Source organism: Cuculus canorus, chromosome 1 (assembly GCF_017976375.1).
Source record: "Cuculus canorus isolate bCucCan1 chromosome 1, bCucCan1.pri, whole genome shotgun sequence".
Taxonomy (NCBI): domain Eukaryota; kingdom Metazoa; phylum Chordata; class Aves; order Cuculiformes; family Cuculidae; genus Cuculus; species Cuculus canorus.
In genome coordinates this window covers 90,380,079-90,505,133 of record NC_071401.1, presented here as the reverse complement: position 1 = coordinate 90,505,133, position 125,055 = coordinate 90,380,079, and the positions used below count along the sequence as shown (strand labels likewise).

The 125,055-nt window shown below is 40.8% G+C and overlaps 2 protein-coding genes across 3 annotated transcripts; one reads left to right on the top strand and one right to left on the bottom strand.

The window, feature by feature from the left end:
* Positions 1 to 11,835: 11,835 nt before the first annotated feature.
* Positions 11,836 to 66,035, top strand: LOC104059284 (amine oxidase [flavin-containing] B). Of its 2 annotated transcripts, none has more exons than XM_054056031.1 (16): positions 11,836 to 12,020; positions 30,613 to 30,707; positions 31,662 to 31,799; positions 44,372 to 44,476; positions 45,231 to 45,322; positions 48,193 to 48,334; positions 49,577 to 49,726; positions 50,393 to 50,552; positions 51,972 to 52,068; positions 52,849 to 52,902; positions 57,273 to 57,330; positions 58,321 to 58,418; positions 59,561 to 59,672; positions 61,333 to 61,395; positions 61,774 to 61,934; positions 64,850 to 66,035. In XM_054056031.1, exons 1-15 carry the CDS (start codon positions 11,975 to 11,977, stop codon positions 61,927 to 61,929), a joined length of 1,566 nt encoding a protein of 521 aa, XP_053912006.1. In that variant the 5' UTR covers positions 11,836 to 11,974; the 3' UTR covers positions 61,930 to 61,934; positions 64,850 to 66,035. The 2 variants fall into 2 exon arrangements, with proteins under 2 accessions (XP_053912006.1, XP_053912005.1); XM_054056030.1 differs by lacking the exon at positions 11,836 to 12,020 and adding an exon at positions 28,128 to 28,232.
* Positions 66,036 to 73,999: 7,964 nt separating this feature from the next.
* On the bottom strand, positions 74,000 to 112,258 carry LOC104059252 (amine oxidase [flavin-containing] A). The gene is made up of 15 exons (XM_054080855.1): positions 112,072 to 112,258; positions 100,677 to 100,771; positions 98,024 to 98,161; positions 91,054 to 91,158; positions 89,556 to 89,647; positions 86,398 to 86,539; positions 84,459 to 84,608; positions 83,008 to 83,167; positions 81,926 to 82,022; positions 80,345 to 80,398; positions 79,357 to 79,414; positions 78,828 to 78,925; positions 77,309 to 77,420; positions 75,794 to 75,856; positions 74,000 to 75,334 (listed from the first exon to the last, which is right to left on the bottom strand). The coding sequence occupies exons 1-15, from the start codon at positions 112,148 to 112,150 to the stop codon at positions 75,179 to 75,181; spliced, it is 1,599 nt and encodes a 532-aa protein (XP_053936830.1). The 5' UTR covers positions 112,151 to 112,258; the 3' UTR covers positions 74,000 to 75,178.
* Between the last annotated feature and the right edge of the window lie 12,797 nt (positions 112,259 to 125,055).

The following is a 125,055-nucleotide window of genomic DNA, read 5'->3' as shown; positions in this document are numbered from 1 at the left end:
ATCATTTGCAAAGTACTTGCCATAATCTCGCAGAACACCATGCTTTGAAGACAAACAGTTGCTTGGAGTTCATTTACAGGGTACAAATAATAATTTACTTTAAAATTCAGAATGACATTATTTGGTGGCTAATAAGCAACACCATTCCCTCTGGAATAAGTCCTTGTTCAGGATGCATTTTACATTTGGTGGAATGATAAAGACCAGCAGGCTATGAATGTTGGAAACTGTTTTAAAGAAATTACACAGTTACTGCCCATGACATCATATTACCTAACACTGGTCATTTGGGGAAGGCTTATTCTGAATGCATAGTGACATCTTAGGACACAAACCTTGGAGCTGTGTACCAACATCCTTAAGTTTAAAGAGGTCCTCAAATCCAACAGTGAGTGCCCCAGCCACATAAGACTTACTGTATGCCTGCAGGATGATCCACAAAGGAACTGTGCTGTGGGTCTGCAGAATCCCAGCTTACATTTGTTCAAACATGTCCTATTCACAGGTACCACACCTGTTTCTGCAGTCATTGGTCAACACTTATCTGGAGCTCAGGACACCTTGCATAGGCTGTTATCATGATACTTTCCAGAGAAGAGTGAAAACAAATTACAGGTATTCCTAATGAAGAGATTAATTAACATCAAACAGCTGTCACAACCATATTCCACGTCTGAATCATGAAATGTCACTACATACATTCCTCAACAATTCCTGTGCCAATATTTTCCTCTCTTAACTTCCTATTGTGAAAAGTCCTTACTCTAAGCTTTACTTGCACTTCCCTGTGTACTGTTCATTGCCAAAGCCTTGTATATCTGCAACCTCTTTTTCAAGTTTTCATAGCAAAGAACTGTGAAAGTAGGTATAGCGTATTACAATAAGATGAGAACAAGACCTGAAATTTAACAACACAGTTTAGAAAGCACAAATACTATTGATTTTGCAAAGGTTTATGCAAATGAAAACATGACATGGAATATTCCAGGTGTGATCTTGGGAGAAATAAATCGAACTTTTAGACAGAGCAGAGCTCCTTGGAAGGAGTCTGTTGTGGTTTGAGGCATGACTTCTATCTCCCTTCTCATTCAGAGTGGCCAGCAAGACTGTTCAAGTCAACAACAGCACTAATTTTGCTGAGTTCCTCTACACCTCCTTAGGCCAAAGTCTCACTGTTTCCTCACATGGTTTAGCGGTGTGTTTAGTATCAGCATTGGCTGAAATAGCATGAATGTAAATGCTGTCCTGGCTTCAAGAGGCTTCTGTGGCCCTCAGATCAACAGGGAGTTCCTGTGAGATGCATGAGTTTTATGTCTGACCTTTTGATCAACCTGAGTAAATACAGACATCACTGGCCAGCCCAGCTCTGCAACTGTTTGTAATAGCACTGAACCCAGAAGACCATTTTATGTATAGTGACTTCCTAAGGGCATGGAAACGGTGCTGGCTTTCCTCAGGAGACAGATCAAAGGCAGAGCAGAGGGTTTTAAGAGTTTGACTCCCCTGTATATAATTCAGTGCCTACTGGCTAGCTTCTGCAAGGTCTCTCCACTCACCATGAGACCAAGTTTACAGAGCCCAGACTCCAGCAGCTGTGCGACACCTTCTTCAGAAGAAAACCTATACCTGTTTCTCAGTGGCACGTTTTATAATGCAGTAAAAGCCAGCGTTCATAGGGGTATGGCTAGGGAGTGCCAGTTTAAAAGATACAGGTACATCGAAGAATCTCACTTCAGAATACATTCCCTCATTAAGCAAGCCTCATGGTTATATAATATTTACAATCCCAGAAATCATCTGAGATTTTCGTCTCCTATGAAAATATCAGGATTTTTTTTTTCAGAAATACCACACATATTTGCTAATTAATCATAGTCTGTTTACTTTGCTTATCTCTACTATTTTTATTGGCCAGTCAATCTCAGATGACTATTGTAATGAACTCAGGGTATTTGAAATCACTAACCAATATTCAAAAGGCCATTTCTTTCTGGTATTGTCGATACATTTTCTCCAAGTATGAAAGTATGCAAATATACTTGTTTTATTAAAATCTTACATCATTTAGGCATTTATGACTCTGAATTCATAAGACCTGACTGACAGGATTGCATTGATTTCTTCACTTAACTGACATAACTTAAAAATCACATTTTTTTGTCAGAAGAATTAGCAAATAAGATATTTCTTGTACCTTTGTCCAGGTATCTCTAGATATGTACCAATTCCAGAAACCTGTGTCACCTATACAAAAGTCCACCTAACTTCAGAGAACTGCTTGCACAAATTAACATTCTTTTCATTGAAAATCATGGATGAAAAAAAGCCATTTTTATCAAATCCAGGGATTTTAGAATAGCACTAAACTATAACACTCTTAGGCTCTCAGAAAATGCTCCCTAACAGCAGTATGAATCTCTCCACCGATTCTGATAATCACTGGAATAAGATCGCAAAATACCTAGGTGATCACTAGTACTTCAAACAAAAAAAATGTGGCAGAACTTGCAGATGGCTGTAAAGGAGACTTTCACACCACAGTCAGCAATACTGAAAAAATCCAAACAATGGAACTTATTTTGTGACTTAACTGCAAACCTGCCGAGAGACATAGCGGATGAAGCAACCTACAGTTGAACTAGCCACATGCACAATATAAACAAGAGCAGTAAGCAGCGATACGGTATTCAGAGAGACGTCATAGCAGTTTCCTTGATCACTGTGTTTGCTTTGTTGATCCATGCAGGTAGCATGAATGAAGACTGAGGAAGTTCAGGCTCACTTGGCCATGGTAAAGAATGTCAGAACAAGAAAATGATCCAAAATAAGACAGACCAAAAGGAGGTTAGGGAATCAGGCAAGACTCCAGAAAGAGTACAGACTCAAATCACTGCATGGTCTGATCCCAGGTTATCATTTGGAGTTCTGACAGAACACTTAAAATAAAAGGATGCCTGTCTGAACAAGCAAAGCAGATGGAAATAGACTCAGAGTTCTCTACTGCAAGTGCCTATGTACAACGAGTTACAAATGTCGACACATCACTGTCAGGTATCAACCATTACCCAGAAGGACATGGGAGAAAGAAGGTAATCACTCAAACACACGTGATGGCTAAAGACCACGATTTTAATCCCAACAGAGAAAGTGCAGAATGCTCATATCGATTTTTTTCTGCCGTGAACTGATAATTGGTAGAAGATGAAGGATCACAGCAGTTCTTCTCCCAACCATGCAGACAGCAGAGTCAGGTATTCGAACATGACAAGATTCTGTTTTCACAGCACAACCCAGATGACTGGTGATATTCTAGATTCTAGATGATATTCTGATTCAAGAATCTATTTAATGGAGATAGAGACAAGACCAGGTGAGGTTTTTAGTTGAAATAGTTAAAGATGCTATCAGCCCTGACAATTCCATTCAGTGCAGCTACCAGCAACAAGAAACTGGTTGCTCGCTTCTGTAAAGTAACAGCATTTTAAAATATTCTGTATGTACTGACCTTCTCTAAAAGTTACCTACAGCAACACTAACTACATGCTGGCTACCTCATGAAAGCAAAGTACTGACCAGGAGAAATGTGAGAGAAGATAATTTTCATCTGAAAACTATCGTTACATGTCTGTATGAGACAGCAGTTAAAACTTTGATGTGTCAAAATATTTTTATTTCACTGAAACTAGAAGATTGGCTTCCATCTGTAAATATAAAGTGAATGCAGCAGATTCACTTTATAGAAAAGAAAGAGATTAACAACTGATCCTAGCTGCACTGTGAAGAAGTGCTAATATAAACAAAACACCTTTGTAACTTAGGCTTATTAAAATAACCAAGTGTTTCAAAACAAGCAAGCTATAAATTGGAAGACAGGAAGAGAAGACAGTAAGAAAAGACAGACCTAAATACTTAAAGAGACAAAAAAATAGCATGAAGACAATATAAAAACTCTGCTTATTTTGAGACCCAGATTCTACAGATTTTAAACCATTGTGCATCTAGGAAGTGGATACATAGGTTTTTTTTAATCCTCTGAACAAGGTTTTTTATGGAAAAGAGTTAAGAGAAGCACACAAGGAAAAGTTGATGAGGAGCTGTACTTGGGAATTTATAGGGTAATTAAAGATTTTGGAGAAAGCCTGAAAAGAATGAAAACTGTGTATGCAACAGAAAGAAAAAATAATGAGTATGGAAAATCTACCCCAAGCCTGAAAGAACAGGATCAAGTCCTGACCCCAGGGGACTTAGCACAGAAGGATTTGGATTAAACTCAGCACTTTGCAGTGCCAGGATTTTGAATGTTTAGAAAACACAGAGTGCAAGGGGCAATTATAAGATAAAAACTTGATTCTAGTCCAGCATACAGCTAATGCTGTGTGTGTCTGTGGGTGCCTAAAATCGGTGCTATGACATTAATAATTAGCAAGACCCCCATCTTCCTACGTAAAGGGGTTCTTGATACCCCACTCAGGAAGCTGTATCTGTTTTGCTTCAGGGCACTGAGGAGCACTAAAAAAGGTGTGGAGGATAAGCAGAACAATATAGGCCTTTGCAGAGGTAGTCCTAGCCTTCTTGGAAGAGCAAGGAGCCAATTTGTCTCAAAGTTACAACTTCTGCTGCTGCTTCTAAGTGGCAAAATCAAGATGCAGCAATATATGCAAAATAACACAAGCGGTAAGTTTCCAAGGAAGATTTGTATTGATTTCTTCTTTTCTTCTATGTTAGAAGTATTAGTTAACGCTTCTGTCACTTTCAATGAAGAACTCTATAAGTAGCTCTTTGCTTCCTAAGTACATACCTGGAGTGGGACTTTGTTTATGAGTTTGAATAATCTGAAACTTTATCTACTCTAAGTCAACTAGGTAAGTGTCCTGGAAAGAGCCAGGCATCTCAGGAGGAAACTTGTCTCACCTCTCTGATTAACTATCCTGGTATAGTATAGATCAGCCTCTAGGCCTAAATATTTCTTCCGTTACCCAGAGAAGGGAGCTTGCTGGCCAGTGCCAATGGCCAACATATGATGAAACAAATCACTCCTGTAAGTATTGTAACCTCTTAGTCTTTTCCTCTTTTAATTTAGATTTTTCACTAGCAAGCATATTTCTCAATCTGTTATTTTTTTTAGGGCTCTTCACTGAAGCCACTTCCATTTATACAGGGCCATCTTGCACTATGGAAGTGTGAAAAGAACCGTAAACATCTGACTAGTAGTCACAGCAGCACTACCATATACACACATAATACATGCATAATAGCTTCTTCAGTGATAATACCCTCCATATCAACACATGATAGCCTGTTGTCCATTATTTCAATTCTTTCCTAAGTTTGCTTTGTAGGAGCTTCCAGAGCATCTTCTGATATGCTTATTTCTTGCAGAAGAAGATAAGTTTATACCGATGCTGGTCTATTTCACCACAGCTAACAATTAGGGAATGAACCGTTAGAAGAAATACAAAAGGAAAGGCATGATTAGGGAATGAAGAATCAGAGGAATACAAACCTAGGAACTCCTTTTGACTCAAGTTTAGGTGGAATAAGTTAGCAGTGAATTAATGAAGACTGGCAGTGGCCAGACTGGAAGGGAGAGATCTTTCAAGTCACAGACAGAAACGATGAGCTATGACTTTGATACATGCAAAGCAGTGGGACCAGCACGGTTAATAAAAATAAAAGGTCACCTGCCATTATTCACCAAGAAAACATTTGACATAAGTGGGAGGCATAACCTCTCTCTTCAGGAACTCTTCATATTGGGTTATCAGCAGAGGATATGGCAGTAAGTTTTGTTAAAAGGATGGAAGCCTTTTATTTCTTCATGTGTCCTGAGGTATACTGACGCGCATTACAGAGGCCACTGTCTGTTTAGAAGTATAATAAGGAATTTCACTGCTGTCATCTGCTTTGCATCTTTAGCCTTTGCTCCCCAAGTTCAAGGAAAAAAAAAATGAGCTCAATCAGACTCTAAACAAGGACCAGAAAAAGATAGGCATTATATAAAAAAACTACTGTTTTTCAGTTCAGAATATATGTCTTCTGGTCACTGCTTACAAAACACTGATTATTTTGGAACAATATCCTTTGATCACAAACTTAAACCTGGCTCTGAGTGAACTGGGAAGATACTCATTTAGACTGCTTTCTGTCATTCCAGGTCGTGCCTTGCCTGGTGGTCTCTTTTGTGTCATTTTGGCTGCAGGTGAACTGGAAGGCTTGGAAGCACCTCATTCAAACTAGTCCTCCAACATGGACAAGAGGGGAATCAGTGCTCCCCCTTGCCATGATGTATACGTGGGGTTCAGTTTAGCTGCTGCTGTTCAGATTTCTTTTTTTTTTTTTCCATTTTTGTTACCTTCTAAGACACTAGTTTTTCTAACTCCTTTACATCTACTCATAATGTTGCCTTCTATTTTGTCATTACCCTTGTCTGTATTGGTCACCTAGTCTGCTAGGACTTTGGCATGGCAGGAATTGGCCATGTCTTTTGAAACTGGTAGAAATCCATGTCACAGATGCTATGGCAGTACCAGGTGCCTCTGCCAGATATGTGTGCTAATACCAAGGCTGAATATCACTGCAAACCTGACAGTGGATTTCTTTTGGAAGAAAGTTTTGCAAAAGAGAAAAGTAATAGGAAATTGGACCAGCCTGAAATGTAACTAATGGTCAGGAAGAGATTAGCGTAGTTCAGGGATGAGAATAATGTTGGGAAAATAATTTATGCTAGTTTAAGTTTTTTTTTTCCTGCTTTTTCTCTGTTGGCTATATTAGTAAATATGCATATACTTGTGTAAATACCATAATTGTTATTAATCCTTGAATCAGAACGGTGGCTACACCAGCTGCAGCTTTCTAAAAGCAGGCTCATTAGAGCAAAGTATGGGAAAGGAAAGTACAGACTATGAAGCAGGACTAGCTGGAGTGGTTTGAGACATCACATCAATGTTCCTTCACTCCTTCTTGGAGTTTCATTACTCAAGCAGTCTTGATGAATGGGTTCTCCGTGAGATCTAACAAGGGAACACATGATTGATTCCTCATTGCGTTAGAGCCTACATGTCCTCCCTCCACTGAACAGGACACTGCCTCTAAATCCATTACATATGCTTTTGGCCAGGAGGATCCTTAAGTCTAAATAGTCAAAAAGCTAATAATAAGAAAGCAAAACTATTTGGTGTTACAATGCTGTGGTGTAGAAACTTGTGCACTTTTATTTCGTGATTATGGTATCAGTAGGGACTTAATTTTGCTGGTGTTTCTGACTAACCTGAAAATACACTAAGCAAAACTGTGAAAACTCAGTTTTGGGGCCCTGAGGGCACCACAAGCACCCCTATGTCAGTCCCCAGCATTTCCTCACCTGCCCACAGACCAGGGCCAGATGTTATCCCCTTGGAGTTGTCAGCCTTTGCTCCAGTGACACCCCAGCAGGGCTGGTCTCTAACTCCCACAGCCCCATTCTGCCCAGCCACTGCCCTGCCAAGTCAGAACCACCTGCTACACCTCAGCCTAGCCCTGGCCTCAGTAGGTGCCCGAAGCCCAGGGCTTGGGCTACCCCATTGCCCCAGGATGCTCCTGCCTGGGGGTGGGATAGATCTAGGCTGCCAGGGTCTGCCCTGCCGACCTCCCATGAGGAGCCCCTGTGATCCCATCCCTTGGTCCTGAGTGGCTGCTGGCCTGGATGTGCCACAGCACTCAGACTCTTGCTCTGTTCTTGTGCTATAGTTCTATGTGCTCACGTGTTTACATTCATTCATAGCTTTTATTAATGAGCTTAATCTAGTGGGTTTTATATTTAATGATGAGTCCTACTTACAATGGAATTTGGCTGATAGAATATTCAATTTTTGCTTATTCGCTCTACATTAATATCAAACAGTTGTATGTCTGTGTAAAAATCCTGGCTGTTAACATTTAGCCTCTCCAGTTAACGTTCACTGCTAATCAAGATTCATTTTGGTCATGGCTGATGCTGCCGTAGGGCAAAGGATCAGACTAGACAGCCTCCTGACACTCCTTGCAGCAGTTTTCTTTTATTGGATAGCCTGGCATGGAACTTATGCTTATTTAATTGTACAGTATTTCAAAAGCACTGACATGTGCTTTCACAATTTCTGCACTGGTTGCTTTAGAGAAATTTGAAATGATGTAAAATGTAGGGAGCCGGCCTTCTCTCCCAAGTGAGAGGGGAAAGGACAAGGGGGAATGGCCTCAAGCTCCGCCAGGGGAGGTTCAGGATTGACATCAGGAAAAAAAAATTCATGGAAAGGGTCATTGGGCACTGGAACAGGCTGCCCAGGGAGGTGGTTGAGTCACCTTCCCTGGAGGTGTTTAAGGGATTGGTGGACGAGGTGCTGAGGGGTACAGTTTAGGGAGTGTTAGGAATCGTTGGACTCGATGACACAGCGGGTCCCTTCCAACCTAGTGATTCTATGATTCTATGATTCTATGATTCTACGTATGTTTACAAATGTGTCTAAATCTGCCTGTCTTCTATAACATCAGTATTCAGCAGCCACAAAGGTGCTAACTGGAAGAACAGCATGACCTGGTTGCAGACTAGAGACATAGCAAGCCATGTTCACCCTACCTGCAAGGGATTCTCCATGAAGTATAAGTGACAAATTCACTAAGTCCCTGAAAGCACCATGTCTCAGTGTATGCTTGCAGCTGATGGAAGATGCAGTCTCCCTCTTTGTAGCCAAGCTCTTTGTTATCTTTCTCTTCACACGGTTTCTCTGCACATGCCTTTGATGCCCTAAGACTCTGTCTAGACTTTCCTGTGCTCCTGAGCCTCAATCTCTGACCACCAAACAGCTTAAAATGTGTTAGGTCCTTGTGCTCTGACCGCATTTATGAAGGTCTGGGACCTGCTGTGGTGTGCCATGGTGCCTACCTGTCCTCTGTGCCTAGGCTTCCTTCCTGTGCAGTAGGAGGTGGTGGCAGTGGTGAGGGAGGGTGGGAGGCAGTATGAACACCCAGGCCTCACTGACATGGACCTAGCAGAGCGGCAGCTTGCATCCAAACCCAGGAATTTAGTATTCCTGACTCTGATTACAATGCAGTTGCTGAAGCACCCTAGTGATGCAGGTGCTAAAACAGCTTGCGGGGAATATAGGAATTCATTCTGCCACCTTGATTGAAGATGATGTCAACATGTGTTATCTGCCAGTGAAAAATTTCAGCAGTGATAACTGGCTTTTCCTAGAGGAGAGATTATCCCTCCGAATACGATGAAGAGAAACTGTAACACAAAACAAACAATGAAAAGCTGCCTTATTAAATGCACTGCTATTTAAGGAGTGGAAGCTGAGAGGATGTGTAGTTTAAAACGCTGTGCTGTGTTTCTACCAGACACTGACCAGACTGTCATGAAAGATGTGCCTAAATTCTACCTCTTAGTCTTTATAGATTTAAAGGTCTTTGGCTTTGACCCACACCACATCAACTTTCCACTCATTTCTCAAAATTTAGGCCAGGGCTGTCAGTACATTTTCTACCAGACAGTAAAGCTATTTATGCTATCCCATTGCTGCAGCATTTAAATGTCTAACAAAGTTTATGAGAAAAATACACTTTGTCTCAGATGAGTTCTCTTCCAAGCCGAGGAACCGTGGAGGCTCTCAGTTGCTCTTTTTTCTAAAAAAGTTTGCTAAGATTTTAACATTATGCATTCGAGGGTAATGCACCCACATCCAGGTAGAAGATGCTTTATCTCTTTAATTAGTCAGAACCACAAGGGACAAAAGAAGTAATGGGGCCATAAAAAACAGAAACAGAATCCTAATATGATTTGAAGAGATGTTTCCAGACATCAAAATAAAAATAAATAAATCTTTATGTCATCAAAGAGGCTTTATTAGGATTACAGATACCCTTCTGGTCATAAACATCGAAGACAAACACATTTGGACAAAAACAGATGTAGAAAAGAGCTATTAGAATCAGCAACTGTGTATCCTAGTATGTAAGGCAACTAAAGTGCTTGAAAAGTATAAGCCTTGCAAACAGAAATGCAGAAAGGGGAAGATGATAGCTGTTTAAATGCGTTATAGAGTAAACATTTTGGAAGCAGAAGCAACAGAGATGAAGACATGAACCTTTGAAATTGCCTTGTTGTTGGAGAGAGGAAGGAAAAACTACCAGCCTGTCTTTGGCAGAGATTTGGCCTGCTCTAGACAGAGCTACATTTATTAAGCAGAGGGATTATATAATATGTCCATGATGATAGAAATGACCAGACTTAATGACCTGGGTGTTTGCTCTGTTGTATGTATCGCAATAGCTGTATTTCAACAGCCCTTTGAGGGCTCTGTGTCCTCTACCTCTCTAAACAGATGGTACCCCAAGATTTATATCAGTCATTCATGACCGGGGGCCTCTGTGTAACACCCCTGGGCTCAGGGCACAGACGATGCAAAAAGCATATAACCCCACCAGCCCAAAACTACCAGGGGCTTCAGTAAGAACTAAAAAAGTTCAGGGGATGCTGGGGCTGGACAGTGGGAGTATCAGAAAAATAAATGTAAAAAATAAAAACATATTAATCACATAGTAAGAATAATAAAATAGTGATAGAATGGTTTGGGTTGGAAGGGACCTTAAAGATCGTAGAATCATAGAATCACTAGGTTGTAAAAGATCTCTTAGATTATTGAGTCAAACCATTCCTATCTGCCACTAAACTGTGTCCCTTAGCACTCAACCACCTCCCTGGGCAGCCTGTGCCAGTGCCCCATGACCCTTTCTAGGAAAATTTTTTTCCTGATACCCAGTCTGAACATCCCCAGCACAGCTTGAGGCCATTCCCTCTTGTCCTGTCCTCTGTCACCTGGGAGAAGAGGCCAGCTCCCTCCTCTCTACAACCTCCTTTCAGGTAGTTGTAGAGAGCAATAAGGTCTCCCCTCAGCCTTCTCTTCTCCAGGCTAAACAACCCCAGCTCTCTCAGCCGCTCCTCATAAGACTTGTTCTCCAGCCCCTTCACCAGCTTCATTGCTCTTCTCTGGACACGCTCCAGAGCATCAACATCCTTCTTGTAGCGAGGGGCCCAGAACTGAACACAGTATTTGAGATGCAGTCTCACCAGTGCTGAGTACAGGGGCAGAATAACCTCCCCGGACCTAATGGTCACATCGTTTCTGATACAAGCCAAGATGTCATTGGCCTTCTTGGCCACCTGGGCACACTGCTGGCTCATGTTCAGCCGCTGTCAATCAACTCCCTCGGGTCCTTCTCCTTCAGGCAACTTTCTAGTCACTCTTCCCGTAGGCTGTAGCACTGCACAAGGTGGTTGTGCCCCAAGAGCAGGACGCAACCCAAGATCATCCAGTTCCATCCCCGCTGCCATGTGCAGGGACACCTCCCACCAGACCAGGCTGCCCAAGGCCCCACCCAACCTGGCCTTGAACACCTCCAGGGTTGGGGCATCCACAACTTCCCTGGGCAACCTGTGCCAGTGCCTCACCATTCTCATCATGAATAAATTCTTTCTTATGTCTAACCTAAATCTACCCCTCTCCAGTTTATGCCCATTGCCCCTCATCCTATCCCCACAAGCCTTTGTGAACAGCCCCTCCCCAGCTTTCCTGTAGCCCCTTCAGGTACTGGAAGGTCGCTGTAAGATCTCCTGGGAGCCTTCTCTTCTCCAGGCTGAACAGCCCCAACTCTCTCAGCCTGCCCTCGTACAGGAGGTGCTCCAGCCCTCTGATCATCCTTGCAGCCCTCCTGCTACGCCTCGGGGCTGCGAGGGTCCCCGAAAATGTCAACACCCGCGGCTGTCGCTGAGGGCTGATGCGCGGGGCGATCCATCACCACCTGGCGGGTCAGGGCCCCTCCCGCACCGGCCCCGCAGGAGCGCAGCGCCCAGCCCGGGGCTGGCAGGGGCGGTGCCCGGCGGCGGGGCGGGGTGCGCGGGTGCGGTGGAGCCGGGTTGGAGCCGCCGCGGGAGCCGCGAAGCGAGCGCCGGGACAGCGCCATGGCTGAGAAATGCGACGTGGTGGTGGTCGGGGGGGGCATCTCAGGTGGGTCCGGGGGTGCGGGCAGGGCGGCGGCGCTCGGGCGCAGGGAGCGTCGCGGGGGGGACAGGGGTGCGCTGCAGCTCGCCGCCTCCTGGGGAGCCCCGGGAGCTAGCGCAGCCCCCCCCGGCACCCGGCGGGGTGGGATGGGGGCTCCGTGCATTGGGCTGGATTTCATTGGGTTTGATTGTGGTATTATTTTTTGTGCGTTTTTAATCTTATTGCTTTGGATTTTATTATTTTTATGTTATTAGTTTTTATTTTATTGTTCTAAATCTTATTATTTGTGATTTGGTGATTTTAAATTTCATTGATTTTATTCTTTTTAATTTTACTGTTTTTTACTTGATATTTTATTTTTCTTTATTTTTCTTTTATTATTTTTCCTTTATTATTTTTCTTTTATTATTGTTCTTTATTATTTTCTTTTATTATTTTTCTTTTTATAATTTTTACTATTTTCTTTTATAATTTTATTATTTTTCTGTTATAATTTTTCTCTTATTATTTTCCTTTCATTATTTTTCTTATTATTTTCCTTTTATTCCTTCTGTATTTTATTATTTTCCCTTCTATTCCTTTTATTTTATAATTTATTATCTTACATTTATTTTATTCTTATTACTTTTAATTTTTCTTTTTTTCATTTCTAATTTTTATTATTGATTCTGCCCGTCTACTCCGCTCTTTTAAGACCTTGCCTCCTGTATTGTATCTAGTTCTGGGATCCTTAACATAAGAAGGGTATGAAACTGTTGGAAGGGGTGATCAGAGATGATCAGAGGGCTGGAGCACCTTCCATATGAGGACAGGCTGAGAGAGTTGGGGTTGTTCAGCCTAGAGGAGAACACTCCAAGGAGATCTTATAGCGACCCTACAGTAGCTGAAAGGGCTACAAGAAAGCTGGGGGGGAGTCTGTTCTCAAAGGCTTGTAGTCATAGGACAAGGGGCGTTGGGTATAAACTGGAGAGGAACAGATTTAGGTTAGACATTAGGAAGAAATTCTTCACCATGAGGGTGGTGAGGCACTGGCACAGGTTGCCCAGGGAAGCTGTGGATGCCCCATCCCTGGAGGTGTTCAAGGCCAGGTTGGATGTGGCCTTGGGCAGCCTGGTCTGGTGGGAGGTGTCCCTGCCCATGGCAGCGGGGTTGGGACTGGATGAGCTTTAAGGTCCCTTCCAACCCAAACCATTCTATGACTATTTTATTATTCTTACTATGTGATTATTATGTTATCATTTTTTACATTTATTTTTCTGATACTCCCACTGTCCAGCCCCAGCATCCCCTGAACCTGTTTAGGTCTTACTGAAGCCCCTGGTAGTTTTGGGCTGGTGGGGTTATATGCTCTTTGCATCCTCTATGCCCTGAGCCCAGGGGTGTTACACAGAGGCCCTCGGTCATGAATGACTGATATAAATCTTGGAGTACCATCTGTTTAGAGCAGGTAGAAGCACAAAGGAAAAATGCCTGAATTCTGCTGAATTGTTTAGTAAATTTGTAGTTCCTTATTCAGCACAGATATGGATTTAAGAGCATGAACTGCCTGGGAGAAATGGGCAGCAGGCCTGGGAGCTTTGTTGCACAGGGTGGCAATCTGCTGCTTTTAACCTAACCCTGGCTGGAAGACTGCTGTGCCTGCCTGGAGTGAATCAATCAGTCTCTCTGTCTGTCTGTCTCTCATGTTTAGTTTGGAGATGCATGTGCCCAAATCAATTTGTCCTTTTTTTTTTTTTTTTTACGTAGCTTTTAATTTCCACTATTTATGTATAACTCTGTATGTCTATTTAACCGTTATATTAAGGTATGCAGCATGCAATTTCAATGATATGCAAAATGTAGTGAACAAAATCACCAGCATTATTTCCCAAGGAGAATTCTCTGATAACAAACTGCTGAATAATTATTGAACGTTTCAGGTATGTTTATGTGATTAGCAAAAATTAACGATTGCTTTTCTATAAAGAACAGTTGATTTGGAACACAGCCTTTTGGCTAATTTTTAACTTACACTGTGTTTCACCGTGAAAGTTGATTACAGAAAATTAACCTGTAATACCTACCTGTTCATGCCTTCTAACCTGAAACATTTTGAGTGGTGTGTTTTTGCTACAGGAGAAGTGCTATAGATTCCCTCTGTTGAATGAGCTGGAGTGAAAGACTAACAGCTTTTAATCTACCCTTGTTTTTCATGGTTGCCATGGGAATATATTGGTGGCAGGCCTGCACAGCCCACATATGTTTATCTGAAAGAGCACTTGGAACCGAGAAGCAGTGCTATTTCATATTAAATTGCGTGCTTAGCTCTTTGCTACCTGCAGACAGCAGCAAGTGGCAGGGGAATGGTGAGGAACCTATTTTCTATTCACTTCCTTTTACACCAGATCTTCTCCAAAGCCCTGTGCTTTCATGCTGTAGCAACTTTTCTCCTGTACTCTCGCAGAGGCTGGAAAAATGTACATGTACTAATATTACTAATGACCAGGCACGCCTCTTCAGTCACTTTCCTTCAGCTACTGCCTATGTCTCCTCATTCACATCTCTCTTCTACCAACACACTTCTCTGTAAATCATTGACCTTCCAGCGAGGTGATAAAACTGTGGTTTTATGTCTCCTTACTCTGATGGAAAACTCCTGCTGACGTGCCAAACGGCTGCAGACCTCTCTTCTCCTGTCCACTGGAAAATGAAATATATGATTCTTAAAATGAGTCGCTCCCAATTTGATGTGCATTCCTTCAAAAAGTCACTGGTTTTGAGCTGCCTGAGGTGCAGCCAACTGAGACTTTGCTGTTGCTGCCTTTAGGTGAGGAAGGCATCAGTCAGTGCATGGCTGTAAAACAGCAGAAGGCTCTCGTAACCTTCAGAATAGGTTAGCAGCCTGAGTTAGCTGCTAAAGCCAAAAGCAAAGCGGGTAATCACAGAAGAAAAAGAGTTGCTGTGCTTATGTGAGGATGAGAACTAATATGTTGCAGAGGTGCCATTCAGTTCTCTCTTTTCTATTTGTGTATTTAGGTTAATGAAAGCTGTCCATTTGCAGTGCTCTGACCCTCTTTAGCAGCAGTTCTGCCCAGCTTTTATCTAGATTTAATTAGCAGGGTTTCAGATTCAAAGAATAAAAAATCTGGTAATGGAATAGCAGCGCAGAGGTCTTCACAACCCTGACTGGCACTGTTTTTTTTCTGAAGGGGCTCATCTTTCACCTGAACATACCACTTGGTTCAAGAAGCAAAGTATAAAACTAAATAATTGACTAATCTAAGTTTTATTTAATTAAAATATATTAAAATTAGCCTTTGTTACTTTCTTTCAAGTCTAAAAAATGGTCTGTGTCTTCTCTGAAGAGTTCAGATCTTCTCAATACATTTATGACAAAGAATACATTGGAAGAACAAGAGGTTTTACTACAAAAGAGATTCTGTTTTATTAGTAGAAGTACTGCTTAAGTCCTTGAAATTTTAGTGAATGGTGTAAATTAAAAATAATTATTTTAGAAGAAAATTTCCCATCTTAAAAATGCACATATGAAAACACTTTGCCAAACGCTGTATGTAGTATGGCTGGTACTAAAGAATATTTAGATCGGAAATGTAGAAGGTCCTCACAGAACTGGAACTTGTGTCATGACAAGTTCTTCTGTTTACTGAGAGCTGTCTCTTTTTCACAGAATCATAGAATCATGGAATCGTTTGGGTTGGAAGGGACCTTAAAGATCATTCAGTTCCAACCCCTTTGCCATGGATAGGAACATCTTCCACTAGACTATGTTGCTCAAAGCCTTATCCAACCTAGTCTCAAACAGTTCCAGAGATGGGGCATCCACACCTTCCCTGGACAGGCTGTGCCAGTGCCTCAACACCCTCACAGTAAAAAAAATTCTTTCTAATAGCTAATCTAAGTCTTCTCTCTTTCAGTGACCATTATCACTCGTCCTATCCCCTGAGAAAGATCGTTTCCTCAGCTTTCCTGTAGGCACTATTTAAGTACTGGAAGGCTGCTATAAGTTCTTCCCAGAGACCTCTCTTTTTTTAGGCTGAACAAGCCTAGAGAGTCCTTCCTTTCCTGGAAGGACTCCTTAAGCAGGAGGATGGAAACAACTATGAGAAAGTTATGAGGTTGTGTTGTCAGACTTGCTTCTCTTCTTAGTTAATTGAGACAGTGATGACAGAATTCTTCTTAAAATCAAAACTTGGAGTCTGTTCAGGAGTTTCATTTAAAGACTTCATCCATATGTTTTCAGAAGTGCTTTCCTCTCCCTGCTTTTGCCATGGAGGACCCGTTTCTTTTTTTTTTGTTATAAAATAAGGTATCAGATTTTAACTTAATGTTATGCCAGTCCTATTTAAGAAAATGGCTGTCTTAAATTACTAGTGTACAGATGTTACCATTAAAGTGAGGTTAATTGGTTATTTTTTTTCTCTGCAAAGTGAAGACTTCTAAATTGTGGCAAATGTTATTTCAAGTATGCTTAGTGTTTTCCTGTTGACAAGCAACTTGTCATGTTCCTATAAGTTAAGAACCAAACCTACTGTAAGATAAAATATGTCTATTTAAACATAAGGGTTTTAAAATATTTTTGTAACTACTCTTGTGTTATTGAGATACCGCTATGTTCTCAACTCTTCTTCTTAGGTCTTACTTTGTATATCTGTGAAGATCTGATAGGCTATATAATTACAGTAACTCTCACTGCATTTGTGAGCCAGTTTCAAATTATTTTTAAAAAAAAACAACCAGTCAGGTCTTTTGGGGTCTATTAACTGTGGGTGTTCAATCTGTTTTATAATAGACTGAAGCAGAGGGCAAAATTGTTTTTCAAAACAAATCTGGGTATATATACTTTTTTTTTTTAAACAAGTAATGCATAACCTCCACTACTTACTTATCAATGTAGGGTTTTTTTTTGTTCCCTAATAGTAATTTACTGTGTCATAATTCCCCTCCTTTGAAAAGAGAGTTCTTCTTTTCTGAAGAACATTACCAATCTAGCAGCCTTATGCTAGATGCCCATTTGGAGTTGAAAAAAAAACCAACAAACCAAACCAAAATGCAGACGTGAAATAGCTGTCCATGAAAATAGAGCAGACCCATCAATGGAAGGATTGTGACCCTCTCTGAGGGTTACCACCCTCTCTGGGATACAGTCAGGCAAAAGGAATCCAGGACATTTCTGTGTCAGTTGATATGATGAAGTTCTTTGTTTGTGTTTTCAATCATCTATCTGTGTCTGCTATCAGGGGGTTCTTCGTTTTATATTCAACTACTTTCATAGCTTTTGCAAAAGAATATGAGGCAATTAGGTGGAACCTGCCATTCTTCTGATAGATTTTTCACAAAAACCTTGGCAATGCACAGTAAACAGGACAGCCAGCAGCTGCATTGTGTTCTCAGGTAGTTTGGTAGCCTAGGCAGCAGGGACAGTATTGTAAGTTACTGACTGATATGTCCTAATTGGTCTGAATGTTGATTTAATAAGCTTTCCGTTCTACCTGCAGGAGCCATCTCATCTCCCAAGGCTCAAAGCAATGCCTCATTAAGGAAAGCTCTTTCCATTAGCTTATTTAACCATTATGAAAAGGTCGTATTAGGGAAAGTTCATTCTGTCTGTTCAGCAAAATGTGATAACCACCCTGGAAGGGGCAAAAAAAGGTAAGTTAGGATGTCAAAACTTTGTGCAAGGGATTCCTGGGTAACTATTATGGGAATAACTGGTGGAGAACTTAAGTTTATATGTAGCAGTTGATGCTATGGCTACAAACTGTGAAGTCCACAAGATTTTCTTATGTGTACTGCTGAATTGCGTGCTTTTTGATAAACACGATTAGACACAGGAAAAGCTTAAAGTTCTTTGTAAGAAAGTTCAGTCCGTTGTTTACTTGGGCAACCACCTGCAGTGGTGCTTTTAGGTAGTTAGATTTGTCAGACTCTAGTCTAGCACTTGACTAGAACCTAATCACACTACAGGCTGTGGTAGGTATTCATCTGCTGTGGTAGGTATTCATCTATTTATATTTAAGTATAAAATATTATTTCTGGTATCTGTCCATCTTCTGTTGATGTACCATTGTTGTTACCTGGTGAACTATAAAAGACAAAGCATGTTTTGCTAGCAGTAGGGGATTCGTGGATCACTTTCTTCCAACCTCTTGTTCCATAGCGGGAATCAGGACCTTTCAATGTTGCACAAGCTGTGTAGAAAACTGTTGGCAAAATCTCTGTAGGTTCTTTGAACATAACTCTGAAGGCTGTGGTAGGTATTCATCAGATCAAGTGCGTACCTTGAGCGAATCTCCTGATTGACCCTAATTATTGCTATGTGGTGTGCACCACAGGGCAGACTCAGAGCATATACATCAGATTGCTCTTTGCATGAGATGAAATGGGAAGACATGCTATAGGAGCTCACATTTTAGGCTCCAGTACCTAATGAGATGTTCACCTTGTATGGCTTAGTCTGAAATAAACTCCCTTTCATGCATATAGTGTGGATACTTGGTGTTAAGGTTACAACTGTTTCATTCTGCAGGTCTGCTGTTCTGCATTACTTGCTAATGCTGACACTGCAAACTTGCTTTCTTGGAGTATCTTTAGTTCTGCAGATTGAAGATAGTAACATGGAAAGAGTAAGCATTTCAATTTTGTGCTCTTCTTCTACGAAGGCACTGTCAAGAATAATTTACTCATTCATCCTGACCACAGATGTGCATCTCCATCCTCTATCCTCTCCTTGCCTACTTTTTCCTTTCATTTTCTTGTAGCATCAGGAGGTTACCAAAAGATCATCTTCTGTGTACTTGAGAACTCTAGTTAGCCTAGTTTTTTGAGAACTCTAGTTTTACTCCTTGGCTCTATCAAGGACAGGGATAATTTTAAAGATGTGTTTCCCCTCTGTAGCCGGTGACCATAGTGTCAGCCTCCAGCAAAACCAGCAAGATGTCAGTCACCACAGTGATACAAGTCTGGGTCAAACTCTGGTCCCTACAGTCCCAGAAGCTGCGAGGAGCAACCCACTGTTATGACTCCATCCTGTGTGTTTTTGGGCTATCTTACATGATCTCGGGAGCAAGGACTTAAGGACAGCTAGTGAGTGAGCGGAGGCTGTCTTATCAAGAGGTGAAGAACACTGGCAGAAGCCAAGTAGGGATGTGTGTACTGCCTAAGCAGGCAGCCTGAGCAGTGCGGTCTTACACAGCACTAGTAGTCCCCAAGGTAAACTTCGAGCGCTGCTTGTAGTATCATAAACCAGCAGACAGTTTGCTTTCTATTTACATGTCTTGTGCAGCAGCTAATGACAATGAATTAGGTCTCACGCATAATTTAGTCAATTGAGAAGGCTTTTCTTCTTCAGAAGTTACTATTCTATATGTAAACAATCTGGGTGATTTTGGCATACTTCCCACTGGCACAATTTCCTTCTCCATAGCACAACTGACAGCTGTAGCTATGTAGGTCTGTTACTTAAAAATAAAAAGCCATATTGTTTCACTGCCCCTTTCCAGAATGGGAGTAGCTTGCCTTTGTGTTTTGTCTCAATTCTGTAGCAGCTACTTTGCAGAATGCACTGATTCAACGGTAAAGTTTACATGGTTATAAAAGTTTGCTGAGCACTGTCATGGTGGCTTGAGGACCTTCCTTTGGTTTTCCTTTACAGAGAAACATGCCTTGATTCACTTGCAAAGCCCTGTTATGTTTGGAAATCAGTCATCATTCAACTAGGCTTCAATTTCCTGAGGAAATTGCATTGATCTCATTACAGCTTCAATCGTTTCATTTTTTATAGCCATTTTGACTTAATATTATTTTCCTTCTGGGCTGATAACCTATTTTATCCTTGTAAACTTCTGTCACGTCTTAAGATTTTTGCTGACTTCTGAGATAATTTATTAAAATGTGATTGTTCATCTAACTGACTACTTTTTTTTTTCCTTAGGAACTGATTTGTGTCTAAAGCTTAGAATTTTGTAAAGTTGTGTGATCCTTGTTTAAAGATTTTTCTTGCTGATTGCAGGGGTCAGTAAAAGTGCACTGCAGAATGTTGGTACTTAAATCATTAATGTCTAGTATTCTTTTAAATAACCGATCCATGCATTTGTATTTTGTGCAACCTAGTCTGTCTTGTCAGTTTTCTGTTCCAACAACTTGCTTAAAAGTAATGCCAGCATGAAGTTCCTTAAAAACTGTATTTGCTCCTCAAACCATTGTCATGACCAGAACTTGAGATTGGAGTGCTGTAAGGGAACAGAAAGAGGAATGGGCATCAATATCTCAGTTTTCACTTTTTTAAGTTTCCACCATTTGACTCAGCTCAGCATGAGGGTGTTGGGGAGGAAAAATGCCTTTGTAGCCTCCTGCCTCCCAGACAGCTGGTCCTTATCTTGATGGTATAGTTCATATATAAAACATCAAATGAAGTCTGTCTGATTGATTGCACATGGCAAAAGCTGATCAAACAGCCAGTTCACACTATACATCCTGATTACCTGGATAGTTTGTGTATAAACTTTCTTGAGTGATAGATCTGTGTTTGAATGCATTAAATATTGGAGCAAGACACCTCTTTTGTTCCAATGTGAGTTAATTCTTTATGAGGCTAGCTTGACCAGAGATTGAATCAGTGAGTTATGCTAAATACTGAACACAAATGAAGAATGGAAAGAGTGTAAATTCCTTTATTTTATACCTTAGATACTTCTCTTTTTCTCTATACTTCCTTCACCTTTCCCCCCCCCAACTTTATATCAGAATGGTACAAATCTAACAGTAGTGTTTTTTCTTTCGTAACACTGATACTTTTATGAGCTGTTTGGCTCAAAGATTCTCCTGTGTGTATTTAGAGATGGAGGGAAGAAAGTTACTCAAAAATCTTATTCAAGCCATTCCGTTTGGGCTTCTTTGACATCTATGTTCTCAGCCTTTGATATCTCAGCCAGGGAATGGTTTATCCTGAGCTGTTTGTCAAGAAATGAAATGGTCTTTCTGGATATCAACAAAAAGCTGGCTGGCGTGTAAAGTGATTATACAGCATGCTGCGAAGTAGTGAGGTTCTTCTTCGTTTTTCAGTTGTTCAAATAGATAAAATGTTCACAAATGGTTGTTAGCTTTACAAGCTGATAGTATGTAGCCTGCGTGTCCGTGTGTGTGCACACTTACCTACTTGTATATGTGTGCTATGATGACAATAGGAATTTCTAGAGAGTCTCTGGGGCCTGGCTTGGTGGATATTTGAAAGTGACGCTGAGATATTCTCTGTATAAATCTGTAATTATTGCATGCAACTGGTTGAAAATAGCTGAAGATCAAGGAAAACGTGGAACAAAATGGGTAGGCATGGAATGAGGGCTTGGTGGCCCTGCTGGGGCATTGCTAGCTGCCATGAGAAGTAACCTTCTCTAGATGGATACTTGTGAGTCACCAGATACTGAGAAATCTGGTAAATCACGTGTTACTCCTTGATGTCAAGATCTGAGAATGATAGTCTGTTTATTAAGTTAACATCTTCTATTTGATCGTGTATTTTGAGCATTTACTTTTCTCGGGGGACTGAAAAAAATTAATTCTTTGCTTGAGAACATGCAAGATTTAGCAAAACAGATAAGCATTTCTCTTCTGAGACAACTGCTGCAGAATTTTGAAAAAATTTCCAGATGTAAACTCGTCTTTTTTTTCCCCACATTGCTGAATATGGAAGGCAGAACTCTTCTTCAGAGCAAACCTGTTAGGCATTATATTTGCTTTTATATCTCTTCATAACAGTAGTGCCTAAAAGGATGCTTTTAGTAAACTACCCATATAGTGCCTCAGCCAGTTCATTGTGCTAAACTTTGTTTTCTCTAATGCTACTGTGTGTTCTGTTGTAGTGCTATTTATCTTTCAGTTTTGTTTCTTTGCTCTCTCTGTTGTGTTTTGAAGCAGCCTTGGCTAGCAAATAGGAATGGACCTAAGCCAAAGGAGGCACTGAGGTTGAAAGTGAGATAATCTGCAATGCATGTGGTGAATGATGAGGAGAATGGAAATAATAATAACAATAGCAGTAATAATGCAATTAACTTTAACTCGTCAGTAGATCCTGGTGCCATAACAAAGGACATGAACAATGTGTTTGGGGTTTTTTTTAACCGACTGAAGCATACAAACATCTCATCCTTTCAAGGTGTTAATTGGGCATTGAATGGGTGTACTGCTTCGTGTGTAAGATATGACAAATCCATAAAATGAATGGAATACTGAGTAAATGATTGATACGAGAAAGACTTATTCTTTGAAATAGCTGAGTGCCCAGTTTTGTCAGTCTACAGTTTCATTGGAAACGTCATATGTAAAAATACAGCGGAAACTAAAAAAGGGCAGCCCTGTGCAAGGGCAGCACAGCTGTGGCTTCAGCGCTTGAGCCTGGGCACCACCTCAGTGGAGTTCCACCAAAATACAACAACTTGTGTTCGTGCCATGTTCAGCAGGGCTTGAGGTTATGGCACCACTACTTTGTTCTATTCATTCATAACTGGCCATGCTCTATATTGCTTAACGAGGTGCAATGCCTGGGACAAATGCGGGCTGAATGGTTTTAATGTTTTAAGAATTCTGCTTAATAAATACTGCTCCCTGCACTGTGGATGAATGATCTAGGAGTGCTGCCAGGGAGGAGAGATCACAGAAAGTTGGACTAGAGTTTATGCTGACATAAAGTCGCATTGACTCAAGGGGATGTTCATACTGACCTTAGTACAAGGTTACAGAACCAGCACTCAGACAGAAAAACTCATTGCCTCAGTTAGACAATGAAATGCTAACAGAAATAAATTATATTTGCCCATGGAGTACTGTATCCTAGGCAGAAATGTTATGTCCTTTGTACAAATATTTTAAGTAAATATACATTTTAAACAGATATGCAGATTGATAATGTCTTTGTTTTGTTCCTTGGGGTTTCTGAAACTGCAATTTAATTTTTTTTAAATTTTCTAATGTTGTAGGTGAGTGATACTCATTTTAATGGCATTCACTGCTGCAAGGTCGAACAGCTTAGGAAGAGAGACTATTTCCTCCTACATTCAAACTACTTCTATACAAAAATGTTGCTTTGATACCTCTCACTATACTGTTCAGCACATGGAGGAAGGCATTGAGAATAACCAAGAGTGACAACTTACAGGGATCCAGCTCTCCCACATTTTTAGATTCTGAACTATAAGTTTTGTACCTTTCTTCCATGAGGTTTACTCAGATATCTGAAGTACCTTTGTAGAGTTGGCCCTAATTAGAGAAGTTAAAAGGTTACCTTCACCCTGAAAGCATATGGATTTAGCTAAGGGGCTAGGTTAATAATAGGTATTGTTGGGTTGCAGTATCTTCTTGTCCTTGTGGCCCCTAGCTGTCAGCAGGCAGCTGTTGGAGCAATCTGAATGCTGTGTACCTTGTCTTGCAGAGGACCAAGAAAGCAATGAGACAGGAAAACTGCCTGTTGTCCTCTTGTGTGTGCTAACCATTTTTTATAGCACTGTGCCAACCTGATGTGAACATAGTTTCAGGCACTGTGCTCTTAGTTACCTCTTTTCTAGTGCTTCCATTACACATTACAATTGTGAGCATGACCCTTGAGTTTATAAAGGGACAGTATTGTTCACAAGAACAAAATCCCTTGACCTTACCATGATGTGAGGGAAGCTACAAAAAATGCCTGTATCACCTTAAGTCACCCAGACCCTGGGCCCATATTGGTTTTGCTTACAGTCCTTATTTGTAATGGCATTATTGTCTGAAGCCATTTTTTCAATTAAAACATTTTAGCTGGCTAATCATGAGTGACAGAGGTAAAGGTGACCAGCGCCAGGTTCAATCTCTCAATGGCAAAGCAGTAATCGGATTGTGTTCATTAGAGCAGTCAACACAAACAGAACCAAGGCTATTAAATTGCAGTTTCTAACACAGTAATGCAATAAAGAAACCATGGAAGATTTGAAGGAGAAAACCCACTGGTGCAAAATGACTGCTTAGCTGCAGATAAGTACATGCCTTTTCTCTGATGCTGCCCTCCATCTCTTCAGTATCACAGCAGTATGCAAACTGTGTTGCACCAATGGCACTGAATTTACAGGATGTTTTTGGGACGTGTCTTAAAAGGAGGTCAGAGAACCCTGAGTATAAACAAGAAGGCTTTTTATTTGAACTTTGAAGTAATTAAGTCTAAGCAGCAGCAAACAGGATTCTTCCATTAACTGATCTAATTTTCAGATGCTAGGAACTTGTCCAGAGGCTCTTACAGGTCAAAGGAGTATTTTTATGCATAGCCCAAAATTTGTCTCAGCTGCTTGGGGCGTATTCCTCTGTAATTTTTCCTACTACCCTAGGTCAAACACTGCAGTTGTACTGACCGTTAACAAAAGGGTTCTCCTGGAAAGGTCTATGGATTTAAGACAGTTGAAATTTGTTTCACTTGTTACAGTGCATCAGTTTTTTATTTACTATGTGCTTTTTGTATGTATTTATGAGAAGTGAAGTCAGTGATGGTAGGTAAGCAATACTGTATGCAGACAACTAATAGTGAGGGAAGTTGTATTCCCAATGTGATCCTGCAGCAATGCTGGCTTCTATAACTTTGTTTACGTTTTGACAGATTTGCCTTTCAGCAACTTAAGCTGATGCAACAGCAATGGTTGTGGTTCCAGCTCAGGTGGGGCTGAACTGTGACAGCAGTTTTTGTAAGGCTCATCACTTCATTAAGAAAAGAAATTAAATTCCTGGCCCCTCTGGTCAAAATGAGACTTAGACTCAAAATCAAGAAGATGAGTACAAATCTTGAGACTTCTAAAAAACCAGCTTCAAGATGTTAAATGTCCATGGACAAAGGTGGTCTGACTAATATTTTTGAATACTTATGTTAAGAAGTAAGTGAGTTCATTTACCTTAGTGACTCTGAACTCAACTCTTCTTTCTTTATATACACTAAATAATGGTATGTTTTCTTTTCTTGCTCTCAGTCTCATGCAACATTTTTACATCCTACAATTTCTTCATTAACCCCAGGGAAGGAGACTGTGCTTGTTCAGCAGGCTGAGTTGTTGTGCCGTTTCCAAAGTACGTTTTAATGAGACATGCCCATGTTGAGCCTCATGCTATCTATATGTACTTCCGTGGACCTCGTCAAGAGTGCTCAGGCTCAAACTCTGGTGCTGTGGGCTGCTCTGCCTGCTACCTCTGGGTTAAGGAGCATCTGTTACCTGACAGTCTTTGCAGACAGTGATTTAGATGTGGCTGAACAGGTTGAGAGCAAGGAAAAAGTCCTCAAGAAACTCAGTGGTTTTGGCTGTGTTTACAAGATATTTTGTGGCAGCCTCTGCTCATGCTGACACCCTAGAGCTCTCACATGGGTGACTGGAGGATGGCTTCATATGCAACTGCAGCATCTGCAAATACACTGGGAAAACCAGATGTTAGCTCTTGCCTAAACACAGGATGTCAAGGGGAATGCTGACAACTATTAACCAAGCTAGAGTAGAGCTTGTTCACAAACGTATGTCCAAGTTGTGGAGGCACAACAAAGGTAAAACCCAGCTGCTTGCCTCTTCTAAGTGTTGGATGTTTCTAATCTGCATGTACAGCCAATGTTTCTATGCAGAGCCCAAGCGTCTGGCATCTGTTACAGATATTAATCTCCCCTGAGCAGTACTTAGTAAACATATTTGTGGTGTCAAAATAAGTAAATAAAGAGGAGCAGAGAGACATATTAGCAAATATCATGAATCTGGGGAAACCCAGGTGTGAGATGTGCAAGTTCTGCAGTAAGACCTGAAAGTAAGTACAGTACAAGTATGATGGCTGCCTTTCCTCCTGCTCAACTCACAATTTTAGTTGGAAAGAGAAATTTTTGAGGTGTTAAAGTGAACAGATTTGAAAGTGATCTTAAAAGCTATTAAATGAATGCCAGTGGCTTAGAGGCTTTTCCTTTGCCCCCTGCATCAATTAAAATTAAGAATTTGTACATTTTGTTGCTATTATATATATAAGAGAAAATAAATTGTTTAGTGTCTTGGAAGGGAGATAAGCATGGAGGAACATGACAAAATAGTGAATAATACAGAGAAGATACATCAGGAACTGCTGCAATGCCTTCAGAAATAAATTTTATCTACAGCTTTATAATCTCTCCCTTTCCAAATCACCCACCCTGTCCACTGTACACACTGGGGCACTGCGTGTAGCCTAAGGGAAAAATAAAATTTTACTGATAGGCTGGCTATTGTGTATTGCTTGTTTATCCATCCAGAGTATGACAGAAGTATCCTATGAAGAAAAAAAAAAAAGCCTAAATGGAAGAAGACACAAGTATCATTTAGAGATGCGTTATAGATGCAACTTCCAATCATGTCTTTTCCAGTGAAATTTGTTGTGGGAATGCTAAGGTTAAAAGGTTGTTTCAGTAAATTTACTGATCCTACGTAGAATCAAATCGGTGGTACATAATTTTCATCAGTTTTAAAAAATTACTGTCAAATAGTTTTTTAAAGTCAGATGTGTTTGATTGTAGTGCTTCATTATAGCCTGTAATACATATGGGTGTGATGAAAATTGTGATTATTCTCACATTTGTCAATCCACATGTGAGCATGGATTCTGCCCCAGCACAGATTTTTCTCTTTATAAATTAATTAATTAATTAATTCCTAATTAGTTATTCTCTTAATATAAGAAATTGTTAATGTTAGGAGCTGAGGTTTTACTGAATCTGCTTAATCGAACAGCACAATTTAAGAAGTTTAGCAGGTACAGAGATACCAAATAAGAAAGACGTTGGAACTGAAGATGAAATAACTATTATTATAATTACATAAGAATTCTATGTGAATGCAGGGTGCTGCACGATGGAGAAATGATTTTTGTGGCTTGAACTTGGATTATAAAATTCTGGGGGAGGCAATCTCTCACCAGTATCTCTGAGTGGTTGCAGTCGGGTACCAGGTTGCTATGGTAATGGGTGAAGGCTTGCCTCTGAACACAATGGTATTTTCATTCTGGGGTTTCAAATAAGACCTATCATCTTTGCTTCTTTGTTGTTTGCATTAATTATCTGCCTATCAGCTCTGAGCAGAATTGCAGTTGAAGCTGCTTAACTGTATGTTTTCTGCTATATATGTATGGCTCTCTGTTGCCTCTTGAAGAAAGCTGACCTGCAACAGAGACTGGACCCGGTTACTGCCCTCTGCAAAGTGGTGGCAAAAGTAGTTGAGCCCTTATGTTGCAATTTGGATCTGATTCTGTTGATATGCTACCGGGCAGGAGGGAAAGGGACCACTGGGTGACAAAACATTTTGCACAAAATGGGAGTAATAACAGTATCAGTCACGATTTTGGACGAACTTTACATTTGATTGTGGCTGTTTGCCTCACTTGTGAGGAATGAAAGCAGTGTTAAAGATCTTTCTTTTGTTAGTGATGTGCAAGAAAGTGAGAGGTAAGCCAGAGGTAGTGCTGAAATTTGAAACTTGTGAAGGGTTAAACTTCTCCAGAAGAGATCTTGCATAGTGTATGACAGATTTTTTCCAGGCTTTGCTTCGCAGGCTTCATGCATGTTGTTGCAGTGATTGGAGTTTTAAGCACAGAGAGGCTTCTCTGACTCTTGCCCAGAAAAGAGGCTGTGGTTTGTAGGACTTTCCTGCAGCAATTTTTAGTTTCTGAAAAGCAAACCACAACCTCGTGCCCCAGTATTCATGTGCTAGTATTCATTTCCATTTTAATATGTTTTTGTTGCTGTTCCTGGCACGTTATCTGTCTTTGTATCACTTTGGTTCAGAGCTCTCTCTCTGCAAGATCCAGTCCTCTTGCTGTTATTTTATTATAGAAACAGTTGAAGAGTCCATTTGGGCTCTTGGGTGCAGCTCCAGAGAACAGGTACATGGTGATGTGGCAGTACTGTGATTCCAAATATGTGTGATACTAAAACCAGCAATATTCCCTCCTGTTAATATTGCACTGTAGTGTGTGGTATCTGTGACAGCAGTCTTGCCTTATCCTGTACTGTGAGTGCTATGAGACCTAATCTGGTACTTCACTGTGCCATCTGACTCTCTTGAGCCTTGGTCTTCCCTTCTTCCACCTTTTTCTCCAGTTACGCATTTGTGAGGAGGGAAAGGAGGAGCTAGAGGCTGCCCATGTTGCCTGCCTTTGTCAGCAATTATCTGCATAGTATTTCCAACAACTTTGGACTAGAAGAGAGTCATCATGTAGGTGAGAGAAGGGTGTGGACCACCAGCCCTTGAAAAGAACTAAGTGTTCAGGTGGTGCTTAGTTTAGGGACCCTGTAGACTCCAACTTCCACTATAGAGTCAAGTCTCAAAGACACATCCCACCCCCTGCAGAGGTATGATCCACTGGAGGGTGTCCATGGAGCAGTGAGATATTAATGAGCCTGATCATCCCCTCAACACTGGTTTGTATTTGTATCAGGAAAGGGTAAATTGCTATCCATCTCTAACAAGTATGTCTGTGAATGTAGGGGGGAAAAAAGGTGGTAGCTGCCCCAAAATAAAATGTAGGGAGTAAATAGGATGAAAGGTATATAAGGAAACAAGGAGATGGTGCCTGGGCTGAACGCTGTGAATGACCTGCATCTCAGTTGAGTCTAGACAACTGTCCTTTCACAAGCTTCTCTGTCTGTTCAACTCTTGGGAATAAACTGCCTTTGTTCTGAGCTGTACTGAAATGTTTATTCATTAGATTTTAATAAAGAAAGTCAAATCTCATGTTTCTTAAATAGTGTTGGTAACTGAATATTATTAATTGGTTAGTCAGTACCTGTTAGCATGAAAAGCCAACAGAAACCTGAAGTGACAACAGCCTTCAGATTATGTATTCATTCTGTAAATTATTAATAACCACTACTGATCCTCTCACAACTGATGAAATATTTGTCTTTTTTGAAGAGCAACATTTTTTTTTTCCTTCAACAGGGAAGCTATATTTATTTAGGAGATTTGTTGCCTTTTTTTCTTTCAGGAGCCAATCGATTTTTTCAAGTTGTTTGAAAGGGCGGTCCATGTTTGCATACCACGACCGTTTTCTGTATTTTGTTCTTCCTTGATATTTTCAAATATTTGTGAGTGTAGTCAAGGCCACTGATCCATCCAGATGTTTTTGCAGTATAATTTCCTCAATAAAGAACTAATGGAAAGACCTTTGTCAGTGTCATTACTGCTTTTCTCACCAATACTTATGTGAAAACCCAAGATAAATAAGACCTTAGAGCTAGAAATAAAAGCAGAGCAGTATGTTCTTTTAATGGAAACATCTGCTTTTCTTCAGAAATTGTCAAATCCTTTAGACAGATAGGTCTACACCATTGTCTCTTTTTTTTTTTTACAGATGGGGAAACAAAGAGCTAAAGCGATTCAACCAGCACAGTGCAGGAGATTCACTGTGGGGCTGAGAACAGGACCTGATTCTCCTGTCCCCAAGCCACTAGTTGATGACCAGGATGTTCTGTAGCACTTCTAGTAGCTCTCATTAGTATTCTTTCTCTATCTAGGGCTGCTACATTTTCTTCATTCAGTCCTGCCATGCTAGCTTTGGCCATCTGTTTTTCCTGCTAGCGCTCTTTTGCCATTCTTCCATGTCTGACTTATACTTGGAAGAATCTGCTTGGATGACTTCTTCTCAGAAACTGCATCTACTGAGACACAGAGAGGAAACTGATTGCCTTCTGATGGTGGTGACAAGGCAGAGTGCCAGAAGGGATAGCTAGATTATGACATATTAGTGTAGCTTATAGCTAGAAATTCATTCACGTGGCAAAATTAAGAACCTCAGTTTGTACAAAGCTCAGTTCTTGTGCTAAAGTAAAAGGCAGAGAAGATCTTAAGAAGTTGAGAGATTATGGACTGTGTTCCCTCCATGTAACTAAAATGAGGTGTTCCCTCCTGTACTCTCATTGTTCCCTCTCTTGATATCTCAGCTTCAGTAATTACAAGATGGAAATAAAAATGTATGAAGAGCATGGATGAGGAATGAAACAATTTTTGGGGGTAGACTTACTCATACTTTTTCTTCTTGTTGCCGCTCAAGCAGTCTTTCTGTCTCTTATGAGTCAGACCATGTGTTCTTCAGGAGAAAAAACCTGTGACCTATTGTGCAGGGACTTCACTAGTGTACTTCAGAATATTCAGAGCTGGAAAACAGACAGATATAACAAGCTTCAGGAAACGTTTGAAGAAAAGTCCTAATAAAACTTCACTTCTTGCCTTTTTTTTTGTTGAGGTTATAAAAGATGACACGCTGATGTTAGAAAACAGAAAGCTGTCCTTCCTGGCCTTTATGACTATCATAAGAAGTGCTGGCTTATGCACCAGAAGAGCTGAGCGTGTGATGAAAACTGTGCTCAGCCCATGCAAATTTGACCACAAGCTGTTTTAATATGTGGCTTCAGTTTCATTTCATGATTATTTGTTTTTTGGTTTTTTTTTAATTTCACCTCATTCCCCCGGCTAAGTGTTTGAATGAAAAATTCAGGATTTTGATGAATAGCTATGTGAATGTTTACATGTCAAGTCACAAAAGCCACGGGGTGCATATACAGAAGTATTCTTTAACTGGTTTTCTTTTCATCTTTTAGGTCTCTCAGCAGCCAAACTGCTGACTGAGTCAGGCTTGAATGTGGTGTTGCTGGAAGCCAATGACAGGGTTGGCGGAAGAACTTTCACTGTACGGGTAAGTATCTCCAAACCAATTAAACTACATATGCATGTGTATTATATACTGTACATATGTAAAATTACACAGGTGTGGTTTATGTATATATATATAGGTGCAGTGTTCATGTACTATGTGAATCATATACACAAATGTATTTATTTTTCTTTCCTTCTAGAGGAGCTACTTGATAGAAAATTTCTAGAGCATTAGCAGATGGTAAATTTCCTGATATTATGCCAGTAAGAGCAGGGAAAGACTGGCATGATGGTGGGGACAGAATATTTCTGTGTGATCTGCAGGCTCCAGAATCATCAGTCCTTTCCTCTGGAAATGAGAAAATTATTAGCTAAGTTTCAAAATCATTTCCTGGGGAGAGACATCTCTATGAAATGGAGAAATCTCTATGAAAAAGCACTCGTAAGGCCTATCATGCCACGAAGAGCCTTAAGCCGAAACGTAACAAGCCCCATGAGGACTAATTATAGGCTAGAGGAATGGCAGGGATAGCTGGGAACTAAAACCACCATATCTCCCTTGGCTCCTTCACCTGGGAGACCCCCTCCCACTAGTCATTAGAAAATCTTACCTGTACTACTTCCTAGTACAATGTGTTTAGAACTAGTTGTTGGGGAGATGCCTGACTGATCAAGAACCCCACAGATGTCTCTGACTCTGTCCATCTCTCTCTGCCTGTCAGGCTCTTTCCTGTCCTGTTTGTGAAGCCTGTAATGTAACAACAGGCCAGCTAAGCTGGTTATGAACTTCTTATCTGAAGTTCTCAGTAATTGCAACACCAGAGAACTGAAGTTTTCCACGGGGAGAGGAATCTTGGCCAAAATTCTCTAGGAGTGTTTCACTTAAACAATTCCTCTGGACTGCTTTTTCAACTTGTGTGCTATTCGCAAAGGTCTTATCTTCTCCCCCTCCTACCCTCCCCCCCCCTTTTGTGTGTTGTGTGTTATAAACTAGAATAAGCAAGTTAAATATGTGGACCTTGGAGGAGCTTATGTGGGGCCAACACAAAATCGTCTCCTGCGGTTAACTAAAGAATTAGGAATAGAGACCTATAAAGTGAATGAAGTTGAGCACCTGATACATCATGTCAAGGTAAGATGCTCTCAAGTATGCTGCTCTAGATAGGCAAGTTGTAGCGGTTTCCTTTCTCATTGTTTTCCCTCCATGGTACAGTGGAATATACCTGTTTAAGTACATATGATATGAGTTTCTTGGAAGAAAAACGAGTATGTTGGTAATGAAGAACTCACACAAATTACGACTTGCGTGCACATCTACATATGTACCCTGTAGATGCATCCCATTAGCTGATGCCTCGGTGAAGGTCTGAGCTCTTACTTAAAAGCTTTCAAAAAGCTTCATTGTCTATGAACAGTACAATTGTGACTCTTCTGTGTAGGTCAGGTCTCGTATAACCCACCCAAGGTATCTGAAAATCTCTCTGATTTGAAGTATCCTCAATCAGGCTGAATATTTCTCAGGATCAGCATCTTAAACCAGTGAGAATTATTATCCTGACTGAAAGAAATGTGAGGGTTTAAGTCTGTTTTTGCTGATGGGGAAACTAATCTGCAGAGTAGCAAAAGGCATTGTAATAGTAATTGTGAAATACACTGGAAGTCGAACCTTCTTGTGAAGGCAGATCTAAATGATCTGAAACAGGACAGCTATGGCAAAGCTGCCAGGAGTAGCCCACATATTCATAGCATTCTTACTATGCTTTCTCTAAAAGAGCATCTTTTCTCCTTTCCTGATATAGAACAGTGTTGCACTCCTACAGAAGGGAAACTTTCTGTGTTAGTCCTGAGGAAATTAACATTAAGTTTCATTATATGCTTATGAAAAGTGATTGTGCAATGACTGGCAAAATATTTATCAGATAGTATATGGCATTTGATCAAAGGTTAAAAAAACCCAAAACATTGACAGATTTAAAATAAGCAGTGGAGAAAAGTAGTTCTGCCATATGTTTTCTAATATCTTTTCCCACTCTATTATAATAAAAAAGGGTATTCTCAAAGTGATTTGCTATGGTTCACAGTTACTTCTGCTGTGGTAGAACTGACGGGTACATCCACACTGTTCTGTTTTGTGTGTCATTGGCATCATTCTTAAAACCAAATTTTCTGCTTGTTCACATTATTTAGCTTTCAGAGTCCCCTTAATAGCAATAGGAGGTCATGCCACGAAGGGGAAATTTCATGGTAGAAAACAATTGACATGGCCAGTCAGGACAACCAGCTTTCAAGACAACGTTGCTGTCCTACCATTGCAGCATTCCAAAAAGCTTCCAGAAGCCAAAGCTGAGGCTGATATGTGGACCTGATTTGTTTTCAGTAGCCAGTCAAGTGTGGTTGCTTATTTGGTAAGCCAAACCCCATTTTCCTTTAGGATGCCTAGGAAACAGCTTGGGGATTGATGCTCATTGAAATAGCCATTTGTTTTCCAACAGAATTTTAAGGTGAGAGAGACTGAGGGTGGCACAAAAGTCAAAGTTTGGGCTCTTGCCAAGAACAATCTATTTTTCTCTTGTCCACAAGTGTCTTATCCCATGAGAGCTGCCAGAGGCTGCGCATAGCGTTTTACCATCATCTGTGGATACCTTCTAGCCCAAGGTGGTAAGTGCTGGTGTGTGTCAAGGCTCTCAGCTTTCTTCCCTACTCCACACTGATGGGACTTGCTGGCATTCAGGGATGTATCCCAGGCTGGCAGAGAGGGGTTGGCTTTGTTGCCTTGCCTTTGTCTATATGTTGGTCATAGAAAAGGCCTTGAATTGGGATGCTAAGGCATTGAGGGACAACTCCAGGGAATCTATAGAGTAGTATGACTTCTATCCAGAAGTCCAGAGGTAAGGGAAGGCACTCTGCTCCTGGAGGCATTCAAGCCATCCAAGCCTGAAGATATGGGGTGCTTGGTACTTTGGTTAATGCCTGCGTCTGTGCAAACAGATTCTGGGGGACCTGTGATGAAGTCTAAGGGCCTGGACTTACTTTAGCACTCATTTGTCTGTGGTAAGACATACTGAGAGATGCTCATAGGCGAGGTGGTATGCCCTTACATGTGCAAGGGGGATGAAGCATCCATGGCAGTTTGATGCAGGCAGCTGTCTTGATCTGAGTGCTGGCAGGCATTTGTGAGATTGGCAGTACAGTTTATGCAGACCAATGGAAAAAAGCTGCCCCGGAAGGGACACTTGGTGGTTCCTACTCTGCCTGGGGCTTGGAACAGTGTCTACCTCATAGTTAGGTCAGTCAAGTGTTGAAAGTCTAAAAGGAAGGAGATATCACCTGCTGGCTGAAGTACTTCCAAGACATGCTGAGAGCCTGCAGGTTGGATTCAGACAAAGTTTGTAGACTCAGTCTCCTAGTGTGGCTGCCTATAGGAGAGCTTCTGAAGAGAGCAGGGAGGGAAGTGTGTGCCAGGACTTCTTGGTAGCCAAGCAGGGAGTAGAGGGAAGAAGCATTCCACAGTCAGTAGCTCCTTCTCTGGATTTCCTAATTTTGCTCATTTTAAATCTTTTGTTTCCTTTTTGCTTCTGTGTTTGTACAATGGTGGAAAAATATTATCATAGCTGAAGAATTACTCAAAGAACTGGAAGATGAACGGTGTATAGCCAATATAGACATTGCTTTGTGGCAAAATCAGTGTAACAATTTTCAGCACTTTGCATTTGATGTGGCTGTAATACATTCCTTAGATGTCTCTTACTTTCAGCCATGTGGCTTGCCCATGAGTTCCCTGAAAATGGACAGGGTTCTAGTATGCTCCCTGAAATTTAAGGGATGCTCTCAAGTCATAGGTCACAAATCAGGTTCCAAGATGCACAAAGGTCTATTGCCTCCATGTAAATTTAAATTCACGTGCTAACCCAAGATTTGTGACTGTGGCCAAATCTAATTAAATTCTGAGCCACAAAATTCTCTCTTAACTCAGAGAGGCAATGAAACCTAAAGTTTTTTAATTCTTCTCTTGCTACACAATCAGGCATCACAGTGCATCTTGTAAAATCAGCTGCTGTTTTCACATATACCCAAAGGCAAAATCAAGACTTTCATAGTTAATTAAATTCTTTTTAGAGGCTTTTTAATACAAGTAATATATTCAGCTTCTTTGTACTGCAAAATGAAAAGAATGCATTTTGTTGATATCTGGGTGGGTCTTTGCTAATTAGGCTTTATCAGCTTGATGGGGTTGTGTGGTTTTTACCCTTCAGTCTTTTTTAATGTCAGGTTCTACTGTGAGATTATTTTTAGTCTCGCTTATATTGTATGTGATAACTTCACGGAAACTCAAAATTATATTTCTTGCCCTACATTTTTTTTTCTTTCCCCCTACTTGTTAAGCAGCCTTTTCCATGGTCTTTGAAAGGAGATTAGTATGTTCTTTTCATTTGTATAAATGCTGGTTCATCAGCCTTAGTGAGAAAATTAGTATAGCTCTGCAAGCAGTGTTTGGTAAGCAAATTGCTGCCTGAACACCACTGCTTTTCAATAACATAACTGAAGTTAGGTTCATAAATCCAGATTTAAGAAGCAGAATTATCTGAGAGATCATAATCTCCTAACAGGGATATCACTGCATTGGTAAGCAGATGTAAAAACTTTAAAGAAGGTAACTTTTCGTTAGCTTCCCAAGAAAGGATTCAGGATAGGTAGATTTGCAACTTTTGACTGGTGCTGTTTATTTTCCTCACCAAAATGACAACTTTTGTCTTAGGAAAACAAACCAAAGTATATATAATCCACATTTTTTTTTACCTTTGCCATGTAATCAATCCATGGAAAGAAGTGTGGAAATATGAAAACATGTCAGTTATCATGACTGATTAAATATCAACATATTTTTATTGTTAATTCAAATTGCACTTCACTTTTTTGCAATTGCAATAGCCATGCAAATTTATTGCATTTTAAACCACAAATTTATCAGATATTACCAAACGTAACACAGGTTCCCTTGCTAAGTTGGCTAACTGGGAAACTGGTTTACTCTGCTACCCTAAATCTGTGGGAAGAAACCTTTCTTTGTGTGACTGGCTTGCCAAATTAATCTTTTTAAATTTGATTCCTTCTTATGCAGTCAGGATGATCTACCGTTTGTTCTGCTGTGGTGCCAGAAGAACACCCTCTATTCCCATTATTTGCTGATGGAGAGCTTGCATGAAAACCTGGCGATGTAGACTGGCAACAAGACTCCTCCTACTGGCTGCATTAGAGCAGCAAAGCCTGTTTCTCTAAATCCAGTTATTAGCCTGTGGTAGATGCTCCTACTGCCATTGATGCTCATTGCCATTTTTTTCTAGATGTTCTTTCCAACAGAACTTTCTGTGGTATAATGCTGTAATCCTTGCAGGAGTTCCCCCAGATGACAGCATCATTGCTAGATAGTGGTAGTAACGTTTATTCCTTTTAATCTCTGTATTGTCTCAGTGCAGACTGTGGATAGTGCTAACAGCTGGGTTAGGTAGCTCATTATTTTGACAGTGTATTGCACCTGAAGCATTCCCCCAGTGTTGGTAATTGAGATAACTCCTGCTAGTTGTTTCCTTAGCACCAAAAGGCAATCTTGGCATTGTGCACATCCGCATGGGAGCTTTCAGGTTGAAATGCCAGGTGAAACATGAAGCATCCCCTCCTTTCTCACTGGGCAGTGAACTGCTGACTATTCTTAACCTCAGTTCCCTCTAAAAGAATGGAGCAGCACTGGTTAGAGGTGTCCAAATGCATGTCATGCCCTCTTCAAGTTTAGCACAGCTTTCATATACAACTTTCATATACAATCAGCATCTCTGGGGAGAATGATAATACGAACCCAATCTGCAGCATATCACTGAAAGTGACTATTTAGTCCTATACATGCAGTACTTATAACTAGGACCAGAAATATGCACTAATGTTAGCAGGTTACGTACTGATCTACAATTCATCTGCAGAAAAAAAATTTAAAAGCCCTCTCGAGTGTCATTCATTTTCAGCACTATTGTGCTTATTAAAATGCAGTTTGCTGTGGTATTGTTCATGAATAAAAAATGTGATGGTCCCGTTGTATTGGGATTTAATTAGCAGCAGGATAAGTGACTACTATATCTACAATTATAGAATTCAGTGGTGTTTCTTGTGTGATATCAGTGATATATGCACTGAAGCTAAGCAGTATGATTTATTTAAGCTTTTGACCGGCTTCTCTGCAAATCTAAGGGCAGTATCTCCTGGCATAGTCCGTAGTATATAGCCTAACATCTTAAATGGTTTTTTGAATGACTAGATAAAAGTGCTTTCATTTTTCTCTGTATATCTTAATTAGAGTGCAGTCAGAGAATAAAAATAATGAAGTCTGTGAGACTGTCAGTTGCCATCTATTTAAGTGAGGCAAAATGGCATCACGTCTTATTTCTTCGCATTTGCTGACAATTTGTAAGCAAGAACTTGGGGAACTGAGAGGAGTACATCTGAATCTTTAAGAAGCTGGGCATCTGGTGTCTTGAAAAGGAAGCCAATTAGTTTCAAAGATGCTTAAATTACTACAGGACCGTGCTAGTTTCACATATCATTGCTGGAATGGAAGTCTATGTTATTTTAACTCTTTATTAGATACGAGAGTGCAGGCATTCCTGTCACAAGATGCCGTGCCATTACACACTCAGTGGCAGCCTCGAAAGTGAGTTTGAGGATTGAATAGGCTGAGGTTGGTGAGAGCATCCTCCAGACTCCCGCAGGGGATATCCGCTGCACTGTGAACGAAGAGCAGCCATTGGCAGCTGTATAGGAAAGGCTGATCTTGTTTCAGTATCATTGGACTTGCCCTGTAAATAAAAGGAACATCTTCCACTCTTTATGAAAATGTCCTTGCATTAATTGCAAGAAGGAAGTTCATAATTAGGACTTTTAATTTGAAAGATGGATAATATTTGTATTACAGCAGCCCAAAAGAAGCAAGATTATGTACAGCAAATCTACGACGTGATCTCTGTCAAAAGGGACTGCAAAGCAAGGTCTTGCAAGGGATGTTTATTGATCAAGAAAGCTGACTGGAAGACTGGCAGCTGTGACCTAACAGTTGCATGAAGATGAAAGTAGTAAGAAAAATGAGCTGAAAATAAAATACACATTTCTTAATTAAATTTGAGTGAAAATAAACTTCCTTAGTCTTAAGTCTCCCAGACGTTAGGGTCTGTTCTCTAGGAGATAAGGAAAAAGACCTGTGCTCCCACCTAGCTTATTTGATTCAGACTACTGGGAGAAAAGCTTCAATGGCATCTGATTATAAGAACTGGTTTTTGTTTCCCTGGAGAAGTTGATTGAGGTCTTCAGAAAAACAGAATTAGAAAAATGTACATTTCACACAGAAACAGCTGGCTGAGCATATTGGGTTTCACACATCTGTAAAAAAAAAAAATTATATAAGGTTTCATTTTTTTTTAGGTAAGAAATCTAAATGACCTGGATTAGCTTAAAACAAAACTAGTGACCCCAAACTTATCTGCTTTTAAGACAGTGTTTGAGTTGTGAGAGAGTGTGTGTGCCCTGTCTGCTCAGTTATGTTATCTATGGGCAGAGTTTGTTTGATGGCCTTCTCCCAAATGAAACTCTTTTCTCCTGTTTTCATTTAATTTTTTTTTTGCCATTTATCTGCTTTTGGGAGGGAAGGAAGGTTATTTTAAGACCAGTTCTAGGAATACTAAAATGTTTTTCTGAAGATTTCATCAACTTTGTTGGCGGGTTTAATTCAAGGGTTGAAAGCCACATGCAGGCCTAGTTTCAAAGAGTATAAAGAAACAGAATCCCTATAAATCTGTATTTCATAAGGCACCTAAGTGCCCTTTGTAAAGGTGTTTATTAGTATTCAACACCCCCAAAATCCAGTTCTATTAGGAAGGTGACTTGGTTAACTATATTCTCAGCTGATTGGAATAAATAATTAGATTTGCTTTTAAATTCAGAGCAGATCTTCAATTTCCCATTTTAAATCGCTTCAGTGTTGTTGTTTTTCTCATTCTGCTTTTTTTTTTCAGGCAAGAAAAGGGATTGCATGACTAATGTGGCAAATGGAAGATAGACTTTATTTCTATAATATGGCAGAAACAAACTGTTCCCAACTACCTCCTTTTCAGGATGCATGTTTCAACCCAATGTGTCTGGCTGTGCTACATTTAAAACAGAAATGCTTTTGCTGACCACATATCACAAAACAATGGCATCCACAGATGATGATCTCCAATTAGATATTGAAAGATATTGGAGCATATTTTGCCATGCCTTAGCTTTGCACCATTGGTTATCCAGATTTTCTTGTGCTGCATTTATATTTTCTAACCTATATATCTTTTTACTTTTAGGATATCTGTCAGTATTTTAATCAGCTGAGTGTATGAGCTCCTGAACAGTTTCTCAAAGAAAGGAACTTCAATGAAGCTCATCAGTGTTACAGTTTTCTAAGCAGGCCTGTATACCTTTCTCAGCTTGGTCCAGCTAGTGGCCATGTTTTATTGAGAATTATGATTACATAAGAGGCTCAGTCCCAAAGACATATATATTTTAAGATGCTATGGATTAAAAAAAAAAAAACAAACCAAACCACTCCCACAAACTGAACCAAAAAGAGAGTTTTCCACATGGCAGCAGACGAGAAACTGAGTGTCTGAGACAGATGTGGAGTGATGCTTTTCTGGTTCTGTGTTTTATATGAACGACTGTACTAGAGGGGGGTGTGATGTACCAGTGCTGTGAGTCAGCAGAGGGCACTACATGCCTGTTAAACCTATGTAGCTGTGAATTAACATGCAGAGTGACATCTTGGTGTTACTCTAGGGTTTACATCATTTAGCTGAGGGAATATCTGTGCTCCTTCAGTGATGCAGAGAATGCACCACACCATCTTGTTTCTTTTAATGAAAAACTGACCATTTTTATAAGATGTTGTCGTGGATGGAAATACTTTACACAGTTATGATTTATCAGCAATTAAGAATTTGTTGTTAATTTAAGGTAGATCAAAAAATTAGATCTTTACTAATACTAAATCTTAAACTAATTTAATATTTGGCAAAGTGATTGTATGAAATCTATTATAATCAAATCCGTGACTTAACTACATATTCTAAAATGACGAGTTTCACTCCTATTTACTACATGGTATAGTAAGTACTTATGCAAGTGCAGACATAACAATATATGTGTACGCAAAGATATATTAATATTTAAACATAGAGTATGAATAACTACAATTACGAAGATATGCATACATTTAAGTATACAGAAAGATAGGTGAAGGAGAATTATATATCTCAATTTTCCTCTTGAGACTGGTGAGAACAGTCACATCCAATGCATCAGCATTCCACAACAGGTGGTGGTTGAATCTCAAGGGGTCAGCTTTGCCTTGACCTTTTCATTCGCTGTGTTGGCAAATGAGATCATGTGCTACTCCTGAGCAGTGTCCCAGCTCGAGCGGAGATGACTGGTTCCAGCCTGCTGGAATCCAGAAGTGCTCAAAGAGCCTTCCATATGATTACTTACTTTTGAGGTAATATCATTCAGGGTTTCGAGGTAACTGACTGTCATCAGTGTTTGAATATTCATTTGATATTTCAATATTCAGTTTGGCTGCAACTTGGAAGACATAATTCTCGCAACTTTTACCAGTTATATCAGACCACCTCACTTGGTCCATGATCCAGTTATCACACATATTCAGCTGTTAGGGAATGACTGATGGTCAGTATTTTTCTCAGGTGGTGAGGGTTTCTTTTCCCAGGCACACAGGAGCCCAAGAGCACTGAGGGGGTACTCAAGCACGCTGAGACAGTGCATCTTAATGATGGGTACTGTCTCCCCCAGTGTGCATGGTTGAGATGACAATTCTTCTCCCAGAAAACCTGTGTTAACCTGAGTCTGGTTTCCACTGGATCAGCAAGTGGCCCAGAGCATCAGGAAGAAGGTGTTGTTCCAAGTGAGTAAGAAGTTGTGCTAGCTGGCCTAAAATCTGTGCAGCATGATTTAAAAATGCATGGATCATGGGCACCAGAGACTTCAATCCACAGTACTGCATCCGACTCAGGCATTACCTGAGTACATAACGTTTAGGGAAGTTGTCCTGCACAAAACAGACTTTCTCCTGAGATCTCACTCTGCATTGAGATACTGATGGTGTTTCCTGACAGAGCTTGTCCTTTCTGAGGTAACCATTCACTCACTGTCACAGGAGGAAGTATGTGGGATCTGGTCCCTATGCCCTTCTGAGTTCTAGAGCTGATATTCAAGGGGCTACTGATTTTCAGTCGCCATGCTGTGTTTTTTTCCGCTTGTAATAACTCTATTCTTATGTCAACTATTTAACCTGAAGCAGAGCTGATGCATGCAGAAAGTACATTTCTATACCATTTATATTAAATGGGTCCACTGTAACTAAGCCAAACTGTGGTTGACATGAAACAGGTGGATGAGAAAATCCAAACTGAGATTTGTAATATTTGTGTCAAACACTGAACTTCTTATTTCCCTGTTTGTTTACCCCTGAGATAGCAGGGTTGTATGATTTTCCTCCCGATAGTTTCAGCTTCTTTAGTATGCTTTAGCCCACACTGCAGCAACAGCTTTTGTAAGCAGCAAGTGACCCACACAATAGCTGGTAGACCTCCAACTGCTGATGTTGTGTTCTGCTTTTGGAAGCATTGCAGGTGGCAACAGTTTCTAAAAATGTATATATGCCTGCATTAAATACCACTAAGCCCTCAAAATCTGACCGTTACAGTACTAATGCTGAAATATCATGTCAAATGATCTGAAAGGGTGGGTATTATTGCTGGCTTTATACTGTGTTGGTAAAAATATTTGAGAAGTAAATGTTTTGTGCACCTTGGGCATATTTTTCGTCTGTGCCTAGTTTTCTTTAGATCTCATAGGTGGTATAGAGAATGATATTCCCATTGATATGATAGAAATAGACAGATTTTGCATAAATATCAAAAAGGTTGTTTGCAAAAGTGCAAATTCATCAGAAGTAGAGCTGAAATGTTTCAGTTTGGAAACTGCTCAGAGCTATGTGGAGTATTTGTTTGGTGCTGCTATTTATGTTTCCGTATAGAGCCTACTCTTGCAGTCTCTTTTCAAAAAAAATTCTGATTGGCAGCTCCTGGAGTTTCATCTGTGTAGGAACTAAGGATCAGGCCTTAGGTAATGTCTTAGGAGGTCTTGAAAGTAACTTTCCTGGGAGACTCCTTAACTTTGATGATTGCTGATGAGGAAGCGCCACAGGGAATTCATAAGACTTGAGTTAACTCAGAGGGGGTAAGTCAGTTAGGATTGCCTCTGGCAGAGCAAGAGGCTCAGAACAAAATCAATAATTGGAATAACCCATTCTGGTGCTGTCCTGGTTTTCTTGAGCACAGCAGTAAACGTGTTTTATAATTCTGAATCTGGGAAATGCTAGGTACTCAAAATCAAATTGATATGCACTGTTTTTGGAATACCTACATGATATTTAACACTCATGAAGGGTCACTCCAGTGTTCAGAAGAAGGCATGGTAAAATTGACTCTGTGCTGCCATAGGAGTTATGGGATTTTAATGTGCCCCAAAAAGCTAAAAGGTTTTTACCAACATGGTTCGGATGTTACTAGCTGGGACAGGAAGGTGCTCTGTCTGAGAGCTTTTTGTCTTCTTTCATAGCCCTTTGGCAGCAGAGTATGGAGGTGCACCCCAGTTCAAATTCATTTCATGTTAAGGGATTCCCTAATAGTACTCAGATATGCATATTAAGGCCAGATGCTTCTGATGAAACAACCTCATTCAGTTTATCTCCTTCTACAGGGATATGTTTTCCTGTTTCAAATTTAGTGTATTTTCATACGGTTGAGCATAGAAAAGTGCTTTTGTTCCACACTGAGTGGGAAAAAAACCCAAACAACCCACCATTTTCTGGAGTATTTGTGAACATGTGCTGTACTGTCCCTTCTTAAGTTGGAAATGCTAGGTTTTCAACCTTTGTGCCTTTTTCTCATGAAGTGACTGGAGAACACTGTCTATGACAAAAAGTGTGATTGAAAATTTTTTTTTAATTTGATGTTTTGCCATTTTACAAACTGTAATTTCTCCTCAAAAGCTCTGCAAAATAAAATTGTTGTTTTGCAGATACTTCTTCATATGTCCATGTACCAAAGAATTAAATCCTTTCCTCCCACACTTTGCTTTCTTCCTAACTTTCATTATGTTGGTGTTTCTGACAAGGATTCCATCAGTCCTGTATCTGTACAAAACCTAGGTGAAAAAACAGTTTCTTCTTCACTTTTGCTAACCTGTTGGGTGTTTTTGTAATGTAATTTTCTCTTATTCTTAGGTTTGATTTTTGGCCTTACTGCTTTCTAAGTGTCTCTCTCTTTGAATTAGAAGTCCTCAAAGTTATTAGGCAGCATTTTTCAAGGTTATCATAGAATCATAGAATGATTTGGGTTGGAAGGGACCTTCTGGACAAAGTTTGGAGTTTTCCAGGATCCCTTTGTGTCCTTTTGCTCTCTGTTCTGGTGTTTGCAAACACCTGCAAATTTGGATAACATGCTCTCTTGTCCATTCTTTCACATTATTAATAAAGAGGCTAAACCAAATCATGCCTGACTTCTTTGTCTAGGTGGTCTTTGGATACTTCTCCTCAACAAGACATAGTGGTGGTGGTGTTATCTGGTTCTAAATATTAAACTTTGATGCAATATTTCTTTTGAAGCCAGTATAACTATTTTTTTTAGTGATGGATTGGTGTGGCACTGCATAGAATACCTATAAAAAGTTAGTACTTCTATCAATTGATATTCATGCTGATGAAATGTCTACTTAAGTACAGAATTTAGTATAAGTTTTGAAAAATCAGCTGTAGCGAACAATATGTCTTTATTGTTTACCTATTATTTTACAGAGTACAGAACGCACTGTGAAAAATGAGTAACCATATAATGCTAATAAGCATTACTTTATGAATTTTTTAAGCTGTTATGCTGCCATCCGCATAGTAAGCCAGGGAAGTCCCATGTAAAAAAAATAGCTCTACAAATTACCTGTTGTCTTCCACTCTTAATTGAGCTAGACTTTCTGAATGTCTAGTGATGGAAATATGAATGTATAAAATCTAGCTATTAAATACATAATGATGTAATTAGGACATTCGTGTGGGGCACACTATCACTTTCTGGGATTTATGGCCAGAGGTGTTGAATTGCAAGAATGACTTATTAGTGGTAAATGATACATTTTCTGTAGGACTGGGGATTTTTAGGTTGGCCAAAACCATTCTTTTCAGAAACTTCTCTAAGCTAGGATTTTAGTATATAATAAAGCTCATCACAGCTCATCCTAGGACCACATCAAGGCAGCCATTGAATATCTCCAAGAATGGAGTCTCCACCACCTCTGTAGTCAACCTGTGCTAGAGCTCAGTCACCCTCATGGTGAAAAAATATTTTCTCATCTTCAGAAGGAACCTTCTGTGTTTCCGTTTGTGTCCATTGCATCTTGTTCTTTGTGCACACACAGACATGGTCTGTCAGAAGCAGTTACACGTATTGATTAAATTTGTGCTTTCTTCCAGTGAACACTTAGAATGATTTGGTGCAGCTTTGCACAAATTATTATGGTTGTATTTATTTTTTATGAGGTTTTTGTTTGTTTTTCACGTTGTAGGGTAAGTCTTATCCCTTTAAAGGTCCATTCCCTCCTATGTGGAATCTGTTGGCCTACCTGGACTACAACAACCTATGGAGGACCATGGATGAAATGGGAAAGGAGGTATGGCATGAGGAATTGCAGCTGACTGTCTCAGCTCAGCTTTGTCTCCATGGCAGACAGAGTGAAGATGGGACTAGGATGCAGATAGGCAAAGCTACTCTAGCTTGAACAAATCTAGTGCTGGCGAGGTCAGCATCATGCCATGCATTTTGGTATGCACTGACCACATATAGAAATGGCATCCTGGCAAGCTCTTCTGAAGGCTGTGCTGCTGAGGCTGTCTGCAGTCATACCTTTGTTTTTCTAAATGTATGAACATTAGGCTTTATGTATGTAATTTTTAGCACTTTGCCTGATGATTGGGTAAGTAATATTTTAAGAGGCTTTTAGATCTAAAATTTATGTCCTTCTTCATCTTCGAATAAATTCAACTCCATTTTAGTTCAATTTGTTACCAGTGGTGTAACTCAGTCAACATACAAGAATTTGAGAAGAGGTTGCTGTTACTTGCATAGATGAATGGAAGAGAAATGGAATAACTCAGAAACATTCCCTAGCACTGCAGGGAAAATTCCCTTTCTAGGCAAAGTCCTTAACTCTAAAATTATTCTCTATTCTTCAGTTGAAAAAAGATGTCTTAAAACAAGCAAACAAACAACAAAAAAACCTAAAAGCATTTACTGTTAAGTTCACTGTATTACCTGCCAGGAATTTGCAGGCTGAATTACTGTGCAAAGATGAGATTGTTTGTGTTTGTTGTCTTCTTTATGCCACTCATTCATTTGCTGATGAATGATATTTTGTGTCTCGTTAGATTCCCAGTGAAGCCCCATGGAGGGCTCCACATGCAGAAGAATGGGACAAAATGACTATGCAAGATTTCATAGATAAAATCTGCTGGACAAAGTAAGAAACTCTTCAATACAAAATATAATAGCTTATGTTTATGTGCCCTAGAGCTCCAAATAAGCATTCCTGCTTTGCAAACAAGTACAACTATGACTAGAATACAACCTTCTTGAAGAAATGGGATGAAAAAAATCTTGTAATAGTGGACCACAACAGCTTTCAGCAGGCATGGAAGATTCTGTTATATTTCCATAACATTTTAGACTAAAATAAAGGTAAAAGGAGAATGTATTTGGGGAGGGTTACTTCTGTAGAGATGAGTAGTACCTGCATCTGTTATGTGTGCTTTTTCTCTATTTAGTGTGTGTTTAACCTTTGAAAGAAAACTGCTCTGGCTACAGCAGGTTTTTCAATCAAATTTTTGATGGAACTACACACATTTTTTCTGCTTCGGACCAGCAGATTTTACCAGAGTGCTATAAAAGTAACATTTGTCTTGAAATAGCACTAAATCACCTTCACACTCAGTTTCCATTCTTTAACTGCTGCACTACATACCACTCAGAGACTGAAAATGCTTCCGGCTTTTATGTATACATCAAAGCAATTTTTCTTTACTTGCCATTCAACAACAGTTTGATTGGTTTTCTTCGCACTGAAGAAAAAAAATAAAAACAACCAACACATTAATTCTGCCTCACAGTAAAGCAGATTGATTTCTACAGCAACCTCTTCAGAATTGCTAAGCACCTGACACACAGGTCATGCAAGCCTGCTCCAACTTAGTGCAGAAGCCTGCTAGCACCCTCTCAAACCGATGCTGTCATTGACAGGGGCTTTTTTATGGCTTCAGCCAGCCCCTGAAGAGCAACCTAATCATTGTTAATGGACAATAGGCTCTCGTACAAAAACTTTTAATCTTCCGGTTGTTTTGCTTTAATAAGAGTGACTGTTGCACAAAAACATATTGAAAGCCTTTCTCATTTGTATCACTGTCCATATTCTGTAAAACCAAATAGAAATGTATGCTGGTGGTTCTGCTAACCACCTGAACCTCTGATTTGGTAATCAACTAGATAAGTTCACAAAACACTATGCATCAGCAGTCATTAAATATCCAATAGCTCATGTGACTTAGAGTTGTATTTTTTCAAACTCTGATGAAATAAGACTTGACATTTTCCCTGAATATTGGCATAACTGTCGGCCTCCCTTACTTCCAAGATGCTTTTCAGATTTTATATGTGCATCTCAGCTTGATTTGCCCAGTTTGTTCAAGATTTAGGTAACATGCCATAGAAACGTTCCACCCTGGAAGGTAATGACCCAGAAGGATAATCTTCTACTATTTCCTCTCATCTAGCAGACTGTACAGATTTGCTTTTGGCTAGAACTGCATGCTGGAAATACTCGGAGTGCTCTTGGTTGAAATCATACTGCCATTCCTAGGTAAAGCACCAGGAGAAATTGGGGAAATACTGAAGAGCAATTATGAGAAGGCAGCAGAAACTAGGAGAATTTAGCCACCATCTGTACCTTCTGCTTATGAAATATTAATCGATACAGATGCTGATTTTCCCATTAGACAAAATATCCTTCAGAGTTGATTGTGTTTTACATTGCGTATTTATAGAGACAGTATTGATAAATATTTTCTGTATTATTTTTGACTGCAAAGAATGAAGCAAGAATGCACACGTATTTCATAGAATGGATCAGGTTTTCACTTCAGCAGGACTTTGCATTTTTAGAAAGGACACAAGATGGCTTTTGTCTATGTAGATCTACAGCTGAGTTTGAGATAGTATCTTTGAGTTAGCTTTTCATTTTTCAATCTTTTTTTTTTTTTAAAGTTCAAGCACTGTGGAAAGGAAGAAACAACTAAAAGTAGATTCTGTATTGGCTGTGGTCATTATTGATTGCATGATGCCTGGCACATGAAATACCTATAGAAGTTTGGTCCCTGTTATTCAATGTGCAGTGAAGCTGAGCACCTCCTAGTCCTGTCCATGTCCCCTTAAACTCCCTCTTAGAAGGAAGACAGAGGAAGTGTTTACTTCAAACAGGAGGAATGTTTCCCTGAGCCTTAATTAACCCTGTCTTAGTGCACTACAAAATCTTGCACAGGTCTATACAGTGATTTCTAGTAGAGCTGTTATGAAATCACCAACTGGAGGACATAAAGGAGTGATCCTCCTTCGGACACAGGCCACTTTTCCACTTTACTGTTCATCACCACTGGCTACAACGCCACCTTTTAAAATACTGAGTTGAGCACCCAAAAGTATCTCTTCCCTTTTCTTGCCAGACCTTGCAGGAGTCTGTATATGTTATCTCTTCACTTATTGCTTCCTGCTAACATTTCTTTCCTCCCTGAGCACAGCAGAGGAACAAGCAGGGAAAGAATGCTAACTAATCCAGATAGTCTAGATAATTAGCTTAGACAATATCTTAACATTTTATAGGTGTTGAATAATCTCTGCTGTATGCTTGAGGGATAGGCATTCAGCAGGTGCAAACAAAGGTGTAGATCTTGTATATGACCCATGATCCATGTGAGGACATGGTGGTTTTGGAGACCAGTAAAGACAGGAGGGCTTGTTTCCTGCAGTCCTGAGCCTAGGGTGATAAGCTAACTTTGTACTAGTAGCATAAAGTGACATAAGCTTTCATTGGCTCTTATGCCTGCTGAGCCTTATTTTTTCTGGAATGCAGCAGTGCTTAATTAACGGGCTTTTTCAGGGTTACTTTAAAAATGTTGTATAAAAGGAGTTGATAATATGTCCTCTTTCAACTGGAATTAATGAATCCTTTGCCCTCATTTAAAGAAGCACTCTCTCCCCTACCAAAGACACTCTCTCCCCTACCAAAAACCAATATTGTCACTCTTCTTCAGTTGTTAACTCCCTTTCTTGTCTTTGCTGCAGTGCTGCCAAGAGTTTTGCAACTCTGTTTGTGAATGTGGATGTCACTTCTGAACCCCATGAGGTCTCTGCCCTTTGGTTTTTGTGGTATGTGAAGCAGTGTGGAGGGACGACGAGGATATTCTCAACAACCAATGGAGGGCAGGTATTGTCAGCTGCAGCTTCTGTGGCTCATGACAGACCATGTTTTAACTGCATTGTTTCATTTGTTTATTTTAGTTCAGAGGACAAACTGAGACATCCGCGATTTTGGGCCAGTAGCACATTGATAACTAGCACTATCCATTTATACAGTAATCTGGATCTTGCAAACCAGTGTTGAAGGATATTCCTGTGCTGAAGGCATTTTCCCAGGGAAACCTATTTGTATCAGTTCCTGACTCTGGCTTCCTTTTGGGCTCTGATTATAAAACATAATTTGCTTTTCCACCTTAAAAAAAGAATTACTTATGCTTCTTTCTCTCATGAGCCTGAAGCCAGCCTTACAATTTCAGAAGCATTTGGTGGGGATGGTAATGCTAGCTGCAGAAGTGTGCAGAATGCCCTAAATTAATACTGAAAATATAACCCAGAACTGTGTTTCTAAAGAAACTAGCTCCCAGGGTTAAAACTATAAAGATTTTAGAATCAGTCTGAAGACAGTTTACCCCTGCCTAAATATGTTATAGACAAGTACTGCTTCTGCACTTCAAGAAAGTTAGGACTCTGTTAATGGTCTTCTACCTGAGAAATGCAAATTATTTAATCATAAATAAATAACTAAAAATAAGAAGAATATATTAAAACATGTTAAAATGCATAAATATGCGTAGATAAACAATAATTATAGATAATTTGACTGTATATACATTGTGTAAAATATTTGAATTTGAATTCTGTGTTATGTAAGAGGTGATTTGAGTTTAAGTTAGGTTAGATTACATACTGCAAGGTACATTTTTGGTGTGAGCTATGCCACTTATAACTTATTACCTATTATGAGGATCACAGTTCCTGCTTTGGATGCACAGACCTCTGCAGGGATAAGAGTGAAAACGGTGAAAGATTTAAAAGTTTAAGTTCTTTTTGGAAGTCTTGCTGATTCACACAGGCCTGTGGAATCTGTTTAGAGACCACATGAGAAGGGATTTTCTTATGAGGTTACTAATCATTCTAGTTTTGGCTGGTGGTCAAAAAGAGAAAGTATTTGAGGAGTTAACTGAAAGAGAGAGGAACTTGAATACTTTTCTAAGTCAGACGTGCTGAACTTTCCTTATAAAAAGGTTTGATTACAACAGAGGAGCAGGATTTGTTCTGAATGCCAAGCAAAACGTTTGTCACGATACGTGCTTCACATGCATCACACTGCTGATTCTGTTTTGCCAAGTTGTAAATTTATATGTTTCAGGAGAGGAAGTTTGTTGGGGGCGCCGGCCAGATCAGTGAGAAAATGATGGAGCGCCTGGGAAGCCGAGTGAAGCTGAAGAAGCCAGTTGTCCGCATCGACCAGTCGGGTGAAAGTGTCATAGTAGAAACCTTAGATCATGAATTATATGAGGTAATGAAACCTCTAACATTTAAACAACTGTTTGTGCTGGGATGTCTAGAAAACCTTTAGCTTTTCCTTCTTGACTTCTCCAAAATTCTTTAGAAAAATGTAGCAGAGATTAAAGTGACCATGAGATAAAGTCACACTTTCTAATTATCTATGAGTAATAGCAATGATAGAGCTTTAAAGTGATGCCAGAAAAGCAGAGTGTATATTCTAACTCTTCCTTCCCTAGCATCTCTTCTAGTATTCAGTTACCTTCCAGGTAAAAGGATAGTTGTAAGTTGAACACAAAAATGTAGCTTAGTGATAAGCTTTCTGTGAAAAATGTTTTGGGCTTTGCTTCCAAGTTGTAACAGAGGAGTCCAGATGGAAGGGAGACTGATGGACTTCTGTAAGACATAAAATTTTTCCACTGGCTTTTTTTCAAGCACTGGGGAAAGAGCAACCACCCATCATTAGAACAGATGGCTGTTTATATAATGCTCGTCTGTTGTTTAACGACCAGGTTTTTGTGAGGGTTCACTTTTGCAATTCTTCTGCTACATGCCAAAATTGCTTCAGAAGATACGCCCTGCAGCCTCCTCAGATGCCTGCCAAAATTATTAGAGTAGTATACATAGAATGATGTAATGGAGAATGTCCATATAGCTTATGTATGATTTCTTTTTCCAGGGCAAATATGTGATCAGTGCCATTCCCCCAGCTCTTGGTCTGAAGATTCATTTCAACCCACCTTTGCCCTCAATGAGAAACCAGCTCATCAACCGAATTCCTATGGGCTCAGTCATCAAGTGCATTGTGTACTATAAGGAAACTTTCTGGAGGAAGAAGGGTATTATGTTTTAATTGAAGGGAATAGTAATGACAGAGAGAGGGAAGAGGGTATTTGGTAATGGAATAGACTGTGTTTAGAGGATGCTGGACCTTAGAAGGAGACTTTGCATACTTCTGTGCTATTTTTGTGTTTCCTTGTTTGAGAAACTTGAGAGATTGATTGGAAAGAGAGGGTGGATGGGAGAATGAAAAGGACGTAGGTGTGAATGGGGGACTCATGCCTGTTGCTTATTGCCTTGGTTGTTCTTTGTTGTCCTCTCCTTTTCCTTCAGTAGCACCTAGGTAGAGATGACTCTCTTCCACTTGTGCAGTAATCTAAAGGTGCAAGTGATATGTGATGGAGAGAAGTTTTACCCATCAATTATCAGACTGTGAAAACTCTGCCTTCTGGATGTGTTGGGCAAGATTAATTTAAGATGTCTTCGCATAGACATCCCCACCTGGGCTAGCCATCCTGCACTCCCTTTACATTCTCAATACTTCCATCATGATTCCTCAGATCTCTTTGAGGTCTAACTGAGTCTAAGACAGTTTGCAATGTAATACCACTCATTTCTCTTCACTGGTTTTAAAGAGTCCACGTCTGTGTTTGGCTACAAATGTCATCCAACCTTCATCTCTCTGAGTGCTTTTAAGAGTTCTGGATCCTGGCATATTCTGGCTATTAGATTTGGGATGGATTGACAAGAGGTGACTCCCTTTTCCTGGTAGAACTCATAGTTTTATGTACTATGCTTTGCTAACTTCATTGTTCTTCTTTTAAGAACAATGAATTTTCTTCAAACTCTTCTTTTAAGAACAGTTGTGTTTTCAAAACAACGTACTAATATCTGTGTGTCTGACGTAAGTACCATGTATGGAAACAATTGTGCTGGAGGCACTTGAACATCTCTAGTATCTGAGAGAAATCTGTTTCTATGCAATTAACAATTACCTTGCTAATTAAACTGCAGAATAATTAATGTTTCTATTAAAAAGTAGGAAATTCCCTTACTGACTTTCTATTTTAAAGGTGCTTCAAAAGGATTAATAGTGAGCACATCTCAGATCTGAATTTTCTCTTCTAGAGACGATCTAGTTCTTCTCTGAGCCAAAAGAACAGTATACTGCAAGGGAGTTGTGTGCGAGTCTTTGTCACTTGATGGGGATCTCTTTACTTGTTTTTTTTTTTAGTTCTCATTTCCTTTGTTTTCATATCTCTTTATATTACAATCATGGAATTGGAGAATGATAGAGATTGGGCGGGACCTCTGGATGTCATCTTGCCCAATGCCTTGCTCAAAGCCGGGTGAATTTCCATCAGGTTGTTTACGGCTTTTTCAAGTCCAGTTCTGAGTATTTCACCACTCCTTGGAATCTCATTCCTACAGTTGGATACACGGATCCTAACTTCTTTTCTGCCTTGTGATTAACACAGGGTATTGTGGTACCATGATCATTGAAGATGAGGATGCTGCAATTGGTCTAACACTTGATGATACCAAGCCTGATGGCAGCTTTCCTGCCATAATAGGGTAAGAGACAAAGAAAGTATCTAACGAATGCCTTTTCATTTGTCTTAGAGGCAATAATTGAAATGCAAACCCTGCTACTTTTGAAGGGAAATACTTTAAAATGGTTAAATAGTTGAGTTTCTCAGTGTGTAGTGGATGTGTTCTATGATTTTTTTTCTTTCAAGAGAAGTTCTCTCTATGATTTAATTGCTAGTAAAGAAATTTTACTTTTCTTTTTCTCACTGTCACCTTTTGCCTTTTTGCATGGCAAAGTACAGAATTTGAGAAGAGGAAAGGAAGGAAAAGAAAAAAGAGGGTGATAACAGAAATGTAAAGTTTTCTCTAAATATTTTGTGTCCCTAAAATCTTTCAGTTGTTTAAATGAAAATTAATTGTCTAGTATTATATTTTGTTTTGTTCTGTCTTTTTAAACTGCCAAAGAGTATGATTAGTTTTAGAAAGTTTAATTAGCAATAATTTCCACTCCAATCCCAGGCTTGACCTCTTGTAGTTATATGCCTGCACACACTGCAGTATAAAATGAAGGTCATTGGGAAACAGCCCATGCAAATATTCTAACCTGCATCATGAAGTGGTTCCTTCCACAATGAGTCCTGCAAGCAGCAGGCAGAGAATATAACTTTAGGCAGAGAGTTGAAATGGATATTTTGGATAGGGATCCAAAAGCTAATACTGTGAATCACAGAAGCTCACTATAAGGCACTGGCATTTTAAATAATGCAGAAAATGTAGTCATATAATGGAAGTAAGTGATTTGTGAGTTTCTTATTTTTTATACAGCTTCATTCTTGCTCGGAAGTGTAGAAGACTGACAGGTCTCACAAAAGAAGAAAGGTAAGTACAAGCACTGCAGATCTGCATAGAATCTGAGTCAAAATTTTGTTATAAATCACCAGAGCAGGAAAAAAAATCCTGAATTTGGAAGAAGTTGTCTGTAACCTTGAGGCAGCAGTCAAGACATGTCACTTCAGGGAGATGATCTCTGTTGGGGTTTCACCAAAGCTGACAACTAAGCACCACAAAGCTGCTCCCTCACTTCCCCCTGGATGGGGAGAGAGAATCAGAAAAGTAAAAGTGAGAAAACCTGTAGATTGAGATAAAGACAGTTTAATAGGTAAAGTAAATCTGCATACACAAGCAAAGCATAACGAAGAATTCATTCACTGCTTCCCATCAGCAGGCAGGTGTTCAGCATTCTCCAGGAAATTAGGGCTCTCTCGTGTGTAACGGTCACTTGGGAAGACAAACACCATAACTCTGAACATCCCTTCCTTCTTCCCCAGCTTTATATGCTGAGCTTATGGCATGGGATAACCCATTGGTTAGATTGTGTCAGCTGTCCTGGCTGTGTCCCCTCCTTTCTTCTTGTGCACCACCAGCATGCCGCTGGTGGGATGATGTGAGTAGCTAAAACATCCTTGTATTATCAACACTGTCACCAGCACAAATCTAAACCACAGGCATCTACTAGCTACTATGAAGAAAATTAACTGTATCCCAGCCAAACCCAGCACAATCTCTTACTTGTTTTTGAATGAAGGATCTACAGAATTCCCATGAACCAGCAGCAGATGTGGTAGCTAGCCCCCTGCCTTTTGGAATCTCTGGTCCTGGTTCTCATTTTTAAGCAGGGCTGTTCTGCTTATGTGACTCTAGCGAGAGAACTGCTCTAAGCTTCTGACTATGAAAGCAATGTAGATACTCTGCTGCCCTCACGGGAAAGGGTCCAAGGCCAGCCTTATCCTCCCCACTGCTACTGCTTTGGCTTCCTGTAAGCACACTGAACTCTTAGAAAGCTTGTCAGAAGAGACAGGTTTGGCCACTGTGCTTGGTTGTTTATTTTCTTACATCCTGGAGTGTTCTTTTAGTGTCTGTAATTTAGTGCAACCTTGAGGCTGCTGTAGCTGCCATGAACAAGACCTCAGTGTTATGTATGGGTCAAAAAGCTGCCTACAGCTCTCCACCCTCAGTTATGGGAAAAGAAATGACCTTCAGGTGCAGATGGAGGTGTCTTTTACTGTCTTGTTGAAACAAATCTCTGCATACAGTAGTGCTCTTTTGTTTATTACTGTCGTTTGTAGAATTTACAAAGTAATGAGTTTCTTCCATCACTTTGATTCACAATATCTGATCAAATTAAAGCTACAAGTAGAGTGTGTGTATATGAACAGAGCCTTATTTTGACATCAAGAAAATACATTGATATTGAAAGCATGCCACTAGGAATACTGTGTCCAGGTAAACATTTTTACAGTAATAGCTAGGGGAAGATGTAGCCATCTCAGATTAGCTTTGCAGGCAGTTTAGTGGTCTATGGCTAATGGGTCTAAATGGGGTTGTTAATATCCCAATCTTTTCAAATGACAGCCTGATACCACTGGACACTTAGTTTTGGCAGGAATGGACAAAGTAGCCTTTCCTCAGTGCTCAGTCTTTGAGATAGACCCCCAGCAGTTGACTGACTATAGAAGTATAGATATTTGGAAATCCAGTGTGCCCGTCATTTTAAGGCATCATGCACACCAAGTGGCATCTTATCTCGTGTGTCAATACAGTAGATGTAACTAAGCATTTTCAGTATCTGAGAACAGCTTCTCTTTCTGTGTAAGGAAGGACTGCCCTGGCAGTAAGCAAGGCACCATGGAAGAAAGGTTGCTTTCCCTTGAATGTTAAAAGCATCAGTATTATTATCTGACTCTTCTCCCTACAGGCACATTTTAAGCAAAAAGATTTTGAACTCTTGCCCTTTGAGGAATAAGCCTTAGACTAGGAAGGATTTTGCTTTGGTAAATAATGGTTATGGAGTATGCTTGGGTTGGTACCCAGTAGAGGCATCCTCGGGCAGGGATGCCTCTCTGGTTCCTGCAGTCCTGGTCACAGCCAGCCAAGGCAGGAACCCACTGGGCTGCAGTGTAGCTCCTCTTCTGCACATGGACACAAGTTTCCTTCTAGTGGAAACTGGGGTCCAGGAAAAGGTGAAATGTGAACCCAGACCTTTTCCTGGTGTACACTCATGATGCAACCAGTTTGTGTTTTTAAACCAGGGCTACGATCTATGACGTCTGCAGGGAGGGATTTCTTCTGAGAACAGCTTCTTGTGGCACCTGGTAGAGGACGCGTCTCGCTGAGATGCTGTGCTTGCCTATCAACACAAGCTGGACTCTACCTAGGTAGCTTCAGGCATAGCATTCCTTTTGTTTAGTGGTGGTTGCTGAGTCCAAAGCCAAAAAATAAGGCTATTCCATATGTTCTATATTAGCATTAGCCATAAATCCATAAACAAGTATTTATTTAAACTGTTCTAGGACAAGAAGTGCAGATGTTGCAGAGAGACCACATCTGCCAGGATTCCTTTTATTAGAGTGAATGTCCTCAGTGACAGGTTACTGTTCATACAGTTCAGTACTTTAGAAACTACTCTTCTGTGGTGTTTTTCTGTCAAATAGTACCTTGTTATGGATGAATAAATGCCTTCCAGGATCAAAATTTCTTAATAGACTGTAGATGACCTTGACCCGAAGCTTGATATTTTCTTTTGCACCGCTGTCTCAAACTAATTTTACCTGTATCAGCAATGTAGTTAGCAAGCAGCAGTGAACTTGCACCTTCTTAAAGCCCTGCAGCTGGCCAAACATGAGAATTGCTACCAACTTCTGGTATGCTGTTTCCTGGCTCCCTGAAGGATCTGCAAGTCTTGTGTGGAAAAAGGGCAGGGCACAGGCATATCTAGAGAGGTCCTTCTCGACTCTCTCATGGTATTGGTAGGAGCAGAAGCAGATGATTCCCAAGGTGATATCACTTTCCTGTGGATCCCTGTGATGTTACTGGCTTGCCCTGAAAGTGGGAGCTGTTGGGCATTTGTGAAAGATAATGGGCAGACCTCAGTAGAGGCTTTGCTGGATCATGCTGTTAAAATAGCTTTCTTCTGTTCAGACACTGGGAATGTACTGGTGGTCTGCAGGGTATGGTGGTCACCTTGCTTAGGGAGAAAGAGAAAGAGAAGTATTGAAGAAATGATCCCTTTTGTTATGGCTGTTGCTGGATTCTTGTCATCCCCTGACTGCAGGGGGATCTTCATATATAGATCCCACAGCTCTCTGAGTTCTCCTGGGTAGTCACTGTGTCACCATGCATTTCTGCTTCTGGAGCAGGCTGACCTTTGTCCTCTGCCCTGGGACACATTCAAGGGGCTGATTCCTTCTCCTCTGATGTTGATGGGCTTGACACCTGCCAGCAGCAAAATTACCAGGGCCACAGCACTTTCTGAACTGTAGCAACTTTCACTTTCCTGCTCAAGCCTCAGCCTGCACAGGATGACACCTTCTACAAAACCCTTCAAGTTTCCCTGTTGTTTTTTTTCCTAGTTTCCTTTCTGTTGCATTCTTTCGATCAGCTGCTCCTGGGTATTGCTGAGCTCCTGCATAGTTGGGTTGCTTCATTCAGCAGCATAGATATGGTTTCCTCATATGCTTACATAGCTGCAAATGTAGCCCATACAGTTACAGAGCTGGGACTTCTGTATTTCTGTGCCCAGTATGACTTTCTGTGGAGCAAAAGGTTTGCTTCCAGAAGTAATAGTCTTTCCAGTGTTGTGTTTGCATGTTTGTTTTTCATAGCTATTAACTATTATTTCGTCTTGATCTTGGTTTTGGCAATTGGTGTAGTGCCGCTAACAGTAAACTGTAGTACCCAAAAGATTATAGGAACAAACAGAATTGCACCTGGGGTTTGTGGCAGAATGGAGTATATTCATGGATTTATAGACTCATAAACCAAAACGGGAGGATATTTTATAGATATAGAAATAAAGTACTGGTTCCTTGAGAGCCTCAGGCTATCAATATGTGTGTATTTGTAGGAATAAAACATAAATTAGTCTATGTGCCAAGACAAAAATATGCAATGCACTACCTTCTTTTCCTAATAGCTTAGAGAAACTTTGGATAATGTAGGAATCGGGGCTGCTAGAAGCATCTGAAGGGAAAAGCTTACTTAACTGTTGGTAAAAGTGGCACTTAACGCAGCACAGGAGTTTGAGTGAGTTATTTCTAGTGATCCAGAGGCTGAGCAATTAGGATAGATCCCAAAAAACTGGAACCTCAAGTTCAAGCAGATATTAATACTTGTTCTCTGGAAACTGGGACATATTTGAGGTAGTTTTTTTTCTCTTTCCTTACAGAGATCTGTTTTTTTTTGTCTTGCAGGAAAACAAGGTTGTGTGAGCTCTATGCAAAGGTTCTGGGATCAGAGGAAGCTTTACATGTAAGCAAACAATCTAAACCGCAGCATCTGTTGTCAGACTTGTTGTGTTGGGGAAGGGCAAAATGAAACTGGAATGCAGCAGTGCTCTGGCACAGCACTGCATAGTGTTGCAGAAAAGGTACCTACTATGTGAGTGCTTGCTGCCCTCTGTAGAGGAGCGGAGAGAAGATTATGGCAAGTCTTGGGTTGTGTTTGACAGTCGGGGCAAGAATGAGCTTATGACACAGTTAAAAGGTGAATACGTTCTTGTCCATCTTCATGGGTGGCATTCACAGTGCTCACTGCTGTACATCTCTACTGTTTTCAGATGTGACAGGCTTGTGCCCTCTCAGTTTATGTTGAGCATAATGTTTCTTCTCTCTAAGACAGAAGAAAGATCTATTGCTGCATGTGTTTTTCTTTTTGCCTTTCCCTTGCCTTCTCTTCCCTGTAAAAGTAAATAACTGATGGGGTTTGTGGGATCTCACTTCGTTTATATGATCAATGCCCTATATCCTTTAAGGGCAATTTTACAAAAGTTAAATGTTGTAGAAACAAATCTCGAGATTATATAATTTTAAACACAACTATATTGTATGCATAGCCATGCAAGTGCCATACTTTGCCTTTTTCGTGATATATATTTGTATCCAATATGCATATTACAACTATTATACCTGTGTACACCAGGGGTTAATTTTGCTTTACATGGCTCAAAATATAAATTTGTGCTCAAAGCATAAATTTACATTGACAGATTAAGAGGATTGCGTTCTACAGTGGACAGATTAGCTAGTTCTTTTAAAAAATAGCTAGCAGTGTCTGAAATTAAGGCTTATTGTGTCAGATCCATGCTGCATTAAGAGACTTGTTAAATGTGCTCATCTTGTCAGATACTGACATGCAACAAATCACATGCTATTGTTCTTCTTCACTATCTCAGTTCTTTTTTTTTATTACATTCCTTGTGACTTTTTCCTTTCTTTGAGTGAATTAATCTCTGTTTTACAGCCAGTGCATTATGAAGAGAAGAACTGGTGTGAAGAGCAGTATTCTGGGGGCTGCTACACAGCCTACTTCCCTCCAGGCATAATGACTCAGTATGGAAGGTACAGTGTATACATGCAGTGGGCTTTGGAGTCTAAGATAAGACCAAGTTAATAAATATCCTCAGAAAGGGCCATAAGTCCTCTGTCACTGTTTGCTTTATACCTTTACGATCACTGGGGAATGGTTTAGACAGATATTATAACCTTCCATTTGTCTCAGTTGAACTTCATGATGGATGAGTACACTATCATTAGCAGGTTTTATTCACTTTGGATATTTTGTGAACAGAACTGACTAGGTTCTTGGAAAGAAGAGAAGTTCTAATGATCTGTTTGCAAAACTGGCAGTGGGTATTTCAAATCGGTGTTACCATTTCTGGTGCATCTATAGCCCGTTTTTTAATAAATGCTGGCAGAGAGTTAATTCCTGCCAACATTGACAGTAATGAGTGATTTCTTTGGACTGTTCCTTTTATTTTTGCAGTCAAGACTTAATATAATAATCAGCGTGCCATTGTATACAGTCCTTTCCAACATACGTTTTTGCATTAAAATAAGATCTATTGAAAAGAAAACAGCTTGCTAGTCAGACCAGTGATTGGATTCAGGTACATAGCTTTTAATGTGGTGGCGTAGCCCCACTTTTGAAGTGTAAATTTTCACAATTTAAAAAGAACTTAGAGCAATAAAGCAGTTGTATTGAAGAACATATGGGGGCCTTAGTTTTTAAAGTAATTGTAATGATAATTATTGAAAAATCTGGGAAAAAAAGGGTAAAAAATCTCCTTTTTTTCTTCTTGTTTGCTTGTTACTTTAGATGTCACGGGTCTATACTTCAGAATGCTACGCTGTTGCTGGTAATGTCTAGCATTGGTATTTACCACAATGCCCATGTCCTGAAGGTAGAATAAGCCTTGTCTCAAGCTGGTTGTCCTTCACACCTACAAGCACTAGATTCACAACCAGAAATGACATTGCAAGAATCACAGTGTAAATGTTTAGAAAATATGAACACTGGTGTGTTTACTGGAAAAAATGAAATGCAATGCAGATTTCCTCTTCCAGCTCAGCTCGCTGAAAGCTGATATCTTAAAGTGCTATTTAAGTGTTAGTTAAAACACTTCTATTCTAATATTAACCCAAGGATTTCAGTTATCTTTTCCTAATATGGCTGATGTGACTTACTGCTTGTACCCCTCCAGGATTATTCGTCAGCCCATTGGCAGGATCTATTTTGCTGGCACAGAGACAGCCACAGAGTGGAGCGGATACATGGAGGGGGCTGTACAGGCTGGAGAAAGAGCAGCGAGAGAGGTATAGATGCAAACCCAAAACAGGGGCACTGTCAAATATCCTATGGAAAATGAAAGGTTATCTGGTTGGAGGTGAAATGGGAACGGAGTGTTGACAGCTTCAGTCATTCTGAAATCTTGATGCAAATCCCTGCAAAGGAGATAGACTTAAAAAAAGATGAAGGTTTTGCACTTAGATTTGGAATACTTAGGAAGGGCTATGGGTATTTCATTGAACTCTTCTTTGTTCCCATTAATGAAATCCTTTCTTCTTTGACAGAAATCTCATGTTCTAACCTAGTAATTTTTCGACTCAAATGGAAGCATTAGTCATTGTACTGAGAGATCATGGCTGTCATCCTCGCTAGGAATAGTTCAGTTCTGCAGCTCTGCACACCAAGCCACTTCCTTCCTTAGCTGTTTCAAACAATACTATTGACATAGTGGTATACCATTGAGACAACCTTACATAAAGTCATTAAACAGGGATGTAAGTACTTTGTGTCTTAGAAAGTACCAGTTGCTCTAGTATTTTCAGGAATATTCCATTTTACAGAACAACAAAAGAAATTTCATCTTTGTTTTATGTTCTGAAGGGAAAGGGAACCTTGTGGCTAAATAATACAGTTGTAGAACAGAAATCGGCCTGGGAGAGATCTGAAGAGTTCATCTGGCTTGTAACCCTGTCCTAAAAGATTGGTATCAGCTGTCTCTATAGTGTCCCGTTTGTGAAGATTATACCTAATCTGTTCCTGAAAACCTCCAGAGGTAGTGCTTCATGACCTCTCTAATGTAAGGACATTACAGCAAAACCTCTGTAAGCCTCAGCAGAGAAGCTGGCAAGCAGAGAGCTTGACTGGTAAAAAAATTGATGTTTTCCTTTCCTGATTTACCTGTGAAAGGAAAATATGTTTAAAATCCATTGCAGTGGAGTTTCTCACTGTCCTATACTGAAAAGTTGATAAGGTCAATGAGTCTTGTCTAGAATAACAGCCCATTTTGAAAGACAGCAAACCTTGTTAAATCTATGGGTGCCTGGGATAGTAAAAGCATTAATATTATCACCACAGTTTTATTTTACTGTAGAAGTTAATCTTGCTGTCTTTCGTGAGTGTTACTTCAGGTAATGTTTGCTATCCTTCTAATCTCTGTTATCTTTGATATTTTGAATGGTTGCTTTTCTGCTGTGGAGCTTTTGTTCCTGCTTTCCTCTGGCTGAACGTGGTGGTCCGTCATCACTCACAGGATTCAGTTCCTCTTCCTACATCGTGGTAGAATTTGCAAACCAAGCTACTCCTGGCTTTATAGGCTGCCCATGCAGTAGCTAGTTTATGCGCACTTCACTTTGCCTGGAATGTATACTTAACTCTTAGTCATATTCATGCTACCCTGTTGCCATAGGACTACTCAGGTTCTGATATCTTACACGGACTAACTAAGAGTAGAGAGGTTTTTCTGTTACTGTTTCTACTTTCCACTGGGATGAATGTCTTGTTAAGTATCAGACCTCCCCAGAAATTAGTTGCACAATGGTCAAGTTTTCTTTAGAATTTGAATTCACAGAGATTTATGTGCTCAATTGTTATTTCATCGTGCCATTTAAAAAAAAAAATTTAAAAAAAGTGAATCCAGCCCCTTTTGCCTTTCAATAGTAGTTACTAGAAAATGTTATATATTTTCAGATACTGTTTGCTATGAGGAAAATCCCAGAGACTGAAATTTGGAAGCCAGAACCTGAATCGATTGTAAGTCTTTCTGTAGAGTAGATGGTTTATTTTTAAGTTTTAAGTTGTTTTTAAGTTCACTAAATCAAAGCCACAATAAACTTTCTCTTACTCATGAAAATTGCCCTTCCCTTAACAGAAATATGATAGACATTCAGAAAAGGCATGCATCTGACAACTCTATATATAACATGGGATTGGAAAGAACTGCACTTTTTAACTAGTCTATGAATCCTTTCCGTGTGTCTCTTCCTCTTCCCTTTAACTGAGCAGAAAATTTTGTATTTCTTCACAACATGAACTGCTTCAGCCCAGTTCTGTTTCTGCTGTGAGAATCTCTTGATTTACATCCTGCCTGTTACAGTGGTGTTATGTTGATAATGGATGTTCTCCCCACAGGATGTTCCAGCTTTGCCCATCACTACAACCTTCTGGGAAAGGAACTTGCCGTCTGTCCCGGGACTGCTAAAGCTGATCGGATTTTCAACTTTCTTCACTTCTGTGGCGGCGGCAGGATTATTTGTCTACAAAAAGGGACTTCTTGTTAGAAACTGAAAAAGGTGCCAAAGAAAAGCCTCACACCTGGGTGGTTTTCTTTAGTCAGAGTTCTTTTTGGCATGTACTTCCTTGTCTCCAAAATCAGACCAGAACTGGGGAGAAGGAAAAAACAGTAGAGAGAAGAAGCTAGAGGGAAGGGACAAAGGAAGGGGATCCATATTGAAAAAGACCCCCTTGAACCTAGGTCTACTTCTAGCAGTAACTTTTTTGTTGCTAAATTTCTAGGATACCCTGACAAGTGCTATCACTTTGAGATTTTTATCCAGATCTCAGAGCAGAAGTGACAAAATACCTCTGTAAAGCCTATTGTGATGAGATTTCCCATTGGTTCTGACTGTAGTAGACAGTGAACTTTGTCTTCACAGGCACTTCCATCTGTAGTCATAAACAAAGGTTTTCTGCCTTTCTGTGTGGTAGACTGGGAAAAGAAATCGATAGCTTAGAGAATAAACCCACTTCATGCAAATCGCTCATGAGGATCTTTCAAGTGTTTATGTTTTTCACCCAGATATCCAGTGCCCGGGTGCCTCTAAGGGACAAGTCAGACTCACTGTATCCATCCAAACTATGCGAGTGTAGCTGTAGGTTGTTAGCATTTCTAGTGGCGTATTTCCCCAACAGTGAGTCAAAGAACAATGTTTTTACTGCCTTTGGCAGTGGAGCTGAATTTCAGGTTCACCAGCAGTGTTCACACTGCCTGGAAAGGCAGAGCTTGTGCATCCGAGTTGAGTCTGTCCCTGTGCGGGATCAGATCTCTTTCACCTAGGAAACTGTCAGGCTCGAGACTGTAGCTGATGTGTGCACTTGACTGTGAATGGGGAACCTTGTGCTAATGTGGTGGTACAGGCACAGCCTTTCAAGGCTTTTTCACCCTGTCTGGCATCTCTTTGCCTCCAAGGTTCTCTTTTAGCTCCCCAAGTTGCTGCAGGATGACAAATTAACCTCTATTTACGCCAGGAAGTTTTAAAGTGGTCAATAAAAACTATTCTGCATCATTTTCTTATCTCCTTCCTTCCTTCCTTTCATATATGTGTTTCTACTTTGAACACCTTGATGCTGTCTCTTGCCTGGTAGGGCAAAATGGGCTTGAAAATCTAGCGTTAGCATGCAAAAACCCCAAACTTTGTCTGCTGCCCAACATTTCCTTTGTGCTGAACACAGCTTAGTTGATTCAGAGCTTCAGTTTCTTGATGTGATTAGCACTTCCACTTCTGCCTGCTGTGCTGGATTGCACTGACTGTGCACTAATCAAGGACCTAAATGGTAGAGAGGATAGTCACATGCAGGCGCATGGATAGTCCATGGATAGGATAGTCACATGCAGGCGCTTCTACCCTCCTTGGATTAGTAGCCTTCAAACAAGATAATAAGAAAAGGAAAAAAAATAAAGAACCCCAAAAAAACAAAAACAAAACCAAGCCAAAAAAGCCCAGCCACCAAAACCTTAGATTCCTGACATTTATGTACCATCAACATCATGATACGTTGTTCTAGGAATTTCTGCTGTCTTACATCTGCCTCACACAAAGGAAGAAGTCGCAGGTATAACTGGAAACAGGATTTGGTGCAGATGAATCTTAAGAAAAGTTATGTGTCTGGAATTTTTCTGAGCCCATTTTTTGCACTTCTCCCTTCAACCAGTGTTGATTTATACCTTAAAAAAATTACACTGCAGTTAAAAAAAAACATAGGGGGAACTATAGCAAGAATATATTCAACAATTGGTGTGAGCATACAGTAGAAGAACTGTATCACCAGTCTCAGGCAGACTCTGGGCTAGCATATGATCTTGCTTGTGCAGAGTAGTGCTTCATTCCCCAAACAGTCCCATGGAAATCCACCGAACTACTTATGAAGCTGTAATATTTGTAAGCACGACATCGGTTTCTGGCCCTTAGGTTTCATTCTTTTAAACTTGATGTGCCAGTTAAAAATCTTCTTGTAGCAGCAGCTGGGATTTTATCACAAATGAATATCCTCATAATAGCCTTTTAAAATGCATAGGGGAACTTTTCAGACATAAAGATCTTTAACTCAGAAGAACAGTGCAGTAGTGTACATATGGCCTTTCTCATTGTATCACATAGAGCACTAATTGCCTGGGACATTTGCCTACCACAGATTGCTTCTATGTGGCTTTCTCTCGATGTGATTTATTTACAAAATGAATTAGGAACTGAAAGCTGAATGGGAACTGCATAAGTTCAGAGCTTTTGAAACTCAGACAATTCTCAGGCCAGAAATAAACAGAGGAACCTAAAGGAAGAGATTTTTAAAGTCTTTGCCCAATATTTCTAAGTGCTAGACTGTGACTACATACTTAACATATAAAGAACTACTGCATTTGCAGATGATTTCTCTGCCAAAACTGTTTGGAATTCAAGTCCTGCTTCTGCCCTAGAAATAGCCTTCAGATCTCTAAAGTGGAGAAAATCTATGAGACTAATGAAGATAAATTGGCTTTATTCACATCAAAAATGTATCTCTCTCTTCTTTGCTCCTGAATATGGCAGAAGTGATTCACAGTCTAACAAGAAGATGTTGTGTATCACAGGACAGAAAATCCAAAGGAAAAAATCAGGTATAGATAGAACTGAACTGAACCATAACCAAAGCTTTTCATTAGATTGGTCAGTGGGAAAAAAAATGTATATAATTATGAACCTTTCTTATTCTTAGTTTCACAGTAAAACAAAATTGGAAAAGAAGCCCACAAAGTATTTCCCATGTTATTCTGCTGCGACTAAAAGTGGGTATGGTTTGAAATCTCAATTAAATTTGGATCTCCTCAGATTTCTAGCCAGATCTGATGGAACTGAGAGGTTTGAATTACAGCATCTGTATTAGCGCTCGAAAGTCTCTATCGTCTCCCTTCCAGACAGCTGAAGCATTAGGAATACTCTTTTTGTCTTTACAGCTGTGTCTTTCTGTGAGTACGCTGTGGACATTATTACTGCTATGGGATTAAAAAAGAAGAATTTGCTGCTGTTTTCTTGACATCTTCAACGTAAAAGGAATATGTGGCACTTCATCTAAGTGGATGCCAGCATGATGAGAAAAAGTGTAGGTAGAGAATCAAGTTGCTTCCCCATGGGTGGAAAAAACTGTTAGCACTGGCTTGCCTTTTTAAAGTTCCTTATGCCAACCGTTCAATGAAAGCAAGGAAGTCTGGTTTAATGGTTAACCAGTTGTGCTCTATTTGTAATTTATTCGCGTTTGATGAGAAATCTGTTATCATGAAAGTTCCAGCAGTTTACCAGCTTCATAAAATGTACTATAGAAATAATTGGATTTGTCTCTTATGGGCTGATTTGTGTTATCATGCATTTTAAAACTTGTTTGCAAAAAAGAAGAGGTTTACTTGCTTCTGCACTATTCTGATAGCAACAGTATGTTGCAAAAGTTGGGCCATGGCATGCAAAGCTGTGTTAAACCAAAGTATTTGAAAGCTAATTGTATAAACTACGTGACAAAACAAGGAAGTGAGCAATCTGAGGCAGCCCCTTGTCTTTCCTTTTACTGGTACATTTTTGTTCTCGGTAGAGATCTTGATTCCAAATAGCACATCTGCTGTCACTTGCCACTGCTCTCAGGCAAGAAGCAAACACGATTAAATCACAGATTTCAAATGTTCCTTAGTAAACCTGACCTGTGTTTAAATGGACCGACATTCCCTCTCCCATCTCCATCACCTTAAGATCACCTTCATCTTACAGACTGTTCTTCAACAGACATAAAAATGAGATGGCCAAAGCAGTCTTGCTTTCAAAATATTTCTACAATCAAATCATGTAGGCATTGTCATAAACTGCTGCTTATAGCGTGTCTCCTGTGGTTATGTGCAGGTCAGTGTTCAGTGATGCCTGCCTCTGTGTTTTGGAAAAAAAAGAGTGACTTCAGTTTGCAGGAATATGTATGCTGTGTGTGTGATGAATTTGTGCCTTTTATAACTGTAGCATTTTCTCAAGTGCCTCTGTGGTGACTGTCTCCCTTGGTTTCCTTCTCAAGTTCCCTTTTCAATAGGCTCTGCAGATATTTCTATCTGACAGCTGTGAACTTTTTTTACCCTTAATTAGAATCAATAAATATTGTCATGTCACACTTACTGTTTAAGGCTTTTCTTTTGTGAAAGCCCCTTTTGATTTGGTTTTATGATAGTATTTGTGAGAATGTGAGAAACAGAACATTTTGCATTTCATACTGAAGCCAGTGAGAGATCTTCAGCTTTTCTCAGTAAAAAAAAAACTCTGTAAAGAAGGAGAGAAGGATAAAACAAACCCCAAACAACTCCCTAAAGAGGCAAAAAACCCTCCACACCCCTAAAAAAATAAATGCCCCCCCCAAATCAAACCACATTTACCAAAAATTCTTCCTAACATATACATGGCCAACTGTCTTACACTTAAGAATTAGTTTTTATTGCTATAGGTGGGTTTGGAGTGTCCCCATCGTGAACATACCTCTCTCACAGCACCTTGTTTACTGGAACATATGTTATCAGGGACGTGTTTTATAGTTGCTTCTAAGAGCCAAGGGCAGGTGATACAAGGCTGTAACTGAACATGGGAAGAAACAGAACTTGTGTCAAATACTGTGTGGTGGAAACATAAAAAAATGGAAGAAAAGATGAAAAAATACTGGCTTAATTTAATCCAGCAGCTCAGTGTCAATGCTAGAGAGAGTGTAACTGAAAAACAAATTCGGCCTCAAGAAGATACCTGTGTTTCACAAAAACATGCTTTATGAATACCAGAAAAAGCATAACCATCCATGTGAAAATACATCAAAAGAATGCAGTGCTCTTTCTATAGGCTTAACTTTAAATATTACTTACAAGATATAAAGGAACACAAATACCATGAAAGCAAATATCCTCAACTAATCCTTTGTATGCTCTGTAAAGCGTCCATCCCCTAAGAAACGTATCAGAACCAGCAATGTATTTCACAGGCTCTCAAAGCAGCTCACAAATGATTATGGCTCTTAAACATTGCTGCCTTGGGTGAGATTTGGAATGTCTCTTTAACCCTATGTTCAGACATATCCTGTGGTGTCCCAGAGGAGGCACTGAAAATGTGTTATTATTTATTTTAATTTATTTGTTTACAAAGCTTTCAGTGTGCATGTTAAAAAGACTGCGACAGCCAGAAGAGTACTTAATTATTTCCAGCAGAGTACAGAAAATTAATTTGGACAGATTAATACAGGAGAAATGCATTTTGTATAACATGTATAGAAGATACCAAAATGATTTCCTAGGAAACCAATTAGAAATCCCACTCAGTGTTTAGTATAGGATAGGACATGTTTGTAAATTATCTGGCTAAACCATGAAAACCACACATCTAGTATGAGGATTGAGGGTTGTTTTTTAACTCTCACCTTGTACAGCTATACTAATGTCATTAAGGCCGAAGTTTTTCTGACCTTGTCTGAGGTTCTTCCATGAATGGGCTGCCGAGACACAGTTCTTCTCTGACTGGTCCTTCTCTGTGCAGTGAGTGGGGTTAGAGGGGCTCCTCACTGGTGTTTCAGCCCATGCAGGACTAGGGGAGTCCTATGGACATGTCCTTCTCTTGTGCTCTCCATGGAGGATAATACCTAAATTGATTTGGTTTCTAGCTTCAGCATCTCAGTTATGTGTTTTAAATACATGAGATGAACTCAGATTAGAAGAAGAGATTTTGTGTCTAATGTGTGAGTTTCACTTGTGCTGCAAAGACATTGATTACACAGTTATATGTTTTCAAATAGCACATGATATTTAACCTACTTAGGTAGTGATTCAGGACCTGAAACAGAGTTAACTTGTGCCTCTCAAACGCTTGAGGGCACCTTGTCCAGCCTACAGCTGCTACTCTGAAAGGTGTACTCTTCTAGAGGCCACGTGCCCTAAAGCAGCCCTGCACAGGTGGTTCAGATTCACTTTGGATACAGAACTAGGCAACTTCTACCTCCCACCAGCTGCTGATGGCAATTAGATACTCAAATGCATCCTTGGAATATTTAGATTTGTAGAAATGCAAACAGGGATAATGTAGGCTCTGTGAATCTTAACATGATGCAAGTTAATATATTGCATGATAATATATAGCTGTCCTTTATGCAGGCAGGCTACACAATTATTTTGTTGGTCAGTGGAAAGAAAAAGGTGTGATATTCTAGAAAGTTAGAATATTAGCCATGTTTACTAGAAAAGCTTTCAGTTAGCGGCTGAGTGCCAAGTTAAGCTGTTAAAAAAACTATGCCTAAGTAAGAGGGTTTGTACATCAATTTTAGTTTGTGTGATTTGTACAGTCAGTTACAATAAACTGACTTAAAATAGCCTTAAGCTAGGCTAGAAAAAGCTCAAAACCAAATTTTAAATAGCTTTGATTAGCTGTTAAACACACATTAAGAGTTGTGTCCACTGGGTCTTTACTCAGTGCGGTGTTAGATCCTCCCAGTTTTCCATTATTCCTGGCCTTGCTTAAAGAGGCAAAGTTGTTTGGAGTTTTTACATTGTGGGTCAAGGACAGCCTTACTCTGTATTTTGACAGAATATGTTGTCTAATTTAAAAGTAAAGGTTTGTTAGCTTTCACTCAGGAGTTTTTTGGTATGTGCACAGGGAATTCTCTGTTAGCAAAGTTACAATCACTCCTTAGTGAAACAGCCCTAACAAAATAATCAGTATCCATCCAGCTCCATTTACTCTGGCATCTACAGGCTCTGCAGACTTCCTCCTGCTCAGACTTCAAGGGGGGGGGAGAAACCTTATCCAGATCCAAGCTATACGTTCATCTGACTGACCTTCAGTAGAATGGATTTGAGCAAATATAGACCAACCTCAGCTACCCAAGGGCACAAAATTATAGAATGCCAGTAGAATCTCTTGGCAGGGTGGGTGGGTTGTCCATCAGGTTCCATTTCCCTACTGCAGTAAAAGGTTGTTGAAGTGCTTGAGGAAGCAGTACCCAGCAGAAACCCCAGCCTTTGACTGATTGAGGTTGTCAAATGGATTGGTTGACTCCTGCACCACCATCTAATGGGATTCAGCACTGCACTTGAATAAACCTCTGATAAATACTTGGATGGGAAGGAGGGAGAAAAGGAAATGTATTAATAATGCGCTGAAGCATCCCTGTCAGTTTTCAGGCTGTTCACTCCCAATTTACATATGCTTCAAGTTGTACAAAACCACTCTGCACAGCAGTGTTGCATTTAGCAGAAATTACATTATAATTTCAGATGTGGAAACTTCTGTTCGAAGTCTGAGGCAGTGAGATGTCCCATTGGGTGTGCAGTCATAATCTTAAACAATTGAAACGCACGCTTACACTTAATCAAAATCAAGGGGAGATGTTATTCCAGCTTCCACTTGCCAATTCATCCCAAAGTGGAATGAGAATGTTAAACAAAATTAGGAACTATGTTATTTCCTAATAATTTCTTTAGGAGCTGGAGTTTGGTCAGAGTGCTTTGAGCGCTTCAGAGGTGTGAGCCATTACCTCTATCTATATTCATAAAACAAAGTGTCGCCAAAAAAACCCTCCCTTTTCAGAGGAGGAGGGTGTTCAGGTGCATCTAGGATCAGTGCTCACACTTCTCTGCCAGCTCCTTCATGCTGCCAGGGAGCAGAAAAGACTGAAGCTTAAGACATATGAAAAGGCTTAAGACTTATGAAAATACTTAAGACTTTAGAGCAAGTCTTGCATACCCAGCGGAGGAGTGGTGCATCAGCCTTTTCATCCACGACTGACCAGCTTCTGAGAAGCAGAAGCTGCAGGCATGGAAGCTGCCTTTCTCCGCTTCCTCCAATGTGGCATATTGGAACTTGGAGATGGGTGGGAACTGGGTCTTGCAGCTGGGAAATTGCATTCCTTTCCTTTCATGTGTTTCCACTCCACAGTCTGATATTTTGGATGCCCAACAGGTATGGTAAGAACCAGTGCAGAAACACCCACTGAGACCTTTATGCAAACCAGTGTTAAGCTTTTGCCACATTTCTTTTGTTTGCAAAGTGATAAAATACTGCTATTATGAAGCCAGAAGATGGCAGCCTTTATTTCAGCCTTGAGCTCTGCTGTGCTGTGCAGTGCAGTACTGAGGCAGTTGGCCACGCTTCAGCACAGCTGCCTGCAGCTGGATCGGCTAACAGTAGTCCTACTCCCCCCAGATAGTAGGCTCTGCTTTTTGTAATTTGGCTGGACATCCTGGATTTAACCAATGTTTTGATGAAAATTATGGTGCTCAGTCTATAATTCAGGTTTTCAAGTAGAAGTTCTGGACATTGAAATCCTAATCCCAACACAAGTGACAGCAAAGGACACCTGTCTTATTTGTCTTGTGCTTGGTCAGGTCACAGGCAGAGCGAACTCACACCCTTCTCTGATTCATTCACAGCTGTGGGCTGGGGATCATCACATTTATTTGGACCCCTGGAAAAGGAGATGGGCAGCTTGAAGGCACCGCTGACCTCCCATGGCACCCAGTATGCAGCCAGCACGGCTTTGCTAAAGCTTCCCTTTCCTCTCATAGGTAATGCACTCTCACTTGGGAAACTTTTTCTCCCTGCTCCTCCTTTGTGTCATGGGTTATTCTGTCTCTGCTGCATAAGATGAGTCCAAGAAAAAAAACCAGACAGTGGGAAACAAAGAAGAGAAACTAGAAAGGCAAGCAGTACAAATAAAGAGCAGACCACGAATTGCAACTGGAGCCCAAAGCATTGATTGCTGAGTGCGAAAACAAAAAGATACAGTTCACTAACAAAGAGCACATTTAATTTCCCTTTCTGGATTTTCACAAGGATGCAATTTGCTTTCTCTGTGTGTGGGGAAAGCAACTGTTGCAGAGATCATTTGCAAGGCAAAATTCTTTGTTTCCAACAGCTCTATGGAAAAGTAACAGCCCAAAAGGAAAAGAAAACTGACTACAAGCATGTTTCCACAAAAGAAGACTCTGGATTTGCCCATTTTTCTATGTCTTGATGCTGCCGTTAGGAGTTGAGAGCTGAGCTCTGTGCAGAGCACATGAGACCAGCCTCCAGCTTGTTCCCAGCGTGGTTTCTGGCTGGTGGAAGCCCTTGTTGTCAGACAGCAGAACCTGGACAAGGAGATGTGGGACAGACTGGTGTGAAATTTGCACGTCACAGCCCATATCACTGCACAGGGTTGGCACATCCTCCTAGGTGGTATTTTTATTCAAATATATAATGCTAATTTGTGCTGGTGGTTGGGGGTGTGTTTGATCCTGGGAGAAGAGCTCAAGCATGAAAACGGGGGCTGGATCAAACATGGACTGGAAAGTATTGCTGGCAAATGACTATTGAAGAGAACATGCACAGGCTGCAACACTTTGCTTGCCCAGAGTGGATTTTGTGGCTGGATATACCTTTAGTACCACAGGTGAATCTAGTCAGACCTTTCCCTTGCCCCACATGAGCAGCACAGCTGGAAGGATGCTGTCAGACCCAATAAGGTTCATGTCCACTGCGCTGAAACATGGAACCTCTGCAAACTGGTGCTAATTGTGGGCTCTTCCCAGACCTCTCACATGGTGGGTTTCCTACCAGAGGGGTTTTGTATGTTAGGTCCCACACCAGGTGTTTTGAGGGTTGTGTGACAGGCAGGTAATGAGAGACAGAAAGCCATGCCGGGTTTGTGGTCCAAAAAAGCCAGCTGGCAGCAATATTCCCACATCCTCTGCCTGTCCAGCTCCCAACAGTGCAGCAACCCATCCTATTTCAAGGTCCCTGTCCCCATGGGGCTGGCTGATAGCGGCCAGGGAGAGGGCAGCTGTGCTGCTCTGTGGAGGCAGGAGCTGAAGGAAGCAGGACAGAAAGGAGTTGGGAAGCATGACACTCGCACAGAGTGTTTTCCCAACTCCAATGCTGATTTCTGTGGCTCTCAAAGGTGTCAACAGGCTAAATATGTGACATGCTGTGAAGGGTTTAGGCACAGCTGCTGTGATACCTGTAAGCAAAACCTGTAGTTCAATTAAAAAAGAGGCAGGTTCTTTCACATGCATCATCTCTGCTTGCTTATTTTGGACTGCCTGATATATCTGTTCTGTGGTGCTTCTTATTTCACTGCTAGTATGGAGGATTACTCTATTTTTTTCCCCCCCTTTCCCCTCTGTTGCTTATTCTGCCAGTGCTTGCTCTGGTCTTTGCTTTATTTCCAGTCACCAAACAGCAGCCTCTTCACCTGAGGCTCTCCTTCACATTTCCCAGGTATGTGAATGCAATCCTATTCTCACCCCGGTGCTGATGGACTTGGTGTGGACCTTGACCTCCCTCTCCTGTCTCTCTCCTTACCCTGAAAGGACAGAGCGTCTCCTTCCTCTGCCAAAGGAGTGCAAGGCTCTTTCTCCACCAGCTGGGCATTGAGCACCCCTGGTCAGGAAAGGTCACCAAAGGCTTTCCCACCCCACAGCCCAGGTGAGGACTCCGTTTGGTCCCCAGCAAAAAGAGGTATCTCCACGGTGCTTCATCCTCATTGTTTTAATAACAGCAGCAGCTCGCTTGGAGAGTTGTCAGTGGTGACAAACTCAGTCCTATTCTGTTTCCAAACTGGTTTAAGAAAGATGCCTGGCTGTTTAATATTTAAGCTGAATGTTTAATATTTAAACAGGGAAATTGTTCCAATTGTCAGAAATGGCATTAAAGCAGGATGGAAACTGATCTCTTTGACAAGCGCTGCCCTTTCTCTGCAGCAGCGTGGTGCCTGGGAGCTACAGGAGTTTCAGAAATGCCAATTTTAATCAACTTCTTTCATTTAATTTGCTGCGTACCACTCCCACAGCAGTGAGAGGTGCTTTTTCCCTGCAAAGTGGGGAACATTGTAGTTAATGCCATTTAACACTGTGAGACTAATTCAGTCAAATTGAACTTGCACTTCAAAACCCACATAAATTGCAATGGAAATGTGCATGGATGAGGTGAAAAGTGAAGCTGGACAGTGTCAGCTCATGGATGTATTCCAGATGATTTAGGGTTCCATTTGCACATGCACACAAAAGCTGTGAAATTCAGATGTCAAGTTTGGAGTCAGCACAAAAATTAATGGCTCTAGCTGCCACAAATGCACGTCTGAAGGAATAGTTTTGGTTTTGAAGCTATGGACAACGTTTTTCAGGCAGTGGAAACAACCCTGTGCGTCAAGTGTGTAACAGTACAGAACTGTTTCATGCCACAAAAGGTGTGTCAGGAGTGAGCCTGCGCTCCCTCTCAGAGCTCTTGCGCAGGAACCAGGCTGCACACGTGGGTAGTCCTGGCACACAGGAATCCCTGCTCAGTCATGGCTGGAGCTGAGGAGAACATATTCAGCAGGGAGCCCTCGAGTCAAACAACAAGTCACATTAGTCACTTTTTCTCCCTTAAAATGTTTCTGTGGTGGAGGCTAAACTGATCTGTCAAAAATCCTTAAAATAGGCTTTTAATGCTCCAGTTTAGTGTGTTCAAAATCTAACATTACTGCTCCTGCTGAGACTATTCCCTCCTTTCCAGTGCGGGTAATTTGAAGTGCATGTATAAGTTCAAGCTAGATGGGAAAGTTGAAGCTGATAACGTCGATAGTCTTATAAATTACCTGTTCAGGCTTCCTCCCACGCCCCCGCCTCAGCCCCAAGAAACTGGTAGTGGCTGCCTGATTCTTACGCACAATGGCTGTGAACAATGAACAAAATAACTCGGGAGACACGTACTGCCTGTAAAACCTTTTCTGTGCAGGGCATAACACCAGCACTGTGAGTACAAGCCCACAGCTGATGACAAGCAGCCACCTGAAGCACCCCTTCCCTCTGCAAGTGGCTTCTCGTTTGGAGCCCACCAGCACCTAGGCTGAGGTTGGTCTGCAGTTATGGTGTCTACAAGGTTTTCGTACAAAAAAGCAAGAGGACATACAAATGTGGTTGAAGCAGAGGGCAAAGTGAAGTCTTATGTAGGTAGGTATTTCTGTTGGCATATAAATATGGATGAAAGGAAGGGTTTGGTGGCTGCTGCATGTGTCTAGTGACTTAACACACCAGAGAAACACCATCTCCAACAAACTCACAAAAAGAGAACATAAGAAAGAATTTGAATAAAACTTTATAGAACAGCTCCTCTTATCAAGGCTTCAGGACTATTGAAAGGCACATTTCATCCATGTTGAATGACAATTGATTTCATGGACACATACAATGCTCACATTTCATGGCAAAAAGACCACATAATGATGGCACAGCGTGAAACATATTCCAGAGTTCAGTAAACACTAAAGTGATTATTTTAAGTGTGTCATGTACATAATAAAAGCAGAAGAGGCAGATGCATCTGATTACTATAATTTACAAGGCAGTAATTCAAGCCCCAAATATCCTTCTCCTTATTGGAGGAAGGTGGTACAGATCATGAGCAAAACAAGGGGCTGAAAATTGACAGAGAGCCAGGAAGCTGCTGGCACTTGGAACATAACAACTAGCATCTCCTCTAAGTCAGAGGGGCTTTAACTTTACTGACTTATTTCACTCCAACAGCAACTGACTGGGCTAGATCAGATGTTTTAGGGCCAGGACGCAACTGAGAGCCACACTGTGGCCATGCCACACTGACGCAGGCATCGTGCAGAACAGATGAGCATGGATGCTTGCTCAGAAGGCAGAATAAAATCTACTTATGCTTCCTCTCTTGCCATTTAGAGAGCTGCTTCATGCTAATTACCTCTTTTCAACCAGCTCATGGTTAAGTTTCACATTGTGATGATTAATAATTAATCAAATGCATTTGAAATTAATTTGACAAATCTATGTCTGACTGGCATGATAATCTCTTCCCTGCAGTGGGGATGTTACAGGAATAACCTCAGATATTCTGAGCTGCTAACTAAGGTGAATACATAAGGGTATTTGTTATCTTGTGTGGTAAAAAATAAAGCAGCGAGTGGAAATGAATGTATTCTCCAAGGCCTCTTTGCCTTTCAGGAAAGGTGTCATCTAGATTTTGCCTTCCCTGTGTTAGGAATACACCACTGATATTACCATGTCCAATCAAAACAAATGGACAAGGAAAAGGCAAATTTGAAAACGCCCCCATAGTTGATTTATTTCTGTTTCACTGATAGCAACTGCAGTACATTTCAAGCATTAATTACGGTACTAAAAAGAAAAATCACAAGAACAACTCTTTCCCTTTCCAGCTGTCCATGCCACTTCCCTCCAAAAAATAACACTCAGCTGGTAAAAGAAAACAAAAGGAGTATGCAGCTTCCACTGGGCGTGTGGTCCCCACTAGTTTCGAATTAGCAGTCCCTTTTTATAGGCAAACAGCCCCACTGCAGCCACAGAAGTGAAACACACAGTAGAGCTAAGCAGGCACAGCAGTCCTGGGACAGATGGCAGGTTCCTCTCCCAGAAGCTGGTGGTGAATGGCAGGGCTGGAACATCCTGGAGGAGAGAGAAGATGGTATTACCACTGTGTCTCCATCATTGTGTGAGCAGGGATGTGACAAACATTCCCAGCTAGGCTGAGGAGATCACAGGTTTGTCTCAAGGATCAGATCAGGGAGGAAAAGAAGGGTCAGGGCTGTGAAACATATTTTCTGTTGCCCACAGCACAACAGAAGTGAAGTTACTTGTGACTGGAAGGAGGTTATATCCGGCTTAAAAACATAGCCTGGGATTTGGCAGAACTAGGCTGATTTCTGGCACTATGCAGTCTCCCAGGCTCCAAGATCCTTGTCCTTGGGCCTTGGTCACTTCTCAGACAGGGTTAACAACTCCTCATGTGAGTAAAGAATACGAATACCATTAGCATGTGAAATACTAAAAGTTACTGATGCAGGCACCGCAGCCTGACTGAAGGATGCAAGCCTGACCAGGTGACAATGAGAAAGTCTGGCTTACCTTTGACTCTGGCTCTGGCATCCAAATTTCACTCTCTGAGATCCTTCCCATCCTGTGCAATATCTAGAAGAAAAAATTATTCATACCAGGTGAGAAAAAATTAAAACCCAACCCACATTGCTTTCACTTCTGGAAAAGCAGAATAAGTTAGAGCAAGGTGACTTGATAGAAGGCATAACTATGACTAGCTGAAAGTGCTTTGAAACACAAAACCTAGAGTTACTTCTCTGTTTACATCAGCAAAGAGAGAAGAAGGAGACAGTTTTTGTAGTTTCTGTAAATGACAGCTTGTCAACAAATGGTTGTGTGCCTAACCAGTGTTTTAAGGATAAAAGCACAGTTTCAGAGTACTCTGCAAAAAAAGTATAACTTCACTCAGAAATCCACATGAACTACAGATTCTCCAGATGATTACTTTTATTTTTATTTTTTTGAGTACAAGTAAAAATGCTTATTTGCATGGCAGTTTGAGAAATAGCAAGGTGAAGTTACCGCCACACACTTGGGGACACAAAGCCTGCTAGGAGTGATGCTGCTTAGATCACAAACTAGAAAGGGGAGAGATACAGGCCTGGGGCTTTCAAAGCATACAATTACAAAGCTCTCTCTTGGCTATTCAGGCAGTACAAAGCTCATAGAGGAATTTTCAAGAACAAACTGCAACAGCCATGGAGGTTCTCGTGAGCAAATGAATGTCTGCAGAAGGCAGAGTTCACTGTCTTTGTATCTACTGCTCACAGACATGGAGAAAAGAGAAATTTGGTGACTTGAAACAGTGCAAGTAATAAGGATTATAAGGTGAATATAACGTTCTGTCAAACGGAAGCAAAGGGCTGATTTTCCCTTAAAAAAACAGCTCCATGTCTCTGACATACAGCAGCTGTAACCGTAATACACATTCTCTATTTTTTTTTCCCCTCCCTCCAAAGGGATTTCACTGTGACTGGGAACCTAGCCCAATGCGTGTCATTCTGAGGAGATTTAGACATTATCAGAGCCACCCATTACGAATTCACAAAGTTAAGCTAACAGTACTCTTGTAAAAGGAGAAGCAGAAGGGACAGATAAAAAATGAGAACAACATTCAGATTTCCGGATGCTGCACAGGAAATAGCTGCAAGCATTTGTAATGACTTAAATTACTTTTAAAACTTACAGTGATTAATTTATTAGAAACTGTGGTAGTATATCTAAGGGCAGCATCAGGTTGGAAGGATTTTTACCTGTAGACATGAGCTTTGTTTTAAGCCTCTAGCACAGCAACATATTGCATAATGTTCTGACTTGGGTGAGATTCTTGGCTTCACTTTATTCAACAGCAAACTAAGTAAAGTTTGTTTTTTTTTTTTTAAAAAAAAGCTTTGTTTCACATCTTTGTCTGGTATTCTTCCCTATCAATTCTAGGAGCCTCTGCACAACTACAGGGTGAGGTACACAAAATCAAACCCTCTGGGCTGTGCTTAATCGTTTTTAACCTTTTAATAGAGATGTTGAAAGCAAACCAACAATCTATACCTCTCTGGCTGCTCTCTCTCCAGCCTGTACAGCCCCTTCCATGTATCCGCTCCATTGGGTAGCCGTCTCTGTGCCAGCAAAGTAGATTTTGTCAACAGGCTGGCGAATGATCCTTCAAAACAAATGGAGAATGTCAGATGACAAGTAACAGGAAGGCAATGATCCTTCTAAAAGCAATTTATGGACCTTGATGGAGTGTCAGCTTCAGTTCTCCAGAATTCCTGCAGACATGGGCTGGGGAGCATGGTGTAATAAGCTGTCCCTGCAGGACCACCTATACTTGCTTCTGTACACAAAACTCAAGATCTGAGAGAGAGAAAATCTAAGGCATAAATCAGTGTGCCTAGTTTCTGTGCAAAATAATACAAGCCTTGTTTCAGTCTGTGATAATGGATAATCCTAACAGCCTCCAGATATGCAGTGCAGCTGATAGATTTATGTCTTCTGCGTGGCAGCTTTGTGTTACCCTGCCATCCCTGCCATTACAATGGGGTGTGAACAATGCTTTTGCAGTGTTGAGTCACTAATACCAGCTTCTATGTAGGCTGCCAAAAGGGGACAGCAGCTGAAGGCCTCAGCACTCAGAGAGTTGCATTCACCCTGTAGGGCCATACAAGCCAGCCTTTCATCCTTGCAAAGCTTTACAACTATGCTGGTCAACCCAGCCATAAGTAATGGCATCTCATTCCCATAGAGATGTGTTCGCTCCAAGAGCTCCCATCTAACCCGATTAGGTTTTTCTTGTCTGCCTGACACCAGCTTCCCCAGGTCAGAGCCTCACTCATCACTACCCAAGCGCCCAGATAAATCACAACACCAGTAGTTGTGCACGGGCTGACTTTTTCCTACTTGCGTCTTGGCACAGAGGCAAATTGTAACTCCATGATGGACACACTAAACAGTTCACAATGCAAGGTGTGCTACATGGTTTATGTGGTCTTTGGCTATAGATACAAGATTTGTCTGCTTTTTCCTACCACATGCTGAACCACACATTTTTCAGTGATATACCTTGTATTAATCAGTATTAACCAACACATTCCTTCGGGAATACAGCAGTTCTGTGTGGGGAGGGCACGGAAGGCTTTGCTGGGTGAGAGGAGAGAATGAGCTTTCATGTAAGATTTTGTGTCTTCTGCCCATGATGCGAATCAATGGGCTTCATCAGAACCTGGTGCTCCACCTACACAGTGGAGACTCTTCATCTGTTCAAGAGGTGAGCCCTAAAGGTCTTAAAAAGCATTAAAGGGATCTACTTAAAATACTGTGTAGCAGCAAATACTGTAACTAACCTACCAGGGAAAGATTTCCTGGCTCTAGCAGGTCTCTTTGTGACTGTGAGAAACTCTGCTTTTAGTAAAGTTAACAGCAAGATCCTTGTTGGCTGGGGAGTAGGAGAGTGGAAAGAGGGTTAGAGTTCCCTGCATATGCTCATATGCCATAAGTTTGTTGCAGAAGGCATATAATTGTACACAAACTAAGAAATATAAATTAGAAAGCAAAGCATTCTCTGATTTACCTTCCATAAGAATACATTATGCCTGGTGGGAAGTAGGCTGTGTAACAACCCCCTGAATATTGCTCCATGCTCCAGTTCTTTTCTTCATAATGCACAGGCTGTAAGTATTAGAAAACACTAGAGAGTGAAACAATGGAAGAGAAACTGGAGAATAAAATAAAATTTCCTTTGAAGAGGGAAAAAAACAAGCTAAGGATACCTGTCAAAGAGTGCCATGTCACTTGGCTAATGCTATCCATCTGCCCAAACCAAATCTTTGCACTTTTACAGAAGCACTAGGCTCCCACGAGGAAATGACAGGACAAATAAAACCACACGCTGCCTTCCCATTTGTTGAAAAGAGTGAGACCGGCAGCTCTTTTCTTTCTGTACCAGATGCTGCTGCCCTCCCCTTGGGAGTACAGATTGTATGGCACAACATACAATTTTATGTACACATTTTAGGGATGGGGAAATTTTGCTTCATCTTCCAGTACAAAGGACCAACATTACTGTACAATAAAGGTGAAAACAGGTATTCATTCCTTACGTGTAAAGCCTCTTTCATCCCCATTGCCTTCGCAAATGCCTCACAGATCTTCTTCTTTCTATACAAAAATAAAATCAGTCAGAAAAAAAAAATGGTGGAAAAGAACCTCTCAGCTGTTCCTCTTCCAATTAAAAAAAAAAATCACATTTATTGCTATCCATTGTAATGGAAGATGGGTTAGGTTTTGTTTTTAAGTCTGATTTCAAGTTCTTATCTTATGTATTTCAAATGCTAATGCCTAAATGTGACATCCAAAATGGACCCAGGTAATGGTAAATGAAGGTTGATTTTGGCAATGAGCTCTGAAAAAAAAAAATCTTTGTGAAGTTATTTTAGACCACAGAGCCAATTAATTCTCAAGTTCACCAGTGTAAGACCAGAAAAGAAGCAATATAAATCAGTGAAATCCCTGCAGATTAACTAGAGCTGAGAACAAAATACCTACTCAAGAGTGCTACTCACATTCCTAAGCAGAACTCCTCTTTCATTTCCATGTATACCAAAAAAATCACCTTTATAAAGCACTGTTTGTTCATTTCACATACTAATGGAGAAAACATACTGTCATAAACACACAAGTTTAAAAATTTTATCACCCAGTCTGAATGTGAAAAACACCCAGAACTACACATGGCAGTACTCCCTGTATCCCTGAGGTGAAGCATCTTTTGTTGGGGATGCAGCCTGGGAATGTCTTCAGAAAAACTTCATAGTTCACGTAGCAACACAGAGCTGATAATTCCTAACATGGAAGAATGAGCAGGACTAGGAAACTTAGAAATATCCATAATTGGATGGATATTAACATTAATGTCTTGCTAAAAACTATATTTTTATACCAATATCCAGTATTGAGAGTTGCACTGAGCATTAGTGTCTTGCTAAAGCTATATTTTTTATACATGCGTATGCACACACATAGTCCCATAGGGAAGCATCCCTGAGAACTGACTTATTTCTGAAATATTTAAGATTTCTGAATTCTCACCTTTCTTCCTTACTGAGATGGGCCAGTTTAACAGCCTTTCTGGCAAGGATGAAACTGAAAAATAAAATACAGCACATAAACATCACACAGTGTTATTGCCCCAGCTGATTCGCAAGCTCTTGCTTGAAATAACGCTGAAAAAGATGGGCAAAGCACTTTACCAGTACATAATGGCCCTGACATTTTTTCATCATACTTCATCACTTAATAATTACAGGCCAAACAGGTGAAAAGGCCTCTGCAGAGTATCCTGAGGAGTTAATTGAGAGGGAGAGCATGCATTCCCAGGGGGCAGGGGCAGAGGACTGCCTGGCAGCTACCAGATGAGAAAGTTGCAGATTGCAAGTGTTTTCAGAACTGCCAGCACTACCCTCATTTTGCTCTGTGGGAATAACTCCATCCCCACTGGCTCAGCACAGCAAAGTTATATGCAGAGTGGGCACAGAGACAACAGTGTTCAGCAAACTAGCCTGCACACCTCCCCCTTATATCTAGATCTCAACCAAAAGGACTGAGACCCTGAGTTTGTTTGAGCTTTTGAAGGCTTTCAGACAGCTGGTCATGCCACTGCCCATGGCATTTGGTGTTAGTAATTGATGGAAGCCTGCTGCTCTGACAAGCACTACACAGAGTCATGGACCAGCCCTGTAAGAACTAGTATTAATATTTATTCAGCTTGAAGGAAATAGATTTGGTGGTTATTTCATCTGACATTAGTGGAGATACCCAGGAGACGAACTATGATCCGCTACGCTTTTAGAAAGATGCATAAATCCACAAGGAGAAAGCAGGAAACTGTTTGTCCTGTGGGGTTTGGAACAGGGTTATTGCTCTGAAGTCACGGAATATTTTAAGCCTTGAACATGCGCATAAACATGTACAGTTCAGTGGAAGTGGTAAGCTTTCCTAGCCAGATATGTAAGAAGTAGTTGCCTAACACTTATATTGGGATTTTTTTGCAGGCTCCCCTCAGATTACAGTGGAAATATTTCTGAAGATTGTTTGTTCATATTGGCTAAACCTATTTTAAAAGCCAGCCAATGCGGTTATGTATTTTCCTGTATTTATCCAAACTTCAGCTTTTTTACTTGGCAGTGTCTTCAAAACCCTGATTTCTTCACTGGACAGCTGCAGTCCTGCTCAACTATCAGCCGATGTTTGTTGTCCTGTCTCAGCTCAATGAGGAAAGGAGGCAAATGAGTATTTCTTGAACAACTACATTTTCATTTTGGGAGAGGCACTAAATACAAGGCCCATCATGAGCAGAATACAGTTTCACAAAGCTAGGTAAGAAAGGGATTTATTTCTAAATCTACTCCACAGAAAAAAAACTCAAAACCTTAAAAGGAACTACAGCTGAATTCAGCAGTTTCTTCATAACCATCTCCTCTGTATTAGGCTTCACCTAAAAGCTTCTATGGACTACATAGGCACAAAAGGCTTGTCAGAAGTGCTCTCCTCCATCTACAAAGACTGTGGGAGTGGGCACTGCTGATGTAACCTGGCCATTTGCCCTCCTCGTCCTCCTCCTTCAAACAAAAAGAAATACACATCTCTAAGTATGGGCTAAAAGCTCCTAACCCCATAATGGCGGGGAAAGATCCATCAGGTTTTGTGTCATCTATGGTTATTCCAATTGGAGACTCTTCATCCTCAATGATGAAGCAACCACAATAACCTAAGAAGGGAAAAGAAAGCAAAACGATTGTCAGAGAAACTTGCTGATGATTATAGAATCATAGAATAGTTTGGGTTGGAAGGGACCTTAAAGATTATCTAGGTTCCAACTCCTCTGTGATAGGCAGGGACACCTCCCACCAGATCAGACTGCGCAGGGACCCATCCAACCTGGCCTTGAACACCTCCAGGGATGGGGTATCCACAACTTTCCTGGGCAACCTGTTCCAGTGCCTCACCACTCTCATAGTGAAGAAATTCCTCCTTTTGCCTAGTCTAAATCTGCCCCTCTCCAATTTATACCCATTCCTCCTAGTCTTATCACTACAAGCCTTTGTGAACAGTCCCTCCTCAGCTTTCGTGTAGACCCCCTTCAGGTGTTGGAAGGTCGCTATAAGGTCTCCTCAGAGCCTCTCTTCTCCAGGCTGAACAACCCCAAGTGTATCAGTCAAAGTTGAGAAACACACGATTCTGCAGCACATGGCAAAAATATCTTGAGGTAAACAAAAAGCTAACTTACTTTTTTCCAGTCCTCAGAGATATCAAGTCTGTAGAACAGAGGATTAAAAACAAGGAAAGGTCTTGCTTACACCTTAAACTCTCCTTGTCATCTGCTGTAAACGCTTTTTGGCTGCCCTGTGTCTTTGGAAGGGAGGAGCAGGGACCTGCTGCGGCAGGGTCACTGCTTCTATGCATTGCAGGTTTCAGCAATGCTTCCCAAGGAAGTCTTCAGTCTTCCCTCCTCAGCTACCAACAATGAGATTCAGGATCCTGTTTGGGTCTGAACTCATCTTTGGGGCAAGGCACAGCCTCAAGCTTGGAGGAAGAGCTCTCCTTTCTAAGGAGATTTACCTTTCACTTCTCTGTATGTTTGGTTTGGGGGTTTTGCACATTTAACTGTGCCTTGTATTTATTCCCTGACAGACGGCAGAGCTTCAAAATTTGTGTAGTATGGGACTCCCAAGTCCTTTACTTTCCCCACATACCCTTTCTGTCCCAGAAGGCTTCCTTGTAGTACACCATGCATTTTATGACACACCCCATAGGCAAGCTCTGAATTAACCGGTTCCTCTTTGATGGCAGTTCTGGTTTGTAATGAATCTTTGTTGTCAGGATCGGAGGGATAGCACTGATCACATACTTGCCCTGAAATGCAAACCACAGTCGTTACAGGAAAATTCACCCTGCAGGACATGTTTGAAAGATGCTCTTCTGACTTCTTAGCAGCTTTCCCATGCTTGACATTGCTATTTGGTATTCCCACACAGATACTTCCAAGTGACCAAAATAATTCTGTAATTTCAGAACAAGAAGTTGGGAAAAACATGGTGTTTTGTGGTTAAGTGATTCTTGACAGCTCTCCGGACACTACAGGACCAGAGCTGAAACTTGGCTGGAGACAGGCTGGGAAATAGGACAAGATGGATCTTATGGCATAGGTAAAACTGCCTTGCATCATCCCTGAGAAAACACGATGCATATTTGCCCAAATTAGAAGCTGTTAAAAAAAAAACCCATCCAAACATTTTTGTGTATGTTCACAGGATACTACTTCAGGACAGGCAAGACCGATGGTGATTTCAGTTTTCCCAAACATGCTCCATCCTTCTTGCAGGTCCCGTGTCTGACTGGAGGGATGAAGGACGCTCTGCTTCGGGGCCCATGAGGACACTATATCACAGCAGACAATGCTGCTCTCGGGCACACTCAGGCTGGTGGGGCTGCTGAATGCAGGAAGCCTGTCTCCTCCAATGTGGTTGTTGCTCAGCCAGCATGGAGAGAGAGGATAGTGGTTTAACTCCAGAGTTTAAAAATCCCGTGAGGAGGGAGAGTCTCTCCTCCAGGACATCCTTAGACCTGCTTCTCTACCAAACGGCCCCTTCCCTTTCTGCAAGCTTTCTCTATATATCTTTCAAACACTGCCACGAGGGAGAAGAGAGTCTTGCAGCCAGTGATAGTCCTGCACTCGTAGCAGGCTGGGCACTGTGTGCAGAAGGGAGCTGCTGCCCCATGGGTGCCACTGCAGGTAATTATGTACTGGTGTAGCATTTCACAATGTCACTGCACAGAGGGAAAATCTTACTAAAGGCATTTGAAATGTCTTTTTTTCTGTTCTGCAAACCACAAACTTAGATATGAAAAGGAATGTTACTTTTTCATTCTTCGAAATGGTCTCAATGCAGAACTAAAATATAAAAATACATAATCACAGAAAAACTTAAAGCAGAAAAGGCAGAGTAATGACAGAAACTAACTAGCAAAACCAAGGTGAGACCCAGTCATAAATAAATCCGTAAAGCAGGTTTCACAGAGCACCAGCATAATCCAAGAAATAGACACACGCAAATGGGTACTTTCTGATTACATCTGGCTAAGAGCTACAGCAGATATATTGACCCACTAAATGCATACTCTACTTTCATTCTGATAAGATTACCTCATATAACTCATGGTTCAGAGTCTCCACAATGACATTATCACCTGTCTGATCAATACAGACCACAGGTTTCTCCAGTTTAACTCTGCCTTTGAGGCGTTCCTTTATTTTCTCTGATATCTGACCAGCACCTCCTTTAAATTTCCTCTCCTAAAAAAAAACAAATAGAAAGGAAACACAAATAAAAAATTACCAGCATTAATCACAATGACATTGCATATACTTTTTGCTCACAATCAAGAAACTCCGGACCAAATCTGCTAGTCCTAAGGGTGCATAAAGATGCCCAGACTTTCAGAAGGGAAAGTCATACATCTGAGCCTCAGTGGGGATTGCTGCCTAAGCAAACTTTTGCAACGGTTTCCTCAATTAGCTGGCTCAAAGACTCCTGAAGCCTAAGAGAAAAAACACATATAGTGCAAGTATTTCAGCTACTATAAACATATTACTTCATTAAATAGAGATTTATGGTATTTCACCCATCACTGTGGTACTAAAACCCTTACGTGTGACAAAGACACCAACATGCATCTGTACAGCAAAAACCTGGGTGAGCTCAGAAGCAAGGGAGATCTTTAACATGGCTAGTCTTGAGCGCAGCAAGCAATGAGCTTTATCTGTCCCTGGGATAACACAAAAACATTGCTGTCTGGAAAAAAAAGCACAACCTCTGACATGTATTTCCTTATGATGTCTGTGCAGAGGCTCAGGGGAAGTACTAACCCTCTTTTTTTCTACTAGTTACAGTATTACACCAAGCAGCTCTCTTTTACATATAAGATGCTGGTCCTGGCAGGTAGGAAAGGATCAACAAAGTCATGTGCTGAAAGACTTAAATGGCTGCCTGAAGAAGTTTTATTATAAGACTCCTCATGGCTTCTAAGTCAGAAACTGTTAGTGGTTTTGCTCAACTGAATTTGATCAGGGTGAGAGCAGAGCTGAGGATGGTAAAAACCAAAACAGCTTGCCCCATGCAGAAACACAAAGGAAGTGTTCCTCCTTACCCTCTCCATGCCTTATTTACCTTCGAGTACCTTGGGATTAGTTTTATTTTTAATTCTTGCTGTGAGGGGCTCCTGAGGAAGAAAGCTCTTACCTCAGAGCAGCATTAGCTCTGTTTACATCCTTCCTGTCACACGATTGTCTATTCTTACCCCAATGGACAGCTGTTGTTGAAGACTTCACATTTCTCCAGGCAACATCTCTTAATGCGTCTCCAGCCTGGAACACTGGGAATGGTATCGTACTATCTCTACTTTTACCACTGGTAGCTGAAGTCTGAAATGCTGCATATGCTTTCTGAGGCTGTGTTAACTGAGGTAGGATGCTAGTAAGGGTGCTGACATTATACACATCGAAATTACTTTGACAGCCTCGCCTCCCCTATTCTGAACATCATCCAGAACAATCACATAAAAACCATTCTGTTCTGCAGGCAACCAGGCACCTGCCATGACCAAGGTGAGAAACAGTCTGAAGCAGCTCATAAAACATGCGGCCACGTGAGCTGTCCCAAGAAAGAAGGGCCTTTTGCTATCTGCTTCCAACTCTTGTCATTAGAAGCTTCAATGTAAAAATAAACATATTTCACTCTGAATTACACTTGCTTTGAACTCTCGAAAACATTCAAATGTGCTAAGTAATCCATAGAAAACAAATTGGCAAGAAAGCAGCAAAACAGCAACAAAAGGACTGCAGTGAAGTGAATGCGGGGAAAAAACAATTGTTTAAATTGTCCCAAGCCTAGGTAATACAATTCCTCATTGTACAGTGTTAGTCAAGAGGACTGTTCCATCCCATGAAAACACGATTGTCTCCAGTGCCACATGCACTTGGTGTTTCACCCTCTTTTCATTAATTGCAGGGCTTTGATGGGTACAACACTCTGCTTGTTCCTTATGCTTTCAAGAGAGGAGGAAGAATATGAGACATTTAGTACCTGGCCCCCGTTGCTGATAGAGAAAATCCTGTCTGTGCCCCCACACTGCCTCACGTACCACAGGAACCAGAGAGCGGAGACTTCATGAGGCTCAGATGTGACGTTGACATTCACAAACAAGGTGGCAAAGTCTTTAACAGCTCTGCATAAGACACAGGAACAGATACAGTCAGTAAATGTGACTTCCTGACTGCTTTCAGGATTTTATTTGTTATTCTTGATAAGGACTGCTTCCCCAATGTTAGAAAAGCCAAGATGATTTATATCTGTCTCACTTTTTTGTCTGCAGTGAGACTGTTTCAATGCATTTATACCAGCACCACTCTCTCTACCAAAGCATTTTCCCATTCAGTTCGAAATCCCACTGATTTCACCTTAGTTATTTCTTTAGTTTCCCAGAAGCTATTTGTTTCATCAGAACAAATATTTTTCTTAACAAGAGAACACATTTGGTAACCAGCCCGTGAAACTCTTCTGCATTTCTTCTCCATGGGGAGCTCATCAGATACATATTATCCAAGTTCTGATGGGTCCCAAGGGGCTCAACTAGCCAAACCACCAAGACATACCCAATCTCCCATGTAACGCTGCTGCACAGACCTTCTGTGGAACCAAGAATAAGATACAGAAAATAACCCAGAGAAACTGAATTGGCAATCACTGCCATAAATATAAGAAGAGGGTCAGCCCTCTACCAAAGTAAGTCCTCTGAATGTAAAGAGAGTTACAGCAGCAGGAAATGCGGAACTGGCTATTCACATTTCTTTCATTTGTGGCTACAGATTGCTAAGAGAATTGAGATCATTTTGCAAAGAAGGTGAAAGGTCTTTGACTCGGACAAAGTTTTCTAAAACAACATGAATTGAATTTATAATCATCTGCTGAAGAAGAAACTTCACAAGTTATCTAGGCTAAAATATGTCACTTATAAATTTTTATAGCCTCGTTTCCTTGGGTATGAAGTCCAGACACCTCTATTTCATTAGCCAGGATATGAAAACATCCTGCATGCAAGAAACCTCTGCAACAATCCTGAAGGCACCAAGAGACTAAGCAATTGTAGCAGGTTCAGGCCTGAGAAATGTGAAGAGAGTCTCCGGGATCAGAAGATGCTGATCTGTGACACATGACAAATCTTTTATAATCTTGACCGGAGTTGTACAGGAAATGCTGAGGACAGGCTTTTCTGTTTTGGGAACTATGTTTTTTAACTGCATGTAGAAAAATCTGATTTGGTTTGAAGATTGACAACGTCTTTTTATGGTGTATTTGAATGTGTTTCAGCAGAGCACATCCATTAAAACTGGTGTTCCACAAACCCATTGACAGCAGAAGCAGTGCTGCAGAGAATCGTGTTACAGAAGAGATCACTATAAATTCCATCCTGCTTATACTCCACCGGCCCCGACTAAGGGGAACTTAAAAAATAGAACAAAAAGAGCCAGTTATTTGCAACATAAAGGGTAGTTAAAAGTGACCGAGTCTGCAGGCAAATGGCTCATAAAACTAATTGTAAAGAAAACTACAATGCCACAGAGAGCAAGAGAAGTCCAAATGGCTGTACCTTGCATCACATGGAGCTGGAGCAAGATTTAAGCCAGCCAAATAATTCCAAATTGAAAGTTTTGGTCAGGAAGCTGAGGGCACAGGGCTAAACCACAGAATGAAAGGGCAAACAGAGAACAGTAACTCAAGTAAAAGACACTGAATGCAAGCGAGAAGAGCATTACAGAATACTCATGGGGCTATCACAGCATGTGGGGATACAAGTGCTCATACGAGCACACTTCTCATTGCTTTATAAAGAGAATTAAATGAAAAAGGAAAGGAAGAAAACAGTATTTCGAGTTGTGGTAACCCTATACTGAACATGTGCCTTTTCTTTTCATACAGAGTGGTCCCTCATAGACATATAAAACGCACTTGCCATTTTCCAGATAAAATTCACTTGCCATTATCCAGGCAATATACTATATTTGGCCCTTTTCCTACCAACTACAGTTGCTGGTCTGTTGTACCTGCTGCTCAGAAACAAGGAGGATCTGTTGGATACCGCAAAGGTGAATGAATGGTAGCCTTGGCTGCAGTGGCCATGGGACTGCGGAGTTTATGATCCTGAGAGGAGTAAGATAGACAGCAGAACAGAAACCCTGGAATTTGGAAGACTAGATTTTATCCCCTCCAGGAACTGCTTGGCAGCATCTCACGATACATTACCCTGTAGGGCAAAGAGGCCCAGGAGAGCTGGCTGGCATTTAAGGACAGCTTCCTAGGAACAGAGGGATGGAGCATTGCAATGAGAAGAGTTGAGCAAGCACAGCAACAGGCTTGCTGGGATCAATACAGACCAACCTCAGGCAGAAACTAGCCAGGGAGGTGAAAGGCAACAAGAAATATTGCTTCGGCTGCCTTGCTTTCCTCCAAGGGTATTGGAAGTACTGATGAAAGAAGGAACAACACTGGAACTTCTCCACTTTCCAGAGCCAACAGCTGCTCACTCCTTGCTCCTCAGGTCTCACAATGCCCCATCCACTAAGAGACCACTGGAAAGCAGCCAACCTCTGGCATGGCATGCTGGTCTCCAATGTGCCAGCTGCACCTGTCTACTCTATGGTACACACAATGCAGCTCATGCAATGAAAGCAGACACATGAAAACTGCGCAGGAAAGGACATAGCCAAGAGTCAAAGGACCTCTCTGCTCCTAGCCTGCCTTGGGGCTAGGGAAGTACCCTCACCTCCTTCTGCCTTCATTTCTGTGCCTGCAAGTGACCTTTACTTATGCCTACAATCAGAGTTTTATTTACACATTGCTTTTCCTAAAGACAAAAGCACACACTCTCCAACTGAGAGAAGAGAAAGCATGCTGAGAAGAGCTCACGCTGTCACTGCTGTGTGCATGGGCCTGCTGAGGCAAACCCCAGATTACCCCAGCACCTTTAATCCCACCTGGCAGCCAACCCAAGTTCTGCCATATCACCTTATCTTTCACAGGCCCTGATTTACAGAGTAACAACAGCCCATCACAAAGACCAATCTCAAACACTTCCTGCTCTCTCACTGCTGGTACCCCAGCTGTACTCAGTTGTACCCCAGAATTTCCCAGGGAGCCACTATGCTTCTGTAGCTGGATTTCAAAGTGAATGAAGAGTTACATACTTGGTCCAGCAAATCTTATTTATAAACTCTCTCATGGTCATTTTATCCCATTCTTCAGCATGTGGAGCATCCCATGGTGCTTCAGGAGGAATCTGCAGACAGAGGAAAAATATTAAATAAATTATTCAGCACTATACCATTGTCTGGTCATAGCACAAATTTGATTGATATGTTGGCCAGGAGTTGCTTTTGCACCCTGCACATGGCTGTAAATTTGGAATAAATTCAATAAATGCGATCGTTTCCATTCACATCTTTGTGCATGAACTATACCATGACCGCTAAATCCAGCTTTGTCTGACCAATATCCTATATCCTTATGTTGGGACTTATCTGGCCTTCAGTTGTCCAGAAGTGAGGTGCCTATTCTAATTTAGCTGTCTTGGTGTCCTCTAACAGCTGAGGGAAAAATTCTTTCACCAGTCAGAGACTCTGTCAATTCCAATATGGGAAATGAAAGCCCCTATGTCACTCTACAGATGGAGCAAATATCTACCATTGAATTATTTTTAGACAGTTAAATTCTTAATAATCATAAAATCATAGAATAGTTTGGATTGGGAAGGACCTTAAAGATCACCCAGTTCCAACCCCCCTGCCATGGGCAAGGACACCTCCCACTAGATCAGGCTGCCCAAGGCCCCGTCCAACCTGGCCTCAAACACCTCCAGAGATGGGGCAGCCACAACTTCCTTGGGCAGCATGTGCCAGTGCCCCATCGCTCTCATCGTGAAGAAATTCTACCTCATGTCTAGTCTAAATCTGCCCCTCTCCAGTTTATACCCATTGCCCCTAGTCCTACCATTACAAGCCTTTTAGAAATTTTTTTTAGAAATAAAATTTTAGAAATCAAATTACTATTAAGCCAAACCGAAGCTCATTTTAGGTAGCTACAAAAAAAAAAGAATCATCTTTACTCAAAAAGTTTGCCACGGGGGAGGGAGGAAAACCCTTCTCATCTCCTAGCTTGTGAAATTGTTTTCCCAGCATGGGAAAGTACATACACTGAGATTCAACCTCATTTTTTTCAGGTATCTTAGATACCTCCAGATCATTTTTAGTCGTCTCATAGAATCACAGAATGATTTGGGTTGGAAGGGACCTTTAAAGGTCACAGGTTGTCCAGCATAACTATGGATGCCCCATCCCTGGAGGTGTTCAAGGCCAGGTTGGATGGGGCCTTGGGCAGCCTGATCTAGTGGGAGGTGTCCCTGCCCATCGTAGGGGGGTTGGAATTAGATGATCTTTAATGTCCCTTCCAATTCAAGCTGTTCTATGGTTCTATGATTCTATGATCTAGTCCAACCACCCCTCAGAGAGGAAGCATTGCTATTCCCGATAGTTCCTGGGCAAAACAGATATCTTTCCTGATGGATGTTTTTTTCTTTGACTATTAAAGAAGCAATAAAAAAGTTTGCCAGAAACAAAACAAAACCAAACAGATATACTCATCGTGACATGAGCATTGTAGGAAACAGATGAAATTTACACAGCTTACCTCTTTTCCCAGCTTGTCCACGGTCCTCCAGAAGTTATTGTAATCCAGATAAACTATGGGATTCCATGTTGAAGGGGAAATACCTGTCAAATGGCGTGACTTTCCCTAAAATACACATAAAAACATAAGCAACTGAAACACCACAGAGTATATCTTCATAACTCAAGAACACAAAATTCTCAGCCATCACACAGTTGACTGTTAGTCTCAAAAGACTTAGGTTCCCCCCAGCCCTTATTTTTAATGCATATGCATGTAAGCAATGTAATACATGAATTTAAGTACAAAGGGAAGAAATAGTTGGGCTGATATTAAAAAAAAAGCACAATAACCTTTTTATTATTATTATTATTTGTAGGGGAAGAGGAGGTGGTACATTTGTTCTGAGCAGGTTGTCAAATTTCAAGCTAAAGAGACCCAAGCAACGGCCAAAGAGGTAACATGCTTTGTTCCTTCATTATTACATATCAATGAATCTGATGTTTGCCTGCCTGCTGAAGCGTGCATCCTAAAATTTGCATGGGTCTAAAATTGCATGCATTTTAAACTCTCTAAGCACCTTTACACCTCACCCATAAAAAGCAAATATACCCTTTCTATTACACCAAGTACCTTGGGAGAAACCTAGCCTAAAAGAAAATAAATGTCCAAAAGACAGCTTTTGGCAGCAGGAAATAAAATCTCATATACTTGCAAAAGGTGGTATCAGTACTTACAATGAGTACAACGCATAGCTGAACAGGAAAATGGACTGTTTCAGATAATCCTGTGATATAGTGATAAGTGAAACAATCTAACAGCAATTGGTTCTTCCTGATAACTTTAACCTGAAAGATGACTGGATGAGCAGGCAACATTTTATCTTATTAAATTGCTTTGAACCTTCCCCCATGTAAGTCAACAGCATATTTCACAATAGACCTCTTAAACGTTTGCTCTTCCAGGTGTGTTAGAAGTTTGCATGAGGTCACGTGGCAGGTTGCAGTGAACATGCTGGACCCATGACAAGTACAAACTGTAATGCCACTCTGTGTGCAATACACTTTTCAGTGCAATGTATCCCATACTAGCCCATTGCACGTGGCCCAGAGTCACAGAGCAAGCAAGAGGCTGCAGCACTGCAAATGCATGAGATGGTGATTCACGGACAGGGGGACACAAAGCAGGAGCTGAATGCTCCCTTCCCACAGTCAGCAAGAGAGAATTGATGGTCTTCCCCATTGATAATTGTGTGTTTGTATGTAAATATACATAGATTTTCCCTTCTGATACTCTTCAGAACATTTTTATGCAAAGACCATTCCTTGAGCACAATTTCTCACTGCCAGTTTGGAGCACTGTGTATTCAGCTACAGAAAAGAAGACCAAAACCACCTGCAAAGTGATACACTGCATGCTATAGCTTTTACTGTCATAAACCTATGCTGTATGAAATAAGGAAATCCTGATACAAAGCAGTGATAAATTGCTAATGATTTTCTTCTTATTGCACAAGATTTTGTTTTTCAAAAAAGATCATGAAGTACTGTTCCTTCAACATTCATTTATTGCCCAACTTTTTATTCTGGTCAGGAATGCAGGTGCCAGGAATGTGTCTTTCTTGAGGTGCCAACAACAGGTGAAAATAAATTATTACTGAAGCTCTCTCACATTGATATTGCAAGTGGACAAAGGGAAAAGGTAAGACTGCTGTTCAGGAGAAGCAGGGAAAACTTCCCAAAGTTTTTCACCATTCAGCAAGACCTCTTTTCATACAGCTTTTCAGTAACTGATTGTGCTTGTACTGAGTGCTGTAACTTGCAAAGACCTTGCTTACTTAGCACAAAAAAAGAAACACATTTAAAAAGAAAGTAAAAAAAAGTAAATTTTTCTAAGGCTCTCCTCCTCCTCTTCTTTTCAGCCAAACATATTGCTTATACTGCTGGAAACAACAGCCCAAGAAAAGTTTTGCTCAGTACCTCTGTGATGAGGTCTGTGACAAAACAGCTTTTCCAGCACCTATTATCAATTTTATTATATACAACAGCTACAGGTTCAGGAACTCCCAAACTGTTCTGATTGCTGCAGATGCCTAATATTTTCCTCCAAATTTTCCACGTTTATACAAGTTTTTGATGATCATGACCACAAACTGCTGAGGACTGACCAAGAAATCTTACAGTCTCAGCTACTGCTATGACACTTATCACACTGGATATTCACTTACCTGCTACTTGAAAATAAAACTACCCTTTCACTACTCATCTGAAAATATTATTATTCCCGCATCTTTGGTCAGTGGTTTAGCCCAGGCAGATCAATGGGAAAACATATTTTATCCCTAGAGAACTATGAAATGTCAACTGATAATTAACACAGCCTAAAGTTGCATTACTTGCTGCTTTCTTTTGCATGCAAAAAAACCCCCATAACTTCAGTAAGACTGGAGAGGGACCAAGGACAGGAAAAGCTGGAAAAATGCAACTAAGAGACTTGGAAGAGGCTAAGACTGAATTCACGAGGCTGAAATAGTTCACAGGCACACTAACTCCCTGTGCAGTGAGGTTGGACCTAAAAGATGTGGGAGCTGATCAGAGAAAAGCCCAACAAAGTCCAGGAGAAAAAAAAAAAATCCCATTGTCCACCAGAGAGTGAGCACAAACTTACCCACATTAGTCTTTCAACCCTCTCTCTTGCATAAGTATCTCCACAGCAGGGAATAAATCTAGCCCAGATGATCTGGGGCTGGTAAATTACTAATTTAATATCGTTTCCTCACTGGGCAGGGGAGCTCCATCTGCACATTTCACACAGGAGCTCACTACCAAGCAGGCAGGATCTTGCAATACTCCATTTTAAAACAAGTTTATAGTGTTCTGGGTGTATTATTTTGAGAACTAACGTTTTCTTAACTGAAAGGCAAACAACCTACTGGCTTTGTTCCCATGCTAACACAAGGCTGATGGACTGACTCACAGAGTTTATCTAACTTTTTTTTTTTTTTCTGAAGTGTCATATGCTTTCTTACAGACCTGGGATTTGAGTTCTCCTACCTGCCTGGATTAGTTACCCCACACTAATCCAAAGGAAACAATATCCCTAAACGCTGTAGTTCAGTGATTAGAAAGAAGGCAGCAGAGAGAGGTCTGCCCTTCCCCTGCTCAAGGCTACACTGTGGTTTGTAGCCAAAACTACAGGAATTAAGCCCAAGCAGACCCATCTGTGACACCACTCCAAGTTTCAGTTTGCACAAAAGGAGCAGACAATTTTGCAAGTCTTGAGAAAGGCAAGTCTGGATCCTGCCCAGTGTGCCGAGGACAAGCTAAAAGTGTCAGTTAGCACAAGAGGGAGGACAAGCTATGTGTCCTTTAGCACAGGATGAGTATCCCTCACAACTTAGGGCAGGGATTCCTGTTGCCCTTGGGCTGGGCTTAGTGTATACAGCCTGAACAGCGGCTCCCTATGGTGTGAGTCTTCAGGTGGGCATCCTTCCCGGCTCGGTACCTTCAGCAGTTCTAGCCTTGTGAGCATTGCAATGCCTTAGACTGTCTGTGATTCCTGTGTCCAAACTGCAGATTTACGCAATCTGCACAGAACTACTGCCAGAATTACGTTCTGCGTGCTAATCTCTTAATCTTAAGGCTAGATGGAGGAAAGAAAAGACTAGATGGCCAATGTGAGGCACTGCATAGAAACATTCACCTTCCATAATGTACTTCCTTGCTCTGAAAATCATAAGCAAACAAATAGCAAAATCAGTCCTTATTTACTAAGGTTACATATACTCGTGGCAAGTGCTGCTGCCAAATACTAGAGGACTGCAACCATCTGGGAAGGTTAATACCACACCACAGCCCTAATGTCTTTTCTTTTATAGGGCCTTCTACTAATGAGAAAGTGAAAATGGAGCATAGCATGACCTTCAAAGACCTCTGTAAAAATACAAAGCTATCTGCCTCTTCCGGGAAGGGAGAACTCCAGCGTATCAGCCTTTTCTGAGTCCTAAAGCATTCTTAACGCATTACAGGACAGTAGCTACAGAGAAATCTGGCTGGAAAAAAAAGTCTGGGGTTTGTAGCAAAATCTACAGTTTGAAGTTACAGATTTACAGGAGACTAACAGACTCCTGATTGATAAGAAAACTGTGCACATTACCGTGCTAACTGATGGGAATGAACAAACAAACAAACAAACAAAAGATAAGCAACAGTTACTTATTTGGATTTTTTCAAATAAACTGTAACTGAAAGGAAACCTGTCCACATGAAGTGACATGGTTTTTAATGCAATATACGGATTTTTCCACACACATATGGGAAAAATTCCTTTCAAAGCAAAGAAGCTTGTGAAATCCCCCCAGGGATTTCCACTTTCCCTTGTCCACTTCCACTGCTAGGATTAACCATTTCCTTACCTTCCCCTAACTCAATCCAAGCAGCATCCTGGAAATCTTCAGACAGAGCCAACTGAATCAATTAGTATGGTAAACAAAAGACAAGAAATCTTTTAATCTGAGGGATGCTGGAGACTATGTACAGTTGAGTGACTGTCACAATAAAATCTAAAGCCACGTTGAGTCATTCTTCAAACCAGTTTCCCTCTTAGCTCTGACAAAACTGCACAGACTTTGGAGAGAACCCTTGAGAAGATACCTCTTGTCTAGCCCTGCCTACACGCTCTCCAACAGTCATCAGCTGACAGAATAGCAGATAAGATGCAAGGAGGAAAGTTTGAGTCATACTTTTCAAACCTGAAAGGCAGCTGCTGGCCCACAGCTGACAGCAATATTAGCCCAAGAAGCTGAACACATCCGTCTTTCAGATTAGCATTTAATTTCTGGGGCAACGATCCTTTAATATCAAATCGTCACTTTGCTAATGCATTTTCTATCATCTAGGGAATGCCACAGATGCTCAGGTTCCTGAAGCATCTATAATGAATATGAGGGGTGCATCTAGAGTCAAGAGAGCACAAATCCCTACCTCATCTGTTTACCATCACAGCATGACAACAGCGTGTAGCAGGTAGGTAAAATGTATAAGATCTGACATCTCTGAGCACTCACCAACACAGCAATAGCCCAGACTGCACAGTTTGTTTTCAATAGGTTTCTTGTAGAATTGGGATGTAAGAGAAAGTTCAACAACAGATCCCTAAAGAAAGGTCACGGTGACTACATGAGGTCTCAAGGAAAGAGAAGGGGAGAAGGGGGGAAGGGGCGAAGGGGAGAGGAAAGAGGAAAGAGGAAAGAGAAAAGAGAAAAGAGAAAAGAGAAAAGAGAAAAGAGAAAAGAGAAAAGAGAAAAGAGAAAAGAGAAAAGAGAAAAGAGAAAAGAGAAAAGAGAAAAGAGAAAAGAGAAAAGAGAAAAGAGAAAAGAGAAAAGAGAAAAGAGAAAAGAGAAAAGAGAAAAGAGAAAAGAGAAAAGAGAAAAGAACCTGTCACCCTGTTCCCACAACTACACCTCCTTGGAGACCCTGGTTAGCTTGGCAGGACAAGGATGCCAAATCTAGAATTGATCTACAGCCTGTGATCCAGCTGAATTGCTCATAATTCTGTCTCTTCCTTTGGAACATGCTTCCACTTCAAAGAAAACTTATGAAATTACACGGTCATTAGCAAGAACATGCATAATGTAACACGAGACAAAAAAAAAAAAGCTGCAGCTTCAGTGTCAAAAGGGATTAAGGTCTCAAATTCATGTAACTCATCAGAGCCTTTTATTCAATATACAGAAATAAGTGCCTTTTAGAACACTAAGAGATCCATGTCTGAGCTGGGCCAAACATTCAGCTGGTACAAAACAGCCCAGCCCATTTGCTGTAGAATTACACCAATTTTACATCATTGGATGTAAAATAATTTTTTTTTAGTATTATGGAGTGGCCACGCAATTATTTAAGATGTGGCTGTTCTATAAGCGTGGCACAAACCTGCCCAATAAGGAGAAGGTACAGAACCAGATCATAAAACTTCACAGTATGAATACATTGCTCTAATCCTAGGAGGAAAACATGAGAAGATACTAGAAATGAAATCAGTTAAGGGTCCAATCACAGTGCTTCCTCTATCAAGTATGTCAACTCTGATTCATATAGTCTTCAAAATTTGTTCTGCCAGAATCTGGGAACTACCAAAACTGAAGGATCTTAAAAAATTAAAAAGTGATGGTCTTCAGAAAGTAGTTCGTGAGTTATGGAGATAGATACTTCTACCTCATACATATGGATCTTAGGCCTCTCTTTGTCCCTCTCCCCACAGCTCTCCCTTTGCACTGGTTTAGGCAGTAGGTCCTGATTGCTGAGCTAAAGAACTAAGAGAAGGACTTCTCTGAAGACAGGTGTCATTCCAGATCACTTTAGCAACACCACTACCTACTCAAGGGTCACCATCTGAACCCCAGCTGCTCCGTGTCTCAGACATGAAGCCTACAGCAAGCCTTGAGAGATTTCTTATCATTAGTTAGAGAGGGAATCTCAACAAGTTTCAGATTAGACACCCAGCTTCCAGACACCCATCTGTAAGTAAGATGAATCCCATGCTATGGGACTGGGAGGGATCTCATGTGAATCCAGTTGCAGATGTGGGGCAAATATGTTATACTACTCCCAGACTAATCCCATAATACTGCTGTCTAGTATTTTCATTCAATAGTATCCAACAGTATAATATTTTTTTCTTATTTAAATTTGGCTTTTATTTCAGAACAAACATTTTCTGAATTTCAGGCAAAAATTCTTTAGAGAATATGTTCAAAGAAAATCAGGTATTGAATGTATCCCGAATTTTTTAAGTGCTGTCAGTCCCATTTTCAGGACATCTTTCAAAAGAAAACAAGACCCATTGATCCCACTGCCAATAAGTTAAAATAGAATAACAACATTTCAAGCAGTTGCTTACTGGATTACTAAAAAAGAGCTTTAAATGAAACCTCTTTAATGACTCTTAGTAATTTTCAAATCAGGTATTTCAGCATGAAAGATGCAATACCTACCCCCTTATAATGGATCATATGACCCTCGACATTTACTTTATAGGTCTCAATACCCAGCTCTTTTGTCAGTCGGAGAATCCGGTTTTGGGTAGGTCCCACATATGCTCCACCAACATCTACATAATTAACTTGATCATTCTGTCAAAAGAAAGAATACAGGAATTAGATTGTGCAGGAAGCTCCTCAATATAAACATCCAGAAGCAGAAAGAATTATTCCATGCTGACTAGCACTACAACTGTATGCACAGGAGAAAACATGTACTGACTTAAAAGCAGGCAGTACTGACCTCTGTAATGACAGACACACAATGATTACAGTGCCTGCACTCCATCAGGCACATATGTGCAATTGAGTCTACCTCGTTTAAATTTCACTATAGTGTTCAGTATTGGCTTTTTAGTCTCACAAAAGACATGAGAATATAAAGAAATATCCAACAAAATCAATACTTTGGTTAGATCTAACCCAGCTTTTTTAGAATTCATGTTACTTTTCTTGTTATTGCAAAATATTTCTCAAGCTGAAACCATCTCCAGCACCACGGACTGCTTTTTCTCTACAGATATCCGCTTAGACTTAATGCTGTAGATGCTGAGCACTGCACCGCAGTACTCAAGGACGGTAATCTCCTTTCCAGCATGGCACACCTTGGCTCTAGCCTGGTGTGCTCTGGCTAGCAATAACTAGCCATGCTTGCCACTAAAGGTGTTCCACACAGCCCTCAGACTAGCATTGTGTTCACTTGGGAAGCAGAAAGAAAACAAAAAGTTTCAGGGATGCATACTACTATAAGCAGGCTGGTTTCCCAAGCTAGTAACTCTTTTTAACACTGTTTATAATGAGCACTGTAAGCTAGGCATTCTCAGTGTCACAGAAGGATGGTGTTTATGCTTTGTGTTTCACGTGCAATGGTTTCTGCTGAAACACCACTGTTTATCTCTGGTTTCACAGCAATGGCATTTGACATAATTTAAACCTCCCCTTTTCCCTGAGGGGGAAGCAGACGCGATGTCTGCATTAATTACCCTGCATCACAGGTGACTTGTTATTTCTCTCATCTTCTTTTTAATGGCAAACAAGCCATGGTCTGTTTTTAGAAGCAAGAGTGTTATTTCAGATAATTTTAAGCCAAGCTAAAATGTATGTCTGAGCTGTAATGATGTTTAGCCCTGCTCAGACTGCTTCTTATAGGGCTCTTAGTTATCACGCCTGTTACATTATGCAAAGTGTGATGAGAATGAGAGGAGAAATGCTTTGACACTCATGGTCTCAGATGACAGTTTCCCTCTCTACTGTTACAGGCAGAGAAGATTCTGCTATGGACAAAGGGTATGGACTACATGGATGGAATTCAGTTACCTTAATATAGATGTTAAATACCATCTCAGATAGCCCAAGGTATCAACGACTTCTGTGCAAGGTTGACAATTTTGACTTGTGACCCACAGAAGATCTGCAGCTGGAGGCCAAGCAAGGTATCTTAGGGCAGCTAAAATGGCACTATACACTCTGATCAGGCACCCAAGTCCCATTTCAAGGCTCTCAGAGTTGCTTCCAGACTAGTTTTAAAGCACTGCCTGTCAAGAGAAGCCCACTGCTATATATTGCAATGCAACCTGTCCAAACAGAGCTCTATTACTCTAAAAGTGATGGCAACTTGAGATACCATGTCTTCCTTAGGAACACTACTCGCTATCTTCACCCGTGGCTAATGATGTCAAACTAAATAGAATCACAGCATGGCTGAAGTCAGAAGGGACCTCTAGAGGTCATCTGGTCCAATCCCTCCTGCTTTACTGAGGTCACTCAGAAACAGCTGCCCAGGACCATGTCCAGACAGCTTTTGAATATCTCCAAGGAGGGAGACACCACAACCTCTCTGGGTAACCTGTGCCAGTGCTCAGTCACCCTCACAGTAAAAAAAAAAAAAAGTGTTTCCTAATGTTCAGATGGTTTTAGCCTCCTGTGTTTCTATTTTTGCCCATTGCCTCTCGTTCTGCCGTCTGGCCTGCCTCTATCCTCTTTGCAACCTTACTTCCCTCCCTTCTACACACAGATGAGATTCTCCCTCCAACTTCTCTTCTCCAGGCTAAACAGTCCGAGATCTCTCAGCCTTTACTCATAGGAGGGATGGTCCAGTCTCTTCATCATCCAGATCATTAATGAAGATGTCAAACAGGATCGGACCCAGTATTGACGCCTAGGATACACCACAAGTTACTGGTCTCTGACTAGAATTCATACCAAGACACCATCCTCTGGGCCACGCTGTTCAGATAGCTTTCAGTTCATTTCACTGTCTGATCAATTAGTCCACACTTCATCATCTTGGAGTCTATGAGGATCTTACAGGAGACAGTGTTGAATGATTGACATCTAGACAATGTCCACTGTTCTTCCCTCATCTACCAAAACAGTCATTTCATCATAGAAGGTAATCAGGTTGGTCAAGCATGACTTCCTGTTTTAAATCATTAATTCCTGATTTAATGATGACTGATGACTTTTTTTGTCCTTCATGTACCTGGAATAGTGTGCAGGATTAGTTGCTCTATAACCTCCCAGGGATTGAGACTGACCAGCGCGCAGTTCCCTTTGCCATGTGGTAGACCAGCAAAAGTGACAGTGCAGATTATCAAGAAGCACTTACCTTAATAGTGAATGTCCTTCCTCCGACTCTGTTCCGGGCCTCAAGAACCACCACATTGATTCCAGACTCAGACAGCAACTTGGCAGCTGACAAACCTACCAGAGAAAGAAAAAGTGCTTTAAAGCAAGTGGCAGCAATCAACCACATCAATGGTCAAAAACTAAACCATAGTATCAAGGTCAGAGATTTCAATACTGATTTCAAAAATTCCTGAGGGAGTCGGAAACTTTTCATGGTGTCTTTCTACAGAAATCATCTGGCTGCTGCTGAGTTGCATAATTACCTCCACAAGTAGCATTCACAGACTGAAGTTTCCTCCTTCAGGTTAGCATTTTTGCATTTTAAAAACAGTAAAATCTCAACTGTTAATGGACATGCATCTCTTTCTTCATTTGCACAGTGCATAAAAAGGCAGAACCCTGGTGGTGAGGCTTATAGTATTAAAATGATAAAAATAATAATATACTAAATAGGCATGTTCCAGCAAGGATAGGCTTCCAACTTCTCTCGCTCATCAACTCTATTGTTATCCATCATCCTCATTCACATGCAGAAAATCAGTCTGCTTCACTGTCAAGATTCATTTTAAGCAATGGAGTTTGACCATGGCAATCAAACAGGCTGTATGTAGATACTTTATAAAAGGAATTATGGTCTCAGCAAAATTATCTAATTATGGGACTTTGTGATGGAGGTACTAGAGACAACTGAAAATTCAATAGGACAGGAGTCCTCTTTGCTCCTGACAAATGCGAGCTGAAATTGTAAAAACCAATCAGAGGTTTGTGAAATCAGATTATCCCATTGCCCTGCAGCCCAGTTTGGCATTGAGGCATTGCTTCTATGGAGTTGTTTCCCCTTCTTAAGTATAAAAAATCCAGCCCTAATGATCAGAACTCCCAAAATACCCTGCAGTAAGGAATAATAATATTACATCCATGTTTATTGCACTACCTCAAAATGTGATTAAAAGCAACTGTTCCATGAGACTACAAAGAATGCATGTCTGAAAAGACTGGAGGAGAGGAATTGTTCTGGGCAGGCTTAAGTGTACTCATTTATTCTGAGAACAATACAGAATAGCTCATAAGCTTCTGTGCACATAATCTTTTAATGGGGAAGTCGAACCCCATTCAGTGACAATAAGAATTGAGGAAGTTCAAATGTCTTACATTGACAAAATTATATCTACAACTTCCACACTCATCTAAAAGTGACTTTACATTCTTGCACCATATTCTTTAGATTGCTGCTAGAGAAGAAATTTATTTAATTTTTCCATCAATTCAATATACTAATTTTTAAAAATGCAAGCCACTTGTTACTGAACTGAACATTTTATAAATTGATCTAATTTATTTCAGTAGTTTAAAATTATGTTTTCTTGGACAAATGTCTATAGACAACTTTTTACAATTTTTTTATTGGTAATTCTTAATCCTTTTGATGATGGCATTCTCCTCTTCCTCAACATAAACATAGAAGACACAAGTCTATAATGTTGGAAACAAAATGCAGTATTTTCTTAGAAATATTTATATATTTATACGAGGAAAAATTATTTTCCAAAAGATACAATGGGTTTTGTCACAAAAAAAGTGGATTTCCTACACATACCAAATAAAAGGTTGAATTTATCTATTCAGCAAAATACCACTGGATACTTGGGCATGAGTGGGTAACACTTTCGTAAGAATGCTTACAGTAGATATAGAAGTCTTGAAAAACTGCACAGTGCATTCATGCATTACCCTATGGAGCATAAAGCAGCAAAAAAAAAAAATCTGGCCTAGGTATGAAAAAAAATTGTATGCATATTCTTAGACCATCATTTCATGCTGTACGTGATAGTTACACTTACAACACAGCTCTTTAGGAAGAATAATAGATGGGCTGGACTAGGTTGGCAGTTAAACTTATTTCATGGATATGATTTATTCAAATACGGAATGACTGCTAAAGGATGAAGAACATATGGTAATGTGACTGAGGTTCTCTAACCTGTCTGCTTGTTAAATTGCACTTATTGCACTCCAGTGTTACCGCATTTTACTTTCATTATTGTTAATACGAGTGTCATCACAGACACTGATCCACGTCCCCAAAACAGGGCTCCAGAGCTGCACAGGCTGGGGAAGGGTAAGTGATACACTGGGACAGCAATGGCTTACTGGCAACTGGGAGAGAGCCTGACTCAAAAAAAAAACCAATACAAAATATGTTGATTGAAGGTTGTTACTGCAAATCTATTTCTTTAAAATACAGAAACAATTTTCTTTTAAAATTGAGTACTAAAAACAACAGCCACCCACACACAGTTCCACAGACAGCTACAAAGAGATGCCCTGACCTCAACTTTAGCCCCATTTTGGTCTGACTGAAGTGCACCAGATACATGTGCTTCCACAGGTATGTCTTAAGCATCCCACAGGTCATGAAGCCTATGTGCTTTTGATACACAATTAACCTCTACATAGACTGCGTATTTTCCCTTTATCTTCACCATAACTTGAAATTTCAATGCTGTTGTTCCCCTAAAGGACTGGACACCAGAGAGTATTTTTGTTTGACTGATAGGGTATGAATGAGATAAAGGAAGAGACAAGACCTCCTTTCCAGCTCCTTGTCCATCTCTGCCTGCTCAATACCCCACAGGCTGCACACAGCTAGCTCCTCACCTCCTCTCCAACATCCCTGCTCCCTCCTCAGAGGACAACATGCACCTTCACAGAGCTGCCAAGGGGAAGGGCAGGATCTTCATACCACAAGGGCCTCCCACAATGTGAGCACTGCTTTAGACCCATGGCCCACCGCCATCAGTGCACAAACCACCTGGGCTGTGACCTCTCAGGCCACAGCCAAGACTCACACGAGGTATTTTAAAGCACACTTGTGTATGTCTACATGACTGCAGCACAGACGTGCCTGTCACACCCAGAGTTGCTGTTGTGTCCCATTGCCTCCCCCAGCTCCTCCAAAGGTAGCCTAGAGCTAAAACTGCAAACCACCCCAAATTACGGGTTGCATTCCTTCCAGTTATCACCCTAATTCTATAAATCACAAATACACTGCTTGCCTCAGAAAGATTAAATGAGCCTGCCAAAACCATGCCTTATTTGAAGTGTCTGACTGTAGAAATTCACTTGTTATTAGATGAGAACACGCAAGGCAGGATGACTTATACATCCTCCACAAGGGTTTCTATGGCAATCTCACATCAAGCTCCCCCTGTCTGAAGACACCATGTCGAAAAGCTCTATTCCTATTGATTTTGCAGTGCTATTAAGGACTCAGAACTGCTGCTGCCACAGATCTTACTGCTGCTGCTTCCATTTCAGAAAATTGTCATAATCCTATCAGGCAAAGTAGTTTCAAGTGCATCAAAACACTGGATATACAGTTTTTTAAAAAATAAAATAGAAACTAATATGAATTTATGTCAATCTGCAGACTATCAGACATACATCATGACTGAAATATATTGATGCTGAACAATACTCAGTATTGTATGTAGCCTGATGAAAGATACCCCAAAGCATGTCTCTGCCCCACAGGGCAGAAGGGTTCAACTCTACAGGCAGTGCACAACATTGAATCTTAAGAGACCTGAGCTTCCCCAACCAAGCCCCACAATGCAGGAAATGTTTCCCTGTTTTGTAGGGAAGCATTTATAAGGATGGCATTTATGAGAGCAAATCCAAAGTGCATCAATACTGAGATTGACCTGGAGTACATGAGCAGATATGAGTCCCGAGGCACAAGTTTTTACACAAGTTACTTTATTAGAAATGTGACAGTAATTCTACAGTAATAATACAGTGATTCTGCTTTCCAAAATATGGGCTCTCTAAACCCAGTACATCAAACAGATTCACAGATACACCACAACCAGAAGTAAAAGTCACCAGCATCTTTCCCAGACATAGCACTTCTTATGTGATATATGCTGAGCATCTCCAAAACATGCAAGGCAGTATCCACACAGGGTAATGAAGTTCAGTGGAGTGAAGACAGTCTGACGCAATTAAACTGTAACCCTTCAAACTGAGACCACTATGTATGTTCCAGGAGCAAACCAAAACAAAGGCAGAGAAAATTACCTGTTACTATTGAAAAGGTAACTGTCTGCTGGTTTCCTAGATACGTTGTTTGGTCATTTGCTGCTTTCTTTGACAAAGTGCATTAGTCTTTTAGGCATCCACTATCAGGCTGAAAGTTTACCAAACCCAGTGTCATACAACATTCCTTTGTAAAGACCTTGTTAATCCACTTTACTGTACATGGAGTGGAATAATCACATTGTGTGAAAGACTGCTAACCCGTTACTGCAGTGTTCTAGCAGGCTTTAACTGAATAACATAAGGGAAAAACAGGTCTTTCTGGAAAATATCTACATTTTTCTGATCTTAAAGAAATACTTTTTAAATTTTTTTCCCTCCTAATACATCAGTAAAGTGAGACAATTGTTAATACATTCGCATTAGAGTTACACTGTAACAGCATGCTAAGGTTGTAATTATTTTTACTGTCTCCCCAAAGGAAATCCTAACTTTTTCCAGACACAAATGAGTAATAAAATCTGGCAGTAGTCTCCACAGAATCAGCTCATGTTATTCAACTAGAAGCCTCTTTGCCAAGGAAACACAAGCCTGTCAATAAGAGACACAAAACATTTCTACCATGACTGTAGGATAAAGTCTCTCTCACCTCTTTCTTCTTCTCTTCCCTACCCCGCCTTTTTTTTCTTTTTAATTGGAACTTTTGTGCACATCATAGTACTTAAATAATTTTTAAAATATAGTTAAAATGTATTTAGTTACATCAGACTGATGAGAGAAACCACTAACAGGCAACAACATATAGAAGGCTGAGAATGGAAAATCTGTTTTCCTTCATAGAATAGGGATTTAAATTTTTAAAATTGCCACTGAAAATGGAAAACAAACAAACAAACAAAACTCAAACCAAATGTATTAATTAAATAACAGCCCCTTAAATTTGCACAAAACAGAAATAATACACAGTGAGGATCACAAGTCTACATTCATTTCTTCTTCAATGCTGCCTAATACCATTACATCACTAACTTTCTGCTTGTCAGAAACTGTGTTTTATCTTCGCATACATTCTTCCACAATCCTTGCTGAAGAATATTGGATACCGGGAGTGAGGTTGAGTCTGTATATTTCATTAATTTCAGGTAAATTTCTTTGTTTTCAATTCTTTTTTTCCCCCCTCTAGCAAAAATAATCCAGTTGATTCAGCAAAGATTTAAATCAAAAGAGAATAAATATTTTCTATTACAGAGTACATTGTCCAAGCCACTTGAAATGGCTTCAATGGCGTTACTGTCTAAATGCTTTCAACAAATGCAAGCCTTGTTCGGAAGTGTACAAAGACAGTTTCTCACAGACAATGTTAACAGAAACACAGTGAGCAGGAAGAGGGAATTGTATCCTTAGGCTGAATCCACTCCTCCATACACACCCACTGTGATTTTCAAGTCGAAAGCCTATTGCAGCAAACAACTCTTCCCCGGAATTACTCTCTCTTCCTCCTCCCAAAACAAAGACAGAAAAAAGTTAACTAGTATAAGCGTGGAGTTAGAAATGGAGCACCCACCCTACTCTTACCTATTAAAATGAGTAGCACCAGTTAAATTGATGATGGCTTGATTCCATCTAGTTTATGGAAAAGTCTAAAGTAATTATGCACATTTTCTAATTATTGGTAATTGGTTTAGTCAGTATGCAAAATAAATCCCCGTCAGTTCATCAGTGATCTTCAGCTAAATACATATGTGAAAAAAAATGTTGCTGCAAAACTATGATCAACGTAATTACCACAAATATCAAGAATATCAGCGCTGGTTTTCCTGGGAAAGACATACTGCCTGTCCCTTGCCTGTTCTTGTTATGCTACCATATTTAGAGATCTGTCCTAACTACCTGGCTATTTCTTCTGCTTGCTGGAAGTAAATAACACTCTTAAGACTTCAGATCTATCCAGCTAACAAGAATACTCTTTCCTACCTTTCAACAACTTTCACCTAAGCCTGACAAATGGTCAAAAATCTGTTCCTCTAGGACAAAACACAGGTTTACAGTGCCTTCTTAGGGGTTCTGAATTTGTTAACCTATGAATCATGTAAGAGAACACTTTTATTTTGCCAGAAACCAACCTGACGCATTCTTCATTCAGCAGCAGAAACAGCTATGACTCTTCAGGTTACTCCCTTGGTTAGACAATGGTTATAAATGATGCATTTACCATAGAAATCCACATGAAGTGTATGACAAAAGAGGAAGAGAATAACAACATTTCTGAATCTGGTTAATATTATGGACACTTCACACAGTGATCTTTTGGCCAAAACTAAATATCTAGCACTGAGCATAACAGAAAAGAGTTTCTTAACCAAAACCATGCCCCACACCACAAGGTATTCCAACTTTAGTAGTAAAACATTAGAACACGTTATGAGGAAGACGGCAAATGGAAACTGGTATTTGTGCTTATTTGTAAGCATAGTACATAATATGCATTGCACTTCATACAGGGGGTCTCATTGTTCCTCATCTGCATTGTTCCTGCTGTAAATTGTTCTCATAATGGCAGTCAGCTTGGTATCAGCATATGGGGAGCTAAGAGCTCTGTGAAACATTGCCATTTGGTTTTGCATCCCCGAAAAATGGCTTATAGGAATTTCTGGTACCAAGCGATCACAGTACAAATAGCAGCTTTCCTGTTAGATCCAGAAGGAAAGCAAGAAGGAACCAGGTAGCTGGAACCCAGCACAGGACAAATGTGAAGAGATAAACACAAGATACATTTTAGGAACCAGCTATCGCATTCCTATAAATCAAATTATGTGTGAATTTAGAAGTAAAGGTGAAAAAAAAAAAATCTACTGAAAACTACTCCAGATTTGAACAGGTGGGACTGATTATATCTTCTACAAGCAACTGGGTATTTGACAGTTTATCTGACACTGCCACCCACCAGCAGCTTGGCATGCTGTCAAAACAAACAGAGTAGTATACAACATAAGCTGTACTGCCGTTATAGCAAGCAAAGAAAATAAGTATTTCTTCGTTATTAAGTATGTCACTCGGAGTCTACAGCCAACGCGTAGATAACTCAAGTCGTAAGGTTGTCAATAACATATTGTGGAGCAGGAGGTGCCAATGCATAATGCTCTTCCATGGAGAAGGGTAGGGGGGAAAGCCTTAATGGCATCTCATATGTTTTATTTCAATATAAAGACTAATTACTATTATTTTTACAGTCCACCTTCTACAATTTGTGCCCCTTGGACCCCTCCACAAGTGCAACAGAAAATACTGCTGTTACATGCACATGGCTTGCAAATCTAAGCATCTGTTTTGTTGAGCCACGAGATCTCCTTCTTTCAAGCTAAGAACAAATGTGGTTTTATTTGGAAATAAGAAGAATCCATGTAAAAGAATGATAATTTTCAGTGCAAGTTTCAATTACGGCTGTGTTTCCCTTGTGCTTTGTGCTTGTAACACTTTATGCTGAAATTTTTTTGAAAAGATATTTGCATACAAGTTCTCTTGGACTCGCCTGCTGCTGGACATACTTCTTCTCCACATCCGACGCATCTCTGCATAAACAAACATCCTACGTTTTCCAGGTCTCCTTTTGACAAATTTGATTTACAGTGTCCAAAAGTCCAAAGTAAAGTGAGGCTGGCATAGAAAAGTACCCCAAGGTTCCTGATGAAAAAGTTGGGGTGTTTTGCTTACATCCTTGTTTTGCCAAATTTTGGACTATTTAAACTTGAATTTTCAGAGTGTGTTTTTCAGGACTACTCTTTTTTGTTGAAAACTCTTGGTCAAAGCTGGCTGGCTATTTCTAAACCTACAGGAAACAAACATTCTTCCCTGATTTTGAGAACTGATAGTCTGGGTTTTTTTTATTACCCCTTTCCTATTTTGGAAGCTCTAGCAGCAACTTGAAATTTGGCAGGGAGGTAGCCTTTGAGTCAACATAGCACATTTTGTTATCCATGTGAAAATATGCCCCAATAAGGTCAGTTATAAAGTTTTGAGGAATTAAAGGTCATATGTAGGCGGCAGTCACTCCCTAGATCTCAAAAGCTGAAATAGCTGAGGTTTCTGGCAAAACTTCAAAAGCACCTAATGCTGTCCAGTTTTTAATGAGCAGTTCCCAAAGAGTGATTGAGCACCCTGGACCTTACAACCCACGTTATACCTCAGAGCACATGGGTATGCTCCATTCTAGGGCTATGAAGCCAAAATCTGAATTTCCTTGTAATTATGGCCTTAGATTGGGCAGTGGTAATGGAGCTGGAAAGGGGATGATGTGTGAAGAAAATTATGGCAGTGACTTGCTCCAGAAGAGGAACACCACCTAGAAGCTGTCAATACAGTAGCTATTCCACATAGCAGATGACAAACTCCTAATCCTCAATCTAGTGTAGTCCCTAAACCCAGGTGTCAGAAGATCATGTGATGGGATGTCAGGGTTACAATCCTGATGATTAATGAGACACACATCCATGGCATCCTGCTAGCCCCCTGCATTTAACAAGTGACAGAATTACACAGCCTGAACTAAAATGCACAATAGAAAGGTCAAAATCAGTCCAGACCAGAACGCTCTCTCTGGTTCAGCAGAAACCCCCTATAAACAGGAAATGAAGGCAATGTTCAAGGCATATAAATAAGAACTCCCTGTTGATATGGCGTAAGTCTTGAACTTTAGCCATCACTTTATTTAATATGCTTGAGTATAAAATATTATAATTAATATTAACTGTTTTATGGGGAGAACTGTCCATTAAGAATGATGGAAACGTGTCTGGGGCCTTTCCTGGCTACTATCCACATTTTTAAAATGCACGCCCATGCAAAAAGAGAAATCTAGCCTAAGCTCTGCAGCTTCCTCTCTGTAGAGGTCCAAACATACTTGCTGATACCACCTGGACAGTTCAAATATGATTCCATAGGGTACAGCAGACAAAGCGCAGAGGCCATGAGAGCCAAGTTCGCCTTCCAAGAGCTTCCCCACTGTGAAATACTTTTTGCAGAAACTCCCTCCGTCCCTAGACTGCAGCTTCCTACAGGAAGAGTGGATTTTGTCTCCCTGTGAATGACCACCTACAGATACCTGCTTACAGAGGCCAGGAACATGGATGAGAAGTGTGGTTTAGGTTGTACAGACACTGGCTTTCAAGACCGCGCTTCATGTTGAGGAATAGATATCTTCAGAGGTGCCCCTCAGGATTTGTGCTTCAGTTTGCAAAATTGCCCAAATATTTCAAAAAGCCACGATCTCACCCCTGGGAGGCTCACATTTAATATAAAAAGCAGCTTGCTTAGATGTGATATATGGCTCATCTATTTCTAGTAAAGAACTAGTTTATCCCAAAGTTTCCTTATCCTTTCTTGCAGGTAATGAGTATTTAAGATATAGTAGAAGGACAGAGACAGTAATCTTATCAGATCAGGCAATTGCAAATGTATCTTCAGAGAAATAAACAGCAGCAAGTCAAAATTGGAGTCAAGAGAGCTGCAGAGGGCAGAACCCCGTCCATACTGGAACATGTTTTACTATTTCTGTCACCAGAACCAAAATTCTACATAGAGATTACTTCTTTTTTTTTTTTAAGAAAAGAAAGCAGCACTGTTTAATCTCTTACAGAACTGAGGTGTGGGTATACTGGTACAGGAACATTAGTAAAAGAGAAGCTGTGTGAAAGGGAAAACAAACCAAGAGCTGACAGGCATTACAAAGATGGATTAATTATGAAATAAAGCATTTCTTGTTCATTTTTCTAAGGCTGCTTACTTAAAATGATGCCTGTTCTAATTTGTAACAGGCAAGCACCAATTTCTGTGCCACTGGTGTGCTATAAGAACTTCGCTTGGCAAGAAAAATGTTCCTGTACTCTAAGAGTGTTGTGACATGTTTTTGTTGTCTTCCTAATGTCACTGACAAATTTTCAGGGACTGCAACGCCTTGAAATTTCCTGCTTGGCTCCATTTCAGACTCCACAACAGGCTTTAGTCCAAGGCATAAGTGTTCTGAAGTAACTTACTGATTCTTGCTTTAGTGAGGCAAGGCACCACTCAGAAATGTACGAAGCATTTTCTAAAACACTGCTAGGGATTGGAAAGCCTGTGGAACAAGGTACCCTAAAGGGAAGGGAAGCTTCTCAGAGCCTTAAAAACCATAATAAGATCACATCACCATCAGCTGCACACAGTATGGGTGGTAATTCCCTTAGGGGACTCTGTGCATTACAGGAACCTTAACGATGAAGACCAAATGATTTGTGCTAGCTGGAAAATACCCAGGAATCTGGTAAAACTAAGAAGCAATCAAAACTAGGTCCAAACTCTCTCTTTTGTTTGGTGATATTACAGATTACTTACATAATTACCTTGTCACAAATATTTATTTAAACAATAACTGTTGTTTTAGCAAATGAAATAGTGTTATTAAGTAACCAATTTCCTGTTTTGTGCATCAAGTCAATGCAGATTAAAGAAAGGAAAGCCTCTGACTCTTTCTCAGTTTTAATAAAAAATCAACGTTACCTACAACAATAACGGTTGTGGTATCACTGAAGCCACTCAGTCACATAACTCATCTTTTCTGAATCATTAGTGAAGACTGCCTGAAAACCAAAACCTGGCCAAAGCTGCTAGCCCTGTATCCATCTGTTTGACCAACCAAATACAGATTTTCCCTAACATATCAACATTCTCATCTTAGGTAACATCAGGTGCCGCGGGAATAATTACTTGATTTTTAGGCATGAGGATCAGGGGCCACAATGCACTTGCTAATGTTAAAGTAGATCTGAACATGAGAAGTATTTTCAGAAGTACTTTTCCAAGACCATCACATCGGATAAGTTGGCTGTCTACAGAGTACAGCTCTTCTCACAGTAACGAAACCAAACATGTTTTTACAGATGTTCCCAGATGACTTTCTGCAGTACCTACCAAAGGAACACAAGCATCAGCACTGCAACTACGACTTAAAGAGACCATATTAGTCGCGATGCCAAAATGCCAGCCTGCAGCCCTGCATTCTCCTGCACCTGTGGACATCACAAACTCACTCTTCCTACGGATGCTCTTCTCACGCGCACAAAGTACAAATCGATGCAAGAAGAAGTGAACAGATCCTAAAATATCGACCTGGATATTTCTCCTCCCGGTGTATCTGAAGCTCCTAAAGCCCGGACACCCTCGTTATCCATCACCCAAACCTCCAGGCCAGCCGTGGGAACGCGGCACCCGCGGCTCCGGGGCGCTGCGCTGACCAGCCGGGAGCACCGGTACCCTGGGACCGTTCCCAGGGGAATGCTCGGGAGAGCCCGCACCCGCGGACCCACCTGAGATGCCTCCTCCGACCACAACCACGTCATATTTCTCGACTGCGGCGCTGCCCCTCTTCGCCTGCGCTGCTTCCATCCCTTCCTCCCTCGGCGGCGGCTCCGGCCGGGCTTCGGCAGGCAAACAGCGCCGCGCTATCCCACCCGCCCCGCCGCCAACGGGACCGACGAGGGGGCGTAGTCTAAGATAGCCACGCCCCTCCGCCTATCGCACCGAGCGGTCCCTCCCGCCCCGGCCCCGACCCCGGCCCCGCCCCCTTCTGGACTCCAGCGCCAAGGGAGCGGCGAATGGGCGTGGTCTTCAATAACCACGCCTCCATCACCCAGTCCCACCCCCGGCTGGTCTTCGTAGCCAATGGGAGTCAGAAAAGGGGGCGTGGTCTCATCTAGCCACGCCCCTGCCCCTCGCAGAGCCTCGACGGGGCGGGAGAGGGATGGGGGATGCTCAGGGCAAAGCGATGCCGGAACGATGGGCGACGCTGCCTCCCAGGGCACGTCTGGCTCTGGACCGGCTTGGTACCGTCTTGGTTTCTCACCAGCGTGTTCTGGGTGCAGCAGGAACTCCAGCTGTAACAACTGTTCCTCCCAATCCTACATCTCCAGCCCCTCTAATTCAGCGACAGCTTTCACATGATCATGAATCCGTCTAACCCAGTGTCCTGGATAGCCAGCCTGCTGCAAAACCTGAGAGATTAAAGTGCTGTGATGAAGGACTGGATGGCTACAGAGAACAGGGAAAATCATTCGTTAAGCATGTATCTAGTTTAAAGGGGATTAAGGTCACAGACAGCCAGAAATGTTCAGAAGATTCTGGTTCCCCAAAAGATTCTTCTTCAGAGGTCTTTGGTGATGCCTCCAAGGAAGGATGGATCCATTTTCATCAGCTTGTTACAGACAAGGGAAAATGAGTTGGAGGGAGCATTTGGCATTGGAAGCAATTGTGTGTTGTTCTTCGAGGTCTTTCACTTTATTGGTACAAGGATAAAAAGAAACAAGTGACCCCATCTGAAGAAGATCAACCTATAAGCATCAATGCTTGTTTGATAGACATCTCATACTGTGAAACCAAGAAGGAGGCAGATAGGTGATGGGGTGCCTACTGCAGGATGCGACAGCTTTAGCAGCCTCCACTCACTAATCCCTTTTTATTTAATGAAATTTAGAAAGTCTGCTAGCGGTGAGTGTGGGAAAGGAGGGGCTCCATGGACCTACGGTGTCACAGCTTACAGAAGCATACAAGCCTCTTGATGTACCAAGATTAAAAAACATTTGGCCCCCAAACCAGGGAATGAAAGGTTAACCTCTGCACAAAATTGCCTTCCCAGAGACTATGCCTGAAATAATAACTGTTTGCCAAAATACCAATTTTGTTTGTACTTCTGCTATTACGGCTCTGAAATACATGATGGTTGTGATTTTTTCGTGCATTTTACAGCTTGTACAGTTTTTATTGCCAAAGTGTAAATGTCATCTCTGTGAAGCTAAGGAGAAAAAAATAGAGATCCTGTCCATCCCCTTCCAAGTAAGCACAGAAGACCTTTACAATTCACACAATTACAGAGAATTCTAATGCCGCTTCATGTTAAATATTGATATAAATTCTGAGAGTCGCTTGGTTCTGCAATAAGATGCCATACTTGAGTGTTACAAAAAAGTTGAATGTGAACGCAATACCGCACAGCCGGTGTTGTCAGAAATTCCTTGGCTTTCTTACATTGGGAAAAAATAGTACTTCTAGGTTGTGGGACTTGTGCCAAATGAACGAGGCGTCGACATGTGGGAGTGGGTCCAGAGGAGGGCCATGAAAGCGATCAGAGGGCTGGAGCACCTCTCCTGTGAGTACAGGCTGAGACAGTTGGAGTTGTTCAGCCTGAAGAAGAGAAGGCTTCAGGGAGACTTTATTGCAGACTTTCAGTATGTAAAGGTGGTTTATAAGAAAGTCGGAGACAGGCTTTTTAATAGGACCTGTAGCAACAGGACAAAGCATAATGGTTTTAAACTAAAAGAGGGTTTGTTTAGATTGGATATAAGGAAAAAAATTTTCCAGTGACAGTCATGAAACACTGGTAAGGGTTGCCCAAAGAGGCAGTAGATGCCCCATCCCTGGAATCATTCAAGGTTAAGCTGAGTGGGACTCAGCCATCTGATCCAGTGGAAGATTCCCCAGCTCCTACAGGGGAGTGGGACTAGATCATAGAATCATAGAATCACCAGATTGGAAAGGACCCACTGGATCATCGAGTCCAACCATTCCTAACACTCCCTTAAACCATGTCCCTAAGCACTTCATCAACCCATTCCTTAAACACCTCCAGGGAAGGTGACTCAACCACCTCCCTGGGCAGCCTCTGCCAGTGCCTGATGACTCTTTCTGTGAAGAATTTTTTTCTGACCTCCAGCCTGAACCTCCCCTGGCGGAGCTTCAGGCCATTCCCCCTTGTCCTGTCCTCTGTCACTTGGGAGAAGAGGCCAGCTCCCTCCTCTCCACAACCTCCTTTCAGGTAGTTGTAGAGAGTAATAAGGTCTCCCCTCAGCCTCCTCTTCTCCAGGCTAAACAACCCCAGCTCTCTCAGCTGCTCCTCGTAAGGCTTATTCTCCAGCCCCCTCACCAGCTTCGTTGCTCTTCTCTGGACACGCTCCAGAGCCTCAACATCCTTCTTGTGGTGAGGGGCCCAGAACTGAACACAGTACTCAAGGTGCGGTCTCACCAGTGCTGAGTACAGAGGCAGAATAACCTCCCTGGACCTGCTGGTCACACCGTTTCTGATACAAGCCAAGATGCCATTGGCCTTCTTGGCCACCTGGGCACACTGCTGGCTCATGTTCAGTCGGCTGTCATCCATTACCCCCAGGTCCTTCTCCTCTGTGCAGCTCTCCAGCCACTCTTCTCCCAGTCTGTAGCACTGCATAGGGTTGTTGTGCCCGAAATGCTGGACCCGGCATTTGGCCTTGTTGAACCTCATGCCATTGGCGTCAGCCCAGCGGTCCAGCTTGTTCAGATCCCTTTGCAGATCCTCCCTACCCTCCAGCAGATCCATGCTTCCACCCAGCTTAGTGTCATCCGCAAACTTGCTGAGAGTGCACTCAATGCCTTCATCCAGGTCATTGATAAAGACATTGAACAGGGTTGGACCCAGTACCGAGCCCTGAGGAACCCCACTTGTGACTGGCCTCCAGCTGGAGTTAACTCCATTTACCACCACTCTCTGGGCCCGGCCATCCAACCAGTTTTCAACCCAGGAGAGTGTACGCCTGTCCAGGCCAGAGGCTGACAGTTTCTGAAGCAGAATGCTGTGAGAAACTGTGTCAAAGGCTTTACTGAAGTCCAAGAAGACTACATCCACAGCCTTTCCCCCATCCAGTAGTCGAGTCATTAAGATGGCTTTTAAAGATCTCTTCCAACCGGATGCATTCTATGGTTCTATGACAACAGTGACTGAAAGCAGAAACAACTATGAAATGATCAAGATCTATATGGATAAACAGTAGGAGAGGCAGAATAATGGATCTTCTTCCAACATAAAACCCAGTACTTTAAAAAGTAAAGTACGTATGCAGTGATAATTAAGTGTGTTGTACTAGCTGCAGGCAAGGCTGCTGATGCTTGCATGCTAAAGTGAGCAAAACAGGGACAGTCCAAGACTGTGAGATGGATATGTATTCTGATTCTGAAAGTGCCATGTACCAGCATCTGTTTGTGCTTATTGGGCAAAGAAGTCTTTGTTTCTTGAGGGTGATAAGGATACCCACTCTTACAGCTCTGCTGGCCTTTTTGAGCAGGTCACAGGGAACGTGACCAATAAAAAGCTTCACGAAGCAGCACCTCCCTCATAATCCAGGAGCCAAGTTTGGAGGAAAACAAAGAAAAACATCCTTTGTGATAACAACAGGAAACTTACGTGTTTCTGGATAACTTGCTGCTAGATGACCTTGCCAAAAATTCTCATGTGCTAAAAAGGATCTGCAACAGGCTTGTTAAAGAGCAATGAAGATTGAAGTGGTTTTGGCTGGAGCAGCTTTAATGATATGACGTCCAAATGGGACTTGTACCTACTGTGGTTGCCTCAACACTTGGAGTAACGACCAAAAAATATCTAAGGGTCTCTCACAGATTGTCTCAGGCACTAGTAGCCTCCAGGTGTAGCAATGGCTGTCAGAACCGTGTGACTGTATGACTGACTAAGCCCTTAGTATCTCTATGACATAAATGAGAGACCTCAGAGTAATTCTACCTCAACTTATATAGATTTGCTGATGTCTAGCATTTGGAAAATAAAAAAACATTAGCACTCTGCAGGCACAAATATGAGCTTTCCAGAGAGTATTAGAGCCTTTTGCAAAAGTTGATTCACATAAATTTACATTCACAATCATTTTAATTCTGGCAATTGTGTGGTTAGTACTTTGGGGTACATCAAGCTAAATAGTGAAAATCTGCAAAAAATAGTCTAAACTTTCCCAGACATCAGATTCAGTAGTTCAGTTGGGAGCCCATTAGTTGGGCAATAGAATACATGGTATGGAGTAACTTCAAGGCTCAGTGGTAGGTGATATTTCATTTCCTAAGGATGGTTTTCTATTTTGCAAGAGTATCTTAGACTACCTTATGCTAAATTTGGGGTCATCAGTTAATTTACAGAGCTAATCATGTTTACAGAGTTGTTGATTTTATTTTCCAAGGATTTTTTTTGTAAGAGAAATGATAAAAGGCAATGTATCACATATAAAACTACAATGTTGTACACCATGAGTAGAAAAAAGAGAGAAAATATTATTCTATAAAATGTTGCAAGCTTTAAAGATCTTTCCTCTGAAACAAACAAACAAAAAAAATCCAAGAAAACAACCCGGAATCAAAGTCTCTCCAAGGGTTTTATGAAACTGGAAAGAGATAAAACACATATTCCCAAATAGAAAGGAAGGGACCGTCCAGCCTCCTGCCCAAAGCGGATCCAGAAGATCCATCCTAGAGGATGTTCATACAATCTCTCTGTCTCTTACTGGTTCATCAAATAGGTAGTTATTTAGACCAACTGGAATGGTCCCAGTAGGGGATTCATAAAGAGATTGTGTTATAGATTGATTAATATTGGTGAGAAACAAAATGGTAAGCTGTGAATTGTGTTGTAGAGTATTAATGGACATTTTTATTGACTAGTATGTATATTCTTAGCTTTCCAAATCCACTTTTTTTACTTAGGTGAGTATTCTAAACCGTCAGAAAATGATCACCAGTCTGATATTGTAAAACCGTTTTCTCCAGAATAAAAAATGCTTTTGGACACAAAGATGGCTGTGACATGTTTATCACTGTTCATTTTTACTGGTAAGTTTTCAACGACTATTGCAACTTCATGCTTCCTGGCTAGTTCTATTTCAGGCACCATGCTAAACTCTAATCAGTGAATAAGCACCTTGAAGCAAATTATCATCTCTTACGGCTATTAACATTTGATTAGTTCATTTTCCTTATAATCACAACTGGGAATCTTCTGAAATATAAAGACAGGCAATAAAAAGTCAGTGTTCACACTCTCCTTGACCCATGTTTCCCACGCCCTCAATTACTGAGCATCCAGCAGACCTTTTGGTGTAGTGTCCATTCCAAGTGCAAAATAGTGGCTGAGGAACACAGAGGGGCACATGAGGAGTTGGGTGCTCCAAGCCAGTCCCCATCACTGGAAGAGTTTCTGCTCTTCAGCTACTGATTGATGCAACACATACTTATTTGCTTTCCATCCACTGTACTGCTCCAGTGACCTCGGTCCCCTCCATAGTGGCAGATGCAGAAGACATCATTCATATGTTTACCCTGCATTTAGAGGGGCTGAAGACTTTGAGTGAGGATGAGGAAAATAGGCAGCAGCATATAAGAAGTTATCTTAAAGCCACACTGAAAAAGTCAACTACTAAGATGTTAATAGCCCTAGGTAAATCTACTCCAATATATTTAAAACATTCATCCAAACTGCAAAGTGCTCCATGACCTGGGAACAGAAAAAAAAATACAAACTGACAGTTATGTCCCAAGGGGAAAGCTCTCAGCTGCATACAATAATGTTTTCTGTTGCCACAGAGAAACCTGTTGCGTATGGACTAGATAAAGTCTCATGACCTCAGGGCACTGAAGATATTTTGACTTCGCAGAAAAGTGGTATAAAATTTTAAGTATTTTTAGCCACCAAAGAGTTAGGTAATTATTTTCTTTCTGTGCTAGGATACCAACAGTAATTTAATTTTGTAAAATACTTTGAACTCTTTATTTAGTTTTATAATGCAACATGCCTAGGCATTTCACATAAAATGTGAGAGCAACAGTTTCAGATATATGACTCATGCTAACAAAACAAATAGAGGCAATTCAAGTTAAAGTTAGTTTGTGTGACTAAAAACATTATGCTGGTAACTCATTTTTAATCTCTTTAGCTCACTAGTCTTTGCCTTTGATTTTGTGCATTAGTTCAACTGTCAGTGTTAAGATAGACACGAGGTCTTTCCCTTTATTTCTAATTTATCTTCGTGACTCATTTGCCTGTAAAGGGAAGTTTTTTTAATAATTATGAGGTAAAATATATTCACTGACTGTAGTAACAAGAGTTCCAAAAATATGTATATGTCTGTGCTTGCTTTCATATAAAAGAAGTCTTTATTTCAAAAAGCTTAAATTAAATAAATCCTTCTGGATGCTTAGTTCTACCAACACTTTCAGCTCCAATATAAGCTCCACTATGAAGTCAGTAGGTGAGAAAGACTGCATGGAAGGTCTAGAAGAAGAGCTCCAGGTATGGCTCAGACTGCTGGAGCAACTTCCTCCCATCTTCATGAGGCAGCTTGTGGTGCTTTCATTGCACAACAGAAGGAGTAAGCTGGACGCAAAGTCATGCATGGGGTCACGTTTGCCCAAATAGCTGCCAGTGGGAGATTTCTGTTAGAGTTTTGGTCAAATGATATTGAAATATCCCAAGCAGGTGCGTAGGTGTCAGCAAGGAGTAGCTGTGGCAGAGCAGCCTTTGCTTCCAGATACAAGGAGAATTTTCTGAATCTTCCTTCCCAGACTCAACTGCTCAGTAAGTGTGGGTTTAACATTCAATGTGTACATTTCAGGTGTCCAACTCCATCACTGTGTACTAGACTTACACTACTGTGTTTCTGAGGCATATTACATTGACTTAATTCCATTCTTAGTTTGCCAGCTCATGCTGTTTTGTCGAGGCTCAGTTTTCAGGCTTCAGATACCATGAGCACAAATGCCTTCTGACCTTTGGAGGGGAAACTGTTGGTATTGCACAACATATGCTTCAGCTTGTGGAGCTGAACTTTGGTCACGTTTTTTAAAGCACGTGAAACAGCTTTATACTGTGCAGTGTCATTGCTGCTATCAAGTTTTCTATGTGTCCTTCACCACCATCAGTTAATTTTTATGCATCAAGTTTTACAAGGCACTTTTGATGCTAATAACGAAGTGTTCCTATTATTATCCAGCTCCATAGAAAAGTGGTTTGTATATAGCTCATGGATTGCTGGTATAGTCGGAGATTAGATCAAAGCTTGTGTAAGAGATAATAAAAAGTGAACATGATAGTATGTTTGGATAACAAGAATTGATTATAGATCACAAACTCTGGCTGCAGTTTGAACAGGATTTTAGAAGCAGAGCAGTCATTAGAGGAATACAGGAAGATCAGTGGAGATCATGAGTGGGCAGTTAAATACTGAAGGATAAGATTTGATCTGAGAGTAAGAAAGAGCCTCGTGGAAACGCCATCCGGAATAAAGAATCCAGTTAGAGCCATTGAACTCCAGCTTTGATACAACAGCAAAAAAACATGAAAAAAACTTTGCTAAAAGTAGGTCAGAGAACTTTCTCATGTGCTTTCGCTGTCTATCACGTAAAACAGAGTTGGAAACCTATAGAAAGCATCCAAACAGTAATAAAGGCTGTTCTCCTCTGCAAATCCTGCGTGGGATGCAGTCAGATGAAGCCATGTGGACAGCTTCCTCTCTCTTCTATATTAATGACTTTTTCACTGAATACCTAAACCTCTCAGCACCCCTTCCAAGAAGCAAATATTCCACAGAGGTTTGGGAGCTTAACAGCCCTTACTGCCATCACTCCTCTCCCTGTGCAGTGACCGAGGCACTTTGCTATTGGACGCAGCGCTAAGTACCTCCAGGCAGAAATCAGTCACACGCACACACCTTTCCCCATGTCCGTCAGGCGACTGAACTGAGATGAACAGAAAAGCTCATTTCCAATATGCCATCTTTTGTCCTTAAAGTTTTTAACTTAAAGTTACCCGTGTAGATTTAGCGCACTTTCTAGTCTAGGAATCACATTTTTATATTAAGTAAATAACATTAGTTGTATGATTTCCTTTTTGGAAATCCAAATAGACAATCTCAGATCCTAAAACAGTTTTAAGCTCCTAAGCCATGATTTTGGGTGTTAAAACAAACTCTAGAAATAACATCATGCTTGTTCCTAAGACTGACTTAGAGATGCTTTTCCCTTGTACAATTACTCAAATTCAGGTAATAAATTATTAGTAATTGGCCAAAACAATGAATTAGCAGATTTTGTAGGTAGGAAGTGTGAATAAATTTGTTAAAGTTTAAAATCATGGGAAGTGTTATATTTTTTACTGACCTCTGGCCTAACTATATGATCTCAGTACTGTTTATGATAGTCACTATCGCTTACCTGGTGATATCAAAACATGCTCTAGAATACTATCTATTGCTTCTGCTTCGTGCAACTTAGTAACATATTAAACTTTTTGACTGCTTCAGAGAAAATATGTCTTAATCTGGCTCTAGGTTTGTTTTTTTTTTAAAAAAAACCAACCTGAAATTCATCTTTTATCAAGGCAATGTGCTTCCAGTAAAAGAAAAAAACCTGTACCCTTTGATGATATCCATCAACACCACCGTGCATAGTTTTTCACAGGTCTGTTTAGCAGTAGTCGCTGCAAACTTAGAAACGATAGTTCCTGGAGGCAGGTGAAAGTGCCTAGCTGTGCATACCTTCTTGATTAACAAATAGGTATGCAGCCCTGCTGTATTCAACTGTACACAGCAAGCAATGTCATTCTGCAGAGCCTCAAAGGGTTATGTATGATACAGGCAGAGCAGAGCAATCAAAGTTCAATTTGTAATGTCAGGGCAACAAAGAGGAAGGACAAGAAAACTGTTCTCTAATGTGAGTTGCTTGCTGCTTGCCTCAGTGGTGCTGATTTACCTAGAGCTGAAATGCCAAGCACAGATGTAAGCAGAATTTACAGCAGCAGGAGGTAGCTGTATTTATATTCTGCTTATGCCTTTTGCACACGCTACAGGTAAAGTGCAGCATTTGTAGTGCCAGTGCAGGTGCTTTGTCAGGGTGGCAAACTCCTTGCCATCACCATATGACCAGACCATGGAGCTGTGTGTCCATCCATAGAGTTGGAAATGAGCGCCACAGCAGTAGGCAGCTTTGCAGGTAGCTTGTGCTCCTGAGTCATTAGCAAAAGGCATTGCCATTGTCTCTCTTCTGGATGAGTCATGTAATAGATAGGGCAATCAGTGCAATTTTCTAAATATTTCTTGATATTTCTTAAGGAACTGTAAAAGTGGGTTTCATTTTTGTGAGCAGGTTTATGAGATACAGGCATCATTATGAGTTCAACCCTCATCTGACATCTGTGGAAAAACGATTGAGGGAAAACTACACATGGGAGTGTATGTTTACTTTTTACTCACAGCATGGGGGAAAAAAGTCACTGTATACTAGTCTGGACAGACATGGATATGGCTCCATCAACAGTGTCCACCAGGGTTATTTCCAACAAGGAAACCCTCTGCCCATCAGTCTTGGTAACCAGTGCCAGGGGAGGCAGCAGGGACAGGAGGCTGCACCATCACTCTGGGGTGACACAACACCTACATCAAGGTTTGGAGGTGGAGGTATCTGGCCAGGAGTAGTGATTCACAACACCTTTGCTTGTGCATTTGCAATATGTTAAGAAGGCACTGGAAGAAAGACGATGCCTCCAAAGACTGACCTCTGCCCCTTCTGAGAAAGGTTGTCACTTCTGCACAAGTTACAGAATCTGAGGGTGACAGCCCAGCTGAGGTGCCTAGTCAAGTCAGACGGTGTGAGAACTATGGGCAAGCAGTCTTGCCTATGGATTTCAATTCATATTTTTTTGTACCCTCAGTTCTCTTTGTGGACTTTTTCTCTTTTCTACATGACAGAGACACCTGAAACCAGTTCCTGCAGCTTCGCCAGCCTCTAGTAATTTGGGGTGCACACACTGGACCTGCTTGTCTTGCCTAATGCAAAGACTCACATATTTCTGTGTGTAAACTGTACAGTGCTTAAGTAAGCATATATCTTATTTGGTGCTCTTTGGATTTTGACTTCTGGCAGATTTGTTTTTTGTTTTTTTTTTTTCCCACTATCTTCAATGTCGTGCAGGTATTAAAAGGACCCTGCAGCAATCAACGATTTGGTGTGTTTGCTCTTTAGTGTGAAAGTACACCTTCTGAACTGTGGGAACTTCCTGTATGTGAAGTTTTATATCTGCATGAACCTTTTGCCTGCAGAACGTTTTGTGTTTGCAGGTGTTGAAGGTTACACAGTGGTGAATCACTGAGTCTTTTGAAAGGAGAATTTTACCTCCCCTGCAATTTGACTGGCTTTCAAATGTATTTCTAAGGAGATAACACCCAGTCATAAATCTTTTCTTGTTAAAACACTTACATGATGAGTGAATGACTATCAACAGGCAATTCCTGCAAAGAGAAGGAATAAACAAAATTATAATAAAGTATTATTAAATGTCAACTATTATTATTAAATTATGATTAAAGTCTACAGTTCCTGTGTATCTGTGGGCTAGGACATGGGTATTAGTGTGAGGCCCTCCCAGAAAACTTTGTTATATATTTTTTGTACCTTTTTGAACAACAACCTTGTAAAAGGGGTATGCTTGTTTTCATTTCAATAGCTACTCTTTTCTAGTTCATGCTGGCCATCTCGGCAGATTTCTTGTTTGTCTGAGGTGTGCTGATCACATTCAGATCCCTTGGTGGCTAATCTGATTGGAAATAATCCCATTTGTTAAATATTCTTCCATCAGGACTATGCTAGGTCTTTTTATCTTATTTTCGACAGAAGAAAAATATCTGTTCATGTATTACACCATGGACTAAAACATATTGATTATCTGCATGTGAGGTTTTCATGTATATGTTGTTCAGTGTTATGCAGTAAAGCAGAAAATCCTTCTTTGATGCAAAAGCTTTGATTGTCCTGCCTGCTGCAGTCAGCAGTGCCTGGTGCACACGCGGAGCTGACAAGTTAATAATGTCTGAGAATAAATGGCCACTTGGGTGGAGTAGCCCTGACCTGGTGATTTGGGAAACATGTTACAGGGATCATCCATGTCCAGGGAACAGGAGGGGGCATTCTGTCTCTCCAGAATGGCTGCACAGGGGCAGGCTGCATTAGGAAACTTCGGCGGAGAAGCAACTTTCAGGAGCAAGGATTGATGTATTCTTCCTTGTTGCATTGGCCCCCATGCATTGCTCTGGAAAGAGTATTTTGTTTCTGGATCTCCTAGCTGTATGGCTAGGCAGTTGAGCCCCTTGCTCCTAGTCAAATCTCTGCAGGCTTGGACTTATTCAGGGCTAGAACCAACGAAGCTGCTGCAGTGTGGGAGTGACAATCTAGTTGCCCATGTCTCTAGCACCTCTAGCATCATGTAAACTGCCCGCAGGGAGGTTCGAGGCATCCAGCCCATGCCTAGCATGGAGCTTTCCCTCCAACCAGAAAAAAGCCACAGCCTAATAGCCAATGGCAAGGAGGTTGCAGGCAGGTGTGATGGAGCTGTTATTGAATAACAGACAGGCTACCATCCTGCAAGGTGTGCTGGCTGCCAGGTTTCTCCTTCCCAAGCCTGGAGAAGAAGTTGGATCTCTTTCGTGCATGGCTTCTGCTTAAGCATCCAATTGGCCTATGCAGTTTCAAGCTTCCCATATGTGAAAAGACATTACTGTTTTATTTCTAGGACATCCATAACCAAAAAACTCCCTTTTTATCAGGCGAAATAAGGAGGGAGTGACTCTGAGTACAATCCACCTCTCCTGATTTCTTCTAACAAGAAAACATCTGGGTTGTCCAAACAATTCATAGAGAGAGGGGTTTATTTCATAGGCACAATTTATCCTACTTAAATTGTATTTGCAGGTGAATGGGTGACAATTGTAGCCAATATAATTACATTCTTGCAAAGAAAATAAATATCCTTTAGAAAAATAAAAACTTTCCTTTCAGCATCAACTAGAAATGGAAAGAAAATGACAGGGACTAGACAAGACCCTGCACAGCATGTAGGAATGCTGCCTCCAGGTTCACTGTCACTTTGTACATGTAAAGTGATGATATGCACAAGCTCAAGAAACAGGATTAGGATTCCTACATCTATCTTTACACACTTCGGTGCTTCTTTGGCATGACTGAGACTGGAAAGGGAAGTGCTGAGATCTCAAGGGAAAAAAAATTCCTGTTCTGTCATCCAAAAGGCAGGTGTGTTCACTCTATTATGTTTCCCTTGGGAAATTTCTTAATGACCGCATCACCAAGTTTGTCTAAATAGACAGACTGGTTTTCAGTTAAAGGTATTATATTTTGACAGCTCAGGTAACTATCCAGCTTTCCTGCTTCAAGTTTTAAAGGCATTCTGATAGTTGCCAGCCTGCTAATATAACCTGCTAATATAGCAATACAGAACCTGTCAGACAAGAGTATGTCTAGCAAACACTTGCCGATGATGACTGTAGCCATATTCTCATTCTTGCTCACAGATACTTGTAACAGAGGAACTCTGTGTGTACAAAATTTTTTATTCGTACGTACATGTGCACACACACAAGTGTACAAAATCCTCAAAGTTCAAGCACACATTAGCCTCTTCTTGGCACTAGTCTGAAGGTATTTAGAAT

Coding starts and splice junctions, on each gene's coding strand:
- LOC104059284 (XM_054056030.1), top strand. CDS start 28,157: ATGTTGCCTGCCTTTGTCAGCAATTATCTGCATAGTATTTCCAACAAC. Junction 45,323..48,192: donor GATAAAATCTGCTGGACAAA/GTAAGAAACTCT, acceptor TCTTTGCTGCAG/TGCTGCCAAGAGTTTTGCAA. Junction 57,331..58,320: donor GATCAGAGGAAGCTTTACAT/GTAAGCAAACAA, acceptor TCTGTTTTACAG/CCAGTGCATTATGAAGAGAA.
- LOC104059252 (XM_054080855.1), bottom strand. CDS start 112,150: ATGGAAGCAGCGCAGGCGAAGAGGGGCAGCGCCGCAGTCGAGAAATAT. Junction 83,168..84,458: donor TGAACCATGAGTTATATGAG/GTAATCTTATCA, acceptor TTTGCATTTCAG/GGCAAGTATGTGATCAGTGC. Junction 75,335..75,793: donor TGCCAGAGCCAGAGTCAAAG/GTAAGCCAGACT, acceptor TCTCTCCTCCAG/GATGTTCCAGCCCTGCCATT.